Consider the following 144,179-nt stretch of genomic DNA (forward strand, 5'->3'; position numbering starts at 1 on the left):
CTATGCAAACAATAGAGATTCTCGTTTTTCAAATGAAAAGTATTTCTCAGGAGTATAGAGTCAGGATTCTAGGCCTCCCTGGGAAAAAATTAATCTAAGATATTAGAGCAGGATTTGTCCTTGTGTCCAAAGGCTCTGTGCTAATGATTTCAACATGACCACACAGTTTGGCCCATTTATTTGTTGACCACAATCTCACCAGGGCTAGTTCAGCTCTTGCACAAGCCCCAACTGGGAAGATTCTATTAGTGTAAACAAAAAAAATATTATGGGGAGTACTTCACTGTGATCCACATATACTTATTTAAGGCTTTCGGGGTAAGGGATGAGGAGAGGCGAGGAGGCAGAGGGATCACAGTATGAAACCAAGTAGGCAGAACAGAATATCGGTAGACAGTAGAAGCTCCGAGTTCAGCGTGCCTCTTTACATCACTTTCTGACTGTAAACCTAAGAGATGCTATTTAACATTTCTATCTCAGTTTTCTCATTTGTAAAATGGGGACAGTGACAGTACCCAGCTCATTGGATTGTGGTGTGAGGAGATGAGATGAAGTATGTGACATGCTTGGGACAGTAGATGGCACATGGAAGCGCTCAATAAACACTAGCTATCCTCAAAACACATGAAAACTACTCAAGAGACATTTCATTTGTGGGCACATGAACTTACTACCAACTGAGAGTCTGAGTCCTGAGGGTGAGCAGTGAAGGAGCACGTCAAATGGTAGGAATTAATCAAGAAATCCTTCCAGGAGGAAAGACAACTTCAACACAGGTTAAAAGAGAAGAGACAGGATAGCACTGCCTGCAGCTGGACATGTCCTAGCGTGTTTCCCCATTATGCTAGTCCCGCAGCCAAGAGGAGCCAAGTAACCCCACAGAATTACCAGCAAGTCACCAGCAGATGGAGCCAGCCACCTCCACACACCGCTGCTCAAGGCAGCAGCAACCTCTAAATGGACCGGCACCCAGCCCATCTCCAGTCAAGAGCAGAACTGAGAGAGAACAAGGGAGAGTCACCCTCCTCGCCCCTGTGGAGATGATAGGGGTGCTTTCCTGCCCCAGTGTGAAGGGAGAGGGAATCCAGACTCTCCCTGATGCCTCAGAGGCACAGACCGCTGTCAGAGTCCTTGTCATCCTGGGAGCCTAGAACTGCAGCCCAGTGCCCTTGTTGTTCCCCTCCCCAGCTGTGACAAGGAAAAGCGGGATGCCTGATGAACTTACTTTGAGGGCTGGGACTGCACTTGAATGTAGAGACTGGTACCCATCTGAGTCCGGGAGATTCTGAAAGCAAGAGGCCCACTACAGTAGCCCCTCTAGCAGGACTTGAAGGATCCTGGGGCAGCATGACTGGGAAGAAGATGGGGGCAGCTCTCCCTTCCCAGGGGTTGTGGGGCCCTTGAAGGATTATGGGAGAGGATCCCTACAGGCCCGGCCGCTCTACATGGAGATGCACGAAAGTCAGTAGAAGGGCAGGAGCTGAGGGTTTGCCCAGGTACCCATGGCCAAGTCAACAAAGGGTCATTGGGAGCCTGTACTATTGTTGAGGGTAAAGGGAGGTGCATCTGTGTAAGGGAAAGAGGGGGAAAGGGTGGTTTTCAGTGATGGAGGAGGGTGGTGTGAGATCTTCAGCATCTAACAGAGCCACACAGAACAGGAAAGGGTAAAGGACACTCCTGTAAAGAGGTCTCTTACTCTCCATCCCTCCCCTCTGCTCACATACAGATGCTGAGGCCCGAGGAGGGAGGAGGTGAGGCACCCTCAAGCCAGGCCCTACTTCCCCTCCACTGCTCCAAACAGCCAGGACCCAACTCTCACTTGTCGTGGAGGGAATGGGAGAGAAGAGCTCTGAATCGAGTTTGCGATGAAAGTTTTAAAAATATAAGAGGCTGAGTCTTAATTACTGGAATGAGACTGTTATAGTAACCGAAAGTGGCTGAAAAGTTATGGAACCAGACCAAGACATCGTTAAGGGAGCGGCTCCTCAGCAGGAAAGAGAGATCTGGCACAGCACAGCCAGGGCAGTTACTGGAAGAAATAAAATCATTTCATGGTTATACCCCAATGAGGTGGGACTCCCCAGTGAATCAGGCACACAGGAAGTACCCAGGCCTTGGACACCAGTGTCCCTGTGGTCAGAATACCCCAAGAAGGATGACATCACACGGAGCACATCCTCCTCTTCCCATTCAGGTGCTATCTCACCTCCCAGGGCAAGTGAAGCAGGAGGAATTTGTCCTCCAGCTTTAATGAGGCACTTACAAAGAGGAACAGGATGGTTTCTTCTTACAGGAATCTTCGATGGAATGCAGGCGCAGGCAACTGAAAGAGATGGTGCAATTTGCATACTTCTGGTGGATTCCAGGAAGCATCAGCCCCATTTCACCCTAACAGCCGGTGGACTCTGCCTGGGAGGGCCAACAGTCAAAGAGAGCTTTCAGTCTCCAGGCTGAGAAAGTCAGGAGAGGGACAAGTCAGGGGACACCACCAGCCTTGGGACAGCATGGCAGCATATCCAGAAGATCAGGAAACTGCCACAGAGACTTGGTCCCCTCCTGGAAATTGAAAGAAGATGAAGTTTAGAAAGAGCAGGGTGGGAACTGGTTTGCAGAACAGAATGTTCCCTTGGCTTATTTTCATCTAGGGGAAAGGGAAGAACTAATACTTATCGAATGCCTGTGCTGAATCAGACACTATGTTCATTCTTGCCTTATTTAATCCTCTCACAACCCTGTAAGGAAAGCATTTTCTCCATTTTACAGATGGAAAAACTGAAGAAGAGGGGTTGCCTAAGGTCACATGTTGTTGGAATTTGAACTTCATGTTTGTCTGTATGGCAGACATGGAGATTCCATGCTTACATTGCCCCTTCAATAAAAGACTCACTCCCCTGTCACCAATAATGTTGGTTTTATTTGCCCCCAGCAATTAGTTCCTTCAAGGACCACCTCAGTTTTTAAGCCACAGTCACTCTCTTCTTAAGGCAGCTCCCAGCCAATGGCTGAGCAAGGTGGTAGCACAATGGCCCATCCCTCTTCTACCAATGTGGAACTCCTCTAACAAGCGATTTTTGCTCGGAGTACCCCATTAGACTGGCAGAGGCTTTGTCAAGTCTGCATCAGAGGCCAAGAGCTCTTCCTGGCCAAACTGCTTCCTCCCTTTTCCATTCACAGATGTCCTCCCCGTTGCACTTCTACCTCTGTTGCAGCATCTAGTTGCAGAGAACCCAATGGAGACTCCCAACAGCCTAACTGCAAAGCTCTCCCTTTTTCTGACACTTTATCTTCATTTTCACTTGTCCTTAGGTAACATTGCTGCAGTGCAGAAAGTGAGCTCCCTCTTGGTAGCAGGGGCTTCTCCCCTTCCAGAAGAAAGCTACTAAAGGTTTAATGATTAGGGCAGTTCCCAAAGAGTTAATTATCCTTGATGATTATGTGCTCAATGCTCAAAAGCAGTTGCTAACATTCATACTTTGGGGTCTAAAGTCCAAGTAAAGAATCTACCCCCATCTTCTCCCTTTCCCTGATATCAATTCCACTCCCTTAAGTTGCTACAACATGGAATTAAGATATGGAGTTTTATTATTTGTTGTGCTTAATGGAAAAGCTTTAGGATTTCTGAGTTTAATTTAAAAAACAGATGGTCATAGCAACAAAAGAAAAAATAAATAAATTGGACTTCATCAAAACTAAAAATTTTGTGCTTCAAAGCACACTATTAAGAAAGTACAAAAATAAGCCAGCACCCATAATCCCAGCTACTCAGGAGGCTGAGGGAGAAGGATCACTTGAGCCCAGGAGCTCAAGGCCAGCCTGGGCAACACAGAAAGACCCCATCTCTAAAATAATAATAATAACAAAGAAAGTAAAAAGACAACCCAATTAAAAATGGGCAAAGAATTTGAATAAACATTTTTTCAGATAAAATATACAAATAGCCAACATGCACATGAAAAGATGTTCAACATCATTAGTCATTGGGGTAATGCAAATCAAAACCAGAATGACATATCACTTCATATCCACGAGTATGGCTATAATTTTTAAAATGGATAATAACAGTTGTTGAAAAGAATGTGCAGAAATTGGAACTCTCATGCATTGTTGGTAAAACTGTAAAATAGTATGGCTGCCTTGGGAGACAGTTTGGCAATTCCTCAAAAAGTTAAATAAAGAGTTACCATATGACCCAACAATTCAACTCCTAGGTATATATCCAAGAGAATTGAAAACATGTGTCCACATAAAAACTCATACTCAAATGTTCATAGAAGCATCATTCGTAATTTCCAAAAAGTAGAAATAACCCAAATGTCCATCAGTTGATGAATGGATAAACCAAATGAAGTATATCCACACAATGAAATATTATTCAGCCACAAAGAATGAAGTACTGATACATGCCACAACATGGATGAACCTTGAAAACATTATGCTATATAAAGAAGTCAGATATTAAAGCCCATACATTGTATGATGCCACTTATGTTAAACATCCAGAATAGGCAAATTCATAGAGACAGAAAGTAGATTAGTGGTTGCCTGGGACTGGGAGGAGGGAAAAATGAAAAGTGACTGCTTAATGGGTATAAGGTTTATTTTCGGGTAGAGTTAGATAGTGATGATGGTTCACAACTTTGTGAATATAATAAAAACCACTGAAATGTGCAACTTTAAAGGGTAAATTTTATGATATGTGAGTTATATCTCAATAAAAACATTTTTAAGCTGCTGAGTTGAATATTTTACATTTCCCTAAGGAGACCAAACCACTTCAATTAAGCTGGCTTATTAAGTGACCTTTGACTGATTTCCTCCCCCCAGGCTCATGGTCTTTGATAAAATTAAACTGCCTATCTTTGGTCTAAGAGGCTCATATTTCAGATACTTAAGGGCAGAGACTAGATTAAGTAAAGTCATTAAAGTTTTCATTTAGGGGAGAAAAGAAGAGAGCTAGCTGGGACCCGGTGAAAACCCAGATGTGGCATTAGGGGCAATCAGGAAAACTGATCAGTCAACCAGAAAACAGAAATACTAGTCTGTCCTTCCTGTTAGAAAATGAGTTCAACATCAGGGTTTAGAGGACAATCCAAAAGACAAAGGTCCGCTGGCCAAAGCTCAGTCCAGCACTTTGAATCCATTTCCATCGGTTCTTACAGTCAGTCATCAGACCCCAACAGTCTTAATGGTGAAGCAAAAGAGCAAGTTTGCTTTTCAGGAAGGCTCAGATGCTGCAGGGGATAAACTTGTAGTTGACTTCTCAGCCACATGATGTGGGCCTTGCAAAATGATCAAGCCCTTCTTTCATTCCCTTGCTGAAAAGTATTCCAGCGTGGTGTTCCTCAAAGCAGATGTGGATAACTGTCAGGATGGGATGTTCGCTTCAGAGTATGAAGAAATGCATGCCATCTTCCAGTTTTTTTAAAAGGAATGAAAGGTGGGTGGGCTCCAGTTTTTGGAGCTAATGAGGGAAAACTTGAAGCCACCATTAATAAAATAGTCTAATCATGTTTTCTGAAAACATAAGGAGCCATTAACTATTTAAAACTTGTAGTTTTTTATTTACCAAAAATAATGAAGTATGGAGACTATATACCCAACTGCCATCTGATTATAAATGACAAACAAATATTAATTCTACCCTTTAAAACAAACAAACAAAAAAGTTATCTGGCCTTATAGGAATAATTCTGTCCTAATCTGAGGCCAGTGCCTAGACCAAGTTGTGAAACTAGATTCAACCACAAACCTCAAGAAAGGATCCAAGGCTATGAAGCATCACGTCTTCATAATGAACAACGGATATGGCTCATTAAGTTTATGAAATGGTCATGTCTTCTTTTAAAAAAAAAAAAAAAGAACTAATGACCCACACATATATGGACAACTGATTTTTGACAAAAGTGCAAAGGCAACTCAGTGGAGAAACAATAACTTTTCAACAAATGGTGCTAAAGTTATTGGATATCATATCAAAAATAAAGATAAGGAGTCTCTCTGAGCATGCTCTGGCTGGAAAGGCTGCCCAAAGATAAAAAGATTAAATTAAATTAAAAATAAATAAAAATAAACTTCAATCCACACATTTTACTACACACAAAAATTGATTCAAAATAGATCATAGATCTAAATGAAAAACCTAAAACTATAAAACTTCTTAAAAAATAGAAGAAAAATTTGTGTTAACTTGAGTCTCAGGTAAAAATTTCTCAGCTATGGCACCAAAAATACAATCCATTAAAGAAAAAAAAATAAATTGGACTTCATCAAAACTAAAAATTTTACTCATTGAAAGACACTGCTAAGAGAATGAAAAGACAAGCCACACATTTGAAGAGAGACTTTGCAGAAGACGTTTCTGATAAAGGTCTTATGTCCAGAAAAATACAACAAACTCTAAAAATCCAACAAAAGAAAGCAACCAACTTTTCAAATGAGCTAAAGATTTGAACCAACACTTCAACAAAGAAGATAGATGGCAAGTAAGAACATGAAAAGATGCTCAATATAATTAGTCATTAAGAAAATGCAAATTCAAACCATAATGAGGCACCCTACACACCTATTGGAATGGCTAAAATTTTTTAAATGGCCATACAAGTATTGGCAAAAATGTGGAATCGGTGGAACTTTCATGGTACAACCACTTTGGAAGACAGTTCAGTAGTTTCTGTAAAAGTTAAATACATACCAAACATATCCCAAGATCGTTACCTGAAAGAAAAGATAGCATAATTTCAGAAAAGACTTGTACAAGATTCATCATAGCAACTTTATTTGTAATAGCGAAAAAACAGAAACAACCCATTTGCCCATTCATGGTAAAATGGAGAAACAAATTGTGGTGTATCCATACAATGGAGTATTATTCAGCAATTTAAAAAAACATGAACTATTGTTATGCAGGACAATGTGAATGAGTCTCAAAATAATTATGCTAAGTGAAAGACTCTTGAAAAAAGATGTAAGTATTATATGATTCCATTTACATAAAATTTTTAGAAATGCAAACAAATGTATAGTGACTGAAAGCATATCAGTGGTTGCCCAAGGCTGGGGGAAAGGGGCAAAAGTGGGTGGGAAAGACAGACGGCAAAGGGATACAAAGAAACTCCAGAGGATGATGGGTATATTCACTGTCTTGATTCTGGAGACGATTCTGTGGATGTGTTTAAAACTCATGAAATTGTAAACTTTATATGTAGTTTATTGCATGTCAGTTATATCTCAATAAAGCTAGAGAGACAAAAAAAAAAGACAGGAAAAAAAAAAAGAAAGAGACAGAGAGAGAGAATTCATGAGTAAATGTACAATGTATCATTAGGCCGGGCACAGTGGTTCACACCTGTAATCCCAGCACTTTGGGAAGCCGAGGTGGGCAGATCACCTGAGGTCAGGAGTTCAAGACCATCGTGGCCAACATGGTGAAACCCCATCTCTACTAACATACCAAAAAAAAAAAATTAGCAGGGCATAATGGCAGGTGCCTGTAATTCCAGCTACTCGAGAGGCTGAGACAGGAGAATCGCTTGAACCCCGGGAGGTGGAGGCTGTAGTGAGCCGAGATTGAGACATTGCACTTCAGCCTGGGCTAAAGAGCGAAACCCCATCTCAAAAAAAAAAAAAAAAAATCATGATAACATCCTACAAAATGGAAACAATGTGACAGAGACTGCAGCTCAGATCCTGTCCCACCCAAAGGACTTGGGGTTTTAGGATGGAATAATCCCAGAAAGCCCAGTTGGCTGACGCTTCCCCAGATCTTTTACACAAACTTTTCCTTTATTAGAACACCTTTCTTTCACCTTATTGCTGTTGAATACCAATGTGTCTTTCAAGCCCAACTCAAATCTAAACTATTCCCTGAAGCTTTCGTTGTCTTCTCCAGGCAGAGTTAGTTTGTGGCTCAGTCTGTGCTCTCTCAGCAACTGGGAATCCAGTAATATATCCCCCTTGATATTCTAGGATGTAAGATTTGTGGTTTCAGCTGTTCCCAAAAGACCATAAACGTCCCCCAACTTATACTGATTTGTCATTTTACTGAGGCATAAATTTGATTCCAGCCAGCTATGAAGTCCCTACAGAGGAGGAGTAGATGAAATAGTGAGTAAGACAAGCCCCAACCCACCCCCAAGACTTCATAACCCAAACCAACTTGGTTGGCATCTACTTAACAAAAACAAATTTTATTTTTTCTTTTATGAAGAATGGACTGCCCCCCCCCCACCTCTCCACCAACAACAACAAAAAAACTATCATCTGGTGATGGAAATGATGAGTGAGTGAAACAGTCCAAAAATGGAATGGTCCTTAGCCAGAAAATAGCTTTATAAATTACTTTAATATTTTATTAAGAATCTGGAAGGATCACTTAAAAATCTTAGTTGTACTTCACAGCATTTTATGGGGAGAAGTTATATACTATACTACAGTGGAATTAACAGGATTGGAAATTTGAAAAGGCTTTGGGCCTTGCCCCTCAATAATGTTAAAATTTCCCAGTAGCTCTGGTGGATACTCATCACATTGCATTATAATCATGTGTTTAGCTATCCCTCCAGCCTAAGAACCAGTCATCTACACCCGAGAGCTACAGCATCTGTGCTCAGATCTCAGTTCACCTAATAACCAACTTGAACAGATTGCTTAACCTCTGGGTGCCTTGATTTCCTCATCTTTAAAATGGTAAAATAGGCCAGGCTCAGTGGCTCACGCCTGTAATCTCAGCACTTTGGGAGGCCAAGGCAGGCGGATCACAAGGTCAGGAGATCGAGACCATCCTGGCCAACACAATGAAACCCCGTCTACTAAAAATACAAAAACTTAGCTGGACGTGGTGGCTGGTGCCTGTAGTCCCAGTTACTTGGGAGGCTGAGGTAGCAGAATGGTGTGAATCCGGGAGGCAGAGCTTTCAGTGAGCCAAGATTGCACCACTGCACTCCAGCCTGGGCAACAGAGCAAGACTCCATCTCAAAAAAAAAAAGTACTAAAATAGTACCTAACTAATCACATTAATTTTGAGGATTAAATATGGCAATACATAAAAAGCACTTAAACCAGTGTCTGACCCGTCAAAAGTGATTGATAAATGCTAGTAACTAGTTTAAGAGTTTGCTCAAGGGCAGAGTTTATGTCTTAGGGAGCTTTTCAAAAATATCTAGTTCTCCAGTGGCTTAATGCAGTGCCTTGTGCATAAGGTACATGCTCAATGAGAGCTGAAAGAGAGTGAAGGAGTCAGTGAGTAAATGAGTTATGGCTCTGCCACTTTGTCCGTAAAGTAGAAATTGCTTTATTCTAGTATAATGGCGGCATTTTGGCTTGGCTGGTCTGGTATTCAGACATAACTAATTCTGGCCAACATTCTCACAATTATCAAATCCACTACTGCAACCAATTTGCAACTTTTGAGAAACATGGTGCTATGATTGAGAGTGAATAAAAGGAGCAGAGAGGACTGATGGAGGGGCAACGCTTGACCTCTGACATGGTTGGATGTATGTCCCCTCCAAATCTCATGTAGAAATGTGGTCCCTGATGTTGGAGGTGGTGCATGGTGGAGATGTCTGGGTCATGGGGGTGGATCACTCACCAATGGCTTAATGCTGTCCTCATGGTAATAAGTGAGTTCTCACTTTATTAGTTCACATGAGAGCTGGTTGTTTAAAAGAGCATGGCATCTCTCTCTTGCTCCCTCTCTCACCATGTGACATGCCTTCTGCTGCAAGTAAAAGCTTCCTGAGGCCTCACCAGAAGCCAAGCAGATGCCAGCACCATGCTTGCACAGCCTGCAGAATCACGAGCCACATAAACCTGTTTTCTTTATAAATTACCTAGTCTCAGGTATTCCTTTATAGCAATGCAAAATGGACTAATGCCTGTTGACCATGGTGGAGAGATGAGGAATAGAATCTGCCAAAACTGTTCAAGAGATGCAGAAGACAGAGCTGCCTTGGTATTCAGGTAGCACGCACCCTTGCCCCTTGAAGTCTATGTTCAACCCAGCACCTGGTGTCATCCTTTTAAAATGTAAATTGGATCGTGTCACTTTCCTATAGAAAACCCTCCAGTGGCTCCTTGTCTCACTTGGAACAAAACCCAAAATCCTCCCAGTGGCCTGGAAGGTCATGATACAACCAGTGGCGCCTCTCCCCTCCCACCTCCTACCTTGCTGCTCCTTGCACGCTCCACTCTTGCTTTTCTGCTGGACCTTAGCCTTCTTGCTGTTCCTCAGACACTCCCAGGAGACTCCTGCTTGGAGTCTTTGCACTTGCTATTCCCTCTGCCAGGTATGCTTCTCCCCAGAAGTTCATGGTTTGCTTTGCCACATCATTTGAATCTCTGCACGAATACCCGCTCTACCTACCTAAAACTCCATGACTGTAGGGACTTTATTGTATGCATTGCTCCAGCACCAATACCTGGCCTAGTGTCTGGCACAGAGTATTCAATAAATACTTGTTGATTGATCTAGGTGAATAAAACCCCAGGAATCCACTTGGTTTCTGCTCCTATCTCCCTTCCAGGGCTAAGTCCTCCCCAAGTAGAAACTTCTCCCTAGTAGTGAACTATCTGTGTCCAAACATAACTCCTGCACCCCCAGCAAAATAAGGGAGATAAAAATGTGTTATTGAAACAAAAAGGAGTTGCTGATTGTATAATCCTCTGGTGGGGAAACTCAGGGATCCTTGGCTTGACAAAATGAGTTTGCATTTGCCATTGTTTTCAAGGAAAGGCGTAAGGCACAAGGCGTTCAAAAAACGGAAGTCCTGATTACTGTGACTGTTCAACAACTAAAGTAATGGAAGGGAATACGGCATGAAAAGAGAGAGAGAAAAGGAAAAATCTAAATCATTCATGAGGCTCCCCCAGGGTGGGGTTCAAGAATACGCATTTTAACAAGTTCCTTGAGCGATTTTTAAGCAATCAGCTTAAGACAGGTCCTTGGAAATGGCTTAGAGATTTAATAAAGGATGAGTTCACACGTTATGGTGGGAAAGACATAAGCCATTACAGCCAAAAAGGCCTGGGTTCAAATCCTGCCATCACTGCTTATTATCTGTGTAACCCTCTGCTATTCATATCTCTCAGATGCTGATGTTCAATTTCTAGTTACAATAGATAAATACATCTATCCTATTGTACTGTTATGATGATTAAATTGAATAACACAGGTAATGTGCCTGGTATATAGTAGTCATATAGATGGTAGTTTATTACTATTAGTTTTATGAATTCTGTTTTCTGAGGGCTTACAACCTCCCTAGAATGTTCTGTGGCAAATTGGCATTCTTACCCCTCACCCCACTATGTGACCTTACAGAAGTGAAAACATATAGTCAGAAGGACCGATTCTTCTGCGAATAGGAAAATCTTCAGCCCATAGCTTCCCCAGAGTTCGTCTTCCCTAGAACAGATCAAGGAACATATTTTTGCTCTTAACTACCCATTAAGCATTAATAATAAATCCTTATATTTTTAGTCTTCACTCTATCAAGGCTTTCACATATATTTCCATTATCACTCAGTCTCAGAGGTCCAGCAAGTGGCCTGTGTGCCCACAGCTAGAATGTGAGTGCTCTGGGACTTAAAACTCATAAACCCTGTGAACGTTCCATTAGATGACATTCCCCATCAAGACCTTCTCCTCCCCCGAGGCAATAGGGCTCTGCAGTAATGGTGGAGAATGAGGAAGTAGCAAAGTCAATCTCCCAAGCTTGGCTCTCCGTGAGAAGGTAGCAATCTCCCGAGCTTGACTCCACATACCGCAAGGATGATTCCATCCAAATCAGACGGTGGCAGCCGCGCCGCATTCCGCTCAAGGCGGCCAGCCTTCTGCGACTCCACAGCCCCACCTGCTGGAGGCTGCCTTGCACACAGCCTAACTGTCCACAGCCCGCCCTGGACTACTGCTCTCCCTGAGTCCCACACGCCTCCCCGCTGGGGCTGGTTTGGGGGCCACAGTACAGGCTGGTAGCCTCAAACTTTGACTGAGGGAAGCATCTTTATTTCTTTCACAGTCTATGGTAAATCTTAATCTATTCTGTTGAACGAACTCTTTGCTTTTTCTGAACTTCAGCTTCTCCCAAGTTGTAACCAGAGAGAGATTTCACCTCTGGCTTTCCAGGCCCTCCTAGGGTGTTACACCATAGAATAATAAGGCATCGACTCTGCCAGATGGAAAGAATTGGGACTTTGGAGAGAAAACTGCTATAAATTTCAGAACTAGGGGCATAAAAGCAGCAGCATTCCCCAGGAAACATGGAAAAATGAAGTCTCAGAGAATCAAAGTAAGAAGCCACAAGAAACGGACTGTATTCAGCCCTCCACTTGGCTGTATTAAATGAGCACCTACTATGTGGCTGATACTGTGATACATGGATGAAACAGTCTCCACACTTTAAGTCTTTTCACTGGGACTTTCACTTTCACTCGGACATCACCTTTCTCCTAGCCATCTTCCTGTCAGTTTTCCTTCTGTGTTCTTGGTAACCTCGTTCCACTAAAAACAAATTCTTCTATATCCATAACAATCTGCAAGAACTTTCACTATACCTTCCTCCTCCTTACCGTAACGGAAGCCTGGCCTTGCCCCAAGAACACTGGTTCCCTTGCAGCCCTCTTAAGGGAAAGCTGCTCTTCCTCCCGCGAGTTCTATTTTCCAGCCAAGAAGGGGGCACTTGGGGTCAGCAGTCTCCCAGCTTCCCCTGCCAGTTCTACATGATGACTTTTCTACCTTTGTCAAAGTCCCCCTCATACCAAATTGTTCATTGCCCTGTACTTCTTCTGGCTGTCACTGACCCTGGCTCACAGCAGCTGAAGACTCCCCCATTTACCTTACACATTAACCTCCACCATCATCCTGAGACAAACTGCCGAACCCAATCCATCCCACACCCTAACCTTCCCCTAACTTTCCTAATCATTTCAAATAACCTTCTGCTCTACTTATACTTTTCAAGGCCACAATTAGACCATTACTACCATAGCTCCACTGCCTCTCAAAAAAAAAACTTTGGATCCTTTCGTAGTTCATAAGCGTGATGATTGGGTTTTCACTTTCATGCGTAAGATGTGCCTCCCTCAAACCTTGTTACAACATTGGCACATTACCCTTGTGATGTGGAAAAGCATGAAACTTCAACATCCCACTTGAACCACAATCCTCCCAACTCTATTCTGTTCCTCCCGCTTCACCACTCCTTGGCCTCACTGAGTTCCAGCCCTTTAACCCCTTGTGGCCTCACAGTTTATCTTTCCCTTCCCCTCAATCCCCAGACTTCAGTCTTTTAAAACCCAAGCTAGACCTCTGGCCAACAACTTGAATTATTTCCCGCCAGCTCCCTCAATACCCATGCTCCCTTTTCCCTCCACTCGTAAGTCCTGGAAAACCCTACAGAACCCAGTTCTACAGTTGCCCACCCTGGTCCTAAACCTGGAGCTCCGAGTCCTGGTACAGAAAACTGTACACTCTGCCATAAATTTGTGTTTTCAGAGGTTCATGAAGCACTATTAGAAATCCACCTCATTCTCCCCATCCCCTCATCAGATAGCCTGGCCTCCTGCTTCACTGAGAAAATTAAGTCCAAGAACTCTCAACTTATCCCCTTCTTTCAAAAATATACTTGCATTACCCACCACATAGTCTTCTTGAACCCAATAAAGACATCTACAGGCTGGGCACAGTGGCTCATGCCTGTAATCCCTGCACTTCGGGAGGCCACTTGAGCCTAGGAGTTCGAGACCAGCCTGGGCAACATAGTGAGACTCCGTCTCTATAAAAATAAATAAATAAATAAATAAATCACATCTACAGTGCTTTGCCTGGGCAACATAATGACACCCCAGCCCTACAAAAAATAAAAAATTAGCTGGGCCTGGTGATGCACTCCTATAGGCCCAGCTTCTCAGGAAGCTGAGACAAGAGGATCCCTTGAGCCCAGAAAGTTGAGGCTGCAGTGAGCCACATTCACGCTACTGCACTCCAGCCTGGGTAACAGAGCAAGGCTCTGTCTCAGAAAAAGGTAAAAAAAGCAACTTAGTGCTTACATCATACTTCATGGTGAAAGAATGAATGCTTTCCCTCCCAAGATCAAGAAGGCAAAAAGATAGCTGCTCTTTCAGCTTCTATTCAACAATGTATAGCATTTCCAGCACAGAAGAGAGTGAAGGAGATAATACAAGTTGTAAAAGAAGAAGCAAAATGTTCTGTAGTCACAGATAGCGTGATTGTGCCCATGGACACTCCTAAGGAATCTACCACAAAAAATTGTGAAAATGCCAGGCGTGGTGGCTCACACCTGTAATCCCAGCACGTTAGGAGGCTGAGGTGGGAGGATCACTTTAGCCCAAAAGTTCAAGACTGGCCTGAGCAACATAGTGAGACCCTGTCTCTACAAAAAATAAAAAATTAGTCCGGGCACGGTGGCTCACGCCTGTAATCCCAGCACTTTGGGAGGCCGAGGCTGTTGGATCACGAGGTCAGGAGATCGAGACCATCCTGGCTAACATGGCAAAACCCCATCTCTACCAAAAATACAAAAAATTAGCCAGGCACGGTGGTGGGCACTCCCAGCTACTCAGGAGGCTGAGGCAGGAGAATGGCGTGAACCCAGGAGGCAGAGCTTGCAGTGAGCCGAGATTGCACCACTGCACTCCAGCCTGGGTGACAGAGTGAGACTCTGTCTTAAAAAATAATAATAATAAAAATAAAATAATAATAATAAAAAATAAAATAAAATAATAAAATAATAATAAAAATAAAAAATAAAAAATTAGTTGGTCATGGTAGTGCACATCTGTATTCCTAGCTACTTGAGAGACTGAGGTAGGGTGATTGTTTGAGCCCAGAAAGTTAAGGCTGCAGTGAGCCATGATCATGCCACTGCACTCCAGCCTGGGTGACAGAGCAAGACGCCATCTCGAAAAAAAAAAAAACATTAAATATAAATTTAGAAAATGAATATTTTTGGTCAGGCACAGTGACTCATGCCTGTAACTCCAGCACTTTGGGAAGTCAAGGCAGGCAGATTGCCTGAGCCCATGAATTCAAGACCAGCCTGGACAACATGGTGAAACCCTGTCTTTACAAAAAAACACAAAAAAATTAGCTAGGCATGGGGACACGCACCTGTTGTCCCAGTTACTTGGGAGCCCAAGGTGGGAGGATCATCTGAGCCTGGAGGTCAGAGGCTGCAGTGAGCCAAAATTGTGCTACTGTACTCCAGCCCAGGAAACAGAGTGAGACCCTGTCCCAAAAAAAAAAATTTAAGTGAAAACTAATATGTGAATGTAACAAGGTTACCAAATACAAGGTCAAATATCAAAAATAAAATATTTCTCCATAGACTATGAATAAATAATTGGAATTTTTAAAAAACTTTAATACCATTTAAAATAGCATCAAGTAAGGAAAATGTTATACACACACACACACACACACACGCACCATGGAATACTACTCAACCATAAAAAAAGAAGGAAATCATGTCTTTTGCAGTGACATGGATGGAATTGGAGGTCATTATCCTAAGCGAAATAACTCAGAAACAAGAAGTCAAATACCACATGTTCTCACTTGTAAGTGGGACCTAAACATTGAGTACACATGGACATATAGAGTAGAAGGGCAGACATTGGAGACTACAAAAGGTGGGAGGGTGGGAGGTGGGTGTATTAGTTCATTTTCACACTTCTATAAAGAACTTCCTGAGACTGAGTAATTTATAAAGGAAAGAGATTTAACTGACTTACAGTTCCACATGACTGAGGAGGCCTCAGGATACTTACAATCATGACGGAAGGGGAAGTAGGCATGACTTACGTGGTGGCAGGTGAGAGGGAGAGCGTGTGAGTGAAGAAGGAACCTGCCAAACACTTATAAAACTATCAGATCTCATGAGGACTCACTCACTACTATGAGAACAGCATGGGGGAAACTGCCCCTATGATCCAATCACCTGCCACCAGGTTCCTCCCTGAATACATGGGGATTACAGTTCAAGATGAGATTTGGGTGGGGACACAGAGCCAAACCAGATCAGAGGGTGAGGTCTGAAAAATTCTTTATTAGGTACAATGTGATAGGTACACTAAAAGCCCAGATTTTTTTACTTATGTAATATATGCATGTAATAAAGCTGTACTTCTACCCTCTAAATATATAAAAATAAAAAATTAAATAAAATAGCATCAGGACTTCTAATTCTGATCAACATGGAATAACAGGGATCAATTAAAACTCCAGAGACAACATATGAAACAACAGCTTTCAGACATTAGGCATCAGGCAGCACAGGCAGTGAATTCAGGAAACAAGCAAGGTGTGTTCTATGATTTTCACAGTCTGTGATAAGAAAGGGTTTCCAGGCTTCATCACAGGAAGGAGGAATGCAGGCAGAGTCCAAAAGTCTCCCTCAGTTCCGGAGATCATGCTGGGAATCTGAGGAGGCCAAGCCAGCTAGAGTTCACCCGGGAGAGCAACTGAGCTGAGAGAGCAGCACAGAGAAAGAGCTCCAGGGATCTGCGGAAGGTCTGCAGCTGAAGGCTGATCTGCACATTCACATGAGGAAACTACCAAAGGCTAAGAAAAATTAACCTGAAAAAAGTACAGGGAAAAATCTTCGGTGTTCACCTACTAGCCACAGTAGAAAACCTCATCATTAACAGGTCATCAGGTAGAATATTCAGAAAGACGTTGCTGTAGTAGTGGGCAATATTAACCATACACCAAAGAATTCTGGTCATGCCGAACAAAGCAAGCCTCAGAAGGACCAAACAGTTTTCAAGTCACTTAACTACATCACAGAACAACACTCAAGAATATTAATAAGAATACAGAAGTATTCAGCACCCAACAAGGTAAAATACATAGTATTTGGAATTCAATAAAACATTATAAGACACACAAATAAGCAAGAAAATACAATTCATAATGAAGAGAAAAATCAATGAGAACTAATCTAGAAATGACATGGATGATAGAATTAGTAGACAAAGACATTTAAGTGGTTATTAAAGCTATATTCATGTGTTCAAGAAGGTAAAGGAAAGATTGAGCATGTTAAGTAAAAACATCAAAGATATTTTTAAATTACCAAATGGACTGACTGTCGTGGCTCATGCTTCTAATCCCAGCACTTTGGGAGGCTGAGGTGGGTAGATCACTTGAGTCTAGGAGTTCGAGACCAGCCTGGGGAACATCGGAAGATCCCATCTGTACAAAAAAATTTTTTTCAGAAAAAATCCCATAAGAAAAGATCCCATCTGTACAAAAAGAATTTTTTACAGAAAATGTGGCACATATACACCATGGAATACTATGCAGCCATTAAAAAGGATGAGTTCGTGTCCTTTGTAGGGACATGGATGCAGCTGGAAACCATCATTCTCAGCAAACTATCACAAGAACCGAAAACCAAACACCACATGTTCTCACTCATAGATGGGAACTGAACAATGAGATCACTTGGACACAGGAAGGAGAACATCACACACCGGGGCCTGTTGAGGGCAGGAAGAAGGGGGGAGGGATAGCATTAGGAGATATACCTAATGTAAATGACGAATTAATGGGTGCAGCACACCAATATGGCACATGTATACTTATGTAACAAACCTGCACATTGTGCACATGTATGCTAGAACATAAAGTATAATAAAAAAATAAATAAATAAGAAATTAGTTGGGCATGGTGGTATGCACCCATAGTCCCAGCTATTTGGGGATGAGGTGGGAGAATCGCTTGAGCCTGGGGAGTCAAGGCTGCAGTGAGCCAAGACTGGGCTACTGCACTCCAGCCTGGGTGACAAAGTGAGACCCTGTCTCAAAAATAAATAAAAATAAGAAGCCCAAATTGAACTTGTAAAGATAAAAATTAAAATATTTCAGATTAATAACAACACATTAGACATTGAAAAAAATTAGTGAAGTCTAAGACAGAGCAATAGAAACTATCCAAAATGAAACATGGAAAGAATAAAGACTGAAAAAAAAATGGCCAGAGCATTAGTGAGCTACGAGGCAATCAGACTCCAAAGGGGGAAAAAGAAAGAGACAGAGAGAGTGAGAAGGGAGGTCAGAAAAAAAAGATACTAAGAAATAGTAACTGAAATTTTCCAATTGTTATGAAAATTAGATGTCCAGAAACCTAAGAAACTTAGTAAACCCCAGGCACAAGAAACATGAAAAACCAAAGCACATCATAAAATTGCATCAAAAACATAATATGCTTAGGAATAAATTTAACAAAATATGTGCAAAATCCATACGTGAAAAACTAGAAAACATTGCTGAGAGAAATTAAAGAATACCTAAATAAATTGACAGATATATTTTGTCCATGGATTGGAAGACACAATATTGTTGTCCACTCTTACCAAAATGATTGATAGATTCAATATAATTCCAGTGAAAAACCCTACAGACTTTATTTCACATAAATTGGCAAACTGATTTTAAAATTTATATGGAAGTTCAAATGACCTAGAATACCCAACACAGTTTTGAAATAAAGAGTAACAAAGTTGTAGGACTTGTATAATATCACTTCAAGGCTTATTATAGAGGACCCTAAGTAATACAGTGTAATATTAAGGTAAGGAAAGACAAATACACAAATACAACTAAATAGACCAGAAATAGACTTGATGCATGGCCAATAGGCACATGCTAAGATGTTTAATCATTAGTCATCAGGTAAACAGAAATTAAAATCACAATGAAGTACTACCACACACCTACCAGAATGACTACAAATTAAAAATTGTAGTGATACCAAGTTTGGTGAGAAAATAGCGCATCTAGAAATCTCATATATTACTGAAGACAGTATAAAATAGTTGAATCCTTATCTTGGTTATTGTAAACAGTGCTGTAATAAACATGGCAATGCAGATATCTCTTTGATATACTAATTTCCTTTCTCAAACCCAGCAGTGGGATCGCTGAGTCATATAGTAGTTGTACTTTTAGTTTTAGTTTTTTGAAGAATTTCCATACTGTTTTTCATAATGGCTGTACTAATTTACATTCTCACCAATTGTGTGCAAGCATCCCCCTTTCTCCTCTTCACCAGCATGTTATTTTTTGTCTTTTTAATTGGGGTGAGATAATATCTCATTGTGGTTTTGACTTGTATTTCACTGATGATTAGTGATGTCCAGCATTTTTTCATATACCTATTGGCCATTTGTATTTCTTCTTTTGGGAAGTGTCTATTCAGAACATTTGCTCAGTTTTTACCTGGATCTAATTTCGTTCTTCTGCATATGGATCTTCAGTTTTCCCAGCACCATTTCTTTTTTTTCTTTTCTTTTTTTTTTAGTTTTCTGACAGAGAGGTCCCTCTTTGTCACCCAGGCTGGAATGCAGTGGTGCAACCACAGCTCACAGCAGCCTCAACCTCCCAGGCTCAAGTGATCTTCCCATCTCAGCCTTCTGAGTAGGTAGGACCATGGGAATGCACCACCACATGTGGATAATTTTTTTTATTTTGTAGAGTCTTTCTTGCCAAGGCTGGTCTCAAACTCCTGGGCTCAGGCATTCCTCCTGCCTTGGCCTCCCAAAGTGCTGGGATTACAGGTTTGAGCCACTACACCTGGTCCCCAGCATTATTCATTGAAGAGATTGTCCTTTCCCCAGTGTATGTTCCTGGTGTCTTTGTCAAAAATGAGTTGGCTGTAAATGTATGGATTTATTTCTGGGTTCTCTACTCTGTTCCACTGGTGTATGTATCTGTTTCTATGCCAGTACCATGCTGTTTTGGTTACTATTGCTTTATGGTGTAATTTGAAGTCAGGTTATGTGATGCCTCCAGCTTTGATATTTTTGTTCAGGATTGCTTTGGCTATTCAATGTCTTTTGTGAGTCCATCCAAATTTTAGGATTGTTTTTCTATTTCTGTAAAGAATGTCATTGGCATTTTGGTAGGAACTGCATATAATCTATAGGTTGCTTTGGGTAGTATGGGCATTTTAACAATACTAATTCTTCCAATCCATGAACATGGGATATCTTTCCATTGTGTGTGTTTCCTCTTCAATGTCTTTCATCAGTGTTTTATAGTTTTAATTGTAGAGATCTTTCACTTCTTTGGTTAAATTTATTCCTAGGTATTTTATTATTAATTTTTTAGCTATTGTAAATGAGATTGCTTTCTTGATGTATCCTTTTTTAGATTGTTTGCTGTTGGCATATAGAAATGCTGCTGATTTTTGTGTGTTGATTTTGTATCCTGCAACTTTACTGAATTCATGTATTCTAACAGTTTTTTTGTGGAGTCTTTAGGCTTTTCTAAATATAAGATCATGTCATCTGTAAACAGGGACAATTTTACTTCTTCCTTTCCAGTTTGAGTTCCCCTTATTTTGTTCTCCTGCCTAATTGTTCTGGCTAAGAATTCCAGTGCTGTGTTGAATAAAAGTGGTGAAAGTGGGCATCTTTGTCTTGTTTCAGATCTTAGAGGAACGGCTTTTAATTCAGCATGATGTTAACTTTGGGTTTGCCATATATGGCCTTTATTGTTTTGAAGTATGTTTCTTCTATACCTAGTTTGTTGTAAGTTTTTATTATAAAGAGATGTTGAATTTTATCAAATGCTGTTTCCTGCATCTATTGAGATGATCATATAGTTTTGCTCTTTATTCTTTTGTACAATGCGGTATATCACATTTATTGATTTGTGTATGTTGAACCATCCTTGCATCCCTGGAATAAATCCCACTTGATTCTGGTGTGTTATCTTTTTAATGCATTGTTGGATTATGTTTGTTAGTATTTTGTTGAGAATTTTTGCATCCATGTTCATCAGGAATATTGGCCTGTAGTTTTATTTTTGTTGTTGTTGTATCCTTATCTGGTTTTGGTATTAGAGTAATGCTTATCTTATGGAATGAGTTAGAAGTAATTCTCTCCTATTTGTCCTTTTGGAATAGTCTGAAAATAATTGGTGTTACTTTGGAGGGAGCTTTTAATACAATGGAAATGTTCTACATCTTGAGCGGGGGCAACATGAGTGTATATACTTGTCAAAACTGCACCAGAACTGCCTGTTGGCTGCTCAGGCGGTAGCATCTGATGGTGGCATCTCTCTGGGAACTGTACATTCAAAATAGGTGCATTGGTTGTATGTAAATTACATCTCAATAAAGTTGATTTTTAAAAAGGAAATAGAAAAAATCTAATTAAATTAATCCCTCTCTCCTGATTCTCCACCAATATCTCTGGAGAGTCCTCCTTAATCTTCTTTATAAATTCTTCATTTTTCCCTTTGAAACTCAGGGGTTACTTGATGTTCCATTCTTGATGCTCTTCTCCCTCATATAACCATAATTATTTCACTCAGTATTTGTGTTACAACTACCACCTATTTGAGGATCGTTTCAAATCTATATTTCTTGCACAGACTTTTCCCTTGCACAGACTAGCCCCAGAGAGCTATATGCAAATGCTTAATGGAAAATCTGTATCTCAAGCTCAACATATCCAAAACTAAGATAATTACCATACATAGGCCAGAAGCAGTGGCTCACGCCTGTCATCCCAACATTTTGGGAGGCCAAGGCAAGAAGAAAACCTGAGCCCAGGAGTTCAAGACCAGCCTGGGAAACATAGCAAGACCCCATCTCTACAAAAAAAAAAAAATTAATTAATTAATTAGCCAGGCATGGTGGCATGTGCCTGTAGTCTTAGTTACTCAGGAGGCTGAAGTGGGAGGATTACTTGAGCCCAGGAGCTCGAGGCTGCAGTGCGCTATGACTGTGCCACTCTACTCCAGCCTGGGTTACAAATCAAGAGTCTATCTATCTCTAAAAAAAAAAAATTAGCACACTCAACTTTAAGCCTACCTTTTATACAATATTCTTTATTTTTCTTTTCTTTTTTATTTTTCTTTTGAGACAGAGTCACCCTCTGTTGCCCAGGCTAGAGTGCAGTGGTGCAGCCTTGGCTCACTGCAACATCCACCTCCCAGGTTCAAGTGACTCTTGTGCCTCAGCCTCCCAAGTAGCTGGGATTACAGGCATGCACCACCATCCCTGGCTAATTTTTGCATTTTTAGTAGAGACAAGGTGTTGCCATATTGGCCAGGCTGGTCTCAAACTCCTGGCCTCAAGTCGTCCACCTGCCTCATCCTCCCAAAGTGCTGGGATTACAGGCATTAGCCATCACGCCTGGCCCTATACAATATTCTTCATATGCATTGATGCGCTGTGGCTGACACATAGTAAACACTTTATATATTATTCATTGAATGAATGAAATGTGAAATAACTAACAGTCAAATATGTCTTCAATTCTCTGGTGAGCACCTATATTATTAAGCTCATGACCAACATGCTTTGTGGAAATTATTTCCACAAATGTTAGTTCATTCTCTTATTCCTTTCTCCTCCCCACCACTACCTCCACTCCCACCCCAGACGGAGAGAGGGTGAGAATGGAGGTGGTACACATCTCTGAATGGCACCTCCTCAGATTGACAGGCTTCAGTATTTCAAAATAAGAAAAGCTGCTCTCCTCTTCCCCTTCTTTCCCCCTTCCAACATTGTGGTCACCACCAGAACTGCCTGCAATTGGTATTCTGGGCAGATGTAGCCAGCTGCAAGGTGTGTTATCTGATAGTGCATCTGTCTGGAAAACCAGAAAAAGGAAAACTGTGTTTAGAAGGTATATTTTTCTCCTCCCCAGGTAAGCAGGAGAAATAATAGAATTCAAATTGGAATGACCGTGCAGCAAAACTTCTGCGCACTAGGTTTTTATCCCAGTTCATAAAAACAACGGTTTTGAAGTAATGAAAAGAACTCCCTGTTGGGGAAGCAAATGGAACTACATGTTTCTGAAACAGTTTGAAAGAAAACATCACACTCAATGACCAGACAGCAAAAACATGTCAAGCAGATTGGCACAGTTTGCTTCACTCACAAATCTTCCCCAGATGAGGCTCCAGGAAAGGCTGGACCCCTTGAAATCATACTACCATCAGGAAACCACGTGGCCTCCTATTGTCAAACCCATACAGCCTACTCAGCTTCAGTGGGATGTAAAGTTCCCCTTTTTTTCTATACTCAGAGCCTAAAAATTCAACTTCATTTCTATTTCTTTAATGGTATCCTACCAACTCTGAACCTTGGGACGCTGTCCCGCAAGTCCTTTTCTCTGTTGTCTCTAAAGACAAACACACAAGCTTTTATGGTTGGAAGAATTAACTGCTAATCACTAGAGGAAAATAGACACGGAAAAACAAAAGCAACAAAGACGAAAACGTTTATTTACCTAAGACCTCTTATATACAGGGTAACCAAATGTCCCTGTTAGCCCAAGACGGTCCCGATTAACATCTATTTTCCTGGCATAATTACTAATTGCATCTGTTTCACTCTCAAAAGTATCATGTTTGGTCATAAAGTAGAATAAGTTATCCCATTTGTATGGCACTTACTTTATGCTGGGCATATAAACATTAACCTATTTGATCCTCAAAGCAATCTCATGAGATAAGAAACGTTTTCAAAGTAATCAAACCAAAGCATGGAGAGGTTGAGTAGCTTGCCCAAGAGCACACATATAGTCAGCATCTGAGCCAGGATTTGCCAACAGAGGCAACTGGCTTCAATGTCCTTGTCCTTAACCATTGTGGTAAGCTATGACAAAGCTTTAGGAAATCATGTGTTCTTTCATTTACTAAGTATAATTAATGCTTACTATATGCCAGGCACCATGCTACTAACTAGGAATACAGTCATGAAACAGGCCGAGGATGTGCCCTGAGGAAACTTTCAGTCTGAGGGAAACACAGATACAACTAAAAGGACAAGGGGTACAGGCACAGGGTGCATGGAGAACAATCGGGATAGAGGTGGGGGTGGCATCTAATCAGGCATTAAGAGATGGTGGAAAGTTTCCTGGAGGAAGTGACATCTGAGGAGAGTGCTGAAGAAAGAGCATTTTATCTAGACTGGAAAGACCAGGAAAATGTGGTTCAGGCAGAACAGCAAATCAGATGGTCCTAAAGCCAAAGAAATCACAATGAATCCACATAGTTCAGGAGGGTTAGTGTTGCCTGGGGTCAGGGAAGGAGCAAAAGTTGGAGCTAGAAATATACAGAAAGGCCAGATCAAGAGGAGATGTGACTGACATGCTCACATTTGCACTTTGTCCTGAAGTTAATGGGAAGCACATGGCTTACTAGGAAATTAAGCAGATAAGTGACCTGATCAAATTTTCACTTTACAAAAATCATTAGTGCTGCCATGCAGAAATGGTTTGAAGAGGCAAGAGCCAGAGCAAACACAGGAAACTCAGACAGAAGGCTGTTGCCAGGATCCATTAGAGGGAGGAAACAGGCTTGAACTAAGGTGGTGACTAGAGATGCAGAAAGACTTGGTGGATCAAGGAGGTAGAACTGGCAGGATTTGGTGATGGGGAAGATGTGGTGGGTGAGGGGAAAGAAGGGTTACAGATGCCAGAGAGATGTCCTATCTGAGTCTGGAGCTCAGGAGAGAGACCTGGGCAAGAGACACACATTTGGGAATCACCCACATACAGATGGTAGCTAAGCCAGCTGGTTAGGCGGCTTATCCAGGAGAGTGTGTAGAGTGCGAAGTGAAAGAATTTGCAAGACCAGGCACAGTGGCTCATGCCTGTAATCCCAGCACTTTGGGTGGCCAAGGTGGGAAGATCTGAGTTTGAGACCAGCTTGGGCAATGTAGGGAGATCCCATCTGTAGAAAAAAATATTTTTAATTAGATGGCCTGGGCCGGATGCAGTGGCTCATGCCTGTAATGACAGAACTTTGGGAAACGAAGGCAGGCAGATCACCTGAGGTCGGGAGTTCAAGACCAGCCTGACCAACACAGAGAAACCCCATCTCTACTAAAAATACAAAATTAGCTGGGTGTGGTGGCACATGCCTGTAATCCCAGCTACTCAGGAGGCTGAGGCAGGAGAATTGCTTGAACCCAGGAGGCAGATGTTGCGGTGAGCTGAGATCATGCCATCGCACTCTAGCCTGGGCAGCAAGAGCAAAATTCCGTCTCAAAAAAAAAAACAATGACCTGGGCAAGGTCGCACTCGTCTGTGGTCCCAGCTACTAGGAGGCTGAAGTGGGAAGATCACTTGAGCCCAGAAGATCAAGGCTGCAGTGAGCTATGATTCCACCATTACATTCCAGCCTGAGTGACAGAGCAAGACCATGCCTCAAAGCAAAAAAATAGAAAAAAGAAAAGAAAAGAAAAAAAGAACTGGCCACATCATCCAGTGTTAGTGTCTCTCCTAACAAGAAAATACAAAGAAAAAACCTGGCCATGCTCCAGTTGGGGCTGCTCATGCCTGTAATCCCAGCACTTTGGGAGGCCAAGGAGGGTCCATCACCTGAGGCTGGGAGTTCAAGACCAGCCTGACCAACATGGAGAAACCCCATCTCTACTGAAAAAATAAATAAATAAATATATATATATATATATATATATAAATTAGCCAGGAGTGGTGGTGCATGCCTGTAATCCCAGCCTCTCGGGAGGCTGAGGCAGGAGAATTGCTTGAACCCAGGAGGCAGAGGTTGCAGTGAGCCGAGATTATGCCATTGCACTCCAGCGTGGGCAGCAGCGAGACTCCATTTCAAAAAAAAAAGAGAGAGAAAAGAAAAAAGAAGAAAACTGGCCACAAAGAGTTGGAAGGAGGAGAGATGAGGGAGACCGAGCAAGAAAGCTTGATGTCGTCATGGCCGCCAAGAGAAAAGGAAAAGGAAACCAGTGTCTAAGACTTCAAGGGACACAAGTTTGGGCCCAGGCATATCCACACAGTTTATCAACAAGATGGTGTTTGCAAATCTTAGTGGTGCAGTTTCACTTGCAGGCAGGAGTGAGACTGCAAAGGGAAGAAGAGAAACTGCAAGGTGGGAATGGGGAGCAGGCAGTGTCTCAGGGAGAACTGTGGGGGAGGTCGAAGTAGAAGTCATGTCCCAGAACAGAGGCATCCAGCACCCTGCTTTTGTGTATGTGTGGCAAGAACACTTAAAATGAGATCTACCCTCTAAATAAATGTTTAAGTATATGATACATTACTGTTGACTATAGGTATGATATCATACAGCAGATATCTAGAGTGTATTCATCTTGCTGGACCAAAACTGTATGCATGCACATTGATTAGTAACTCCCCATCTCCGCCTCCCCTCTCAGCCCCTGGCATTCCACTCTTTGCTTCTGTGAGTTTGACTATTTTATTTTATTTCATTCCAACAGCCTGGGAGAGTTTGACTATTTTAGGTGCCTCATACAGGTGGAATCATGCAGTATTTATCTTTCCATAACTGGCTTATTTCACTTAGCAGCCTGTCTAAAGTTTGGTCAAGGAGAGAGTCCTTGTCACCAGTTGGCTGGGGCACAGAGAGAGAGGAGGCAGATCTGCTCTGGCTTATCCTGGAGAGACAAGCAGCAGTCAAGGCTTTGCAAATCTAGTTATCCTAAGAGCACTGAGAAGTTGTAATTGGGAGGGAAGTTATATGACATCATCAGATTGTGTTTTCTCAAAATCTACTCAGATTGCTGTGTGGAGAATGGGCTGGAGGGGGCGAGAAGGAAATGCTGGAAGACTAGTTAGATTGCCAGTACTATCATCATGGATAGAGACAAGAAAACGGGCAGAACAAGGTGATGGTGGTGGTAGAAACAGACATAGAGGGATTTGACAAATGTAAAAGGTGAAACTGATAGGACTCGGTGATAGAGTGGTGGTAGGGAGAAAAAGGTATCAATAAATGGCTTGGTATCTCATTTAATCTTTACTACAACCCTGTGAAACACATTATTATTTCCTCCATGTTATGGATAAGGGATTTGAAACTCAAAGTACTTGAGTGACATGACCGGATCACACAGCTGGTAGGTCTGGCTATAAAGTGATGCCCCCCTCCACTATGTTATACAGCAGTCAAGCAGTTCTTCCTTGAAGAATGCTGTCTTTCCTCTTGCACCACTGAAGGCTATACCTAGTCAATACTTCTATTAATAGCATGGTACTTCACCTACAATATTCTCATTATCTGTTTGCCTATAAAATAGGAAAATAAATAAGAATATTATCACAGAAGCCGGCCACAGCTTAAGCCAGCTGATCTCCAAGGACAGTAAAATCAATTCCTTTACTGAAGAAAGTGACTTCTTGGGCTTATCTGGCTATGAAAAGTGAAGGCCCCTGAAGACAGCTGAGATAAGAAAGGTTAGGGCAAAGAAGTTAACTTGCTCTGCATGACAAAGTTACAGGAATGTTGAAGAAAGAACCATACCCATTAATATAGTTTGGATGTTTGTCCCCTCCAAATCTCAGGCTGGAACATGATCTCCAATGTTGGAGGTGGGGCCTAATGGGAGGTATTCGAGCCATAAGGATGGATGCCTCATGAATGGCTTGGTGCCCTCCCCACAGTCATGACTGAAGTTTCATTCTATTAGTTACCATGAGATCTGGTTGCTAAAAAGAGCCTAGACCTCCTGCACTTCTCTCCTGCTCCCTCTCTTGCGATGTGACATGTCTGCTCCCCCTTTGCCTTCCACCATTAGTAAAAGCTTCCTGAAGCCTCACCAGAAGCTGAGCAGATGCTGCTGCCATGCTTGTACAGCTTGCAGAACCATGAGTCAAATAAACCTCTTTACAGTGCAAATTACCCAGTCACAGGTATTCCTTTATGGCAATGCAAAATGGACAACTACAACCATCATGCTCGTCACTGTAACCCTAGCGCCTAGCACACAGGTACTCAACATATTTTTGTTGAATGAATTTGCTTTAAGAAGGGGATTATCTCTGGAACAGAAGATGGGAGGCAGGGTCTGGAGAGAAGCAGGGACGGAAATTAATGAAGAAACAGGAGTGACTGGGTACGGTGGGTCACACCTGTAATCCCAGCACTTTGGGAGGCCAAGGAGGGCAGATCCTGAGGTCAAGAGATCAAGACCAGACTGGCCAACATGGTGAAAGCTCCGTCTCTACTAAAAATACAAAAATTGGCTGGGCGTGGTGGCCTGCGCCTGTAGTCCCAGCTACTTGAGAGGCTGAGGCAGGAGAATTGCTTGAACCAGGGAGGCAGAGGTTGCAGTGAGCCGAGATCACGCCACTGCACTCCAGCCTGGGTGACAGAGTGAGACTCCATCTCAAAAAAAAAAAAAAGAAGAAAAGAAAAGAAAAAGAAAAAGAAAGAAACAGGACTGATGAAGTCAAATGGAATTCCTTGAAATGGGATGGTCCATGGCTTTCTAGAAACAGTATTAACTGATACTAAATTTTAAATTTTCTGTTTTAAAAGAAAAATTGTTATAAAACTGGACTGAAATAGAACTTTGCATTACATAAATCATGTAAATTTCTGGTCAAATGTTTATACAGTTGTCTGATACACATTAAAGGCAAATTCTTTCTTATGGGTGATATTGATGGCAGTGGTGGGCCATCCGGAGCAGCCGCTGCCACTGCGCCAGCTGCAGCAGGGAGGTGAAAGTGGTGGTGGCAGAAGTAGCTGTGTGAGCAGCAATGGTGGTGCGTCCCCTGTGCCCCATGTCTGGAGACAGCTGACTGCACCGCCCCCACCCTTGCATGGCCAAGTGGGACCCACTCCCAGGCCCGGAGCCTCTACCACTCTGGACCCTGGCACCACATCACAGCTCTTGCGTGGTGCCCCTGCAGGGAGGGTACGGGGAGGAGAGATAGCTGCGCCTGGGACACTGCTGTGCTCCAAGGGAGCCAGCAGGAGCCAAGGACAAGTGGGAACCCCCCAGAGCCCACTGTGTGGGGGCTGCCACAGTGAGGCCAGCCGAGCCACCCACTAGCAGGGGAAGAGGGTGGTTGGGCATGCAGGGGTGGGCAGAGAGGGGCCCAGTGAGGACCTGGAGCCCCCCACTCCAGACTGCAAGGAGATGCCACCGGAGCTGCGTGCATGATCTAGGGACTGGGTGAGAGCCCCACCCTCCCAGGCACAGGACCTGGGCATCTCTGTGCTCTGCACCCTCAGGGGCCCAGGAAAGTCCCTGCTGCCTCCACAGGCTCAAGGGTGTCTGCTCCCACTGCCTGGCCTCTCCCCACTCCTGGTGCCCGCTCTAATCTCAGAGCAGGACTGGGGCAGATTGCAGGGGCAATGGGGTTGGGGGAGCTGAGGTGGGGCAGAGGGCAGGTTGGAGCTGGCCTGCAGGTACCCCTTGGTGGGAGCAGCCTGGGCACCATGGATGGCAATAGGAGGCAGACAGGCTTCTGGGTAGAAGGGGGCAGGTCTCTGATGAGGCCCCACCTTCAGGCCAGGGAGGGCCTGAAGCCTGGAGGCCAGGTTGCTAGTCCCTCTGACCCGAGTGAGAACTTGTGGTGCCTTTTCTGGGCTGCCCATGGACCAACTGACATGCACTTCGTCCCCTCTGAGGCCCATAAAAGCCCCAGGCTTAGCCAGAGCTGGAGAGATGACAGCTCGAGCTGACCTGCGAATGAGAGCAAATGTGAAACAAGCTCTCAAGTATGTAGCAGATACTATTTTCCTCCCAAACATCCATCCCCACTTTTTCTGGTAATAGATAGAGATAGATAGATGGATGGATGGATAGATAGATAGATAGATAGATAGATAGATAGATAGATAGATAGATAGATAGATAACTTTCCCCTACTCTTCATCCATGTCTGCAGGCACATGACCTAGATCTAGCCAATAAAAGCAGCCTATCCCTGGCCACAATGACTGGTTCAGGGATGAACACATGGTCCAAGCAGAGCCAAGGAGACAGTGGGATATGTCTCCCACTTTTGGAAAAGAGCAGGTGCTCTTTCCTATTGAATATGATAAAATATGAAGCCTGAGCTACTGTGCTTTTGCCAATTGAGGAAGAACGCATGTCTAAAACAGAACCAACACAGAGGAAGCAAAGTTGAGAGACACAGGGACAGAAACCTGGTCCTGGCTGGACACAGTGGCTTGCCCCTGTTATCCCAGCACGTTGGGAAGTAGAGGTGGAAGAAGCACTTCAGGCCAGGAGTTCAAGACCAACTGGGCAGCATAGTAAAACCCCATCTCTATAAAAAATTCAAAAATCAGCCAGGCCTGGTGGCTCACTACCTGGGAGGCTGAGGCAGGAGGATTGCTTGAGCCCAGGAGTTGAAGGCTGCAGTGAGCTATGATCACACCACTTGCTCTGTCACTCCAGTCTGAGTGACAGAGCAAGACCAGAAAGAGAGAAAGAGAGAGGAAGGAAGGAAGGAAGGGAGGGAAGGAAGGAGGGAGGAAGGGAAAGGAAGGGAAAGAAAGGGAAGAAGGAAAGAAGAAAGAGAAAGAAAGAGAGAGAGAAAGAAAGGAAGAGAAAGAAAGAAAGAAAGAAAGAAAGAAAGAAAGAAAGAAAGAAAGAGAAAGAAAGAAAGAAAGAAAGAAAAAGAAAGAAAGAGAGAGAGAGAGGGAGGGAGGGAGGGAGGAAGGAAGGAGGGAAGAAACCTGGTGGTCTTGGTAACATTTTTGAGAAAACTGATCAAGCCTCATCTGAGGTCAGACTACTCCTGGACTTTCTTATTGTGTGCTCCAATAAAAATCCTTTTTCCATTTTGGATAACAATTTCTGTCCCTTACATCTGGAGTCTCAACGATGATGTAAGATAGGGATTTGAGTTATTTTATCTGGAAAGTACGGCTGCAGAAAGGAGTTACGCAAGTCTACCTCCATTCAAGACTGAGTGCCTTGAGGTCCAAATCCTGTGTTAGTTATCACTGCAATGTTAACAGGCATTAATGGTTATTTTTAGGAATAAAAGGAGGACAAGAAAAAGGCAAGTGGCAGAAGGAAAAGGGGATGGGAAATGTATAAACTCCTCCCAAGAAAGCAGGTCACCTGGTCACTTTGTTCAGGGCAGACTGACCCTGCAGGAGCCCAGCAGGAACCATGAAGCAGGAAATGAGGGCACAGAAGCCTCCAGCACCAGACTGTTCCAAAGAGCCATTTACCAGGAAATTGCCTAGAAATGACGGTGCAGCCATAACCGGGTCATTAGTTTCCCTACAAATATTTCTCCCTTTTGTTTGCAACAAGGACCCATTCAGCCAACTGTGTGGGGCTTCAGCTGAAATAACAGACCAGAGGAAATGTGTAATTGGCTTTCATCAAATTGAAACTGTAAGGCAGCCTAGCCAAGCTGAAGCTCTGTCTCTGGCCCTAGCACAGAAATTATTTTCTGCTTACTGTGAGGTTACGTGTGGGAAAGAAGGGGGAATAGAGGAGAAAAAGAAAGAGGACCAGCCTTTGGGTCAGCTTCAGCCCTTCCGGCAAGGCTGCTCAGAGCTTTGTCTTAACAGCCAACAAGGACAGAAAAGGAATCTGGCTCCACACTTTTGGAGAGGAAGGGACCTGGGACAGAGGAAGAGAGGCAGTAAGGGGAGGGGTGGGAAGAGAGGAAAAGAGTTACTCCTTAATGAAATAAGGTGACTTACAAATTAGCTTTTAAAAAATAGTTCCCAACTGATATCTTTTCCCACCAGACTATTTATATGAAATTTACACCTCGAAATAACAAACATAACGTCAACCAGTTTGCGAACTTACCACCTGGCATATGTGATGGTGACAATTTAATAATTGTTTAATAATTTAAAAGAGAAAAGTGAAAAAGAAAATTTGTGACTCACCCAAAGGGACATAAAGCATTATTCCAGGCACTTATGACTAATCTATATTTTGAGTGTGAGGGGAACTTTGCTGGATGATTTGGGAACTCTGTGGTATAGCTTATATATTTACAGTAAATTTTTCTTTTTTGAGAAGGAGTCTCACTATGGTGCCCAGACTGGTCTTAGATCCCTGGACTCAAACAATCCTCCTGACCCAGCCTCTCAGGTAGCTGGGACTACAAGCACACACCACTGTGCCCTGCTTATTTCTGGTAATTTTGTATCTGGAATTTTCTCTCTCATCTACTGCCAGGAATATTCCATCTACCTTTCCTTTTAGGTCCCTTTGAGCTTTGCATTCCCCATCCTGGCCCACCAGCTTCAGGGAAACATGTGAGGGGAAACAGAATTACTGAAGGGAGACAGGACTCAGCTCCTCTGACACCCTCCCCGGGGCCCCTGACAGCAATATAGTTGTGCAGTTCCCATAGTGCTGCTCTGGTCACGTGCTTCCCTGAGCAAATTTTCCCCAGGATCCTTTGGACTTCTGCCTTGGTGTTTTCATTGCCATCATCTCAGGTGGGGAACTCCAAAAGACCACATGACCCTGGTTTCCTGATTTCCTGGTCCTCAGGAAGAACTGCCAAGCAGCAGCAGTAATGGAAAGAACATTGAGTCACACAGGCCTGGGCTCGAGTCCCACCTCTACCACCCACCAGCTCCATGAGGCCATGGCGGAATGGAAACAGTGTGGGACTGGAAACACGAGGACCTCACTGTGTGACCTCAGGCAGCTTCTTAGTTATTCCTTTCTTACACTGTCCAAATCTCAGTTACCTCATCATTAAAATGAAGATTATGATCACCACTTTAAAGTGTTGCTGTGGGGAGTAAAAGAAATCATATGCCTGGTGTGGAGTAGGCACTAAATAATTGGCTAATGTTGCTCTCATATTGTTATTGCTATTATGTGACCTTGGGGAAGACACTTAACCTCTCTGAACTTGCGATCTTTTCTGAAAACCTAGAAGTAATAAAAACTACCTTTCAGGATTGTAGCAATAATTATATATGTAAAGGTTACAAGGATTATTTATGTCACATATGTACCTGGTAAGCACCCAAGGTTAGATTTCTATGCCTCTCACTTCTGGACTTCCCCTAATGCAACCTAGCATAAGAGTTTAAAGCTTCCGACTGGGCACAGTGGCTCACGCTGGCAATCCCAGTGCTTTGGGAGGACTAGGTGGGCAGATCACTTCTGATCAGGAGTTCGAGACCAGCCTGGCCAACATAGTGAAACCTTGTCTCTACTAAAAATACAAAATAATAATAATAGTAATAAACAATTGGCGGGGCTTGGTGGCAGGCGCCTGTAATCCCAGCTACTCGGGAGGCTGGGGCAGGAGAATCGCTTGAACCCGGGAGGCGGAGGTTGCAGTGAGCCGAGACTGACACCACTCCACTCCAGCCTGGGCAACAGAGCGAGATTCCGTCTCAAAAAAAAAAAAAAAGGAGAGAGAGATAGAGAGTTTAAAGCTTCCATCATGGCCAAGTTGGCTCCTACATTTTGCCAAAAACCAAAGAATCTGTCTGTCCCTGAGGTGGATTTTTGAGCTGCCAGTCCTTGGAGTCCCCACCTGCTGTGCTGTCAGCTCACACCCATAAAAGGAAAAACTGTGTTGGCGGGAGGCATCAGAGGGACGGTCAGAAAGGAAGCCGACGGCTGCAGGATTCACTACTCGACACTAGGGGGCACAATAAGCTCAGGAACACTTTAGGGCCACACCCAGCAATCTCGTTTCCCGGTGCCCGAGTCTCCCCAGATAGGGCAGATCCAAGCAAGAAGAGAACGTTTAAGAACTGCCCAGAAAAGCCTTTGTGGGAACAAATGATGGGAGAAAATGCAGAAATGCAGGGGGCAGTGGAGGGCACACCTTCCCTTCGGCTTCACCCTGGTCCCGGGCTGGAGAGCCCTGTCTGGCTTTCAGATTTTGACCTCCTCATCAACCCCGAGGGGAAGGGGCGGGGCCGGGAAGTGTGAGGAAACGGAGATAGTGAAGACAAGCCAGAAGAAAGCAAGCATTTCTTTTCATCACTTTTCCCACTCATTTCAACTTCTACGTCTAGCTCACTCAGCACTCAGCATCTTAATAAGTCCCAGTCCAGTGGGCCACAGCTAGAAGGAGCCTTATGGAGCCGCAGATGTTTAGTTGGAGGCTGGAACTCAGAGAAGAGGATTGAGCAAGATCTCCCAGGTAGTTTATACTTTCATGTACATCAGGTCGCTTGGATACTGACAACCACCTGGTCATGTAGACAGAGGCTATTACCTCATTTAACAAATAAGGAAACAAGTTCAGGTAAGTGCCCATAGCTCTCCTCCAAGCTACCAAGCCTTTATTGCCACCCACTATCCCCACTTCCCTTGCTTTCCCTTGTTTTAAAATCAGTCCAGGCCGGACGCGGTGGCTCATACCTGTAATCTCAACACTTTGGGAGGCCGAGGCAGGTGTGTCATTTGAGGTCAGGAGTTCGAGACCAGCCTGGCCAACATAGTGAAACCCTGTCTCTACTAAAAATACAAAAATTAGCCGGCGGTAAGGCGCGCGCCTGTAATCCCAGCTATTTGGGAGGCTGAGGCCGGAGAATAGCTTGCGGTGTGCAGAGATTGGGCCACTGTGCTCCAGTCTGGGCAACAGAGTGAGACCCTGTCTCAATAAATAAATAAATAAATAAATAAATAAATAAAGTCCAAACTATACACATAATTCCAGGAAATTGCTACTCAGCTCCAAATATTCTATATCAAATTTGAAAATATTTGTTGCATTCCCCATCTTCCTAACCCACTTAGCATGATGGAGAGATGATAGAGCATAGTAATTTTGAGGGTGCATTTTGGAATCAGATCTAAGTAAATATTCTGTGTTCATCACTTATGAATTCCATGACCTTTGACCTCTGTGTGCCTCAATTTCCTCACCTGCAAAAGGGGACTGTTAACATCTATCTTGTGGAATTCTTTTAAGGATGAAATGAGATGTCATATAAAAAATTGCATAATGCTTAGCACATAATTGAATAGCTTGATTAATGCATCTAGCATATATCATTATATTAAATCATAGGCTGAAATGATCTTTAGGAATTAGTCCACTACTTTCATGCCTTTTATCAATGAACTTAAATGGAGTTAAGTGAGAAGGCTACTTTGCCAAGTAAGTTTGTGTATCAGGTCGAATGATGTCCCCCCAAAATTCATGTGCACCCATCTCAGACTGTGAATTTATTTGGAAATAGGGTCTTCGCAGATGTCATGAGTTCAGATGAGATCATGGTGGATTAGAGTGGGCTCTAAGTACGACGTGAGTGGGTCCTTTATAAGAAGAGGAGAGGACATACAGAAACGCTGAGACATAGAGAGAAGAAAGCCATGTGAAGACAGAGGCAGGGATTGGGATGATGTAGTTACAAGCCAGTGATCACTGGGAACCACCAGAAGCCAGGTGAGAGAGACATGGGATGGAGCATCTCTCGGAGCCCCCAGAAGGAACAACCTTGTCAACACCCTGTTTGGTTTTTTTTTTTTTTTTTTTTTTTTTTTTTTTTTTTTGAGACGGAGCTTCGCTCTTTGTTGCCCAGGCTGGAGTGCAGTGGTACGATCTTGGCTCACTGCAACCTCCACCTCCTGGGTTCAAGCAATTTTCCTGCCTCAGCCTTCCAAGTAACTGAGATTACAGGCTCCTGCCACCATGCCCAGCTAATTTTTGTATTTTTAGTAGAGACGGGGTTTCACTATGTTGGCCAGGCTGGTCTGGAACTCCTGACCTCAGGTGATCCGCCCACTGCAGCCTCCCAAAGTGCTGGCATTACAGGGCTGAGCCACTGCACCTGGCCAACACCCTGATTTTGTACTTCTAGCCTCAAGAACTGAGACAGAACACATTTCTGTTGTTTTAAGCCACTCAGTTGGAAACTACTATAGTTGATGACAGAATGAGAACTAGACTCCAGATTTTTTAACCTCTAGTCTAGGCCTCTTTTACTCCATTGCTGCCTCCCCAAGCCAGCAACAAACATTTATGGAATACCTTCTTAGAAAGTTTACTTATTTGGAAAAAATCGACACAATCTATAATTTTTAAGCACTTTAAGTTGTTGCCTGACACACAATAGGTATTTAATAAATATTTTACTGTCCAGTTGATAAAATGATAGACATTAAAATGTTATATTTTGTTATACAAATATAAGATATTGTTATGAACCATTTTTTACCTCTGCATACATCTATGCACCAGACTCTAAATTTATTTACAAGGTTTGTATATTGAAGAATCCCAAGGCTCCATAACTCTCTCATTGCTACCGTCTGAAAGATACACGAGGTTCACAAGTCCTGCCTGTTCCCTACTTCTAGGGGTGAAAAATTAAAAGGAAAGCAATCTGAACAGCCTTAGGACTCTGAATCCTACAAGGGCTGTTTTCATTTTTGCTGAGTCCATCTACACTCATTTAGGAACATGCAGAAGGGAAGCTAGGAAATCAGGGGAGCTGCCCATTGCTCTGAAGGAAGTAGGTCACAGGGCACTGCTCCCACCCACTCAGCCAGGGAAAAGAATGGGTGGTGGTGGGTTAACACTTACAAAGGGAATGAGGGAAAGTAGGGAGGACCTGCCGGGCATGGTGGCTCATGCCTGTAATCCCAGCCATTTTGGGAGGCCAAAGCGGGTGGATCACCTGAGGTCAGGAGTTCGAGATCAGCCTGGCCAACATGGCAAAACCCCATCTCTACTAAAAATACAAAAATTAGCGGGGCACAGTGACAGGTGCCTGTAATCCCAGCTTCTCGGGAGGCAGGAGGCGGAGGTTGTAGTGAGAGATTGCGCCATTGCACTCCAGTCTGCGAAAAGAAGCGAGACTCTGTCTCGAAAAAAAAAAAAACAAGGGAGGAGCTGATTCACTAGAACAACTCTTAGAGTGACTCAGAAGCCTGCAGAAAATAGCCTGTTCTCCCACATCTGCTTCATTGTCAGGCGATGAGGCACTTCCTCATTGCATACCCATAGGCAGAGCAAAGGGCAGGAGGAGGAAATGGGATTTTTCAAGTTCCTTTGCCTGTTCCAGCACCTAACACTCCATATTTGTAATCATTTCAGACATTTTATTTCCAGTCAGTATTTATTGAGTACCTACTCTGTGCCTGGCCCTTCATCTTACCTTTCAGATTGTCAGTCTTCAGAACACAAGGCATGATGCCTTTCTGAAGTTCGGTATATCCTACATCATTACTCCAGATTCACTTATGCTGCTATTGAGCACCTCCACACATAGTCTTGCTGTCCTTCATGTATAGAGATGACCCTCCCAAGCCTAAAATCAACAGGGGGAGGCATGGAGCTTTCCTTCTGGCTCTAATGTTTGCTTTACAATCATCCACACCCATTCTTAGTCCACCATGTGAGAGCCAGTGTGAAGTGAGCAGAATATGGCATAAGTTTGGAGTCATACATCCTTACTGGAAATTATTTACTATTTACTAGCTCTATGACTTTATTTGACTTCTCTGAATCTCTATCTTCTCATCTGTAAATTGGACACAATGGTGTCTATCCTACACTGTAGGACAGATTTCTCATACAGTACTGAAGATGACATCAAATACCATTTAAATGAAAGTACATGGCACAGTGATAACATGATAAATACTCGTTTACTTCTTTCAGACTATAATCGCACAGACTGATCACATCCCTCAGTCAGACTGTAAACTGCATGAGGCAGGCGGCATCTGCCTTGAGGACTGTTTGCCTAGGCAAGTACTAGGTCCCTAATGCTGTCTTGCGAATTATAATTGCTGAGTTTAGGGATAATGTATTAAGTGTACTACATTATTTGCGCATTATAAATATTTGTCTCAAATATTTACTATATTGTATTTAAAATAATGTGGTTATCGTAAATGTAACCAGCTGAATCAATCTGTGAGCTGACAGCCATTCTGTGGAAATGGAATTCAGAAACTTTGACTTCAGGTAGGGATACAACTAGTTATACATCCACTCCCCTTTCTGAGTTACTTGGTCCTGCCTAAGACTTGCTGCCACCAAGATCTGCATTCCTGTGTTCACAAGGCAGACATTCCTTGCATCCTCTGTACTCTCCATTGTTTCAACTTCACGGCAAACACCATTCCCCGCAATATAATGAGGCCATGGACAGAAAAAAGTCGCCTCAGCTGGCAAGCATAGTGTGGAAAAACCTGCCACACAAATTTGCAATTATTCGACTTCTGCCTGGAAAGCAGGTCGGCTGGATTTATGTTCCCCAAAGTTAGTATTCTCTTCTGTACAAACTGTGGTTGAGAGAAGGGTGATCTCCAGGTGTTTCATCTTTGCACCCTTGCTTGCAGCACCACGCCCACAGTCGCGTCCAGAAAAAAGAAAAAAAAAGGGGGGGAGCAAGGAAGCCAGGTTTTCAACAACTAATTCATTCTAATGCAGACATCAAAGCCCACTTCATTTATTAACATTCTGGAAAAAATCCCAATCGATCAGGCCACCAGAGCCCTCCTTTCCTAAACTCCCCGTACAGTCAGGGAAAAGCACGAAGCACTAGCCACGGTCCTGCCCAGAAACCACGCAGAGGTGGAAAGTTGCAGACCAAGGGCCGGGAGGGGCACGAGCCCATCCTGAAGCCCGGGACCGAGGACGACGCTTCCTCCCGGAAGTGACGCGAGCTCAATCCCAGCCTTGCTCTTCCCAAACAAAAGGGATCTTGGGGCCCCGGGAGGAGCCTGAATGACATTGGAGAAGCTCCGCCTCCAGCCGGCGCGGATTGGGGACGATGCTGGAGAAGCAAGGAGGCGATTGGCGCTGGTGAATGCCAATGCCCTCGCCGGGCGGCTGAGGGGGCGGGGCCTCTGCCGCTGTGGATGGGGAGTGGAGGCGGAGGGGAGCGGATCCCGGTGCGTCGTGGAAAGGTAGGAACCACACTCCCTGGGGCTTGATGATGGCTGAGAGGCCGGGTTCTCAAGAGCAAAGCAAGTATAGGGGCACCGGTAGCTTCCCGCCGCTGTCCTAACGGCCTCTGGGCCCATCCCCTGAGGGGGCGGGGCCGTCTCCTCCACCTCCCGGTATTCCCCGAGGAGGCGGCTCCTCATCCTTTGAGGGTCCTCACAGCTACTTTTTGTCCCTCGTCGATTCCCAGCTCCTCAGAAGGGGCTTCCCTCTGATACCCCTCATTCAAAGGCTCTTCCCACCCCGCACCTCAGCCTTGGAGGAGAGGACTCACAGGTACCTTACCGATTCTCTAGGCTGCCGCCCCCAACCCCGTTTTGCACCCCCGGAAGGCCAGACATCCCTCCCTACACCTGTCTCTGCTCTCCAGGGTGGGACTGGAGCTGCTTTCCTCCGTAAGATAAAATTAGTGTTTCCCAAAAAAGAGGGATGGGGCGAAGCAAAAATCAAAGACCGACCTAGACAGCCAGCTTTACCGAGGAAACGGCTTCTCCCACTTAAGTTCTTCCCATCCCCCATTCTCTGATGCTCAGTCTTCCTCCCGCCGCCCCTCGCATCCTCTGGCCTCTTGTGAGGAGTCGAGAGCTCTCCTGTTTTGGGACTTCTTTGGACTCTGAAAGAGGGAGAACTAGGACCTCCTCTCCCTCGCCCTTTGTACCTTTCTTCTACTTTCTGTTCCTTCTGGGAGAACCCAGCCTCTAAGGGTTTCTTAGGTTTGAATTGCGTTTCATTTTTCCTTTTCCACCCTATTTCTTCTCTGAGAACTTGATGAAAAGCCATCTTATATTTCACAGTGAGGTGGGTGTGTTGGATATCTGCAGAGTTGGCTTTGTGTGGGCAGGAATGCAGTGTATGTTGCTTGACAGTCAATGAATAACACCATGTTTTCAAATGAAACAGTATACATAAGTAAATAAATAGCAGTGGATTAGGAATGAGTATATCCCAGTCTAGGATGGGCTGGTCCATTGCTCAGGGAGACTGCAGTTAACCTTGAAGGTATACTGCAGTTTGAAACAAAAGGCAGGAAGTGTTTGAAGAAAATTCAGGGTCAGTCATCTAGGCTTATGATTAATCTAGTCCTGTGTCCTTTGGTTACTCTCTAACCCCTTTTTTATAGTGTCCCCCCCGCCCCCAGGAAACATTCATGTATATTTTGATTGGTTTTACGATCATCTATCAAAATTTAGACGATGAAAAGTAAGAACAATTTTTTAATCTCAGAGATAAGAGTAAATAAAGGCAAGGTATTCTAGCTATTCATGTTTACCAAAAAGTGCCTCTAGTGTGCTCCTAAAGGTTTTTGTCAAGTGGCCTTCATTTCAGCAGGTGCAAAGTGTTGATTTTGACCTCAAGTTAATGTCGTTGAATCCCCAGTAATCATCTATCGCTAGCACTTTTATATATTAAAATTTACCATATTTTTAGCATAGTTTTTTTTTTTTTTGCTTTCAATCTCAAGTCCACCTCCCCGCTGTCAGCTATAGCCAAAGCTGATGGCAATGAAATTCAAGGAGTTGGAATCACAGAGGGTGATTGTAATGACTGTTGTCTTTTACCTTCTTGATTAGACTTCCTGAGGGTAATTATTTTTGAATAGTTAGAATTGAAGGTTTCAGAGTGCTCACAGATCTTCTTAGTGATCGTTTCCAAATCTCCAATAAGAAAGCACAAAGAAGAAACTGGAGGGTGTCTCTAGCAAACACAATGTGTGCTGCAATAGAAGGGTAAAACATGGGCTCCCTGCAATAACAGCAGAAAAAGCTAAAAGTAGAACAGAAGATCCCAAAAAGATAAGTTGTATTACATCAGCAGAGAACAGAAAATAAACTAAAGTAAGAGACTAAGCAAACCAAAGTTGTGGTGATTGCTGAGCTTTAATAGGAAAAAGCAAATAATGTTCTTTTATTATTTAGCACAGTAAGCAAGATCTGTTTGTTACACTTTTGGGTCTTGAAAATCTTTCCTTTAACCTTTTCAACACCTGTTTGGTCATGCCAGATGAAGAAAAGCATAGTATGCAGGGGATATATGTCTGATCTCTCTCCTTGAATTATAAATTCTTTGAGGGCAGATAGTAGTATTTTTTGTTTTTCGTCTTTGTCTCTTTCACAGTTCCTAGTATATAGTATGACTTAATGAGTGTTTGTTTAACTTAGTTTGAAGCTGTCACCTTAGGGTAGACTGAAAGGCAATGCACTGATTAGATGTGGCACAACTTGTTAGTATAAACTGTCTACTTGTTGTCTTCATTTAACTTGATTTTCCCCATCTGCTGTCTTATGAAATTCCAGTGTCTTAAGTGACTAAAATTTTGAATTTCTTATAAAGAAATATCTGTGAGGCAGGATGTGGTGGCTCATCCCTGTAATCCTAGCTACTTGGGAGGCTGAGGCAGCAGGATTGCTTGAGCCCGGGTGTTTGAGGTTACAGTGAGCTATGATCATGCCACTGCACTCTCCAGCCTGGGCAGCAGAAAGAGACCCTGTCTCTTAAAAAAAAAAAAAAAAAGCAGTTTAAAAAAAAAATATATATATATATATATATATATAAAATCTACTGGTTAGAAAATACTATTTTTACTGTCATGAAATTTGCACCAGACTTAAGAACATAATGAGTGCTAATCATTTCAGGATTTTATTGTTTTAAATATCTGACCCGATAGGAATGAAGTGAATTTAGAAGAGCTCACTAGGGACTGATTGTTTGCTGATTTTTGCTCAAGAATAGTTTCTGAGGCCAGGCTCCGTGGCTCACACCTGTAATCCCAGCACTTTGGGAAGCCGAGGCGGGTGGATCACGAGGTCAGGAGTTCGAGACCAGCCTGGCCAACATGATGAAACCACATCTCTACCAAAAATGTAAAGAATTAGCTGGGTGTGGTGACACGTACCTGCAATCCTAGCTACTCGGGAGGCTGAGGCAGGAGAATTGCTTGAACCCGGGAGACAGAGTTTGCAGTGAGCTAAGATTGCATCACTGCACTCCAGCCTGGGAAACAAAGTGAGACTCTGTCTCAAAAAAAAAAAAAGAATAGTTCCTGAGTGTTTGGTTTTAACAAGTTACTGATCTACTTTGGGACTTTTAAAATGGATTTTTAGTTGATTTTGTGTTTTTAAAGTAACACTAAAAATAGGAACGGGGCACAGAACAGCGTTGGGTCCCTAAGTGTAATTATACAGGCTGATTATTGATTATGGTGGGCATAATACAATCGGTCTTCTCTGGATTTGTATCTTGGCAAAATCACATTTGCAGTGCTACCAGTTAGTTTGCAGAACAGAATTTGAATTCTTGGTTTTTCTGAGTGGAGCAGAATGGTGTTTCTTGGGGGTTTCCATGTAATTGGTGTTTGGCGTCATGAAGCAGGAAGCAGAGATATGCTTCTAGAGGAAATTTGTTCAGTCTGTGGTGGTTGGCCCCAGGAGTGGCTTGTTAGCCTGTTTTCTAAAGGCCATTTTAAAATTTTTGAACATTTGGCTGAGCATGGTGGTTCACACCTATAATTCCAGCACGTGGGGATGTCCAGGCAGGCAGATCACCTGAGGTCAGGAGTTCGAGACCAGCCTGGCCAACATGGTGAAACCCTTTCTCTACTAAAAATACAAAAATTAGCCAGGTGTGATGGTGGGCACTTGTAATCCCAGCTACTAGGGAGGCTGAGGCAGGAGAATGGCTTAAATCTGGGAGGCGGAGGTTGCAGTGAGCCGAGATCACAACATTGCACGCCAACCTGGGCGACAAGAGAGAACCTTCATCTCAAAAAATAAAAAATTAACAAAATTAAAATTTCTGAATATTTGCTGCTATTAACTAAAAATGAAATCTTCCAAAGTTCAATTTAAAGCATTTTAGTGAGAAAATGGCTTATTTTTTATGAGCCTCAAGAATGTAGTTATTTACAACACAGACTTTAAAGGCAAACCTAGGTTCAAATCCCAACTCTGCTACTGTTCACTGTGTGATCCAGGGCAAGAGAAAAATTTTCTGTCTTCACCATAGCTCAGTCTCAGTTTCCTCAGCTGTGAGATAGAAGTAACTTGGAGAGGTTTCTTTAAGGATTACACGAATAGGCCAGGTGCAGAGGATCACACCTGTAATCGCAGCAGTTTTGGAGGCCGAAGCAGGTGGATCACTTGAGGCCAGGAACTCAAGACCAGCCTGGCCAACATGGCAAAACCCCATCTCTACTAAAAATACAAGAATTGCCAGGCGCAGTGACTCATGCCTGTAATCCCAGCACTTTGGGAGGCCAAGGTGGGCAGATCACCTGAGGTCAGGCATTCGAGACCAGCCTGACCACCATGGAGAAACCCTGTCTCTACTAAAATACAAGATTAACCGGCGCATGCCTGTAATCCCAGCTACTCCGGAGGCTGAGGCAGGAGAATGGCTTGAACCCCGAGACGGAGGTTGCAGTGAGCCAAGATCGCGCCATTGCACTCCAGCCTGGGCAACAAGAGCCAAACTCCGTCTCAAAGAAAAAAAAAAAATACAAAAATTAACCAGGTATGGTGGCACATGCCTGTAGTCCTAGCTACTCAGGAAGCTGAGGCATGAGAATTGCTTGAACCCAGGAGGCGGAGGTTGTAGTGAGCTGAGATTGTGTCGCTGCACTACGGCCTGAGTAACAGCAATACTCTCTCCAATAGAAAAAAAAAAAAAGGATTACATGAATATACATACACACGCACACATATCACAAAGCAAGGTACCCAGGATATAAGAAGCACTTAGTAATTGACAGGTATTATTATTAGCACTTGGCGTGAGTTAAGGAATTTAATATTAAACATTATTTTACTCCTTCAGCATTTTAGCAAAGGTGAAGACTTAGTGTTGGATTTTAGTTATTGATTGGTTTTGTTTTAAATTTTTCAACATATGACTAAGTCCTAAATAGAGGGAAAGAAAGCTTGCTTGCATATGTCATGATCTCAAGCATCTGAGCCAAGGAGTTTTAAGAGAGTGTATATCTGTCTTGGAGTGTGTGTATTTAATAATTTTGTTATGCAAATTATCTTTCTTGAGTTTTTTGGTCCAAGGAAAAAAGAAAAGCAAGGGATTCAGCTAGCTGATGTCTTCTTTCTGAATTGTCAGTTGCTCCACTCCAAGCTCTACTCTCTTTAAGTAGCACCATCCTGAATGTCATATAAATGGTTTCGTGGATACTGTAATTACTGTGCAGAGTTATACCTTCTGTGAAATTTAAGGAACTTTTAATGGTAATTTTGATTAAAAGTGGTTTTTACCTTACTTTTGAAGACAACCTCCCCCACTGTCCCCAAAGTAAGGAGCGACGATAGGAACAACCAAAACTGGAGTGAGAAGAAAACATGGATAGGGGAGTTGAGAAGAGGTGGGGGAACATGAAGGATGGGAGTTTGTGGGTTAGAGAAAACAAGACTACAAGGAGGCATCGAACTACATAATGCAATATGCTGTAATATGGCTCATCTTTGCCAATTATTTCCAAACTCTACATTTCAGGTACAGAGCCAGAACTTCCAATCTAAATGTGTCATTTGCTGTTTAATGAATCCTTTCCAACTTCTGGAGCCACGAAGAATATAGTTCTCAATTGTTACTGAATTTAAAGAATGCAACCCTTAATTGTTACTGAGTTTAGTAGAAACAAGAAAGGAAAATAGGAAAGCACAGGATGATGGTGTCTACAGACAAAGATTCCTGACCCTGAGCTTTGGGAGCATCTGCATAGATTCTATGTGCAAAACTGCTGGGAAAGACTAGGCTGAAGCTGAAGTGTACTCTGGGTCTACCCACCATAGAAAGGTGAGAGCCAGGCCAGGCATGGTGGCTCACGCCTGTAATCCCAGCACTGGGAGGCCGAGACAGGTGGATCACCTGAGGCTGGGAGTTCAATACCAGCCTGACCAATATGGAGAAACCCCATCTCTACTAAAAATACAAAATTAGCTGGGTGTGGTAGCACATGCCTGTAATCCCAGCTACTCAGGAGGCTGAGACAGGAGAATCGTTTGAATCCAGAAGGCGGAGGTTGCAGTGAGCTGAGATTGCGCCATTGCACTCCAGGCTAGGCAACAAGAGTGAAACTCCGTCTCAAAAAAAAAGAAAGGTGAGAGCCAGGGAAGGAGAACAGAAAGGAGAAGCGGGGATAAATTGTTTTAACACGAGATAAGAATTGTAAGTGATAATGGAGAGAAGGATGAAGGATAACTGACAGGTAGGTTATAGGAAAAAGAAAGAAGCACAAACTGGTTTTTTTGTTGGAGAATGGGGGCTTGGGGGAGGCCCTCATTACTTAGTTTCTGCTAAATAGTCCTTTCTGTTGTAGCAGGTGCTACAGAAGTAACAACAGAACCAATCTAGTTCTTAACTGACTTAATGTTTGAGGGTATAACAATGATCTGGTCTAGCCCTATATATCAGTTTCATCTTGTTGCCTCTTGTCCTTAAATTGAGGCCACAGAATAAATTTCCTTAAAAGGCTCTATCCCCAAATACTTCTTCACTTCTAAACCCTTAGCTGTCACCACACTAACAGACTCTTAACACGTTCCTCTTGGGGGTTGAATTACTTCTCATTCGGCCTGTCTCATATCACAGTCATCATTTCCCCAGTAAACGCAGTTCCGTTTCTGACATCCCTGTTTTTGCTAATGGTATCATCGTTCTAGTCACCCAGTCTCAAAACCTCAACTGATCTGGGATTATTTCCCCTCTTACCTCCCTAAATGAAATTCAGTCATTTACAGTAAGTAAATTCTTAAATAACTAAGTAAATTCTTTTTAATGTCTCTTTTGTCAGTCTCTTCCATTCTTATTGCTACCATCCTAGTTCATACATTTTTGCCTCATACCTATGCTGTTAAATTTTTCTCCCGACTACTCTTTCTGTTTCCCTTTTCTTTCAGTCAAGTCAGCTCTATACTGTAAGCATTAACCTTCCTGAAACTATGCTTTTGTGATGATTTTCACCAGGTTAAAAATGTTGAGTGGCTTCTCATTTTCTAAAAGGTAAAGTCCAGTTGTGTTGGCTGAGATTGAAAGTGCTGTACATTTCTTTCCAACCAGCATTTTTTTAGTATCTCTTTGAACCAGAGACTCCTAGTGCTAAGTGTCATCAAGTTGAACAGACAGAGTAGTTGTTCAGATGAGTTCAGAGTCTTGTGAGACAGAAGACAGATATGTAAACAGATGAATTGATGTAATAGAATGTGGTAACTGCTCTTGAATTACGGATGTAGATACATGTCCATTATGCATTTAATTTAATGTAAAAAAGAGCTGTGATATTTTTAGGAAACCCATTTCTCAGTCATTACAAGTTAAAGTTGTGACTTGATTAAAACCTGTTAAAATTCAGTAGAAACAAAGGCATGCGTTTACCTGTATGCTAAAAGCACAAAAAACTAATCTAAGAAGAATGGCCTTTTCTTTGCCCAAGTATTGTGCAGATAAAGTTGGCTTGAACATGTCCCTAAACTGACTTTCCCAGGAACTGGCCAGGCCATCTCTTTCTTTTTGGAGCAGATCAACCTGCCAGAAGTCAGAAGTAAACTTGTTTTGGTTTGTAAATTAGACATATGAATGACAGACAATGATGACCCATTGGAAAAGGGTCATTATCCTTGCAGATGAAACCAAAAGTATGCTCTTTAAGGATGAGAAATGAGAAACTGACCAGTCACTAACTCATTTAAACCATGCAGCCTCCTGTTACAGTATGTATTGTTATGTCCATTTTATAGATAAAGAACTGAAGTTCAAAGGTTAAATTGATCAAAGAGCAAGTGGCAGAGCCAGGATGCAAACTCAGCTCTGTCAGATTCCAAAATCCATGTGCATTCCACTATAACACATTGTCTCCCGGCAGAATTGCTGTCCCTGAAGAACCATAGAACAAAAATTGACAGGCTTGTTGTTGGTAGTATTCAACTGATACTAAATTGTTAAAGTTTTTTTAAGTCAGTTATCTGACTTAGAAGATTAGAAGACAAAACAACGTTACCAGTTATATTTCTGTTAGAGGATTATTTGAAGTATTTTTTTGCAGTTCAGATAAAGTCAGGTTCTGGGTATAGCTAAAACACAGATTCCTTAACTGTTTGATGGTTAATCCTTCATACCATACTCTGTGGAGTTTCTTCCCAGTGTGGAATCTTAGTGGAATCAGTGACGTCATCATCCTACATTAGCATTTGAAGGGTTTGCGATCCAGGCTGCCTCTAGAATTGTGGCCCATGAATCATCTTACTGAAAATAATCAATCTACGTGTTATTGTTCCCTTGTTGTGGTATTTTACAAGTTATGGTGACATTATTTCAGAAAAGCAAAAATTTAGGGGGCTGATGGACAGACAGTAGAGACGGTCAGATACATACTTGATTGAAATCATGTTACAGTTTCATTTAAACGAAATAAAGCCATCTAACAAATTATGTAGAAATGATTCGGCTGGGTGCAGTGGCTCATGCCTGTAATCCCAGCACTTTGGGAGGCCGAGGCAAGCGGATCGCCTGAGGTCAGGAGTTCCAGACCAGCCTGACCAAAATGGAGAAACCCCATCTCTACTAAAAATACAAAATTAGCCAGGCATGGTGGCACATGCCTGTAATCCCAGCTACTTGGGAGGCTGAGGCAGGAGAATCTCTTGAACCCTGGAGGCGGAGGTTGAGGTGAGACAAAATTGTGCCATTGCACTCCAGGCTGGGCAACAAGAGCAAAACTCCATCTCAAAAAAAACAAAAATGAAATGATTCAGTCTCCTGGTAATAATATTCTGATGTTAAAAGACATTCTTTTTTTAAATGTTCAATAATAAAAAATTTATTAATATAAAATTGTTATTCATTTTCATTAACATCCATTCCAGTAGCTTAACTAATGTAGTTCTAGTTTGGCCTTGTCTCAGATGAGAATACTTGAGGTGGTGTAAACAGATACCCAAGTAGACAGACCTTTTATTTTTGTTTTTGTTTTAAGATGGAGTCTTGCTGTGTCTCCCAGGCTGGGGTGCAGTGGTGCAATCTCAGCTCACTGCAACCTCCACCTCCCGGGTTCAAGCAATTCTCATTCCTCAGCCACCTGAGAATCTGGGATCACAGGTGTGTGCCACCACGCCCGGCTAATTTTTGTATTTTTAGTAGAGATGGGGTTTCACCATGTTAGCCAGGCTGGTCTTGAACTCTTGACCTCAGGTGATCTGCCTGCCTCGGCCTTCCAAAGTGCTGGGATTACCAGCGTGAGCCACTGCACCCAACCCAGACCTGTTTTTAATAACTTTGCGCTAATGTTCTCATTTGAGGGAAAAGATATTTGAATGTTTGTTTATGGGCATAAGGCTACTTCCTTCTTTTCTTCAATATATATATAAATCTTGCTGACACCATATATGAGAGACAGAGAAAGAGACAGATGTGTACACACACACACTTACACATTCACACTCACAGAGAGATACAGCACAGTTGCATGCGTCTTAGAACTAAGCAAAATAAAAACCTGATACCTATTATGTTGTCGCAGAAAGCAAATTAGACTGGATCTTTAAAAGACATGTGTGTTAGACCTAGTTTTATTTAACTGTATTCACATTAACAACTCTGGCCTCTGTAAAATGAGAGTGCTGAATTAGATTATTGCTGAGGCTCCTTCCAACTTTGTGGATCATTCTTTAGCTGAGGTTTTTCCACCATACAATTCCTAAGGCTGATAAAATGAGAGGATCAGATGTAAGCAGTGGTTACCAAGGGAGTCTCTGGAGTCAGTTTACCTGGGTTCACATCCCATTTCTACCACATACTAGCTGTGAGGCTTTGAGCAAGTTTTTTAGCCTCTGTGCCTCAGGTTTCTCATCTGTTAAATGAGGAGGATGATGATAATGATGAATTTGTTGGGGATGGTTGTAGCATATCACCTAAGGTTGTTGTGAAGACTGAATTAGTTAATACCTGTACATGTCAAGTACTTAGAACACTGTCTGGCATACATTAATGTTTAGCTCAATAAATGTTTATTTTTTTTTCATTATTACTATTATTGTTTAAATTCTTCTTAGAAAACTATGCTATAGAACTCTGAAGTGGTGATGATTATTGCTGATCGTGTATCATAATTAATTTCTCTATTAAGCATAGATCCAGATAATCTGGTAACCTGGAATTTGCTTTAATATAAATAGAGCACTATGTATTTGAATAGAGTACTACAGTGTTATAAATGTTGACCCTAAAAATTACTAGCTTAATTATAGAGCTGATCTCTTGAGGCCTACTTCAAAGTCTATGTTGGCAGTATTGAATAAACAAGCATCTTGATCCCTTGGCACCATTGTAATTTCTTTGTAAGTGCACTATTCATATTATATTTTAGGATAGCTCAAAACATCCTTCCTCATGGGATCCCGAAATTGATTTTCTCTAAAAATGTTCCCAAACCATTCTGTTTTATATAATGCTATCTATAGTGTGGCTGGGAAAAAACAGACTGATAAGGCAAAATAAGGCATTCTGAGAAATACTATGTTATAGTGCTGTCATGATAAGAGGAAGGCTTAGATCCCCCTTACTTACAATTAGATTAGATCTAGTTGTTCTAATAGTCTGTCAAAGTAGTTAGTGGTTAACATGTTGCGTGAGTTTGCTAGGGCTACCATAACAAAGTACCACAGATGGGGTGGCTTAAAAAATAGAAATTTATTTTTTCACAATTCTGGAGCCTAGAAGTCTGAGATCAATGTGTGGGCAAGATTGGTTTCTTCTGAGGCATCTCTTCTTGGCTTATAAAGATGTCTGTCTTCACATTGTCTTCACTCTGACCCATCTATATCTCTGTTTCCTCTTCTTATAAGACACCAGTCATATTGGATTAGAGCCCACCCTAATGACCTCATTTTAACTTAATTATCTCTTTAGAGATCCTGTTTCCAAATTCAGTCACATTTTGAGGTACTTGGGCTTAGAACTTCAACATACGAATTTTGGGAGGTACAATTCAGCCTGTGTTATGTATATTTAACACATGTATTGTAGTAATCCAAATATTCCAGTAATATCTTTCACCTTCAACTGAGAGAAGCTTGATTTGAGATATAATAAATCTTATACTGTTTAATATTGGAATTGAATAAAATGAGATTAGTTATCATACCTTAATTTTAGAACTTTTGTAAATAGTAACAAAACGGCTTTCTTTTTTTTCTTTTCTTTTGTTTTTTTTTTTGAGACAGGGTCTCGTTGTACTGCCCAGGCTGGAGTGCAGTGGCGTAATCTTGCTTCACTGCAACCTCCACCACCTGGGCTCGCCGCAATTCTCCTGCCTCAGCCTACCAAGTAGCTGGGACTACAGGAACATGCCACCATGCCTGGCTAATTTTTGTATTTTTTGTAGGGACAGGATTTTGCCATGTTGTCCAGGCTGGTCTCAAACTTCTGAGCTCAGGTTATCTGCCAGCCTCAGCCTCCCAAAGTGCTGGGATTACAGGCGTGAGCCACGGCCTTCAAAAACAGCTTTCTTTAACAAATGTACAAAAGATCTGCTCTTCTTAACCAGAAAATTCTTTTTTTATTTTATTTATTTTTTATTTTTTGTAGAGACGAGGCCTTGCTATTGCCCAGGCTGGCCTTGAACTCCTGGCCTCAATTGATCCTCCTGCTTTGGCCTCCCAAAATGCTGAGATTATAGGCATAAGCCACCGCACCCAGCCAGAAAATTATTTTCTAGTAGCACGTTGATATGTTTTGCTTCCTAGCCTAACCTTTAAATGCCAAAGAGGAATGAAAGGGACCATTTAGAATGTTGTCACTCTTTTATTCCAAATGAATAAATAATCCTTCTGAAAAATTAGAATCTTAAATATTTTGAGATAGTCAAGGTAGTGTGTCAACACCTTCTACCCCCAATATGAGGTTGTTTTGAATACATTTTAATTTTTTGTTAAGGAGCAACCCGATTAACTGAAGCTTTGAATGCATTTTTTAAAATAGCAGTGCATTTCTGTTCATATTCAGATTTAGTGTTTGTAAATGTGGCAAGTTTCTTTTTTATTATTATTTCATGTATACTGGGTTTTAAGAAAGTGCATGATCTAGTGGGAAACTATCAAAAACACCCATTTCACCTGTCCATCTTGGCTCTTTGAGTTTTAAGAATTTACTGGCCCCCTATATTTTGGCTTGGCTTATATGTATTGAAAGAGTCTTTACGGGCTGGGTGTGATGGTCACACCTATAATCCCAGCACTTTGGGAGGCTGAGGCGGGCGAATCACTTGAGGTCAGGAGTTCAAGACCAGCCTGGCCACATGTTGAGACACCGTCTCTACTAAAAATACAAAAGTTAGCCAGGCATGATAGCATGCACCTGTAGTCCCAGTTACTTAGGAGGCTGAGGCAGGAGAATCACTTAAACTGCAGAGGCAGAGGTTGCAGTGAGCCAAGATTGCGCCACTGCACTCCAGCCTGGGCAACCGAGTGAGGCTGTATCTCAAAAGAAAAGAAAAGAAAAGAAAAGAATCTTTACATAATTGGAGTCAATCTCCTTTATATCTTTGCTCACTGATCACTAATCACTTTGCTCACCAATACTAAAAACTCACTGAATTACCTTAATCTGAGTTATTTGTAGTCCAAATATAAATTTCTTAAATTTGATAGCTGAGTATAAATTTCTTAAGTTTGATATCTGAGTATATAATTAAAAAGTGATTTTTATCCAGTGTGGCAAGAATGATCTCCTAGGTTAAGTTACTGATTAAAAAAATTAGTCCAGTTGATTTATTTAAATAGATCTATATAGATTTTTTTGAGGCATTTCTATGTCAGGAACTATGTAAAGCCTCATCTAAAAATGTTGTTTTCCTACCTTATGTGGAAAAACCTACCACTTGGAAAGAAAGAAAGCCTTAGTTCTATGTAGATATGCTCACACCCAGATAATAGAGAGACAAACATCTTGCTTGTACTCCACCCTGCCCTGCCCTGTCCTGCCCTGTCCTACTGTTTACATAGCTATAGAAGCTGTTTGGGGTGTTTCTTTTTCTGCCACTCAGTCTCTATATGATAAAATGGCAGCAGTGCTTGTTATCTTATGGAATTAAGTCAGAATTCCAGAGCAGAAACTGGGACTTCTTCAAGGAAAAAAAAAAAAAGCATAACCGAAACCAGAATGAGTGGAGCTTGGATAGTATCCAGAAAGGGGAAAATATCAGAATAAAATGAACAGAGCCCAAGCCCTATCAACATACTTCTAGGCAAAATCAGTACTACAATTAAGGAGGCACAGTGGGGTAGTCGGGGGGATGCAGTTTTTAATACCCATAACTTCTGACTATTGGCACAATAAAGTTCATCTAGAAAAGACTCATGCTCTCCTGGCTATTGGCCTAAGGTTTCATCGTGGGATGAAACCTGTGAATAGACCAAATGGTATGCTGGGCAGGCTCATTTGAAATCACTTATTGATAACATAAAAATAAGTGTAGGCCGGGCACAGTGGCTCACACCTGTAATCCGAGCACTTTGGGCGGCCGAGGCAGGTGGATCACCTGAGGTCAGGAGTTTGAGACCAGCCTGACCAACATGGAGAAACCCCATCTCTACTAAAAATGCAAAATTAGCTGGGCGTGGTGGCGCATGCCTATAAACTCAGCAACTCAGAAGGCTGAGGTAGGAGAATCACTTGAACCTGGGAGGCGGAGGTTGTGGTGATCAAGATTGTGCCATTGCACTCCAGCCTGGGCAACGAGAGCGAAACTCCATCTCAAAAAAAAAAAAGTGTTATACTTAGCCCTTAAATGGGTTTATTTTTCCAGACTATTAAAGTATCTTTTTTAAAGATAAATATCTTTATCTTTTTTATTGTATATATTTATATGTGTATTTTTTATTGAGAAAACTATAAAGCTTAATATAGCTATAGCTGGCTATACCACAGTGTATGGTAATGTATCCAGACAATTTGTCTACAGGTGGTTTTTATTTCAGATTTATAGACTGTAGCATTCCTTAGAAATATCTATCTAAACTCTGAGGAAAGTTGGGTCTTGGAAGGAATGAGCTGAGCATTTAGTTGAAATGATCTTGTCCTTCAGTGTCACTGATGATGAAAATGACAAGTGACAGCTTACTTAGAAAATAAGTAGGAAATGAGTCCATAGACTCATAGAAATATCTGTGTCTAAACTCTAAGGTAATTTGGGTCTTGGAAGGAATGAGCTGAGCATCTAGTTGAACTGATCTTATCCCTCAGTCACTGATGATGAAAATGACAAGTGACAGCTTACTTAGAACACGAGTAGGGAATGAGTCTATAGACACAATGTGGCATACCAAATATCCGTCAATCATATTTCTGATAATGAATATGGGGCTAGAAATACGCTTTTTCTGAATATCCTTGGCCACATAATTCTGCCATATATTGGGCAGAAATTGCTGGAATAGCTTATTCAGTGGTTTGTGTATATGTTGTTGGGTCTATATTCTTGACTGTTTAACAAACTCATACTTCCTGTCCTAACTTGAGAGATTTGTAATTAGTTTAATTACTGATTCTTGTTTTAATGAAGCAACCAAGGACTTATTGCAGCATTATTTCTTCCTTTGACACTGTCCCCATTTGACTGTTAGGTTTCAGCAACTCAAATGGGCTTTCAGACTTAGTGCCTTAAAATACAAAACAAAGATTACATTTTATCAAATAAAAGTGAAGGCCTATCATTTTTAATAAAATTTTTTGGGCCTAATACACTGTTAGGAAATCATAAACAAAAAAATTACGTATAATTTAACATTTAACATCTGATCATAAATGTGAAAGAGTAGAAGCTGAGGATGTGTAATCAACCTTATAGACAAAGTCGAGATGCTAAGAGGCTGATTTGTTTGTTTATGGATTGTTGGGAGGTGAGGAGATGAGAATTTTCCTTATATGAATTTGGCAGTTTAAAAATTTCCATTGTAATTATTATTTTTTTCTTTTTTTTTTTTCTTTTCTTTTTTTTTTTTTTTGAGACGGAGTCTCACTCTGTTGCCCAGGCTGGAGTGCAGTGGCGTGATCTCAGCTCACTGCAAGCTCTGCCTTCCAGGTTCACGCCATTCTCCTGCCTTAGCCTCAGGAGTAGCTGGGACCACAGGCACCCGCCATTACACCCAGCTAAATCTAAGTGCATTGTGCTTAAGTCATGGTGATTCAAGCAAATAGGTTTTTGTCATTTCAGAAAGAGAAAAGTCAGAAGTTAAAATGGCAGTGGACATCTTAAAGTAGGAAAGATCTCAAAAGCCTCTACCTTTCCTTATTTTAGTTACCAAAGGGAAGTCAGATTCCTGGTATTTTTCATATATTATTCAACTTCAACTTGAAGAACTGGCTATTTTCTTCTTTCTTGTCATTATCAACCTACAGCTGTCAGACCTCATCAGTGATAACAGTTGACATTAATGGGATTTACCAAATTGTTTGTAGTATAATCACATGAACAATAAATTTCTCCTTATTTTGCAGCATTGGACACATTTCCACCATGCTAATGGCATTTTAAATGTATTTGGCAATTTTCCCAATTTTTTACTGAAGAAAACTTGAAGAGTTTATACTTGAGGACTGAAGTGTGATTCTGCTGATTGTCAGGTCAGTATCACCCCCACCTCCAAGAATATCACCGCTCTCCTAAAATCTAATGCAGTTTTACTATCCATTCTTTTATATTTCAGGCAAAAATTTATTGCATTGTCCTATATATTGAGATTACATTCAAATGCATAGAACAGAAGGAATTGTTAAATTTTAATACTTATAAATAGTGGTTATTGGAATATGCAAAAACAGATCTGTTGGTTCTTACATTACACAGCAGTGGCCTTTCTTTCCTTCTGTGTAATATTTGTATTGTATTCATGTAGACACTAAGCTGAGTTGGTTTTTTTTTTTTTTTTTTTTTTTGAGACAGAGTCTCACTCTGTTGACCAGGCTAGAATGCAGTAGCATGATTTCGGCTCATTGCCATCGCCACCTCCCAGGTTCAAGCTATTCTCCTGCCTCAGCCTCTCGAGTAGCTGGGACTACAGGTGTACACCACCACATCCAGCTAATTTTTTGTATTTTAAGTAGAGACAGGGTTTCACCATGTTGGCCAGGCTGATCTTAAACTCCTGACCTCAAGTAATCTGCCTGCCTCTACCTCCCAAAGTGCTGGGATGGGATTACAGGCACGAGTAACCATGCCCACCCAAGTTGGGACATATTAGTGAAATGTTCCAGTTATTAACATTTGTGTGCAGAAGTGATTTGTAAACACAGAGATAATAAAAGAATTCTTTGTCATTGACAAGGAATAGAACTTTTTCTTGCCTGGGCTGAACTGTTTTGTAATTAAAGTGACTCTGAAGATTGTTTTAATTTTACTTTTTTACAAGGATGTATATTTATCATAACAGATTAAAGACTTTTTTCATTTTACATGTCAAAGACTTTAGGTACAATGTAATTTAGTTCTTTGTATATGTACCTCTTATTTTTATTTAATTAGACTCTAACAAATAATACTTGATTTTTACTTAGAAGCTTAAAATGGAACCAAGAAGGACTTCCCAATTGCAAAAGGGGAGCTGAAGTTATTTCTGAGGTCATTGATCTTGGCTGTCTGCAATTTTTGATAGTGCCTTTCTTAAATTCTTTTGAAAAATGAGACAGGCTAATAGTTACTAATAATGAAACCATTAATAATGAAACCAGGTATCAGCAATGTGGTAAGATGTTCTACATTTATTAACTCAATCTTCATAGCAGCCCTGTGAGTTAAATATTATCATCCCCCTTTCACAGATTAGAAAACAGAGTCAGATAACTTGCCCAGTCACACAACTAGGAAGATGCAGATGTGGCATCTGACTACCAAGCTACATGTTCTTTCCAATATAACCTCTTATAAAGTGTAGCTTTATTAGGTTTGTTAGAATTTTTTTGTTTAATTTTTAGTTTTTAGTTTTAAAATAAATGTTATGAGATATATCCCTGATACTAAAATGAACATCATTTACTAGTTGCTAAAATTCACTTGTTAGAAAATTGAGGCCGGCGCGGTGGCTCACACCTTTAATCTCAGTGCTTTGGGAGGCCGAGGTGGGCAGATCATCTGCGGTCAGGAGTTGGAGACCAGCTTGGCCAACATGGTGAAACTCCATCTCTACTAAAAATACAAAAATTAGCTGGGCATGGTGGCATGTGCCTGTAATCCCAGCTACTTCGGAGGCTGAGGCAGGAGAATCGCTTGAACCCGGGAGGCAGAGGTTGCAGTGAGCCGAAACTGCACCATTGCTCTCCAGCCTGGGCAACAAAAGCGAAACTCTGTCTCAAAATAAATAAATAAATAAATAAATAAATAAATAAATAAATAAATAAAAAGGCCAGGTGTAGTGGCTCACGCCTGTAATCCTAGCACTTTGGGAGACTGAGGTGGATGGGTCACCTGAGATCAGGAGTTCAAGATGAGCCTTGCCAACATGGTGAAACCCCGTCTCTACTAAAATACAAAAATTAGCCATGTATGATGGCGGGTACCTGTAATCCCAGCTACTCAGAGGCTGAGACTGGAGAATTACTTGAACGTGGAAGACGGTGGTTGCAGTGAGCCGAAATCACCCCACTGCATTCCAGCCTGGGCAACTAAGACTCCGTTTCAAAAAAAGAAAATTAGCAATTAGAGCTGAGGTTACATTGAAGATGTTTTACTGCGCTTTAAAAGGCTTGTGCAGCATGTCTTGGAACACAATCTAACAACAAAGTGAAGTATGCATTTTATACATGTTCACTTAAAAGCAGTAGCTCTGGAAGGAATCACTTCTTTTTTTGTGTGGCCCCTGAGATTTAGTAAGAGTGATAAATTACTGGAGGATGTGTGAACTGGTCATGTTGTGATTCATTTTCCTTAAGAGTGGCAATTTGGAAATAAAAAGTGGAGAGAGAAATATTTGTTCTACTTTGGAAATTATAAAGTATATCTTAACCGTACACACTGGTCAGAAGGCCCTTCCAAGATTGTACAGCAGTCTAACTTCTATCTTTATGTGTTTTATGAGAATTAGTCTTGTAGAAAGGATTGAGCTTGTGCCATGCAATTTGCCATTTAACATACTTTGGAACATGCAGATTCTCAGAGAAATGTGAACTTATTAAGTCAGATAAATTCAGTTTGTAGTAGCCTAGCCAATTAAGATGTTTAAATAGGCCTGACACAGTGGCTTATGCCTGTAATTCCTGCACTTTGGGAGGATAAGGTGGGAGGACCGCTTGAGCCCAGGAGTTTGAGTCCAGTCTGGGCAACACAGGAAGTCCCCATTTCTACAAACAATAAAAAATAAATTAACCAGACATGGTGGCATGTATCAGTGATCCTAGCTGCTTGGGAAGCTGAGGCAGGAGAATCGCTTGAGCCCAGGAGGTTGAGGCTACAGTGAGCCATGTTTGCACCACTACACTCCAGCCTGGGTGACAGAGCAAGACCCTGTCTTAAAAAAAAAAAAAATGTTTAAACATTATACTTTGAGAATTCATTTGAAAGTAAGTTTGCATATAGTTGAATTAAGTCTATTTTACTATACAAAATATAAATATTGTGATAGCTATTGTCTGTGAAGGTAGACAATTTAAAAGAAAAATTTCTCCCGTACTCCCAGCAACATTATCTCTTTGCCCAAATTTTATTTTAACCAATTGAAGAGGAATATCAGAATGTTTTATATACAGTTTTGGAAATTGATTATCTAAAACTGGGAAATCTTTTGATGGTCTAACCATTTTTCAGAGAAATGGTATTCATTATAACACAATTTTACCTGAAAAATTAGTGGCTAATTTTTTTTTTTTTTTTTTGAGACAGAGTCTCACTCTGTTGCCCAGGCTGGAGTACAGTGGCATGGTCTTGGCTCACTCCAATCTTCGCCTCCTGGGTTCAAGTGATTCCCCTGCCTCAGCCTCCTGAGTAACTGGGGCTACAGGCGCTCACCACCATGCCCAGCTAATGTTTTGTATTTCAGTAGAGACAGGGTTTCACCATGTTGGCCAGGATGGTCTCCATCTCCTGACTTCGTGATCCGCCCACCTCAGCCTCCCAAAGTGCTAGGATTACAGGCGTGCACCACCGCAACCAGCCCTAGCGGCTAATTCTTTCTGAGATTTTCTAGGATGTTTGTTTGTAAACATGTCTGGAGGAAATACGAAAAATTGATCTTTGTGAGTGGTAGTGAAATCAATAATTAAAGTGAATTTTATTTTCTGTTGCTGCTCAGTTTGTGATTAACATCAGAAAACTTATATTTCTATTTAATTGCAACTATTTCCTTTATTAAGGCATTTGATACTATAATTGCCCTTATCTCTCACTTTATTTTTTCTTTAATTGTATCAAATTAACGATGTCTTTGGAGATTGTCTGATTGTTACCTTTGTTTTAGGCTTTCAAGATGAATCTGGAAAAACTCAGCAAGCCTGAACTCCTGACACTATTTAGTATTCTTGAAGGAGAGCTTGAAGCAAGGGACCTTGTTATAGAAGCCTTAAAGGTATGTTAAAAAAAAAAAAAAAAAAAAAAAAAAAGAGAGGTCATCATACATTGTGAAAGTCATTCATTGGTTGTAATTTATTTATAAGGTATTTCTGTAGTTTCCATTGAAGTTGAATGGAGGACAGATACTTGGATAGGTAGCCACCTACATGGTGTGATATTAGGGACACTGGTGAAACCTTTTTGTTTTCAAAATAGTTGCCTTAGTTTCTCGATCCAATGTCTAGACCTTGAACTTCATTCTTTTTGAGACCGAATGTCACTCTGTCACCAGGCTGGGGTACAGTGGTGCTGTCTTGGCTCACTGCAACTTCTGCCTCCTGCGTTCAAGTGCCTGCGCCAGCCTCCCGAGTGGCTGGGACTACAGGCACACACCACCACGCCCAGCTAATTTTTGTATTTTTAGTAGAGACAGGGTTTCACCATGTTGGCTAGGATGGTCTCGATATCTTGACCTGGTGATCCACCCCCACCCTCGGCCTCCCAAAGTGCTGAGATCACAGGCGTGAGCCACCGCGCCCGGCAGAACTTCATTCTTTTAGTTTAGTGGCCCTTAGCTGTTTTTGAATGCTACCCCTTTTAGATTTGATAAGACCAACTTCCTAATAAATGTATATACATCCATATATCAGAATTTGAAATATAGTTATCTGAGAGATCAAGGATCCCATGAAAACATCCATGGATTCCTTGGACCCCAGATTAAGAATTCTTACTTTTGGTAGTTTTAGCCCATTTCTAATTCTCACCACTAATTGCCTATTGTTATTCTCACTTCTTTCCCCCATTTATCGTCTGTCTCAATCCCTTCATAATTAGGATAGGAGTGGGGGTGACAGCTGCCTCTAATGGAAAAATCAGAGGATGACCTTGTTTTCTCTTTTATAGTTTTACCAAGATAACGTCTCTGCTTTTCAGCCTTAGAAACTGTACAAACCTGTAGTGGTTTATATCTCTGTTTACTAATCACTGTATCCTCAGTACCCAGCTTAGTGCCAGGCATGTAGATGCTCAGTAAATGTTTGTTGAACAAATGAAATGATTGCACCATTGTGGTGTGTTACTTTAAAAGACTACCATAATACTTCTAAGTGGATGTTGTGAATTACTAAATTTTAAAGCCTCTTCTTATGTGCTCTGCAGCATACACTGCCTTCTGGTTTTAATGTTAACAGATGCTTAGATGCTTTTTGCACATGTTTTCCTAAAATATATTTTTTTCTGCATGAATCCAATTTTGGTTACTATAGGCAGTTCTGATAAGTTGAAAGAGAAGCCTGAGAAGCAAGAGCTAAAATTAAGGGAGCATTTTGATATAAGATACCATTCAGAATCAGGCACAAGTGTTGTATTTAGTCTGCATATGGTCTGTAGGTGATAAAATTATTCTGAGGCTTAACTCTGTGCAGTTTAGGTGAAATGAATAGCTTCACCAGAAGTGACACATATTTAAACAATCTATTGTTAGATAAAATAGGGGGCAGCTGGGATTAAAATTGTTTCAATCCTTTGAGAAAAGTAACTGCCATAGCATTCTTTAAACTGAATGTCATTTTATCTATGGAGTTTTGGGGATTTTTTTATTGTTATTTGTTTTGGTTCTCCAATATATCATGATTTTACTGCATTATTTGTATAGCTTTTGCTTAACAATAAACACTTGTTGGACTTTATGAACTAATATGGCAACTTACTAATTTTCTTCCTTTTAATATTGGTTCCTAAATGATGCTTAGTGGGTTGAAAAGGTTTTGGTCTTTGTTCTAAATAGCTATGATTTGTTTTTCTTTTCTGTTTTGCTTCCAGTAAAAAAAAAAAAAAAACATCTTTTTATTTTCTCCCTAGCTTCAAAATAGATTTTTGTCTGTACATAAAATCTATTCTTTAACCTTATATCTCTAAACAAAACCATATGGCTTACTGTCACTTCTCTGGCAAGGCTTGAGTTTCTTTCGGGATATGTTGTAAAGCTCCCATAGGCTATAAGTTGACCTTACCTGTAGAGTTAGAATTGTAAAAGAGCTATATTCCTATTCCAAAATTTCTGCAAAGTGCCAGATTGCAGCTATGCTCTTCTAGAGCCCCCATAATTATGTTCTTTTTCTTCCCAGAAGCCTCCTCACTCACTCTCTGTTGCAGCCAAGACATGTTTGGCATAGAACCAGGGAAAGCCAGTAGAAAATAATTTAACAAATTATTCAGTGTCTTGTGTATTTCAAATCTAATTGTTACAGAGGGGACCTATACTATATTTGGTCCTAATTAAATTTTATTTAAAGTGGTTTTCTGATTTAGAAGGAATCATGTCAGAAAAAAAAACCTTCTTTATGAACATCTTTCCCTTTTATTACTTTAATTTCATGAATAAGAACACTAAAGGAATACCCTCTACAAAGAAAGAAAATTACATTGCTCATGAACTGTCTGGGGGAAGCAGAGAGTGGAACCATACAGTTCAGCAGGAAAGCCTCAGTTCATTAATTCCAAGCAAATCTAGTAAATGGCTTCCTACCATAGTCTGTGATTGCTCCAGAGGAGAATAAAGGAAGGTTAATCAATGATCATTTTTAAAAACCTGAAAAACAGATTTGGCTGCTAATAAAATTTAGATTAAATAGTTTATTTCTGAATATTCCACATCAGGTATATTACATCTGCACATCTTAGATCTGATGCAAAGCTGCACTAAATGGCTTCTGTGACTAAATAGAATCCACCTTGCATTTATTGGTATCACTTTATTTTAAAGCATTCTTTAAATCATCTATACAATGATAAATGGTGAAATATTACAGCTTTCATGTGGAATTAACTTAAGGAGTCTTGAATTCCTTTTCACTGATGCCTCGATCATAAAACAGGTATAACTCTTTTAAAACTGAGGATAGAACTTTGTTGTGTTTGGCCAAAGGCTGTTGCAAAATTCCCAAAGCAAGAAGATTTACGGGCAAAAATGTTGCAGACATGACAAAGTTAGAAGTATATTTAGAGTACGAGATTATGTAATACATCATTCTATAGGTTTAACTTTGTGAGTTTTTTCAGCCACAAAGGTTAAAATGAAAAAATCTAAATGTTATGTCTGTGTTGAAACAAATAATTTACTTTCACTGAAAATATTCTTGAAAAAATAATCATAAGGATCTAATGACAGTGCCAGATACAGAAAACAAAGTAAAAGTTACCATGGAAGGTGCTGTGGCTTAAGAACATCACAGCTACGATCATATAGTGGTTAGTACTCTGTGTTGTGCCTGCAGCAACCTCAGTTTGGATCCAAATTGTGGCACCAAAAATTAAAAAAAGATAACATCTCAAGTTCACTGTAAGTCCATAGTCTAACATCTGCTTTTGGTCATGGCCTTGTACTTATTATGGAAGCAGATTATTATAAAGACTGGTCTGAAATGGAAAAAGGTAAAATTGAACTTAGCAATCACCATACATTGTCCTATACTAATAAGCCTATGAAGGGAGTTTGCATTTTTTTAAAAAATCAAATATTAGCTTGCTTGATAACAGATCTTTGAAAGTCTTAAATGGACTCAAGTTGAAACATTCTTTGGCACCCATAAGCCTGGACCTAACAATTCTTTGGCCAAAAATAATCCCATTTTAATAGATGGTTTTTAGGAAGAGCTTTTAAGATTGGGATGGGTGGTTTCGATCATTGAGAAAGATCACCTGAACACATGAACATAGGCTATAACTGACAGAAGTCCAATTTCTGTCTAGTTCCCAACTGGGATATAGGGTGAAAACAGAACTTTATTTAGGTTACTGAGTTATAAGGTTTTTATATTTACATTCATGACCTTTATTATAAAACATGTTAATGAATTAATCAGTGACCATTTGTGGCCGTATTTTAATGTGTTTTTTAGAGTTGGAGTGGCTTCTTTTTTTTTTTTTTTTTGAGATGAAGTCTCGCTCTGTTGCCCAGGCTGGAGTACAATGGCATGATTTCAGTTCACTGCAGTCTCCGCTTCCTGAGTTCAAGCAATTCTCCTATCTCAGCCTCCGAGTAGCTGGGATTACAGGCATGCGCCACCATGCCCAGCTAATTTTTTTTTTTTTTTTTTTTTTTTTTTTGAGACGGAGTCTCGCTCTGTTGCCCAGGCTGGAGTGCTGTGGCCGGATCTCAGCTCACTGCAAGCTCCGCCTCCCGGGTTCCCGCCATTCTCCTGTCTTAGCCTCCCGAGTAGCTGGGACTACAGGTGCCCGCCACCTCGCCCGGCTAGTTTTTTGTATTTTTTAGTAGAGACGGGGTTTCACCGTGTTAGCCAGGGTGGTCTCGATCTCCTGACCTCGTGATCCACCCGTCTCGGCCTCCCAAAGTGCTGGGATTACAGGCTTGAGCCGCGATGGGGTTTCACCGTGTTGGCCCGGCTGGTCTTGAACTCCTGACTCCTGATCCACCCGCCTCAGCCTCCCAAAGTGCTGGGATTACATGCGTGAGCCACCACACCCGGCCTGGAGTGGCTATTTTTATTCCTATGCGCTCTCTCTTTCTTCTTCTGGAGACAGAGTCTTACTCTGTCATCTAGGCTAGAGTGCGGTGGCTGGAGTGCACAGCTCAGTGCAGCCTCAACCTGCTGGGCTTCAGTAATCCTCCCACCTCAGCCTCCTGAGTAACTGGGACTACAGGGGCATGCCACTATACCTGGCTAAGTTTTGTATTTTTTGTAGAGATAGGGTTTTGCCATGTTACCCAGGCTGGTCTCGAACACCTGCTCAAGCAATTCTGCTGTCCCAGCCTCCCAAAGTGCTAGGATTACAGGCACGAGCCACCGTGCCAGCCAGTTCCTGCTCTCTCTGAGTAAAGTTTATACATGGATTCCTGGCTTTTCAAAAAAGAAACATAAAGGTAATTACTAGGCACTCTTCAAAACTATCAACCAGAACATTCAATTAAGTTTAGCTGTTAGGAACGTGAGCTTTGAAGTGAGATGGACTTAGGGTTTGAGCTCTGCCACTCAATTGTAGTGTGATCTTAGACAAATTATTTTACCTTGTAAGTTTTATCTGTAAAATGTTATGGTTATTATGAGGACCAGATGAGATAGCAAATGCTAATTGAAGAGCTCAGTGCTCATTTACTGTTAGTTATTATTATTAGAACATAGGTTCAAAGTCCAGCCATCCATTTAGGGACAAAGATACATTCCATAAAGCAAGAAATACTAATAAGGCCAGGCACTGTTGCTTATGCCTATAATCCCAGCACTTTAGGAGGCCGAGGCAGGAGGCATTATGTTGCCAAGGCTAGACTCAGACTCCTAGCCTGAAGTGCTGAGAGTCTGAGTCTAGCCTTGGCAACATAATGAGACCCCCTTTTCTACAAAACAAACAAACAAACAAACAAAAAAACAGAGAGAGAGAGAGAAGAAGAAGAAAGAAATACTGATAATATGCTGTCCTTCGTAAGGAGAATGACAGTTCTTCTCAATTAAATCTTTGTTGTTATTAGTGGCGCTTGGCCATTATCTTGTTTTTCTTATTGTAATTGACAGTTTTGAGTTGACACATTCCCATCCACACACCGAAAAGCATGTATTTTGAGACAGCAAAGGTTAAGGGCGTACTCTGGGGCATGGAGCAGATGTTATAGTTCCTTCTCTTTATGATGAAAACAGGAAATACAGGGATAATGCAGAAGGCTTTGTAGCAGATCTTTTTTTTCGTTGATTTGTTTATTCTTCCATTGTTTGATTCAGCTTATTTTGTTTTTTTGAAACAGCTTCATTGAAGTATAATTGACATATGATAAACTGTATTATTTGATATGTGCAAATTGATGTTTTGATATGTATTTCCCCATGAAACCATTATCACAATCAAGATAACAAACATATCCAAAATTGCTCCCCAAAATTTTTATGCCCCTTTGTGACCTCTCCTGCCCAACTTTCCCCACTACTCCCTGCCCCTTACCCCAAACCACTGATCTGCTTTCTGTTATTAGAAATTAGTTTACTTTTTCGGAAATTTTATATAAGTGGAATCATACAGAACATACCCCATTTTTGCCTGGCTTCTGTCACTCAGCATAATTACTTTGAGATTTATTCATGTTGTTGTGTATACTGATAGCTCATTTCTTCTTTGTTACTTAATAGTGTTGGCATTATATATATATTACCACAGTTGGTTTTATCCACTTATCTGTCGATAAATATTTGTATTGTTTCTAATTTGGGACTTTAAAGTTGCTGTGAACATTCATGTACAAGACTTTGTGTGGATATATGCTTTCATTTCTTTTGAATAAATAGCTAGAAATTGAATGGCTATATCATATGATAGACGTATATTTAATTTTAAGAATCTGCCCAAGTGTTTTTCAAAGCGATTGTACCATTTTACATTCCACAGATATATCCAGTTGCTGCATATCCTCACCAAAACTTGGTATAGCCAGTCTTTTTCATTTTAGCCATGCTTATAGGTGTGTAATATCTCATTATAGTTATAATTTCCATATTGTTGGCTGTTGTTGAGTATCATTTCATGTACCTACTAATTTGTTCTCTGTATTGTGGGGTTTTTTTTTGTTTGTTTGTTTGTTTGTTTGTTTTAGAGATGGGATGTCACTTTGTTGCCCAAGCTGGAGTGCAGTAGTGCAGTCATGGCTCACTGCAGCCTCAACCTCCTGGACTCCAGCAATCCTCCAACCTCAGCCTCCCCAGTAGCTGGAACTACAGGCACACACCACCATGCCTGGCTAAGTTTTAAAATTTTTAGTAGAAATGAGGTCTCACTATGTTGCTCAGGCTGGTCTCAAACTCCTCACCCTAAGTGATCTTCCCACCTTGGCTTCCCAAAGTGTTGGGCTTGTAGGGATAGTCACCAGCCCAGCCTATGTTGTTTTCTTTGGCGCAGTGTCTGTTAAAATCTTTTGCCCATTTTTTTAAGTTATTTGTTTTCTCGTTATTTAGTTTTGAGAGTTTCTTATATATCTGGATGCAAGTCCTTTATCAAATATATGTCTTGCAAATATTTTCTCCCAGTCTGTGACTTATTTCATTCTCTTAACTGTTTTTTTTACAGTTAAGATACTTAACTGTTACAGTCAATAACAATGTATTGTATACTTGAAAAATCACTAAGAGTAGATTTTAAATGATCTCACTACACAAAAATGATAAGTATGTAAGATAATACATATGTTAATTAGCTCCATTTTGCTGTTCCATAGTGTATACATATTTCAAAACATCATGTGATGCACTATAAATATTTACAATTTTTTATCAATTAAAAAATAAATTTTAAATAAATAAAAACCCAGCCATAATCTAGACCAGGAAAAAAAAGTGCATCTTTTGTAGACAGGAAAAAAGAAAAGATACCTAACTGTGTCTCATTTCATTCTCTTAACTGTATCTTAAGAAAAGATACTTAACCTTGTCTCATTTCATTCTCAACTATATCTTTTGAAGAGCAAAAGTTTTTCATTTCCATGAAGTCCAATTTATCAATTTTGTTTTGTTTTGTTTTTTGAGATGGAGTCTCGCTGTATCGCCAAGGCTGTAGTGCAATGACGCGATCTTGGCTCACTGCAACCTTTGGCTCCTGGGTTCAAGTGATTCTCCTGCCTCAGCCTCCCAACTAGCTGGGATTACAGGCACATGCCATCATACCCGGCTAATTTTTTGTGTCTAGTAGAGACAGGGTTTCACCATGTTGGTCAGGCTGGTCTTGGACTCCTGACCTCAGGTCATCCCAGCCTCCCAAAGTGCTGGGATTACAGGCGTGAGCCCCTGCGCCCGGCCTATCAATTTTTCTTTTATGGATTTTGTTTTTAATGTTATATCTAGGAAATCTTTGCCTGTTTTTCTCCTGTTTTCTCCTGTTTTTTTTGGTTTTTGTTGTTTTTCTTATAAGTCTCATAGTTTTAAGTTTTACACTTAGGTCTATGATATATCTTCAGTTAATGTTATGTAGTACAATGCGTGGACCCTTTTTTTGTTTTTTGTTTTTTGGGTTTTTTTGCATATAGCTCTCCAGTTATTCTAGCACCAATTGCTGAGATTATCCTTCCTCTTTAGAATGGTCTTTGCATCTTCGTCAGTCAGTTATCCCTATATTCATGTGTTTATTTCTAGACCCTCTGTTCTGTTCTTTTGATCTATTTGTCTACCTTGATGCCAGTATCACACTGTTTTGATTATCGTGGCCTTGTAGTAACTTAAAATCAGTTAGTGTTAGTCCTCCAACTTATATTCTTTTTGAAACTTGTTTTTCTTATTTATGGTCCTTTGCATTTCCATATGAATAGAATCAGCTCGCCAATTTCTCTAAAAATCTTGTTGGGATTTTGATTGGGATTGTATTTAATCTAGAGATCAATTTGGGGAGAATTCATATCTTAACATTGTGTTTTTCGATCCATGAATATGCTATATCTCATCATTTATTTAGGTTGTCTTTAATTTCTCTCAGCAGTGCTTTGTAGCTTTTAGTGTATAACTTTTTCACATTTTTTTGTCGGATTTACCCTTAAGTGTTTCATGCTTTTGATGATACTGTAAATGGTATTGGGTTTTGTTGTTGTTGTTTTGGTTTGGTTTGTTTTCTTGAGACAGGGTCTCACTGTCACCCAGGCTGAGTGCAGTGGCGTGATCATGGCTCACTGCAGCCTCAAGTCTCCATGCTCAAGTGATCCTCCTGCCTTAGCCTCCCAAGTACCTGGGACTACAGACACACACCACCATGCCCAGGTAAATTTTTTTTTTTTTAGAGAGATAGGATCCCACTATGTTGCCTAAGTTGGTCTCGAACTCCTGGACCCAAGTGATCTTCCCATCTCAGCCTCCCAAAGTGCTGGGATTACAAGCATGAGCCACTGCACCCAGCCAGTATTGTTTGTTAAATGTTAATTTCTGATTGTTTATTGCTGTTTTACAGAAATAAAATTGGCCAGGTGGGGTGGCTTACACCTGTAATCCCAGCACTTTGGGAGGCTGAGGCAGGCAGATCACCCGAGGTCAGGAGTTCAAGACTAGCCTGGTTAACATGATGAAACCCCATCTCTACTAAAAGTACAAAAACTAGCCGGGCGAGGTGGCACATGCCTGTAGTCCCAGCCACTCAGGAGGCTGAGATAGGAGAATCATTTGAACCTGGGAGGCAAAGCTTGCAGTGAGCTGAGATCATGCCACCACACTCCAGCCTGGGTGGGAGAGCAAGACTCCGTCCCCTCCAAAAAAGAAACAAAATTGATTTTTGTATACATTGATTTTATATCCTGCAACCATGCCAATAAACTCACTTATTAATTCTAGTAGCTTTTAAAATAAATTCCATGGGGGCCTGCCACAGTAGCTCATGCCTATAATCCCAGTATTTTGGGGCCTAGGTAAGTGGATCATTGGAGTCCAGGAGTTCAAGACCAGAATGGGCAACATGGTGAAACCCCTTGTCAAAAAAAAAAAAAAAAATCAGCTAGGGGTGGTAGCCTGCATCTGTAGCCCCAGCTACTAGGGAGGCTGAGGTAGGAGACTTGATTGAATCAGTGAGATTGAGACTGCAATGAGTTATATATAATTGCACCACTGCACTGCAGCTTGGGAGACAGCATAAGACCCTGGTTCAATCAATAATCAGTCAGTCATTTTCATTGGATTTTCTACAGACAATTATGTCTGCAAATAAGGACAGTTTTACTTATTTCTTTCTAATCTGGATGCCGTGTGTGTGTGTGTGTGTGTGTGTGTGAGTGTGTGTGTGTGTGTGTCTGTCTGTCTGTCTGTCTCTCTGTCTTACTACATTGACTAGAACCTCTAGTACAATGTCAGGTAGAAATGATGGGGGTATCTGTGTCTTCTTCCCAGAAAGCATTCAGTCTGTCAAGTTGTTAGCTGTAGGTTTTTCGCAAATGCTCTTTATCAGATTGAGGAAATTTCTATTTTTAATTTGCAGGGAATTTTTATCAGGAATGGATGCTGGATTTTGTCCTGCTCTTTCTGTACCTATTAAAAGCATAAAAATTTTTATGTCCTTGTTGTGTGTCTGAAGTATTGTGTGAAAGAGAGCTTCATCCCCTTTTTTATTGACCTTCTCTGAGATCAAGTAGAGTGATGTGGGGTAGCTTTTTCAGATTTATTCTGCTGCTTTTTAGAAACTAAATTCTGTAATTTAATTTTTAAAATGTTGCTGTGCTGGGCACACTGGCTCACACCTGTAATCCCAGAACTTTAGGAGGTCAAGGCAGGAGGATCACTTGAAGCCAGGACTTGAAGACTAGCCTGGGCAATATAGCAAGACCCCATCTCTAAAGAAAAGAAAAAAGAAAAGAAAGTAAAATTTTGCTGAGTAGAGTCCAGTAATTAAATCATTTTCCCTATCACAAAACTTTTTTGTTTTGTTTTGTTTTTGAGACAGAGTCTTGCCCTTCAATGAGGTTGGAGTGCAGTGGCATGATCTTGGCTCACTGCTGCCTCTGCCTCCTGGATTCAAACAATTCTCCTGCCTCAGCCTCCTGAGTAACTGGGATTACAGTTGCCCACCACCACATCCAGCTAATTTTGTATTTTTAGGAGAGACGAGGTTTCACCATATTGGCCAGACTGGTCTCAATCTCCTGACCTCAAGTGATCTGCCCACCTCAACCTCCCAGCGTTCTGGGATTACAAGAGTGAGCCACCACACCTGGCCTCCGAATGGCAAAACTTAATAATTTAAAAATCATAAACATTTCAACAGAAGAAACAAAGAATAACTCTACTGCTTTTGTGAACTCCTCTCCTTTAAAGCAACTTTCCTTTGTCTTTTATTAGTTTTAATATTTTATTGGCTGTTTATGATCATTTTTCCAAAGACAAAAATACAAAGTGTGAATTTTTATACCTGATAGAATATTATTACCCCTTTCCCAAGAATAACAGAAATAATCTATTTGAAACAATCTTAAAGGCTCCTTTTATGGTAAACCATTTAAATTGATTTTTAGTGGATCAGTCAGGAAATAGACATCAAAATGTACCATTCCTTTAGTATTTTTCCGAAGGCATTTTTTGTCATCGTTAATCTGGGAGGACAAGAGCATGCATTTTAAAGGGGATTGTGTTTATAGGTGACATCCTCTATATCTGAATGCTGCTCCAAAGTCAGTTGTTGCAGAATAAGTAAACATAGTATCTGTTTTACTTTTGGGTAAAAAAATTCAGGGTTGGTTTCTTTTACTGAATTTACTAATCTTAAGACACCTATTGAGGAGAGTTGCTGTAGTCGACATGATTTTACTTAAAAATCCATTTACGAAACAACATTTTGTATAAGTTACTTCCAATTACCCCTCAAACAACCCATGATAACATAGTTATATTGATCTGGCAATTAAGTCTTCAGAAAAAGTAAATCCTGCTGGGTGCAGTGGCTCACGCCTGTAATCCCAGCACTTTGGGAGGCCGAGGCAGGCGGATCACGAGGTCAGGAGATCGAGACCATCCTGGCTGACATGGTGAAACCCCATCTCTACTAAAACTACAAAAAAATTAGCTGGACGTGGTGGCACACGCCTGTAGTCCCAGCTAGTTGGGAGGCTGAGGCAGGAGAATCACTTGAACCCAGGAGGCGGAAGTTGCAGTGAGACAAGATCACGCCACTGCACCCCAGCCTGGGCAACACAGCAAGACTCTGTCTCAAAAAAAAAAAAAAAAAGTAAATCCTTTATTAATAGCTACATGAATTGGGTGGTATATCCACATGATAGAACATTATGAAGCCATTTTATGATAAGATGCATATGAAGAATTTTTAATGACATAGTAGTGTTCCTAGGACAAAATTAAATATATCCTTTAATCTCAATTATAAGTATTTTATATATATATAATATATATATACACACACACAAACACACATATACACACACATAAAAGACTCAAGCAAATACACTGAAATTTGTAGTTTGAGTGTTAATAGTGGTTGGCCCTAGGTAGTAGAATCACATGCATATTTCAATTTTTTCTTCAGAACTTCTGCTTTATATCTTAATTACTTTTATTTCAGAAATGTTGATTTTTTTAAGTAACAATAATCTTGTACAACACATTTTTTTTCTCAACTCTCAGTTTATTAACATTCTTGCCCAAAGAAGATACTTTAGCCTTCTATTATTCACTTTGTAGGAAAATACGTTAGAGCTAATCAGACCTACCATTAAATTCTTCTTTTTTTGTTGTTCCTGATATTAAGTTAATGTTATTTCTTTCCAACCCACCTGAAATAACTCACCTGTCTCTGCCTAAAAAACCAACCTAAATTTCCAAACTATCCAGTAAAAAGATTGCAGAGTTTGGGGGAAGAAAAAAGAAGACTGGAATAAAGATACCTTTTATTGTACCACAGTCTAAAGAGTTGTCTTTTAAACATTTTTGAAATACATTTCACATTTCACCATAATCCAGGACATATATACACACCCATATACTTATATTAACTAAAACCAAAATTTCACTAGAATTTACTTTGTGTTTTACTCTACTATAATATTTGCACTATACCATACTGTACTGTAATATTTTCTGTTATACTTCATTTTTCTTTAAATGCTGATTATGACCCCACTAGACTAGTTTTATGATCCACTAATGAGCTGTGATCCAAAGTTTGAAAAACATTAGTCTAAAGCACTTCTTGTAATGTCTTAATTTGTTTTATAGTGGCAAAATTGTACTTTGTTTCATCTTGCCAGGTCCTGAGACTAGAAATAAGATTTATTTAGGTATGTTTCTTATAAAATTCTAAAAGAATTTTGCTGAGCTATGGAATCATAAGCTATTCCCAAAGTTAATTCCTTTAACAAGAACTAGCATTGTATATAGTCCTCTATAGTTTTCATAGTGTTTCTATGTGTGATATGTTGCTGAAATCTTTATACCCATGTGAAGTTGATATTCTAGATGCAGATCCTGGAGCTCATCTCTTGTAATTTAACATATTATTTTCAGATTAACTGTGCTCAGCTAAATGAACTATAGAATCTGACCATAAGAGAGAAAATATGTTTCATTACAAACTGTACCTGTAAAGGTGAGGAGCAACTGGCACTCTCCTATATTGTTGTCCTCAACTGGTTGCAGAGCCAGGCATGGTGGTACTCGCCTATAGTCCCAGCTACTTGGGAGGCTGAGGTGGGAGGATCATTTGAGGCCAGAAGTTCCAGGCTATAGTGTAAAATGATTTTGCCTGTGAATAGCTGTTGTACTTCAGCCTGGGCAACATAGCAAGACCCTACCTCTTTCTTAAAAAAATGCATGTATCTAGAAGAAATTTCATTTCTAGGAATTTCTGCTACAGATGTTCTTAAGCCTTTACAGTACAGATGTTCTTAGACCTCATCTTTACACAATAAAGTATATGTGTAAAGATACTCATTGCAGCATAATTCATAGAAACAAAATGCTAGAAACAATTTAGTGTCTCTTATTAGGGTTCTGGTCAGTAAATTATGGTATGATTGTAGAATAAAATACTGTGAAACTGTTAAAATGAAAGATCTTTATATATAATAAAGTCACAGAGCTGTGTACTAAATTCTTAAAAAAAGACAGTATTAAGTTGCCACTGGTGAAGCCAGAAATACATCTCACAAAGCCTCTTCCTTCCTTCCTTCCTTTTAGCTTGGTTCTCTTGAGAATGGTAAGAACTCCTCTAATGATCTGTTCTAGGAAGAGCATGAAATTAGTAAGAGGAAGGTGCCAGATTCAATGGTAGAGTACTCTAGCAGAAAAGAGCCAAAAGGTACAGGACAGGCTATTCATATGTGTTGGTTGTTCATAAATTGGCTATTTATTAAAAAAAGGACTGCATTCTTAAGCGAGTAAATGTCTTTGCTCCATTCAGAAAAACATCAAACCCCATGTATAACAGCTAGCTCTTTTCTTTCTTTCTCTCTTTCTCTTTCTTTCTTTCTTTCCTTCTTTCTTTCTTTCTTTTTCTTTCTCTCTCTCTCTCTCTCTCTTTTCTCCTCTCTTCTCTTCTATTCTCTTCTCTTCTCTTCTCTTCTCTTTTCTTCCTTTTTTGAGACAGGGTCTCACTCTGTCACCCATGCTGGAGTGCAGTGGCGTGATCTCAGCTCACTACAACCTCCGCCTTCTGGGCTCAAGTGATCCTCCCACCTCAGCCTCTTAAGTAGCTGGGACTATAGGCATGCACCACCACACCCACCTGGCTAATTTGTTGTTGTTGTACTTTTTTGTAGAGATGGGGTTTCTCCATTTTGCCCAGGCTGATCTCCAACTCCTGACCTCAAGTGATCCACCCACCTCGGCCTTCCAGAGTGCTGGGATTACAGGCACGAGCCAGCACACCAGGCCATAGCTAGCTCTTTTTTTTTTTTTTTTTTTTTTGAGACAGAGTCTTACTCTGTTGCCCAGGCTGGAGTGCAGTGGCATGATCCCGGCTCACTGCAACCCCTGCTTCCCAGGTTCAAGCGATTCTCCTGCCTCAGCCTTCCAAATAGCAGGAACTACAAGTGCACGCCACCACGTCCAACTAATTTTTTTGTATTTTTAGTAGAGACTGAAATACATGTTAGTAGAGACTAGAATACGTGTTTGTAGAGACTAAAATACATGTTTCACCATGTTGGCCAGGATGGTCTCCATCTCTTGACCTTGTGATCTGCCTGCCTCTGCCTCCCAAAGTGCTGGGATTACAGGCATGAGCCAGTGTGCCTGACCAGCTAGCTCTTAAAAATTATTGTCTGGCATCAGCTGTTCGCTGTATAACTTTTTATCATGTCATCATTCATATTACAAATTGTGGCATTTAGGGGTTCAAGAATGAAGATGCCAGAAGAGTAAACAAATTTCTCGTTTAACTGATGTCTTCCTGTGGGTTCTGTGTTTCGTTTTGTTGCTGTTGTTGCTGTTTTAATGTTTTTGAAGAAAGGGGAAATTCAATTCATAAATCAGTACCTATTTAGAGAACATATAGTTTTCCAGCAGTTATGGAGGAGCTCAGGAAAGATTACAGCAGTGAGGAATTTCATTGCATTTATTCAGCCTGTAACTAAAACAAATAAAAAAGGGAAATAGCTTATTCCTATTTTGACTTCCTCTTATTGTATCTTCCTTGCATGTGTTAGCCTTGTGATTTGAGATTAATCAGGGGTTATTTCTAGTTGTCCCCATAAAGAGAAGAGAAGCAAAGGAAGACAAAGAGGTTGCTTCTAAAACTAAAACCCATGATGTATCATTTAGTATTCCAGTTAGCCAGTTGTAAGAATAATTTGGAAGATAGGAGAAAACCATCTTGTATGTTTGCTGAAAATCTTTATGGAAAGGAGGCATTTATAGAATGAACTGGGAGTTTTATTATGTAAAATTGTTTTGTTAGAAAAGCATAGTAATATAACTATTCTACAAAACAGTCCTCTCACATATGCACAAGTTTGCTTATTGCAGCATTGTTTAATACAGTATTGGAAACTGTAAACAACATAAATGTTCATCACTAAGTTCCATCAATGGCTGCAAAAACTGGTGCATCCTTAGTATGGAATATTATATAATTTTTTTAATGAGAAAAAAAGCTACGTACTGACTTAAAAAGATCTCTTTCAGACAGTGAAAACAAATTGCAGAACGGTTTTACACAATAATATCTATGTAATTAGGTTTTATACACACAGACACCACACACATGTGAATGTATATATATTCTTGGAAATGGAGGCTGGGCACAGAGGATCACTTGAAACCAGAAGTTTGAGACCAGCCTGGGAAACAAAGCAAGACCCTGTCTCTACAAATAATTAAATTAAAAAACTTAAATTAGAAGAAGAAATGGTCTGGGAGGATACCTAACATACTAAGAACTTTTAGGGAGGAAAGTGAAAGGGGGTTATGGTCAGGAACAGCTTCAGCTTTATCTATATAGTTTGATTTTTTTTTTCTTTTTTTTTTTTTGAGACAGAGTCTCGCTCTGTCACCCAGGCTGGAGTGCAGTGGTATGATCTCAGCTCACTGCAAGCTCCGCCTCCCGGGTTCACACCATTCTCCTGCCTCAGCCTCCTGAGTAGCTGGGACTACAGGCGCCCGCCACCACGCCCGGCTAATGTTTTGTATTTTTAGTAGAGACAAGGTTTCACCATGTTAGCCAGGATGGTCTCGATCTCCTGACCTCGTGATCCGCCCGCCTTGGCCTCCCAAAGTGCTGGGATTACAGGTGTGAGCCACCGCACCTGGCCTATAGTTTGAATTTTTATGAGAAAATATTTACTGATGATGGAATTAAAATAAAAATTTTTAAGAAATACAGTATGCACAATGGGATGTCAAGGAGACTGGATTCATTGGTAGAAATGAGTATATGATTGTATTATTTTAAGTCTCTGTTCTTACTGATTGGAAATGTCTAGAGATTTTTTTCATCCATTTAATAACACATTCTTCTTTTCTTACACCACCCTATTCTAAGAGTAATGCCACCTGTCCTCTTGATCTTATCTTTACCCTGTTTCTTCATGACCTTACTCCATCAGTTACACCTTGCCTTCTCGCTTAGTGACCCAGTTTCTTCTTTTAATACTACTACTTATCTTTGGCTAAAGCCTGTTTGAAACTTTCCATTCTATATTAAAAAAAAAAAAAAAAAAGAAGACACTTTCTCAATCTTGCCGTCCTTCTGAGTTATCACCGTATTTCTCTTTCTCTCTTTGCACTGAAATATTTAAATGTAATTTGTACTCCTGCTTCTAGTTTCTCATTCCTCATTACTCATTTGCCTTTTGTTTCTACTACTCTAATGAATTTTACATTTTGAAGTTAAAAGTAACCTCTGATGGCCTCTTTTAATTAGATTACAGTTACCTAACTCAGCATTCAACGGCATTGACCATTCTCCTTGTTAAACTTCTTTCCTTGGCTTCTGTGATATTCTTGTCTTGGTCCTTCTCAGACTCCTTTGTGTTTTTTTCTTCCATATTCCTCTTAAATTTGATATCTTCTGTGACTAGATAAAATGTCCTTTCCTGTAGTTCCCATCGCATACTGTTCAAAATCTACTATAGCACTTTTCGTAACTATATTGAAATAGCATTGTCTCTTGCCCTATAGACTTTTAAGATCCTAAAGGGTAGAAGCCGAAATGTTACTCATTTTTCTGTGGTTGTGTGTGTGTTTGTTTTGTTTTAAAATTCCCCATGGCTGGGCGCAGTGGCTCACACCTGTAATCCCAGCACTTGGGGAGGCCAAGGCGGGTGGATCACTTGAGGTCAGGAGTTCGAAACCAGCCTGGCCAAAATGGCAAAACCCTGTCTCTACTAAAATACAAAAATTAGCCAGGCACAGTGGTGCATGCCTGTAATCCCACTACTCAGGAGGCTGAGGTGGGAGAATGGCTTAAACCCGGGAGGCAGAGGTTGCAGTGAGGCAAGATTTGTGCCCCTGCACTGCAGCCCGGGCAACAGAGCAAGACTCCATCTCAAAAAAGAAAAACATAATAATAATAAAATTCCCTGTATCCTCAGTTTCTACTCCCATGCCCTTCTTGGTCTCCATAAGCAACTATTCTTATACATTTTTTATTTGTATATATTCTTGTGAAATGTATTGCCTTGTGTGTATCAATTTGCATAAATGGTATTGTGTTATCTAGCTCATTCTGTTTCTTACTTTTTATAATTACTGTGCCTTTGCAGTCCATCATGTTGCCATGTCTTCACATGATCTGTTGCCTCTATCTGCTGTGTCATACTCCATAGTATACACTTATTTTACTGAGTCTCCTATGTGGCTTTTTTTTTTTTTTAAAGAGACGGGGTCTTGCCATGTTGTCCAGGCTAGTCCTGAACTCCTGGGCTCAGGCAATCCTTCCGTCTTGGCCCCCCAAAATGCTGGTGTTGCAGGCGTGAGCCACCATACCTGGCCTCCTGTGTGACTTCAGGTCTACACCTAGCATAGCACAGTGGTATGTAGGATATGTTAGCTGAATGAATAATACATAAACAGATGTTTCCTGATACTTTGTTCTTAGCCCTGTCACATCGTAACCTATTTACTCTTTTCCTCAGTGGATGATTTCATCTGTTTTATTGGTTTCTATGGGTTGTTAACACCCAGATTTGTTATTTTCTTATACCTAGACCTATATATCCAAGTGCCTTTTTGACATGTGAACCTAAATATCCCATATCACAGTCTCTGCATCCTTCCCTAAAAGCCTGTGTGTTCTGCCTTTGTTCTCTGTTTTGGTTAAAGGTATCACCAACCATCCACTCACCCAACCTAAATACTTCAAAGTATCTGTGTGTCTTCCCTTTTCATGTCTAACCAGGTGCCAAAACCTGTAGGCTCTTCCTCCAGAATACCCCTTAAATGTGGTATCTCTTTCCCTCTTACATTTTGACTTTAGATCCAAATGGTGTCTGGATCCAGCCTCCTATCTGACACTCAGCTACTCATCTTATATCCTAGATCTGTAGCCTAACCATCGTTAGTATCAAGTTGATCTTGTCATTTTTCTCTTTGAAAACTTCTCGTGACTCCTTGCTGCCTAGAAAATTAAGCTTTAAAGACATTACATTCAAGATATTTACAGACTGGCTGGAACCTAGTCTCATTTCCTGCCAGTCTACTAGCTATAAATCTGACCTCTGTAGCCAAATTATGCATTTTCATTCTTCCATAACCTTGCTTGAACTGTTCCCTTGCTTGGAATACCATTTTCCTTTCCTTCTTCTTCACACCTAGAACTTTTCATATAAAAAGTGTATCCAGCTGGGTGTGGTGGCTCACGCTGGTAATCCCAGCACTTTGGGAGGCCAAGGCAGGTGGATCATCTGAGGTCAGGAGTTCAAGACTAGCCTGGCCAACATGGTGAAACCCCATCTCTACTAAAAATATAAAAATTAGCCGCGCGTGGTGGCACACACTTGTAATCCCAGCTACTCGGGAGGCTGAGGCATGAGAATCACTTGAACCCGGGAGGCAGAGGTTGCAGTGAACCGAGATGCATGCCATTGCACTCCAGCCTGGGCAACAGAGGAAGACTCTGTCTCAAAAAAAAAAAAAAAAGTGTACCCAATAAATGTTCATAAAATTGAATCATACGTAACATGGTTTCTCTTTTTCTGTTGTCTACACTGAATTAGTGATATTAGGAAAATTTATATATTTGTGCTGATAAGCATCACAGATTATAGGGATTTGTCTACTTTATGTTTACTTTTTTTTTTTTTTCACTAAATGTAAGCTCCTCGTGGAGGGGGGGGCAGGTCCTTAATCTTATTTGCCACTATATCCCAGGTATCTCGACCCAAGTAAGTACTTCATAAGTATTTGTCATACAAGAGAATGAGTTCAGGCCCTGTAAGTCTACTTTGAATGTATTCAAGGCTCAAAATAGATTGCTAATTATTAATTCATATTTCTCAGAAAAGAAGCTTAACTTTAGTAATACAGTTTTATAACTTTTACTGTTGTTGATAATTTCCATTTAGTGACATTATTTACATCTTACCCTGTACTAAGAAGGAACAATTTGTTCTTCAGACAGGAAATCATTGCGTTGTGTTTGTTTCTTTATTGGTAGTGAAGGATACCACATAATTGGAATATGTACTTTTGCTCACTATTTTGTATTCATCTAAAGAAAAAATCATTTGGAAATTATTTCCTATTATTTGTTAATTTTCAACTGACATTTAATCTTGGTATCCTTTCCTATCAAACTGCGATGTGATCATCTGCATTCCCTGACTGGTTATTTTATCAGATAAAATAGTTCAGTATGAAAAAAAAGAGTACGGTGTTGCTTGTTTTTCTTCATCTGGATACATACAAAAATATTATTTCCCAGACTTTTTAGCTAAGGGCCTTTGTGGTCATCTGTCTAAATTATGCAGGTTCTCTATCTTTCAGAATGTATCGACTGATCCTCCATTTCGCTGTGATTTTTTTTTTTTTTTTTTGAGATTTGCTTTTTTATTTATTTTTTGTCCCGTTTTACTGTTGTTGTTTGTTTGTTTCTTTGGCTTTCACAAAATCTTTATCATCCCCCTTTGTCTGTTTGCTTTCCAAATTGATAACTTTTAGTTCTTTAACCTTTAAAATGTCTTTTTCAGGCTCTCGTCCATCCTTTTCTATGAATATCTGTCATAGGACAAATGACTGACATCTTCACAACAGACCTAGAAATTATTAAAGGAAGAAGGTGCCAAAACAGAGTCTAAGAGGCCTAGACTAGAGCCAGTTTTCCTATTATAGGATTAAAATGGAAAAGGGGGTCTTGGTTATTCTATTCTTATCTGGTGACATTTGAAGTTTCCATATGGCGTTGCCACCCTTCAGAATGAAAAGAAGAGCTCATGCCACCAAAGGTCACTCCTGTTCTTCTTATCCATCCGTATCCCAATCCTCTTTAGCACACTTCTTTTTTTTCTTAGAGATAGATCTCACTATGTTGCCCAGGCTGGTCTCACATGTCTGGCCTCAAGTGATCTTCCTCCTTCAACCTGCCAAGTAGCTGGAATTATAGGCATGAGCCACTGTGTCTAGCTCCCTTTAGTATACTTTTTTTTAAACTTTTATTTTAAGTTCAGGGTACATATGCAGGTTTATTATATAGGTAAACTAATGTCATGGGAGGTTGTTGTACAGATTATTTTATCACCCCTAGTACCCAGTAGTTATTTTTTCTGGTCTTCTCCCTCATCCTACCCTCCACTGTCAAATAGGCCCCAGTGTCTGTTGTTCCTCTCTTTATGTCCATGTGTTCTCATCATTTAGCTCCCGCTTATAAGTGAGAACATGTGGTATTTGCTTCCTGCGTTTGGTAAGGATGATGGCTTCTAGCTCCATCCATGTTTCTGCAAAGGACATGATCTCATTTTTTTTATGGCTGTGTGGTATTCCGTGGTGTATATGTACCACATTTTCTTTATTCATTCTACCACTATAGGCACTTAGGTTGATTCTGTGTCTTTGCTATTGTGAATAGTCTGCAGTGAACATTCATGTGCATGTCTTTGTGGTAGAATGACTTATATTCCTCTGGGTGTATATTGAGTAATGGGAGTGCTGGTAGTTCTGTTTTTAGGTCTTTGAGGAATTGCCATACTACTTTCCACAATGGTTGAACCAGTTTACACTCCCACTAATAGTATATAAGTGTTCCCTTTTGTCAGCAACCTCACCATTTGTTATTTTTTGACTTTTTAATAATAGCCATTCTGACTGGTATGAGATGGTATCTCATTGTGGTTTTGATTTGCATTTCTCTAATGATCGGTGATATTGAGCATTTTAAAACCTGCTTGTTGGCCACATGTATGTTTTCTTTTGAACAGTGTCTATTCATGTCCTTTGCCCACTTTTTAATAGAATTGCTTGGTTTTTTTTCTTGTAAAGTTGTTTGAGTTCCTTCAGGGTTTCTTTGTTTGTTTTTGTTGTGAGACGGAGTCTCACTCTGTTGCCCAGGCTGGAGTGCAGTGGCGTGATCTTGGCTCACTGCAACCTCCACCGCCTGGGTTCAAGCGATTCTCCTGCCCCAGCCTCCCGAGTAGCTGGGACTACAGGCATGCGCCACCACACACAGCTAATTTTTTGTATTTTTAGTAGAGACGGGGTTTCACCGTGTTAGCCAGGATGGTCTCGATCTCCTGAGCTCGTGATCCACCTGCCTCAGCCTCCCAAAGTACTGGGATTACAGGCGTGAGCCACCGCACCTGGCCAAGTTCCTTCCTTATAGATGCTGGATATTAGACGTTTGTCAGATGCATAGTTTGCAAACATTTTCTCCCATTCTGTAGGTTGTCTGTTTACTCTGTTGATAGTTTCTTTGGCTGTGCAGAAGCACTTAAGTAATTAGATCCCATTTATCAATTTTTGCTTCCGTTGCAATTGGATTTGTTGTCTTTGTCGTGAAATCTTTGCCAGTTCCCATGTCCAGAATGGTATTGTCTAGGTTGTCTTCCAGGGTTTTTGTAGTTTTGGGTTTACATTTAAGTCTGTAATCCATCTTGAGTTAATTTTTGTATATGGTGTAAGGAAAGGGTCCAGTTTTAATTTTCTGCATATGGTTAGCCAGTTATCCCAGCAACACTTATTGAATAAGGAGTCCTTTCCCCCATTGTTTTTGTCAGCTTTGTTGAAGAGCAGTTGGTTGTAGGTGTGTTGCCTTATTTCTGGGCTCTCTATTCTGTTGCATTGGTCTATGTGTTTGTTTTTGTACCAGTACCATGCTGTTTTGGTTACTGTAGCCCTGTAGTATAGTCCAAAGTTGGGTAGCATGATACCTCCAGCTTTGTTCTTTTGCTTAGGATTGCCTTGGCTGTTCAGGCTCTTTTTTGGTTCTGTATGAATTTTTAAATAGTTTATTCTAGTTCTGTGAAGAATGTCATTGGTGGTTTGATGGGAATACATTGAACCTGTAAATTGCTTTGGTCATTATGGCCATTTTAATGATATTGATTCTATAGTTCATGAGCATGGAGTGTTTTTCCATTTGTTTGTGTCGTCTCTGATTTTTTTGAGCATTGTTTTGTAATTCTCATCGTAGAGCTCTTTCACCTCCCTGGTTAGTTGTATTCCTAGCTATTTTATTCTGAGTGTGGCAACTGTGAATGGGATTACGTTCCTGATTTGGCTCTCAGCCTGGCTGTTGTTGGTGTGTAGGAATGCTGGTGATTTTTGTATGTTGATTTTGTATCCTAGACTTTGCTAAAGTTGTTTATCAGCTGAAGGAGTTTTTGGACTGAGACTATGGGATTTTCTGTAGTCTATATTTCTGTGTCTATTCTAGATATAGAATCATGTCATCTGCAAACAGGAATAGTTTGACTTCCTCTCTTCTTATTTGGATGCCCTTTATTTATTTATCATGCCTGATTGCCCTGGCCAGGACTTCCATTAGGAGTGGTGAGAGAGGGCATCCTTGTCTTTTGCCAGCTTTCAAGGGGAATGCTTCCAACTTTTGCATATTCAGTATGATGTTGGTTGTGGGTTTGTTGTATACTTCTGTTATGAACAGAAGATAAAGGCAGTCTTAGGTTGGGATTACTTGGACTTAATAGTTGCAGTGGTCAACTTTAGCATGCACGATTTCACCATATGTTTGTGCCTTATTGCAGTGATGACCATTGCCAGGTCATATTCAAAATTATCACTAAACACCCTGCAATGCAATGATAGCCCACCTTTTACTTTTTAGTTTTGACCTTTTTACTCTTTCCCCATTTTGTTCTCTAAAGAAGAATGATCCTTCCTTAATTTGAGTCCCAATCTATCTATTTGACTGCTGGTTGAAACCAAATAGCTAGCTAGCTACTTCTCTCTACGTAAGGCTACAGTGACAGCCGAAATTGCTCCCTTTCCATCTGCTGACTTGTGACATAGGGCTTGTTCTTTCTCTTAATATGTTACTTAGATACTCTATTCCGTCTTCTGTCATTAGGATGTATGATTACACTGTCCTTGCTTCTGTTTGCCTGCCCTGGCATCCTGCTCTCACCATGCTGGGGATCTTAAAGTATTACTATCCCCTTTTTCATTCTGCCCTGTCTCTTTTCACACCTCCACCTCCACTTCCCCCACAAATTTCTTATTCCTGTTACTTGATTACTTCTAAATATGAATAGTTTCTACTTCTTAACCACGATAAGGCCCTCTTCCCAGGACCTTATTTTTGAGCAGCTTGTTTCTTGGCATGTTTCTGTGTGATATCAGTCTGTTCATAATTTAAGAAACTTGCTTCAAATAAATTTTTAGAGTTAAGACCCATCTCACAGTTATGCAGCTTCAGATCTCTCTCCCATAGAGTACTTGTAACGAGAGGAAATGAAGATATCCTTTAACATCTTGTTTACTGAGCTCTTTTAAAATGTATTAACCTTGAAGTTTTCTTCACTCTCTGTTAATAGTGAATGAAAGAGCCCAGCACATCTCCAACAAAGGTTTTTCAAGTTCATAGGGTTAATTTAAAGTGTCACACACAGCTATAGTCTGTAGGCTGGGCTTCATTGTGTAATACTTCAGAGAGAGTTTTGGGTTGTGTGGGCCCCCTACCCGAACCCCGCCAACCTCATGGTGTTTCCTGTAATTCATTAAATTGCCGATTGCTCCATTTATCTGCCAGAACCCACCCACTTCCAGGGTTGGCCTTTTCCTTCCTATTCCTTCTGAATGTAAAGTCGAAGTCTTAGAAAATTCCGATCTCAAATAAATTGTACTTGGTGTTCTTCTAAACATTAATGATATCGTTTAGAAAACATTTAAACAGAGCGGCTATTTGTTCATTGCTGATGTTAGGCCTTATACTTGTCTAGCAAATTTTAAGCTCCTTGAGGGCAGTGGACTACATCTTACATAGTCACCTCTCTATTCCCATGTCATTACTCACGTCACTTATAATACACAGCACCCAGCAAACATTAAGTATTCAATCAAACCATTCAAAGCCTAGACTCTGCAAATCACACACAAGTCCAGAAAACTTTCCCAGATTTCTCCAATAATATTTTGGTTGTTTAACCCTGATAACACAGAAATGTGTTGTGTTGTTTGTTTTTTGTTACATTGTGTATATTTGATGTTAGACTAAACCTCTCCTGGTTTATAGACTTTATAACATTTGTTAGTTTAAAATAAAACAATAATACTGATTAATTATCATTTCTGTTAGAATTTCCATGTTTATATAGCTTAAATTGTTTAAAATGATAGATTCAGGATTCAGATTTCTTGCATTCTTCATTCCATTCTAGTGTTTCTCAAAGTTTTTGGACAGTAACACGTATTAAAAAGTAGACTTTGCAGGGTACTTCTAGCATAAGAATACAGGGTACACATCTGTATTCTTGGCCTCTTTTTTTTTGTTCAGTATGATGTTCAGGTTCATCAGTGTCACTGTATGTATCAGCACTTTGTTCCTTTTTTTTTTTTTTTTTTTTTTCTGAAATGGAGTCTCGCTCTGTCGCCCAGGCTGGAGTACAGTGGTCGGATCTCAGCTCACTGCAAGCTCTGCCTCCCAGGTTTACGCCATTCTCCTGCCTCAGCCTCCCAAGTAGCTGGGAATACAGGCGCCTGCCACCACGCCTGGCTAGTTTTTTGTATTTTTTAGTAGAGACGGGGTTTTTACTGTGTTAGCCAGGATGGTCTAAATCTCCTGACCTCGTGATCCGCCCGTCTCAGCCTCCGAAAGTGCTGGGATTACAGGCTTGAGCCACTGTGCCTGGCACTTTGTTCCTTTTTATTGCTGTCTAGTATTCCATTTTATGAATGCACCACATTCTGTTTATTCTCCTGTTGATTGATATCTGATTATTTCTAGTTTGGGGCTGTTATGAATAGAGCTGCTATAGGTAATTGTATAAAACTGTTTTGTAGATATGTCTTTTTATATCTTTTGGATTAATATTTAATACTTAGAAGTAGAATTACAGGTAGGATTTGTCTAACTTTATGAGACATTTCCAGATCAGTTTCCAAAGTAACTGTACTATTTTATACTCTCACTAGCAATGTGTGAGTGTTCTAGTTACTCTATATTCTTTCCAACATTTGATGTTGTCAGTCTATAATATTAGCCATTCTAGTGGCTGTATAGTGGTATCTTCTTATTTTTTTAACTTATACCTCCCTGATCCCTAATGACTTGAGCACTTTTTCATATACTTTTGCCTATTGCAATTTTCTCTTTAGGTATGTGATGCATTTCTATTTTTGTATATGGTGTAAGGTATGCATCTTCTCATTGTATTTTCAGAAATGTACAGTCTCCTGAAAAAAGACATTAGGATCTAATGTATCATTTGAAATAATACTTTTTTCAGTTGGAACAAATGTACCACTTTGGTGATGATACTGATAATGGGGGCGGCTGTGCCTGTGTGGGGCAGGGGATATATGGGAGATCTCTGTATCTTCTACTGCATTGTGCGGTGAACCCAAAAGTGCTCTAAAAAATAAAGTTGTTTGGTTTTTGTTTTGTTTTGTTTTGTTTTGAGATAGTGTCTCACTCTGTAGCCCAGGCTGGAGTATAGTGGTGTGATCTTAGCTCACTGCAGCCTCTGCCTCCCAGGTTCAAGCAGTTCTCCTGCCTCAGCCTCCTGAGTGGGGACTACAGGCATGTGCTGCCATACTAATTTTTATATTTTTAGTAGAGACAGAGTTTCACCATGTTGGCCAGACTGATCTCAAACTCTTAACTTCTGGTGATCTGCCCACCTCGGCGAAAAATAATTTATTTTTAAATTATACTTCAAAATTCTTAATTTATATTCAGAGCATTCTCCCTTTATTAGTTCATTAATCTGTTCGGTACTTGTTGAATTCCTAAACTCATTTTCTTCCCCACCTCAAAAGGTTATTATTATGGACTCAGTTCAGAATGTACATATAATTTGTTTCAACCACCTACCTACACCGAACAAGTAAGAAAAAAAAGAAAAAAAAAAATCTCAACACGTTTGATTTCAGTTTCATTAGAACATTTCACAGGACTCTGGAAATTGAATGTTGAAGCAGCTACATTATGCTGTTTACTCATATTCCTTTTTTTTTTTTCTTTTTTTTTTTTAAGAGACAGAGTCTCGCTCTGTCACCCAGGTCGGAGTGCAGTGGAGCAGTCTCAGCTCACTGCAACCTCCGCCTCCCAGGTTCAAGCAATTCTCCTGCCTCAGCCTCCTAAGTAGCTGGGATTACAGGCACCCGCCATGACGCCCAGCTAATTTTTGTATTTTTAGTAGAGACGAGGTTTCGCCATGTTGGCCAGGCTGCTCTCGCTCGAACTTCTTACCTCAGGTGATCACCTGCCTCGGCCTCCCAAAGTGCTAGGATTACAGACAGGCGTGAGCCATCGTGCCCAGCCTGTTTACTCATATTCTCATGCTATCAACAAGCAGCCTAGGGGCTAGAAGTGCCACACTTGTACCTATTTATACAAAACTATTTTTAGTCTTGAATTTAGTACACTTCAGTCAAATAATAATAAATGGTCATCAGTCCTTATGTAAATAATTGCTCTTATAAATATTTATGGTTGCAGATTGACTCCAAAGGGAATATTTGAAGTTCATTCTATTTCACAGTTAGTTAAAATATTTTTGAGACAGAGTCTCACTCTGTCACCCAGGCTGGAGTGCAGTGGTGCGATCTTGGCTCACTGCAACCTTCCCCTCCCAGGTTCAAGCGATTCTCATGCCTCAGCCTCCTGAGTAGCTGGGATTACAGGCGTGCGCCACCATGCCCAGCTAATTTTTGTATTTTTAGTAGAAACGGGGTTTCACCATGTTGGCCAGACTAGTCTTGAACTCCTCACCTCAAGTGATCTGCCCACCTTGGCCTCCCAAAGTGCTGGGATTACAGGTGTGAATCACTACACCTGGCTAATTTTTGTATTTTCAGTAGCAACAGGGTTTCCCCACATTGGCCAGGCTGTTCTTGAACTCCTGACCTCAAGTGATCTGCCTGCCTTGGCCTCCCAAAGTGCTGGTATTATAGGTGTGAGCCACTGAACCTGAGCTGAAATATTTTTAAATCGTGAAAATTTTCTCCCTTTACTGTCATGTTAAATTTTTATACTATTTTCCAAAAATTAAAGTTTAATTTAAATGAGGCTAAATCAGCTCTTGTTCAGCAATTGTAAAGGAATTTCCAGAACCAGATTTTCTTACAATATTGTTATCATCTTTATCCAGAATGTTTGCTTTATTTCCAGTTGCTCAGGTTGCTATAAACTATTTATAGCTTATCTATAGTGTGAATTACTTGACAATAAATAGGTTCAATGTGCATGTGAAAATGATTCCTTTTAACGTGCTTTTGGTAGCATTAACCAAATGCTTGGAATCATATTCTTGTTCTGGTCCCTGACATGAAGTATTCAGATTTCTTTGAAGACCTATGATGTTCATATTGCTGATTACTTTTTAAAATATCACTTCAGAATTGTCTCATTAGTGGCAAAAATGCATCCTAATCCAGTTATGGTACCAGCCTTAGTCTTGAAAATAAAACCTTATAGTCGAATATAAACTTCCAATTAAATGGGCCTTAATTCTTCACTATTGGATTTTGAACCATTTTTCATGTTGGTGCCAAAGAATAAAAAGAAATTGATTTCCTACTTTAAGATTGGAATATACACACACGCTATCCTGGGAAGTGGGGTGGAGATGACTACTTCATATTTCGTTTTGAAGTTAGGAATAACACAACTGAAACTTCTGGAGAGCAAGTATGGCCGACTCTAAGAATATTATGTGATTTGATTTTAAGCTTTCAGTAGTGGTGTGTTTCATTCAGCCTGTGACAGTAAAAATAAATGAGTAATAGATGACTAGTGTGCTCTGGCTGCTGTGATAATACCCTCTATTATTGAATCTGTCTAACCAGCCATTTATTTTTCTGTTGTCTGCAATTAAAGACCATCATGTTTTCTGACAATGTAGGAATTTCTGTTCAGTTAAAGTGTATGTTGTTACTGGATTAAAAATAATAAAATTGAATTTACTTTATTTTTATTACTAAACCCCCCCAAAACATAAATCTAAGATCATTTAAAATTTCTTATAAAATAACTGAAATATCATTAATATATTAAAACCCAGCTTTGATAGTTTTGAATATAGGTGTTTGGTCTTCAAATTTTGACATGAGATATAAATGACAGTAGTAGCACATCTAGTCATTGACCTTGTAGCCAGCCTCCAAGATGGCTCCCAATGATCTCTACCTCCTGATATTCACACCCTTGGGTAGTCTGCCCCCAAATTTACCAGAGTTGGTCTGTGTGACTGATAGAATACATCAGAAATGATGGTGTGTCACTTCCAAGATTAGATTATAAAAGACATTGGGACTTGCATCTTGGTCTCTGTCTCTTTTAGGGGTCTGGGGGTCACTTGCTCTGTGGGAAGCTGGCACTTGTAAGGAGCCAAGGCCTATGCCAACAGTCATGTGAGTAAGTAAGCATGGAAGTGGGTCCACCAGTCACAGTCATGGTTTCAGATGACTACAGCCCTGACCAACAGTTTGATTGCAACCTCATGAGACCCTGAACCAGAACCACCCAGCTAAGCCCCAGATTCCTGACCCTCCAAAACTGTGAGATTTTTTTTTTATGTTTATTATTTAGGCTGCCTACTTTGGGGGTGATTGGTGTGCAGGAATAGATCATTACACACCCCCATTAAATTTCTTCATTCTTCAAATCTTAATGTCTGTTTTGGGGTTTTATTATTATTTATACTATTAAACCTGTAATCCATATAGTTCACCTGATTGAATCATTAAGTTGATTGAAAAATACCATGTTCTGTCTTCCGTGTTCCAGTTCAGTGTTTGATATAATAAATATAGACTTTGAATTCACCTTTCCTATATTTGATCCCATGTTAGAATGTACTTAAGAGAATCGCTCTCTGACAAGGAGTCTTTTTTAGGTTATTCCACAGATCCTTTTCCTTTACAGGCAAAGCTGTCTGTATTATACAACTTGTAATTACTATGTAAGTGATTATGGAATTACTATGAAGTACTGCAAGAGAAAGCAGACAGCCAAACAACTGTTCTAAGGCTGAGACCTCACCAAAGAAGCTCTTTGTCTATTACTCATAACTCTGTGGTGCTTATTAATTATACAGGGTAATCACAGTGTGGGTTTTAAAAGTCATATTTTGGGGATTAGTTAACTATATACTACTCAGACCAGAGAGACAGCTTCTCAGCAGATCTGATGTCAAGGTCATGAATTGTAGTCTAGCTCCTACTCTTCCATCCCACTTTCTTCATGGTGCTCTGAAAAGGAAAAGGTTATTAAAAATATTTGGGTGTACTTTTTCTATTTCCTTTTTGCCCTACTAAACCAACAATGCCAATAATTATTCCTTTACCATCACTAACCATTACTGAAATGGCTATCATGGATAAGAAATGTGACAGAAAAGTAGTATTTCTGCTGCATAAAGAGATTATTTTTTCTTTTGCTTCTTTTTCTAAACTTTTCTATTTTTCTAAACATGGCCTAAAAAAGTGGGGAAAAAAAAAACATAGCTGGGTGAAGTGGTATGTGCCTTTAGTCCCAGCTACTCAAGAGGCTGAGTTGGGAGGATCACTTGAGCCCAGGAGGTCAAGGCTGCAGTGAGCTTGCACCACTACACTGCAGCCTGGTTGACAGAGCCAGACCCTGTCTTAAAAAAAAAAAAAAATTTGCTTTCAGTGAGTTATAGGTAATCAATTTCAGGTTTTTTAGCTGAATTTAAAGACATTAAAAGAAACATGGTAAAAGGGAAACATTGATGAGTCCCATGTTGTTTGGCACTGTTGCTTTTAAAATATAACTAGCTTTTTCGTTTTATTTTCACTATGTTTGATTGATTGATTGATTGATTGATTGATTGATTGATTGATTGAAACAGGTTCTCCTTCTGTTAACCAGGCTGGAATGCAGTGGTATAATCAGAGCTCATAGCAGCCTAGATCCTGGGCTCAACCAATCCTCCTGCCTCAGCCTCCCAAGTAGCTGGGGCTACAGGCACATACCATCATGCCCAGCTAATTTTTTGTTTTTTGTAGAGACAAGGTCTCCCTATTTTGCCAAGTTTGGTCTTAAACTCCTGGGCTCAAGTGATTCTCCTGCCTCTGCCTCCCAAAGTGCTGGGATTACAGATGTGAGCCACTGCACCTGGCCATTCGCCATGTTTTAAAATAAGAAAAAGAATGACTGGTTCAGGAGTTGATCTTTTCTTTCTGCATCCTAAATGGACTAGAGGTTATTTTGAAATTTTACTGTGAATTTCCTTTTTAACTTGGAGCTGAAAAAAGTCAGGTTTCGTCTTAGAATCTGTGTTTTATACCTCCCCCACTTTAATTCACACACACACACATATACACACAATAAGGCTAGAAAGATGGTTATTAGTAACTTAAAGAAATGGATTTCTCTATTCATGTTTCCAGTATACAAATACCATCCAAATACTCCAGTAATGTCATAAAGTAAGATGGCTGTAGTCGAGCCAGAAGTAAAACCCCGAACTTCTAACTGCTTTGAATATTTGCCAGCTAATAACAACATAAAATTTTACCATAAGGCTAAGTGATTCCTGGGGCCTAAATTGAACAGTCAATGAAGAAGTCTTCAGATTTTCAGCACTGAAATACTTCTGTGTTAAAGAAACCCCATGTTTGCATTATTTTCTTAAAGATTCTTTTAAATTAAAGCATAGCCATTGAATTGCAAATTTCCGTTTCTTTTTAAACAGGCTCCTATTTGTGGATGGCGGTGCTAACATAACTACTGATTAAACAGTTTTTAAAAATGGATAAATAATAATAGTTTTCATGAATAGATTTAATTTGAAAGCTTAAATTACATAGTACTTTGCTGTAATTTTTTAGTTTCTTCAACCCTGTTAACACTTCATTTTTCATTGCAAAATATCTCAAGAAACTTTTAAATATCTGTGTAATAAGTAAAAAGTAATGTGCGTGTAATATGTGATGCTCATATGAAGTTCTTCAAGGTCTTGCTACAGAGATAAGGAAAGAGGGAAGGAAGCCTAGGAATATCTTTCCACCCACCTCCTGATCCTTATACTTCCAACTGGGTACCCAGGGCTAAAGCCCTTGACCAGACTCCAAGCACCACCTTGCATCCCCTTCTTACATGCACATCCCCAAGGCTCATCAAGCCTTGAAAGAGACAGAAAAGAGAATGGAAAGTAACAACCAAACAGAGACAAGAAGAGGGGGTGGAATTTGGCAGCAGGTGGAAGAGATTTTGTGTGCATTTCTGGTTGTGAGGTGCCTCCATCCTCCTTGACCCATCAACAACTGAGTAATGGTTCATATGTACAGATCACAAGTCGTCCTAGATTGTAATGTGATCCTACTTACATTTTGCACACTTTATATATCTGCTGGCATTTTGTTAGGTCTCTAAATATATAAACTCATAAAATTGTCGTGCTTAACATATTTTAGGAATGCTAGTGCCATAACATGGGAAAAAAATAAGATGTATCTGCTGGTAATATAAGCATTCATAAGCAGATACAAGCAGAGGCAGTAAGCACAGAGGTTAAGGACACAGATTTTGGAGCCGGGCTGCCTGGGTTTAAATGCCAATTCAGACAACTTGCTAGATGAGTAACCAGGAATAGTTTTCTCATCAGCAAAATCGAGATGATAGCACTACCTTACAGGGTTGTACATTTTAAACGAGTTAATATGACTATAAATATTTAGAACAATGTCTAATACCCAGTGCTTTATAAGTATTTGTTCTTGTTAATATACCATGCCACCTTTCTAATGCTGTCTCTTTAGATGGCTCAATCTGACTTGTAATTAGCAGGTTACATTTATACTAATACCACAACCTTTAATGTATAACCACTGGATAGCAAATACCCCCTTCTCAGTAGTTTTAAAAAACAAGATGCTTATTTTTTTTTTCCTCTTTCCCAGGCCCAAAACAGAGATACTTTCATTGAAGAACGCTATGGAAAATATAACATCAGTGATCCTTTAATGGCTCTACAGAGAGATTTTGAAACACTGAAGGAGAAAAATGATGGCGAAAAGCAACCAGTCTGCACAAACCCACTCTCTATTCTTAAGGTGGTGATGAAGCAGTGCAAGAACATGCAGGAGCGCATGCTGTCCCAGCTGGCTGCTGCTGAGAGCAGGCACCGAAAGGTAGGTTCACCTCAGTTGATGTGTAAATCTTTGTGAAGTCTTTATAAATTATGCCTGTTACTTTCTTGTCAGCTGCCAGTTTTTCACAGTAATTCAATTGGGCATCTCGCGGGTATCAAAAAGCCCCTTAGTTTATGTAAGAGTCAGGAGATAGAAAAGAAAACACAGCTTATTCCAAGTGTTAAGTTTAGAGAATGTGCCAGACACATTATTTAAGACGGCATTCCTTCTTGATATATCACTCCAAAACACTTTGTATGTTTTTTCAGTTCTTGATCATTCAAACTTTGGGGTTTGGCCAAGCTTGTAGCTAAAGGGAGTGTTCTCTATTTGCTTACTTAAGAGATAAATAAAAAGATTAACAGGTATTTGAGGCATGCTATATCCAAGGGAGAGAAAGAATTTACCTGAGGATAAACACAGAAGCCAATAGATTATTTTCATTTATTCCTGTTATTCCTAGTTTTGAGTTTCATTGCATTTTGTTGCTCATGAAACCATAAACAGTCCCTAGGTTTATTTACCTTAAAGGTGTTCCACTCTATTAGTGAAGTGTTGTGTGTGTGTGTGTGTTTCCATATTTAACGAGCCCTAAATTAGGAAGACAAACCTTACAGTTATTTACCTTATTTACCTTAAAGCTGTTCTACCCTATTAGAAAAGAGTGTGTGTGTGTGTGTTTCCATATTTAACAAGCCCTACATTAGGAAGACAAACCTTACAGTTATTTACATTACTTACCTTAAAGCTGTTCTACCCTATCAGTAAAGAGTGTGTGTGTGTGTTTCCATTTCTAACAAGCCCTAAGAAGGCAAACCAGTGCTTTCCTCTGCTTCATCTTACTGGAATTCTAGTGCTTGTGAATTTATTCACCAACTTGTCATCTTGTCATTTACTGCTCAAATTTGGCCTGTAAAAGATGCTTGGCTACAATCTTCATTTTTAAAACACTATCAGTTTAGATTTATGCCAACAAGGCAGTTATCAGTGCATTTGGTAGGAAACATTTTCATCTGAAAAACTGGGTTAGCAGCTGCAAAATTTGGTGGACCTTACTTTTCTGGTTACCAGTATTAGAGCCATCTGCTTAAATTGCATCTGATAAATTTTCTAGGCTCTGGGTCTCGCACGTGATCTTTTCTTTCCCTTCACAGAAGCCAAATGAAAGGCCAGAGTGGAACTTCTTAACCATGTGGATAGGCCTCAGATGTTCCACAATCCCCCAGAAAATAGAATGTTCAGAGTTTATGTATTTTTGTAGGAAATGTATTTTTTCCATAGCTTTAGATTCTCCAAGTTACCAGTTACCCAGGACCCAAAAAAGTTTTAACCTCTGATTAGAATGAAGTAATCTGAAAACATTTACACTCCAATTTAAAAGGTTATCAATGGGTGGGAGTTAGTTGCCTAAATTTGGGGCGGGGGGGCGGCTTTTACATAATCCTCTAAAAAATCTTCACAACATTCTTGTTTAATAGGCAGGCTTTATTTCCACTTCATCCATGAGGTGACTGAGTTGTATTGAAGCTAGTTGGGCTAGCTTTCATGCCCATGGAAGGTGTACTATGGACAGTTTGTGGCTCTAGGTGATTGGAGAGAGGAAGAAGTTAAAAATAATTCAAAATTTCTTAATACTATATTGCAGTGCTAAATGTTTTAAGTACTAAATTTAATTTAAGTACTAAATTTTTGAAACAAAGTACCAACCTTTTTTTTTTCTTTTTTTTTTTTTTTTTTTTGGGATGAAGTCTTACTCTGTCACCTAGGCTGGAATGCGGTGGTGCAGTCTCGGCTCCCTGCAACCTCTGCCTCCCAGTTCAAGTTTAAGTGGTTTATCAAAGTAGAATGCTGACTTTGTTAGAAATCAAAGAGTACCTAGAGGCTTATAATTAGAGTGCTCATAGTCTCAGCTTATGCCTGTCACCTTGGCTTAGTTATTAACCATATTCCCTTTGACTGTCAGAAATGTTCTGATTTGAATAATAAATTACATGGTCATTGTGCTTACAATGAAAAACAGAGGTTCCTATTCCACCTCTTCTCATTCCCCATCCTCCCTAGTATTCACAGGCAACCACTTTTTTCTTTTAGCCATTCACTTTGGTAGCTAACCTCCATATTTCTAAATACTGCACTGTTCTCTCTTGCTTTATCAATTTTAGACTTTTATATTACTTTCTTTTGTATAGGTGCATATTTAGTTATCTTAACACCCCACCTCCCTTTCCTTAACCCTTACCCAGAACAAATTTAATCCTCTTTTCCCACCACCATTCTCTGTCACACTATTTCTTGAGTGTGACAGGCTCAGGATTTGGGAATACTAAATGTGACAGATGCCAGATGCTGATGGTCTGTGTGCAGGAATCAGTGTGAAGGGACAAATAATTCTGAAAATACAGGCTTTAAAGGCCAGACATGGTGACTCATGCCTGTAATCCCAGCACTTTGGGAGGCCAAGACAGGCAGATCACTTGAGGTCAGGAGTTCAAGGCCAGGCCAGCCAACATGTGAAACCCTATCTCTGCTAAAAATACAAAAATTAGCCAGGCATGGTGGCGGGCCTGTAATCCCAGCTACTCGGGAGGCTGAGGCAGGAGATTAGCTTGAGCCCGGGAGGTGGAGGTTGTAATGAGCTGAGATCACACCACTGTAATCCAGCTTGGGTGACAGAGCGAGACTCTGTCTCAAAAACAAAAACAAAAAACAAAACAAAACAAAAACAGGCTTTGAGCCAGTTCTCCTGTTTTCTGTTCTACATTTCACTTCTCCTCTGTAGTACCTGCCACCTCCAGGTTCTATCTCGTTGGGGCTCTGCAAGGCAAAACAGCTTCCCTCCTTCAAATTAAAGTAGTTACCACTCCTCCAGCCTCTTTTCTTCTTCAAAATATTATTAAAATTCCTTCTCTGCTAGAGGCTCTCTCCTTTGTCTTTGTGGGGTTTTAGTGTTTTTATTCCATTTCTGTAATTTTAGAGGACTCTCAAAGGGGAGAAGATATGACTTACCACTTTTGGCCAAAAGCATGTCTTTCTATTAAATTGAAAAATTAGATTAAAAAAGGAAATGTGCCAAATGTTTTTTCTTTCTTTTATTTTGAGAGACAGGGTCTTGCTATGTTGCTTGGGCTGGAGTACAGTGGCTATTAACAGGTGCGATCATAGCACCCTATATTCTGGAACTCTTGGGCTCAAGTGATCCACCTCAGGCTCCCAAGTATCTGGGACTACAAGCACATACCACAGCACCAGTCACTCTTTTTTTTTTTGAGATAGAGTTTCACTCTTGTTGTCCAGGCTGGAGTGCAATGGCACAATCTTGGCTCACCGCAACCTCTGCCTACTGGGTTCAAGTGATTCTCCTGCCTCAGCCTCCTGAGTAGCTGGGATTACAGGCATGTGCCACCACGCCTGGCTAATTTTATATTTTTAGTAGAGATGGGGTTTATCCATGTTAGTCAGGCTGGTCCCAAACTCCCAACCTCAGGTAATCCACCCGCTTTGGCCTCCCAAAGTGCTGGGATTACAGGCATGAGCCACTGTGCCCAGCCTTTTTTTTTTTTTTTTTTTTTTTTGAGACAAAGTCTCACTCTGTTGCCCTGTTGCCTGGGCTGGAGTGCAACGGCATAATCATGACCTACTAACCTCGACCTCCCTGGGCTGAGGTGATCCTCCCACCTCAGCCTCCTGAGTAACTGGGACTACATGCACACCTCACCATGCCTAACTAATTTTTTATTTTTTTGTAGAAATAGGGTTTTGGGTTGGGCACAGTGGGTCACATCTGTAATCCCATCACTTTGGGAAGCTGAGGCAGAAGAAGCACTTGAGTCCAGGTGTTTGAGACCAGCCTGGGCAACATGGCGACACCCTATCTACAAAAAATCAGCAGGCCATAGTGGTGTATGCCTGTAGTCCCAGCTGCTCAGGAGGCTGAGGTGGGAGGATCACTTGAGCCTAGGAGGCAAAGGTTGCAGTGAGCCGACATGACGCCAATGCATTCCAGCTTCGGTGAGAGTAAGACCCTGTCTCCCCAAAAAGAAAAGAGAAGAGAAGGAAGGAGAGAGAAAGGGGAAAGGGGAGAAAGAAATGGCTGGTCTTCAACTCCTGGGCTCAAGCGATCCTCCTACCTCTGCCTCCCAAAAGTACTGGGATTACAGGCATGAGCTCATTTGTATTTTTATAGGGCGGTTTCATGTCCCACAAAATTTTCTCTCTTCACTCATAAAAATTTTTAGTGAGAAGACTAAGAAATGGCCTTTGGGACAAGAGTGCTCTACCCTGGAGGTCTGGGCCAAGGCACTTCTGAAGCATGAGCAGAAGCTACTAAGCAATCAGAGTATTTGCAGTTGTAGATGGGATTATGTGAAAAATGTCGCCTTAAATTGATATTCTCGGCCATGTGTGATGGCTCACACCTGTAATCCCAGCATTTTGGGAGGCTGAGGCGGGTGGATCACTTGAGCCCAGGAGTTCAAGACCAGCCTGGGCAAGATGGGAAAACCCCATCTCTACAAAAAATACTAAAATTAGCTGGGCGTGGTGGTGCACACCTGTAGTCCCAGCTACTCGGGAGGCTGAGAGGTGAGAGAATTGCTTGAGCTTAGGAGGCTGAGGCAGCAGTGAGCCGTGATTGCACGACTACAGTCCAGCCTGGGTGACAGAGCAAAAACCCTGTCTCGAAAAATAAATATATTTGTCTTCTCCTTAAAATTGGGCTTAATCCTTTGGCACCAGGATAAGTGGAATAGGGGTAGGCAGGTTAAATAAAAGGCCTTATGAAAAATCTCCATTTAAGATCTGTATAATTGAGCCTTTTTTCATGCAGTAGGAAGTCAAGAGAGTCTTTTCACCTCTTACCTAACTATATAAAAAGGTATATTATTAGTTAAACAAGGCACACTTAGAATGTCACCTATTTGAAATGTTGAATTTCAGGCTCCTTCTTTGGTGCCTCCGGTGATTTGAGCATTGAGAGGAAAATCTCAGCTTTCAGGTTTCTGTGATCCTGTCTTGCTCCATCACCTGCACCTGGCCCCCAGTAACACCAAACTGCCTGCAGTTTCTTGGAATTGCCGTTATTTCTCGAAACCTCCTCAACCCCTGTAGCTAATTAGTTGCTCTCTTCTCTCTGTTTGCATATCATTCTCTGCATACTTCAAGTAAAGTAAATATCTTACTGTTAAACGCAGAGCTTTCATGTCTTTCACTGTAAGTCAGTGTACTCCTTGATAGCCCTTGCTGGGTTTCATTTATTCATTTGTTTGATCTCTGGAACTATCTTAGGTGCCTGATTTGGCACTTAGTATTGGTTGTATTAATAAATGTGACTCGTTGATATTTGGAAATGAAATTTTTAAAATTCTTTAAAGGTGATCCTAGACCTTGAGGAAGAAAGGCAGCGGCATGCACAGGATACAGCTGAAGGAGATGATGTCACCTACATGCTAGAGAAGGAAAGAGAGAGGCTGACTCAACAGGTAATTAAGGTAGAGGGATTCACAGTAGCATTTGCCTGGAATCGCATTTCCCAAAGATTATTTTGCAGGATGCCAATTGGTATTGTTCAAAAAAGGGGCTTTGTGGTCAAATAAGTTTAGGAACTACTGGATTAACCAAAGTTAAACAGGTTTCTAACTTAGTTAGGATCTTTAGTGTGCAGAAGCACATTGTGAGTCTTGAAGAACAAGATAGGGTATTCTGTGTTTAGAAAATCCATGGTTTTAGAAAATCTTTTATTGGCATAGATCCCTCACTGTGGGACTATTGTTCCATAGAACACTCTTTGGGGAATGGTAACTTACGGCTTGTAGCTCTCAATCTTTTGACTTAAAACCCCCAGTAAGAAATGATATTTTATGTCACAACCCAGTATATGTAGACACACACAGTTATGCGTGAAACAAAAATCTCATGAAATGATCTATAACCCCTACTGCTACAGTACACATTGATGTTTTCTATTTATATATTTTTTTAAAATTCTAGTCATGGTTCAATTTGTTTCCCCATCTGTTAATGGATCTCAGAGTTTGAAAAACACTGAGTTTCTTCAACCCTTACCTTCTCACAGAGAATCTCTGCCTCAAATACGGTTGGGAAGACAATTAAAACAGACTATATTTGTGTAAAAAATATGATTCAGGCTGGGCACAGTGGTTCACGCCTGTAATCCCAGCACTTTTGGAGGCCGAGGAGGGCGGATCACCTGAGGTCAGGAGTTTGAGACCAGCCTGACCAACATGGAAAAACCCCATCTCTACTAAAGATACCAAATTAGCCAGGTGTGGTGCACGTGACTGATCCCAGCTACTTGGGAGGCTGAGGCAGGAGAATCGCTTGAACCCACGAGGCGGAGGTTGCAGTGAGCCAATATTGCGCCATTGCACTCCAGCCTGGGAGACAAGAGCAAAACTCAGTCTCAAAAAAAAAGTATGATTCAAATGCAACTGTTTGTGTTTGTTTGTTTCTAAGACCCAAGAAAATTATTGCTGAAACTTTAAAAGGTTTGTTTTCAGCAACATTCATCACAAAATGTGGTTGATACAGCTTTCTGTTATCTTGTTTTGATTGGTTCTGATGCTCTGCACATACATGAAACGCAAAGATACATCATATTCCCACTAATCACTCCAAGACAGTACAGGAACTAGAAGTGCCTCCCAAATCATCAAAGAAAGATTAAATCATAGTGTGTGCATTTTTTGTTAGGTGTTCTAAAACTTCGGAAATACTTGATCTAAGCACTGTGATATGCATGTTAATCCTGTATACCAGAGAACAGCTAACAAAGACACTCTCCTTGATCATAGTTTTTCAGTATATCTCTCTTTTCTTTTTTTCTAGTTGGAATTTGAAAAATCCCAAGTGAAAAAGTTTGAAAAAGAACAGAAGAAGCTCTCTAGTCAGCTGGAAGAGGAGCGCTCCCGCCACAAGCAGCTCTCATCCATGCTTGTGCTTGAGTGCAAGAAAGCCACCAACAAGGCAGCCGAGGAAGGACAGAAGGCAGGAGAGCTGAGCCTGAAATTGGAGAAGGAGAAGAGCCGGGTGAGTAAGCTGGAAGAAGAGTTGGCAGCTGAGAGAAAGAGAGGCTTGCAGACTGAGGCCCAGGTAGAGAAGCAGTTGTCAGAGTTTGACATCGAAAGGGAACAGCTGAGAGCAAAACTGAACCGAGAAGAGAACCGGACCAAAACTCTGAAAGAAGAAATGGAAAGCTTAAAGAAGATAGTGAAGGACCTAGAGGCTTCCCACCAGCACAGTAGCCCTAATGAGCAATTGAAGAAACCAGTAACTGTGTCCAAAGGCACAGCAACTGAGCCTCTCATGCTAATGTCTGTGTTTTGCCAAACAGAGAGTTTTCCAGCAGAAAGAACCCATGGGAGCAACATAGCCAAGATGACAAACACTGGGCTGCCTGGTCCTGCCACTCCTGCTTACTCATATGCAAAAACCAATGGCCATTGTGACCCAGAGATACAAACTACCAGGGAGCTGACTACAGGCAACAATGTAGAAAACCAAGTGCCTCCACGGGAAAAATCTGTGGCACTGGCCCAAGAGAAACCAGTGGAGAATGGTGGGTGTCCTGTGGGGATTGAGACTCCAGTCCCAATACCCAGTCCACTCCCTTCCAGTGGGAGCTCACTGTCTCCCAGCAGCACTGCCTCCTCCTCTCTAACATCCTCTCCTTGCTCTTCGCCGGTACTCACTAAGCGTTTATTAGGGTCATCAGCTAGCAGCCCTGGCTACCAATCATCCTACCAAGTAGGGATCAACCAACGGTTCCATGCAGCTCGGCACAAATTTCAGTCCCAAGCAGATCAGGAGCAACAAGCCAGTGGCCTACAAAGCCCTCCATCCAGGGATTTATCCCCCACCCTCATAGACAACTCTGCCGCCAAGCAGCTGGCCCGAAACACAGTCACTCAGGTGCTCTCCAGATTCACTAGCCAACAAGGGCCAATCAAGCCAGTCTCTCCCAACAGCTCTCCCTTTGGCACAGACTATCGAAATCTGGCCAATACTGCCAATGCAAGAGGTGACACAAGCCATTCACCTACTCCAGGGAAAGTGTCCAGTCCCCTGAGCCCCCTGTCTCCAGGAATCAAGTCCCCAACCATCCCCAGAGCTGAGAGAGGAAACCCTCCACCCATCCCACCCAAAAAACCTGGCCTCACCCCTTCTCCATCTGCTACCACTCCACTGACCAAAACTCATTCCCAGGCAGCCTCTTTGACCACCACAGAAGACCTTGCCAGCAGCTGCTCTTCCAATACTGTTGTAGCAAATGGTAAGGATGTTGAGTTACTTTTGCCTACCAGCAGCTAGTCCCTAGGAGGGAGTCTCCACGTTTGACATTCCATCAGATTTCGTCCAAGAGCTCAGTCAGACTTTTGAGTCAGATTATGTTATTTATTTTGATAGTAACTGAAACCATCTGTATAATACATTTAGTGTATTTCACCATTTTGTATTTTTTAAGTAGAAACTGAGTAGTTTGGATTTTTATGGCTCACATCTTTTTACTGAAGCCAGAAAGGCACCTCAAAGATGTCTCAAGCTCAGCAGTCACCATCATGTTGTGATGAAGAAAGCAAATCACCAGGTGGTGATTTGGTATCTATTTGGGAACTAAAATCACTCAACACTCATTTTGAATTATGCAGAAGTGGTTCATGCAGATTTTTATTCCAGATGAACATGTTTTAAAAGTGCCTGAAATATGACTGCCATATGAATGTGATTCTGCAGCAAAAAACACAAAATGGATCATTTAATTGCAGAAAATGACATCCTCTGCGAATTTTGAATGTTAAAAACCAACACTGCTTTTGATTCTCTTTTAATGTTTTAATACAAGCTTTGTGTTCTGAAACAAGGCTGCATATGTAGAATGGGAATCCTTCTAAAGGTGGGTGTGAACTCACCACAAGCTGAGCTTTATAGAGCCCTTGAGAAACCCTCCTGAGAAAATCAGTTGGGGTGCTGATTTTCTTGTACTTTTGAAAAATTGAGTCACCCCCAGTTTCCTGCATAAGTTCTTGAACAGAATGAAATCACATCTCCATTCAAAAAATGTCTCAGACATCTACTGTTGTGTAAGGAACTTCTGATTCTGATTGCTGTTACTTGAATAGGAAATGGTTACTCATTCTGTATAAAAGTTTTGCAACAGAATGAAATTTTTATTCTGTAATCAAAAAGCAATAACTTGAAATTCACTCTTTGTAATATTATAAGTCAGAATTATACAAGTTTTACCAAATTGTTACACTTATTCTCCAAGCTGCCAGAACTTGGTATCTGTATCTCTAAAACCAAATTAACTTTTGTTTAAATGGGAAGTATACATAGATCTGTACAGAAACATTACCCCTTTACATGTTTAACATACACACACTTAAACACATAAATATTAGTGTGATTATATCTTTGGAGTTTGCAATATAGCATAAAGGACAAGTAGAACTGCACATTAAGATTACCTACCAAAGCAACTAGATGTGGCTGGGACGCAATCAAAGGAGGAGTTTTGTCCACAGGATGGTGGGGAAATTCCAAATGAAGCCCAGATCTTCAGTATCATAAAAAGGCAGAGCTGGCCAGGCACAGTGGCTCATGCCTGTAATCCTATCACTTTGGGAGGCTGAGATGGGAGGATCGCTTGAGACCAGGTGTTCAAGACCAGCCTCATCAACATAGCGAGACCCCATCTCTATTAAAAAAAATAAATAGGCGGAACTAAACTAGCCCCAGTGTCACAAAACTCAACTGGTCATATAAATGAGTGAAACAGGCCTCTCAAGCGGTGTAAAACAGCTGGGAGTAGTGGGAGCTGTGGCAAACTGAAGTGCCCAAGCCCCATTTAAAAAGGGCATCTGTTCAGCTCCATCTGCTTGCTGCCATGCAAGAATGCTAAACCAGGATAACCAGTTCTTCACATTTTTTGAAATCCAGATTTTCATGAGAAACATTCTCATTTTTAAATATCAAGAACTGATTTTAAAATGTTTAAATAGTGCTGGTTAAACAAACACTTCTGCAGCTGGATTTAGGTTGCAAGCTGCCAAGTTGCAACCTCTTTCATTCTAGAAACTTCTGTCATTTTCATCATAGCAAATCTATGTGGACAAAAGCCTCCAAACTTTCCAACTGTGTAGGCCAGTACAGCTGGCAAGGTTCATAGAATATAATGACTATCCCCCTCTGCCAAATAAGACTATCCACAACCCAGCTCAGACACAGTGGTTATTTGGATTTTGTGTCCATACAGGGGAAGCCTTGGTGTCCTCACATACATTCTCCTAGCCAACATCTATCCAGCAGCCCTGACCTCCTGCTATAATTTAAGTCTATTTCCTTTTAGTCTAATAAGAGTTGATAGTAAAAAGGCAGGTGATGGAAATCAGTGTATAAATCACAATGGAGTATATTGGCGACTCCACAGCTTATAGTTTGATAAAGGCAAATACGTGAAAAATAAAAATGCTACTAATGCCCCAAGGTGTCTATCAAAATGATGTAGGAGGTATCTTAAACTGTCCAAAGCAATCATGCATTGAACTTTATAAAACTGTGCAGAGCCAAAATGAATAGTGTTGGTAAAATAGTTAAACTTTCTAAACTGGAGAGGAGGCTACAGTGCCAGAGAGTTGTTGTCTGTTTTGCTTTAAATGGTAATCTTAAAAGTTGCATTGTGCTCTTCCTTTGTTTGGGGATAGATATATATAGAGAGAGATACTATAAGGAAGTTTATTTCTTAGGAAGTGCACTGAATAATGCATTTCTTTTACAGTGTAATATGGGGGTGGGGATATGCAAAAGAAATGTGTATTTTTGCTAGTTGCCTATCTTCTGAGATAAATAAGCACAATCTTGCAATGGATCCAATAACCCAGTTAGGTATTATAGATTAGTATTTAAGTTTGCTGTAGATTGTGTGTGTGTGCTAAGTAAAAGTTCCATGATTCACAATTTTAGTATTAACCCATGTTGCAAAAGCTGTTACTGGCCAACAGATTGTAATGATGTGTACCATATAACACAAGCATTAACTAGGCATTAACGTTTGTAAAGCCAAATACACCATGCAGAAGTCTTCATTTTTATAACAGACTACATTAAAACAAGTTAAATCATGCTGTTTGGGGGGAAAATAGTCTTGTTTGTACAAAGTGAAAAATGGCACAATTTGGGCATATTTTGTTGGGAAGAGGGGTTGGTATAGAGGGAGCACTTGACTGTGGCTTTGACAAACCAAATGAAGTCAATGACCCATCCAGGTTAGACTCCCTAAGGAACTAAAACATTGATTTTCTTTAGAGTCTTAGAGCTGGAAAAAGCCTTTACAATAATCCAGTCTGTGATTTTTTAAACCATTTGGTGGTTCTGGACCTTTTTGAGAATCTTAGAAAAGACATAAAGTTTATCCCTAGAAAAATGAATATGCCTATATGCAAAATTTGTTTGATGGCTTCATAGGATCCAAAGACCCTGAAGCCATCCATGGCTCACGTATTCCTGCTTAAGAAAGCATAGTCTTGTTCTGCCCTCTCATTTTACAAATGATTAATGCAACCCTTTTCAACTACTCCAGTGCTGTTGTTGCTGCAATGTTAGCAAATGCAAGCCAGACAGAAGCACTTGAAAATCCTTTGATGTACAAAAAATGTTCAAACAGTGTGGATGTTTACATATCTGATGTTGCCAGCATTTAAGCCAGTTAATGATCATTTCAACAAATAGTAGCTATATCCAGTTTCCCTTAATAGCCTGTCAGCAGTGCTGCCTTGTCAATTTGTGTGCGTGTGTGTGTGTCTGTGTGTGTGAATTCATAAGGAGTGCTTCTGATGCGTAGTCCTTGAAATGGAACTTCAAATGTCTTTCGAAACGCTGGCTTCAAAATAGGATGTGTTTTCCTAATGAATCAGAAGTGGGCAGTGAGCATTGTTCCACAGGAATAATTTTTAATTTAATTTCTATCAAACTAGTTGAGAAATGAGAGCCTGTCCACCCACTATTTGTATATCAATGGCCAATTCATTAGTAAAAATAAAGGAGGAGAAAGGAGACTGGAGTAGTGGTTCTCAAACTTTACTGTGTGTTAGTATAACCTGGGAAGCCAGGTAAAATAAAGATTTCTGGAGATTGGATCCTCTGACTAGCTGATGCAGCTAGTCTGTTTTGAGCAACAGTCCTTCGTAGCCCTTACCTGTTCTTTCACAACAACTTGCTATTTGCCTCTGACCCAAGGAAATGTCTTAAGCTCCTGAAACTGGTTTGGCAGAATGTCAGTGATATTCAGAGTCAAGAGTGCCTACATATGAGTACCAAGCACCATGCTAATGATTTCACATACATATTACCTTATTAATCCTCACACGGGTGCTGTGTGGTGTTATTATCTCTAGTGTAGTGATGAGGTAGTTGAGGGTAGAGATTTGTACAAGCACCCTCAGCATATGACAGCCAGGATTTAAATCCTAGTGCTTTGTTCTTTCACTACCGGTATTTCCCAAATGAGAGTCTCCTGGAGCTCTTGTTAAACATACAGATTCCCAGGCTCCTCCCCTGGCGATTCAGATTTCAGCAGGCTAAGGTGGAGCTCTAGATAAATGCCTTGGTGATTCTTCAGATAGAGCAAGTTTAGAATATCCTGCAGGACACCATACTGCTCCACAGCCCCCCCAGAAATGGATCATCGGACCTAACTAACGCCAGAAGACCTGCATCAGGTCAGATAAATGGAACAAAAACAAAACATCATTAATTCCCCTCAAACAACGTGTTTTTTAAGTATCTAAGATGAACCAGAAAGCAAGGTAGTTACTAAGAAAGATACAAGTTTAATCCTGTTCCCTGCCCTTAGGGTACTCACAATCTAGTTGGGGAAGCAAAACATTAACAAAATGATACATGATGAGTCCAGAGGCAACAGTTTGATAGAATAATGCAGGCGAGCTTTTAAAAACCATAGGGAGGGCCAGGCACGGTGGCTCACGCCTGTAATCCCAGCACTTTGGGAGGCCGAGGCAGGCGGATCACGAGGTCAGGAGAACGAGACCGTCTTTGCTAACACGGTGAAACCCCGTCTCTACTAAAAAATACAAAACATTAGCCGGGCATGGTGGCGGGCGCCTGTAGTCCCAGCTACTCAGGAGGCTGAGGCAGGAGAATGGCATGAACCCGGGAGGCGGAGCTTGCAGTGAGCCAAGATCACACCACTGCACTCCAGCCTGGGCGATGGTCGAGCAAGGCTCCATCTAAAAAAATAAAACCATACAGAGTTATTGAAGGTGGTTCTGGTGAAAGCACTCTGGTAGCTCAGAGGTAACAGCTCTTTATGGGCAGGAAAACGTTAACTAGAAAGGGAATGAATGTCTTTTCTCCTCTCTCCAGGGCATTATTTACCTGGAGTTCTGTAACATGTCCCTGTGTGTGTTTTTTGTTTTCATTGGCTTGTCTTGATTCTAGGATAAGGTCAGAGGCACAGGACGTCCCCAAGAGCTGAGTTCTGTTTCAGGGAGACTGACAGACACCAGTGAGTGCTTTCTGCAAGGGTTGGGGCTGACCTAAGAAAGAGCTCCCAGGTCACAGCATTCTGCAATACATTGTCCGGTAACGTGTAGGGAAGATCTAGGAACACGCAAAAGGCAGTTTGAAAAAGGACCGGTTGCCAAAATAGCATATTACCCATCAATGTCCTCTCCTACCCATTTCCCTTCTTCACACCCTCTAAATCTCTATAAGCAAATGAGGGGAATGCAAAGTAAGCTTTGAACAGAATCAGATGAGTCCTTCTGGGACACTTGCAGAGGACTTATTTCTTCCGAAGGATGTGGCAGCAGCTTCTCCCAATAGTGGTAATGTTTGTTTCACTGTTAGACTGGAGCACAAGGAGCATGCAACATGTGGCTCTGTCCACACCACTGTGAGATTGTTGGTTCTGAGAAATTACTGGGGGAAGTGTTAAAACAAGATTGGCCTTATTTCTGGGGAGTCACCTGTTTAACCTGACAAGAATCCTACTCATTAACTCAATGTGTGAGACGCTAGGATGTGCCACATGGGTTCCCCTTCAGGAGTGAAATTTAATTCCCTAGGTGCAGGGAATGCTGACAGTAAGTGGCCCTCAGATATAACCCCTTATAGGAATTGCCTTCACTGAAAGAAAATCAGCTTGGACAGCTCATATATTAATACAAAGACTGGGCATGGTGGCTCACACCTGTAATCCCAGCACTTTGGGAGACTCAGGCAGGCGGATTGCTTGAGGTCAAGAGTTCGAGACCAGCCTGGTCAACATGGTGAAACCCCATCTCTATTTCTATTAAAAATACGAAAAAAAAAAAAAAAAAGCCAGGTGTCATGGCACCCACTTACAATCCCAGCTACTTGGGAGGCTGAAGCAGGGGAATCGCCTGAACCCAGGAGGTAGAGGTTGCAGTGAGCCAAGATTGTGCCACTGCACTCCAGCCTGGGCAACAGCAAAACTCTGTCTCAAAAAACGAACCAAAAAACAAATTCAAAGACTAATTGATATAAAGTTTATACTGACCCTCTTGTCCCAAATTAGGAGAACTCCGAAGGTTCATCTCAGCTTCAAAACCACCTGAAGAGTTGCCTAAGACCTTTATTGAGACTATATTGCAGATCATCATCTCCCTCTGCCCAATCCTGCTTCCATTCCCTAGGTGTGGATCCCGAGGGCATTCCCAAGTAAACCGCCTCCATCATAATCTCCATCTCAGTCTACTCCGTTCCTTTGGTCATGATGAAGTCCTCTAAAGAAGGAAGGACACATTTTGTGAGTATTTATATAGTGCCAAGCTCATAATCAGATATTTTACACGTTACTTCATTTAATCAACAACTACTAAGAGAGGCAGATAATCCCTATTTCACAGGTGTGATCATTAACCCCTACTGAGACACAGTAAACTGCCCAAGGTCCTACAGCAAAGCAGAGCTGAGATTCAGTGTTAGCTGGGATTCCAATCGTTGAAACCCTATTTGGCTTTCAAGTCCACTCTCTTTCTGCTGGCCACACTATAGTATCAAAACAGTAATGATACATTTGGGGAGTTTTGAATATTAGCTTTTTGTCAGTCAAATACCCAAGTATAAGCACACTGATCAGCTAGCTTTCTTTGAGACCTTCAGCTAGAAACAAGATACTGAAGGAACTGGGTTTTGGTGCAGAGAAAGGAAAAGGATGATTTCCCTACACACATGGAGTCATGAGATGTTAGAGCTAGAGGTAATCTTAGAGACCCTTAATTCTAGCTCCCTCATAATCTAGATGAGGAAAATTAGCCCTAGAAAGGCCAGGGGACAGGCCCAATTGTACATGTCTAGTTCACAGCAAGGCCCGGCCTGTAGAGAAAGTCTGGCTCCCTCATCCTGCCTCAGCCAACTGCTCCTCCCTGAGCTGACCTGAAACCAGCAGTTCCTAGCCCAGCCCTGGCTGCTCCCTGGAGCACTCCTTCCCTCTCACCTGCTCTACCATGTCTGGCTTTGATCTTGTTCACCTGGGCTGCCCCATATTCCAGGCCTAGCCCTCTGCCTAGGGCTGTCTGCCTGCCACACTTGTTGCCACAAAAATCCTGTCCCCGTGTCTCTGAACAGGTTTGACGGCTGGGGCAAGGGTAGGAGCAGGGAGGGTGGTGGGGCTTCTCCTCCCACGCTGTGCCTCCATCTGTCTAGAACCAGCTCTGGGAAGCACCCATCAGGCATGTCTTGCTCCTCAGGTCAGGCATGGACAAGATGCCATCAAAGTCCTGAGCATCTAGCCCCTCCCTGCTCGGGAGTCTGACTTGCCACACCTGCCTGCGGAGGAGGGAACAACTGAGTGCTTGAGGGGAAACTCCTCCTCCTCCTCCTCCTCCTCCTCTGAGGTCTTCCACACCTGAACTCAAACATACAGCTCTGCTGGGAAGGAGCTTTTGTCTTTTGTGTCTTCAAAGGACTTATCCATTTCCCTTCTCTGTAGTGCCTACCCTCCTACTCCCCCTCTCCCTCAGCCCACCCAACCCAAATCAAAGCTTTCTAGGACGGTTTGTGCCTCTGAGCAGAGAGGGTGTCCTCAGGAAGACCCTGATCCAAAGGGATTCAGGGTGGTGGGGCAGTTTAGGGGTGGCGACCAAAGCACACAGGCCCCTTCTTCATCCCTAGCGTGTTTTCCTTCTCCTGAGTCTTGGTGAGTCAGAGCCACAGGGCCATGCACAAGGCTCCTATTCAGGGCTCGTTTTCCTTTCCCTCTACTCAGATCTTGGCATCTCTCACTCCTTCATTCTCTGTGTGGGCCTTATTCTCACCATGGGAAAGCTCTGCTCCCTGCCCTGTGCCGCCTCACTTTCCCCCAGCAACCCCCCCCAACCACACACACACACACACACACACGCACACCCCTCATCCTTGCCTTTTGAGAGTTTGCAGGCCCAACTGGATACAAATATATAGGAGGTAGAACAAAATAGAAATGTTACGCTAATAAATCCTTATTCACATATTCACCCGGTTTTATTGCTTCTGGCTCTGTGCGGACCTCACCCAGGTTGAAAAGGGGATACACACCACACACTCGCTGTGCTTGCCCTTCATCTATTCCGTATATCGTTATCAAGCACTGACTCTGTGTCAAGCAAGCATCATGCTAAGGGCTGGCATTTACACTCTGGTGGAGGAACATGTCTCAAAGAGGTGACTCTCAGGGTTGTGCAGGGCAGGATATTACAAGTGCTCCAAATGAGGGTTGGGGCCCCTAAGATTCAGGAGAACTGGAAATCCGTGGGTCTAGAGACTTAAGAAGCACCTGCTCTAAATAAAAGAGAGAAGGAGATCGGTTTGCATTGATAGGGTTCTGGGTACACTACAGCAAGAAGTCTGAGCAAGAAAAGCAGTTCAGAACAGGAGGTCTGTCGCTCTGTGTGCAACTTTGTACAAGTAATTGAACCTCTGCCAGCCTCCATCTCAGCATCAGTAAAATAAAGATGCGAACCTCCCTCTCAGGGTTTTGTGAGAATTCCGTGAGATAAAGCAGGCACGTGCCCAGCACACAGTAAGAATTGCGTGGGTTTGCTGCTCTCTTTGCGGAGCGGCACTACGGGTGAAGGCGCGGCGATAGAAGTTGCTTGTCTAGATTGGAAGCCACGTGGTTCTGACGCCAAGGCCCTGCTGCAACGTGCCCGACGGGCTACTCCGGGCGGGCAGCCCCGCCCTTCTTCGGAAAGCTGACTTACTCGCGCCCCCTGGTGTTCCGCATGCTGTGACTCTCTGGCGACCGAGGTCTGGGCGCGCGCTACCTCTCTGAGGAAAGGACGGGGTCAGCCGCCAGGAAGGAGCCCACTTTAGACGCCGGTGCAAACAAGGATGTGCCTCCTCTCGTCCGCGTGCTCAGCCGCCTCTCTGGTGTCTAAGTTCGGAGCACAGCAGCTTACCCTGCCTGAAAAGCGGAACGAAGCCTAGACTGCGTAAAAAAAAAACAGAGGAGAACAGAAACCACCTCACAGGATTGTTGTGAGCCTTAAATGAGCAAATTTAAGACTTAAAACAGGTCATTGACATAAGAAAACCTTCAAAAAGTGATAGCTATTAGTTTCATGTAGCTCCTAGAACAGTGGTTGACTTATAGTAGACGCACATAACTGTTAAAAAGGGGCCAGGAGGACTCTATGCATTCATCCATTCAATTATGCTTCGGAAATGTCTTGCTCTTTTCATACTGTCGATGCTGTAAACTACAAAACCCATAATAAGCCAAGTAAGTAAGCAAGAGCCAGCACTCTGGGAGGAAAACAAAGAGATTTCCTTTATTGAAATATCCATGCCACAGTTCCTACTAGGTGCCAGGCACTGGGAGAGGCACTAGGATAGAGAAATAAATAAGTTACAGGCCTTTAGGGATTTTAGGTGCTGGTGGGAGAGACAAACACGAAACGCAGTGTTATGTGGATCATAATAAATCGAGGAACAAGCTGTGGCTGCACGGTTAACCCCCAGTGGAGTCAGGAAAGGTCTCACAGAGGAAGGAACAATTGTCTTGGTCTTGAAGGAGAGGTAGATGCTCCCAGGTGAAGAAGAGAACGAAGGACATTCCAAGGAATGAGGATAGCATATACAATGCACCAAGTTGCCAGCAGGCACCATGTTTCTGGTGAGAAGCCTGGGATGGAAGTCTAGATCAGGAGAAGTAAGCAGGAACTCGACAGGAAAGGGCGTGGTCTGCCCCGGCAAAGAATTTGGGCCGTTATTTGGTGGGCCGCTGGAAGCCTGAATTGAGGAGCACCATGAGCACAGGCACATTTACCAAGAAGCTAATGAGGTTTAAGCTTCGAGGCCCATCACTGGCATGGCCCCTTCCAAACCCTGAAGAGCCCAAGCAATGTGGTTGTAAAATTTGCAAAATAAGATAAATCTTAACTGCAGTTAACACTGCTGTCTCTTTTCACTCTTTCTCCTGTATCACACTTTCCCCCATGTTGGATGGCCTTGGAGTGGTAGCCATAAGCATTTTTGGAATTCAACTAAAAGTAAGTTGAGTGAAACACTACTTTGTTTAATACTTGTACTTAATTTTCCCCTTTTCTTCTTGATACATAATATTTTACATATTTATGGGGTATATATCATATACATACTATGTGTAATGATCAAGTTTGTTATATACGTGGTATGTATAATGGTCAAGTCTGTTATATACGTGGTATGTATAATGATCAAGTTTGTTATATACGTAGTATGTATAATGGTCAAGTCAGGATATTTGGGATATCCATCACCTTGAGTATTTATCACTTCTATGTGTTGGTATCATTTCAAGTCCTCTCTTCCAGTTACTTTGAAACATACAAAGTATTGTTGCCAAGTATAGTCACCCTATTCTGTTATCAAACATTAGAACTTATTTCTTCTATCTAACTGTATGTTTGTACCCATTAATCAACTTATCTTGGTTCCCCTCCCACCAACCACCCTTCCCAGACTCTGGTTTCTATCTTTCTCTTCTCTACGGCCGTGAGGTCAACTTTTTTAGCTCCCACATATGAGTAAGAACATGCAGCATTTGTCTTTCTGTGCCTGGCTAATTTCATTTAACATAATGACTTCCAGCACCATCCTTATGGCTGCAAATGAGTTGATTTCATTCTTTTTTATAACCGATAATATTCCATTGTGTATCTATACCAAGTTTTCCCTATTCATTTATCTGTTGATGGACACTTAGGTTTATATCTTTGCTATTGTAAATCATGCTGTAACACACATCTGAATGCAGGCATCCCTTTGATATACTATTTATTTTCCTTTAGCTAGATACCCAGTAGTAGGATTCCTGGATTATAGTAGTTCTATTTTTAGTTTTTAATAAATCTTCGTATTGTTTTCCATAGTGGTACTAATTTACATTCCCATCAATGGTGTATAAGAGTTCCCTTTTCTCTGCGCCCTCATCGGCCTCTGTTATTTTTTTCTTCTTTATAATAGTCATTCTAACTGGGGTAAGATGATATATCATTTTGGTTTTGTTTTGCACGTCCCTAATGATTCATGACATTGAGCATTTTTTCATGTGTCCATTGGCCATTTGTCGGTCTTCTTTTGAGAAATATCTATTCATGCCCTTCTCCCATTTTTAATGGGGTTATTATTATTATTATTTACTGTTTAGTTGTTTGAGTTCCTTGTATATTCTGGAATTAGTCACCTGTTGCATGAGTAGTTAGCAAATATTTTCTCCCATTCAAGAGGCTGTCTCTTTACTCTGTTGATTGTTTCTTCTGCTGCATAGACGTTTTTCAGTTTAATACAGTCCTATTTGTCTATTTTTTGTTTTGTTTTGTTGCCTGTGCTTTTGAGGTCTTGGCCATAAAATCTTTGCCTAGACCAATGCCTTGAAGAATTTTCCCTGTGTTTTATTTTACTAGTTTTATAGTTTTGCGTCTTACATTGAAGTTCTTAATCCATCTTGAGTTGTCTGTATCTAGTGAAAGATAGGAATCCAGTTGCATTCTTCTGCATATGATTATTCAGTTTTCCCAGCACCATTTATTGAAGAGGGTGTTCTTTCCCCATTGTATGTCCTTGGTGATTTGTTGAAGATGAGTTGGCTGTAAATATGTGGATTTATTTCTGAGTTTTCAATTCTGTTCCATCAGTCTATGTGTCTGCTTTTATACCAATACCATCGTATTTTTGTTACTAAAGCCATGTAATCCATTTTGAAGTGAGTCAAGAAGTGACTCTGAAGTCACATCTGAAGATAGTGTGATATCTCCAGCTTTATTGTTTTTGCTCAGGATTACATTGGCTATTCTGGCTCTTTTTTGGTTCCATACAAATTTTAGTATTTTTTTTCTATTCTGCGGAAAATGGCATTGGTATTTTGATGGGGATTGCATTGAATATGTAGATTGCTGCAAGCAGTATGGTCATTTTAATAATATTAATTATTCCAGTCCAAGAGCATGGAATGCCTTTCCATTTGTTTGTGTCATCCTGAATTTTGTTCATCAGTTTTTTGTAGTATACCTTGTAGAGCCCTTTCACCTACTTGGTTAAATTTATTCCTAGGTTTTTGTTTGTTTGTTTGTTTGTTTTTGTAGCTATTGTAAATCAGATTTCTTTCCTTTTTTGTTTTGTTTTTGTTTTTTGTTTTTTTTTTTTGAGAGGGAGCTCTGTCACCCAGGCTGGAGTGCAGTGGTGTCATCTCGGCTCACTGCAACCTCTGCCTCCCAGGTTCCAGCAATTCTCCTGCCTCAGCTTCCTGAGTAGCTGGGATTACAGGCACATGCCACCACGCCTGGCTAATTTTTGTATTTGTAGTAGAGATGGGGTTTCACCATGTTAGCCAGGCTGGTCTCAAACTCCCAACCTCAGGTGATCTACTATTTCGGTCTCCCAGAGTACTGGGATTACAGGTGTGAGTCACCGTGCCTGGCCTATTTATATCTTCTTGTACTACATCTTCAAAAATTGTTGTGATTATTATTTCTGATTGGCTTATCTTTTAGTCATTCTACTCAAGATAAGAGTAGTTTACACACCACAATTACAGTGGTGAGATACTCTGTGTTTTTCTGTGCACTTCCTATTACCAGTGAGTTTTGTACCTTCAGATAATTTTTGATTGCTCATTAATGACCTTTTCTTTCAGATTGAAGAACTCTTTTTAGCATTTCTTGTAGGACAGGTCTGGTGTTGATGAAATTCCTCAGCTTTTGTTTTCCTGGGAAAGTCTTTATTTCTCCTTCACGTTTGAAGGATGTTTTCACCAGATATAATTTTCTAGGGTATAAGTTTTTTCTTTCAGCACTTTAAATATATCATGCCACTCTCAGCAGGGCGCAGTGGCTCACACTTGTAATTCCAGCACTTTGGGAGGCTGAGGTGGGTGGATCACCTCAGGACAGGAGTTTGAGACCAGCCTGTGGCTTCTTACAGGGTCTGGCCAATACGGTGAAAGCCCATTTTTGCTGAAAATATAAAAATTAGCCAGGTGTGGTGGTGCACACCTGTAGTCCCAGCTACTTGGCAGGCTGAGGTGTGAGGATCACTTGAGCCCAGGAGGCAGAGGTTGCAGTGAGTCAAGATCACTCCACTGCACTCCAGCCTGGGTGACAGAGTGAGACTCTGTCTCTAAATAAATAAATAATAAATCGTGCTGCTGTGGTGTACACATGGGGGAAAGGCGTCCGCTCTCTATGCACGAACCTAAGCACTGAGGCTGCTCCACCAGTGGGGTTAGGGTCACTGCCTCAGGCCCCAGACAGTCAGCTCTCAGGCTCGCCCACTTGGACTCCTGGTGGCAACAACCGCTGCATTTGTGTGGGTGGTGGGGAGGAAGGGGAGGCGGTGGGATGGGTGGAAGGAATTCCACTCTCCGATTATGAGTCCCAGAATAGAGTCTGTGCCTCTGCTGGGGGCAAGGTCGCTTCTCACAGGGTCTGGAAAGTGTGTGCTCTGGTTTACTGTGACTGTGTCCCAGGGGTTGCCTCCTTGGTGTGTGGCACCATCCTTTCCCTGAGGAGTAGCAGTTAATGTGGGCCAGGTACTGGGGACCCTGTAGCACCTTTGGGTCCAGCCAGTGCTGTGCCACTGTAACCCTCTGAGTGGACACTAAGGGATATCAGTGGGGGATCCGGAAATGTGGACATAGGAGGGTGCTTTCACAATGGTGCTGTGCTGCAGTCAAGTATGTCTTGCAGAAGCATGTGACCCTGGTGCGATGCCCTGACAGGGCCTCCAGACCACCACCCACACTAGTCTCAGAGTTTGTAGGGTAGAGGAGCTCTCTCACGGTTAGGACTGCAGCAGTCTGCAGCAGGGATGTGTATAGCAGAGAGATTCTCACGGCCAACCTCGACTGAGTTGGCCACTCACTTCCTGTTCCATCTGTGCCTCAGGTATTTCCCGTAACTTCTCTGTTGAACTCCAGTGTTCTCTCCTAGATGTTCTATTGGAGGTATAATTATCTATTCACAATTATTGATTCCTTCTGTAAAGAGTGAGTGTCCCATGTCTCTAGTCAGCCATTTCGAACCCCATCTCAGTTTTTTGAGAGAAATGTATTTCTGTGGTTTGCCGTCACTTCCATGAGTTTATGCTATCCATGCCAATAGGAATAGCTTCTAGGAATACTACCATCAATTAATGTGCTGCCTGACCTGACATAATGACATGAAGCAGCAGTGCCAAAGGTTGTGTTCAAGGAATATACCCTTTAGTATCTGGCACTAAAAGTAAAGTGGGAAGCGAAGGAGAAACCAGTTTGGAATATGTGGAGCCAGGACACATCTATAGAAAATTCATCTAGTTCTCAGCTGTGTAAAATTATAAGTGGGCAATTAATTTTTCATTAATGCCCAGCCAAAACAAAATTTATCTCTTGCCAAGGAAACTGCTCAGTGATGCAGTGTATGTAATTATAAATACATCATACATATGAAGATGTGATCAAGGAGTATGAAGTCAAAAGATATATATATGTATTTTTTTATTTTCAAGAATTCTGCTTCTGACTTCAAATAGAGTAACAGGAATTGGATTTATTCTCACACCTAAAAAAAAAAAAAAAACTAAACATTAAACCAAATATATTAAAGACATTGACTATCAGACAACAAAGGACAAAGATGGGGAAAAAAGTGAGTCTTATAATTGCCCCCCAACAGGAAGGAGAAATCCAGGCATGGCCACGTGATCTCCTTAAGTTGAGGAGGTAAAGCTGGGAGTCTTGGGAGGGAAGAGTATTAGAGGTAAGACAGCTTCAATAAGAGAGATCGTCAAAGGATGTCAGACGCCTCCCCTGGAGTCTTTGACTAAGTGCTAATCAGCAAATGTATGAGGAAACTACCCAAGGCCAATGAGAGAACCACCCAAAAGGATTAGAAGAAACTACTCAGAGATCTCATGGGACTGGGAGTAGTTTCTGTTCTCATTAGCGAACAATGAAAAATCTCATAATTTGCAGCACATTCATAGAGTCATCAGAGTTTTGTCTCTATAGTGGGCCAAAATAAGCCCTAGAATAAATGATGCTCTGTTCCCACCAACCCCCAACCCCTGACAAAAAAAAAAAGAAAAAAATTCAAAAGGATAAAACTGTTTACAAATAACTATGTCTCAGAACAAAGCTCAAGAATATGTATAGGAAAGCAAAAATATCCAGCAGTCAAAAGGTAAAAATCACAATGTCTGGCATCCAATAAAAAATTACAAAGCATACAGAAAAGTAGAAAAATATGGCAAATAGTTAGAAGAAAACTCAATCCTTGAAAATTACTCCAGCCTGGGCAACATGGAGAAACCTTATCTCTACAAAAAATACAAAATTTAGCTGGGTGTGGTAGTGTATGCCAGGAATCCTAGATACTCAGGAGGCTGAGGTGGGAGGATCACTTGAGCTTGGGAGATTGAGGCTGCAGTGAGCTGTGATCATGCCACTGCACTCTAGCCTGGGCAACAAAGCAATACTAAAACAGAAAAGTAGGAGAGAAAGAGAGAGGGAGAGAGAGAGGAAAGAAAGAAAAAGAGAGAGAGAGAGAGAGAGAAAGAAAGAAAGAAAGAAAGAAAGAAAGAAAGAAAGAAAGAAAGAAAGAAGAAAGAAAGAAAGAGAAAGAAAGAAAGAAAGAGAAAGGAAGGAAGGAAGGAGAAAGAAAGAGAGAGAGAGAGGGAGGGAGGAAGGGAAAAGAGAAAGAGAAAGAGAGAAGGAGCAAGAGAGGGCAGGAGGGACAGAAGGAGAGGAGGAAGGAGGGAGGGAGAGGGAAGGAAGGAAGGAAGGAAGGAAGGAAGGAAGGAAGGAAGGAAGGAAGGAAGGAAGGAAGGAAGGAAGGAAGGAAGGAAAGGAAAAGAGGGAGGGAGAGAGGGAAGGCAGGCTGCCCAAAATAACACAATGACAGAAATGGCAGACAATTACATTAAAACAGCTATTATAACTGTACTGTATATTCAAGGAGATAGGGAAAGGATTGAGTTTGTTAACTAGAGACATGAAAGATGCAGAAAAACTAAAACCAAAATTCTAGAGATGAAAATCACAGTATCTGAGATTAAAAAAAAAAATTGGATGGGATTAACAACAGATTACACATTGTGGAAGAAATGATTATTAAATATGAAGAAATATTAATAAAAGCAATCCATAATAAAACACAGAACATAAGAAAATATTTTTTTAATGACCAAAGCATTAGTGAGCTTTGGGTTACATTCAAGTGACCTAATATAAGTTTAATCGGCATCCCCAAAGAAAAATATTTGAACAAACAATAGCCAAGATTTCCAAATTTGATGAAAACAATAAATTCACAGACACAAAAAAGCCAATAAATATAAGCATAAGAAACATGAAGGAAACTGCAACAAGAAACATCATAATCAGCTGGGCGTGGTGGCTCACACTTGTAATCCCAGCACTTTGAGAGGCTGAGGCAGGCAGACCACGAGGTCAGGAGACTGAGACCATCCTGGCTAACATGGTGAAACCCCGTCTCTACTAAAAATGCAAAAAAAAAAAGAAAAAAAATTAGCCGGGCATGGTGGCGGGCGCCTGTAGTCCCAGCTACTTGGGAGGCTGAGGCAGGAGAATGGCATGAACCTGGAAGGCAGAGGTTACAGTGAGTGAGCTGAGATCAGGCTGCTGCACTCCAGCCTGGGCGACAGAGCGAGACTCTGTCTCAAAAAAAAAAAAAAGAACGCTTTTTTTTTTTTTTAAGTCACAGTGAGTCTCCTTCGATCAGGCTGGAGTGCGGTAGCACAATCTTGGATCACTGCAACTTCCGCCTCCCAGGTTCAAGCGATTCTCCTGCCTCAGCCTCCCGAGTAGCTGGGACTACAAGTGTATGCCACCACACCTGGCTAATTTTTTTTTTTTTGTATTTTTAGTAGAGACGGGGTTTCACCGCGTTAGCGAGGATGGTCTCAGTCTCCTGACCTAGTGATCTGCCTGCCTCCGCCTCCCAAAGTGCTGGGATTACAGGCATGAGCCACCATGCCTGGCCAAGAGAACACTTTTAAAACAACCAGAGGGAAAAAAGTTATTACATACAGATGAACAAACATAAAAGAACAGGAGATTTATCATTAATAATGACACAACCCTGAAGACAGTGGAGCAGTAGTGGTAGACTACTGAGGAAAAAAACTGTCAACCTAGAATTCTAAACCCAGTGAAAATACCTTTCAAAAACAATGGCAATAGTCACCTTTTAAAATATGAAACACTGTTCAGAAAAATGAGGATTGTGATATGGTTTCAATCTATATCCCCACCGAAATCTCATGTAGAATTGTGATCTCCAGTGTTGGAGATGGGGTCTGGTGGGAGGTGATCAGATCATGAGCATGGATGCTTCATGAATAGTTTAGCACCCTTGGTGCTGTTCTCATGATAATGAGTAAGTTCTTGAGAGATCTGGTTGTTTAAAAGTGTGTAGCAGTCCCCCCAACACACACCCCCAGCTCTCTCTCTGTTGCTCCTGCTTTGGCCATGTGATATGCCTGCTACCCCTTCACTTGCCACCATGGTTGTAAGTTTCCTGAGGCCTCCCCAGAAATGAAGCAGATGCCAGCATCATGCTTCCTGTACAGCCAACAGAACCATGAGACAATTAAACCTCTTTTCATTATAAATTACCCAGTCTCAGGTACTGCTGTATAGCAATACAAGAATGGACCAATACAGATTGCTTTCCTTGATGTGTGAGAGTCATCAATTCTCCTGTTGGTTCATTATTGAGTGTGCTGTAAATGAAATCATTTGCAATTAAAGTGAGATTTGCTCCCCCAGACAAAAAGCAAAATAAACATATTTCTCAAACATGCACATGATGAAAGAATTCCTCATCAGCAGAACTGCAGTAGGAAGTAGTTCAGGCAAAATAAAAATAATGATAAATCCACATCTTTACAAAGGAATGATGAGCATCAAAAAATGGTAGGCATATGGGTAAATGTGAAAGACCCATTTTTAAAGAGATTTAAAGAACAAGAACTTTTCTTTAAATCTTTAAATCTCTTTAAAGAGTTATTACAGTGTATTGTGGGGTTTTTCACATATGTAGAAATAAAATGTATGACAACAATAGCACAAAGGCTGAGGGAAGAGAAGTGGAAATATACTGTAGTAAGATTCTTATTCTGTAAATGCATCAATATAATATCACATGAAGCTAGACCACAGTAAGTTAAAGATGTACACAATGAGCCATAAAGCAACCATTAAAAAAAGCAAAACAAATTAATAAGGCAACAAAGAAGATAAAAGTAGAATCATAAAAATAATCTATGAGAAGGAAAGAAGAACAAAGAACAGATGACAGAAAAATAATAAGATTATTGATTTAAGCTAACTATATGAATAATCACTTACAATTTAAATAGTCTAAACAACTCCATTAAAGGCAGAGATTGTCCGATTGTATTTTAAAGAAAAACACACAAATATATGCTGCCCACAAGAAATCCACTCTAAATATAAAGACATATGTAGGGTAAATTATTATTAACTACCCTACCCAAACGCTAAAGAATACATATTATTTTTTAATGCACACACAGAACATTCACAATGATAGACAATATTTTTGGCTACTGAAAAGCCTCAATAAATTTTAAAAGTTCTAAATCTTACAAATTATGTTCTCTGGCCACAGTGGAATTGTGGAATAAATAAAATGTAGAGTAAATAAAATGCAGGTCTCTGGGATATCCCTAAATGTCTGGAAAATAACACACTTCCAAATAACCCATGGGTCAAAGGAAATTAAAGGCGAAATTAGAAAATAATTTGAACTGAATGAAAAGGAAAATGTAACATATCAAAATTTATGGGACACAGATTGAGTACTTAAAAAGAAATTTATAACACTAAATGCCTATATTAAAAAAGAAGAAAGATATAAAATCAGTTAAGAAAATAGAAGTCCAAATGACATCACCAAGATGGTGGATGAAAAGGTAATGCTCATCCCCCACTGAGAAAAATAGTGAATAAACAACTACATACCAACCAAAATAGCTCTGGGAGAGCTTCAGAGTACAATGAAAAACTTACAGCAACCCAGAGGAGCACACAAACCAAGATAGCCATATTAAAAAATACAGAAAGTATCTTACCTACTCCACCCCATCCCACAGTCCATCACAACTTTGCACCAAGAGGCATCTCCTTGACACAATCCACAACCTCCACCTGTGGGAGAAAAGGAGCTGGAGCTGATGCTGTGGCTTCCCAGAGCTAGAACCACCACACCCAACTCAAATAGCATCTTCACACTCACTTATAAATGGTGTTTCCCTATTGAAGTGAGTCCATAAAATCTGGAAGAGGTGGCTATTACTTCCAACATGCAGGCATCACTACAAGGCTAAAGAAACATAAAAAATTAAGGAAATATTACACCACCAAGGGAACACAATAATTTTTCAGTAGTTGACCCCAAAGAAATAGAGATCTATGAACTACTAAAGAATAATTCAAAATAATTGTTTAAGGAACCTTGGTGGCTACAAGAAAACACTGGCAATTCAGTGAAACCAGAAAAACAGTACAAGAACAGATTAAAAGTTCAAGAAAGAGATAGAAATCGTTTAAAAATAACCAAACAAATTCTGGAGCTGAAGAATATAATAAATGAAATTGAAAATGCAATAGAGAATTTCAACAGCAGACTTGATCAAGCAAAATAATAATAAAAAATCTGTGAACCTGAAGACACATCATTTGAAATTATCCAGTCAGCAGACAAAAGAGAAAAAAGAATGAAGAACAGTAAAGAAAGCCTATGGGATTTATGGAATACCATAACTGAAATCAATATATGTATTTGGGAATTCCAAAACCAGAAGAGTGGCTGAGCACTGTAGCTCATGCCTATAACCCTAGCACATTGGGAGGCCAAGGCAGGAGGATCACTTGAGCCCAGGAGTTCAAGACCAGTCTGGGCAACATAGTGAGACCTGTTCTCTATAAAAAATGTAAAAATTAGCTGGGTGTGATGGTGCATGCCTGTGGTCTCCACAACTCAGGAGGCTGAGTTAAGAGGATCACTTGCACCCAGGAGGCCAGGGCTGCAGTGAGCTGTGATTGCACCACTGCACTCCAGCCTGGGCAACAAAGCAAGATGCTGTCTCAAAAAGAGAGAGAGAAAAGAAAAAAGAAAAGTAGGAGAGAGGGCAGAAAGCTTTTTAAAAAATAATAGTAATAAAGGCTGAAATTTCCCAAATCTTGAGAGAGATATAGACATCCAGATTCATGATACCAAACAGTCCCCAAATAGAATCAACCCAAAGAAGGCTACATCAGGGCATATTATACTCAAATTACCAAAAGTTAAGGACAAAGAGAATTTTGAAAGCAGCAAGAGAAAAGTAACTGATCACATATAAGGGAGACTTCATGGGACTATTGGAAGATTTCTCAGAAGAAAACTTGCTGACCAGGAGGAAATAGGATGATATAACCCAAGTACTGAAGAAGAAAAAAAAAGGCCATTTAAGAATACTATTCTTAGAAAAATTTTCCTTTAAAAATGAAGGAGAGGTAGGGCATGGTGGCTCACACCTGTAACCCCAGCACTTTGGAAGGCTGAGGTGAAGGATCACTTAAGCCTAGGAGTTTGAGACCAGCCTGGGCAACATGGCAAAACCTCATCTCCACAAAAAAAAAATAATAAAAATTAGCCAGATGTGGTGACACACTCCTGTAGTCCCAGATACCAGGGAGGCTGAGACAGGAGGCTTGCTTGAGCACAGGTGTTTGAAGTTGCAGTGAGGCATGATCACACCACAGCACTCTAGCTTGGGCAGTGGAACAAGACTCTGTCTATAACAATAAAATTAAAGAGCTGGGTGCAGTGGCTCATGCCTGTAATCCCGGTACTTTGGGAGGCTGAGGTGGGCAGATCCCCTCAGGTCAGAAGTTTGAGACCAGCAGACCAACATGGTGAAACCCCGTCTCTACTAAAAACACAAAAATTACTTGGGTGTAGTGGTACATGCCTATAATCCCAGCTACTCAGGAGGCTGAGGCAGGAGAATCACTTGAACAGAGGAGGTAGAGGTTGTAACGAGCTGAAATTGCACCATTGCACTCCAGCCTAGGTGACAAGAGTGAAACTCTGTCTCAAAAAAATAAAAAATAATATAATAAAAATTAAACTACAAATAAGATAAAATAAAACATAAGACAAAAATTTGTAGGGGCTGGGCGTGGTGGCTCACGCCTGTAATCTCAGCATTTTGGGAGACCAAGACGGGTGGATCACCTGAGGTCAGGAGTTCGAGACCAGCCTGGCCAACATGGTGAAACCCCATCTCTACTACAAATACAAAAATGAGCCAGGCATGGTGGCAGGCACCTGTAATCCCAGCTACTTGGGAGGCTGAGGCAGGAGAATCACTGGAACCCAGGAGGCAGAAGTTGCAGTGAGCCAAGATCACAGCACTGCACTCTGGCATGGGAGACAGAGTGAGACTCTGTTTCACACACACACACACACACAATTGCTAATGGATATACAATATAAAAACAAGCCAACAGCCAACAAGATCACAAAGTGTGCAGGGGTGCAGTGATGGAGAGTAAAAGTCTAGTGTTTTTGTAAGCAATTGAAGTTAAGTTGTTATGAACTAAAAATGAGTTATAACTCCAAGCTAACCATAAACAAAAGACATATGGCTGGGCACAGTGGCTCATGCCTGTAATCCCAGCACTTCAGGAGGCCAAGATGGGCAGATCACTTGAGGTCTGAGGTCAGGAGTTCAAGACCAGCCTTGCCAACATGGTGAAATCCTGTCTCTACTAAAATACAAAAATTAGCCAGGGGTGGTGGCAGGCACCTATAATCCTAGTTACTTGGGAAACTGAGGCAGGAGAATCATGTGAACTTGAGAGGTGGAAGTTGCAGCATGCTGATATCACACCACTGAACTCAGCCTGGGTGACAGAGTAAGACTCCATCTCAAAAAAAAAAAAAAAAAAGAGAAGACAGTGCAACTGATATCACAGAAACAAAAAGATTTATAAGGGACCATTATGAACAATTATATGCCAACAAACAGGATAACCTAGAAGAAATGGATAAATTTCTAGAAACATACAACTTACCAAAACTGAAGCAAAAAATAGAAAGCCTGAACAGACCAATAACAAATAAGGCAATTGAATCAGTACTCAAAAAATCTCCCAAAAAAGAAAGCCCAGAACCAGATGGCTTCATAGGTGAATTCTACAAGCATTTTGAAAAGAATGAACACCTAATCCTTCTTAAACTCTTCTGAAAAATAGAAGAAAAGATAACACTTCAGAAGTTATTCTGTGAGGCCAAAATTACCCTGATACCAAAACCAGACAAAGATACTCCAAGAAAAGAAAACCTCAGGCCAATATCCCTGATGAACTTAGATGTAAAAACCCTCAATGAAATACTAGCAAAACTAATTCAACAGCACATTATAAAAATTATACACCATGGGCCAGGCATGGTAGCTCACACCTGCAATCCCAGCACTTTGGGAGGCTGAGGTGGGTGGATCACCTGAGGTCAGGAGATCGAGATCAGCCTGACCAACATGGAGAAACCCTGTCTCTACTAAAAATACAAAATTTAGCTGGTCATGTTGGCAGGTGCCTGTAATCGAAGCTACTCGAGGCTGAAGCAGGAGAATTGCTTGAACCTGGGAGGCGGAGGTTGTGGTGAGCCGAGATCCCACCACTGCACTCCAGCCTGGGCAACAAGAGCAAAACTTCGTCTCAAAAAAAAAAAAAATTATACACCCTGAGCAAGTGCAATTTGCTTGCTTATTTGTTCATTTGTTTTATTATCGCTGGAATGCAAGTATGGTTCAACATATGAAAATCAATCAATGTGATACAACATATTAGCTAAAGAAAAAATGTGATTATCTCAATAGATGCAGAAAAAAAGTTTGGCAAAGTTCAATATCTATTCATGACTAAAACTCGCAGCAAAAGAGGTACAGAAGAAACTTACCCTAATATAATAAAGGCCATTATGAAAAGTTCACAGCTGATATCATAACCAATGGGGAAAAACTACAAGCTTTCCTTCTAAGATCTGGTACAAGGCAAGGATGCCCACTTTCACCACTTCTTTTCAACATAGTCCTAGCCAGAGCAACGAGACAAGAAAAAGCCATCCAAACAAAAAAGAAGTAAACTTATCCTTGTTTACTTGCAGATGGTGTGATCATATACATAGAAAACACAAAAGACTCAATGAAAAAACTGTTAGAACTCATAAATGAATTCAGTAAATTTGCAGGGTATGAAAATCAACATAAAAAAATTAATCAGGCCAGGCATGGTGGCTCATGCCCATAAGCCTAGCACTTTGGGAGACCAGGTCAAAAGAATTGCTTGAGTCCAGGAGTTCAAGACCAGCCTGGGCAACATAAGGAGACCCCCATATCTACCAAACATTTTTAAAATTGATCGGGCATGGTGGCTCATGCCTGTAATCCCAGCACTTTGGGAGGCAGAGGCAGGCAGATCACTTGAGGTCAGGAGTTCAAAACCAGCCTGACTAACATGGTGAAACCCCATCTCTACTAAATACAAAAGATTAACCAGGTATGGTGATGCATGTCCTGTAATCCCAGTTACTTGCGAGTCTGAGGCAGGAGAATCGCTTGAACTTGGGAGGCAGAAGTTGCAGTGAGCTGAGATGTGCCATTGCACTCCAGCCTGGGCAATGAGAGTAAAAACTCCATCTAAAAAAAAAAAAAAAAATTAAATTAGCCAGGCATGGTGGTGTATGCCTGTGGTTCCAGCTATTTGGGAGGCTGATGTGGGAGAATAGTTTGAACCCAAGAGGTCAAGGCTGCAGTGAGTTGTGATTGTGCTACTACACTCCAACCTGGATGACAGAACAAGACCCTGTGTCAAAAAAAATAATAATAATCACAAAAAAATATTTTGAGACAGAACTTTGCTCTGTTAGGCCGGGCGCGGTGGCTCAAGCCTGTAATCCCAGCACTTTGGGAGGCCGAGGCGGGCGGATCACGAGGTCAGGAGATCGAGACCATCCTGGCTAACATGGTGAAACCCCGTCTCTACTAAAAATACAAAAAACTAGCCGGGCGTGGTGGCGGGCGCCTGTAGTCCCAGCTACTCGGAGGCTGAGGCAGGAGAATGGCCTGAACCTGGGAGGCGGAGCTTGCAGTGAGCCGAGATCGCGCCACTGCACTCCAGCCTGGGTGACACAGCGCGAGACTCCGTCTCAAAAAAAAAAGAACTTTGCTCTGTCATCCAAGCTGGAGTGCAGTGGTGTTATCATAGCTCACTGTAGTCTTAAACTTCTGGACTCAAGCAATCGTCCCACCTCAGCCTACTGATAATCTGGGACTACAGGCACATGCCACCAGCCCCACTAATTTTTTATTTTTTATTTTGTAGAGACAGGGTCTTGCTATGTTGCCTAGGCTAGTCTCAAACTCCTGGCCTCAAGCAATCCTCTTGCCTCAGCCCCCCAAAGCACTGGAATTACAGGCATAAGCTGTTATGCCCACCCCTAGTCACATTTCTAGACACAAACAGCAAACTATTCAGAAAGAAAATTAAGAAAACAATCCCATTCCCATTAGCAACAAAAAGAATAAAATATTTAGGAATAAACTTAGCCAAAAAGACTTGTACACTAAAATTATAAAATATTGAAGGAAATTAAATAACATTATATATAAATGAAAAGACATCCCATGTTCATAGATTGAAAGAATATTGGTAAAATGTTCATACTACCCAACGTGATCTACAGATTTAACACCATCCCTATCAAAATCCCAATGGTATTCTTTACAGAAATAGACAAAGAATCCTAAAATTCACATGGGATGACAAAAGACCTAGAATATCCAAAGCAATCTTAAGCAAGAACAAAGCTGGAGGAATCACACTTCCCAATTTTAAAATATATTATAGCCAGATATGGGGTAGTCCCAGCTACTTGGGAGTGGAGTCTGAGGCAGGAGGATGTCAGCCCAGGAGTTTGAGGCTGCAGTGTACTATGATTGCACGGTGAATAGCCACTGCACTCCAGCCTGGGCAACATAGATACATACACACACACACACACACGCACACACACACACACACAAATTATAGTAATCAAAACAGTATGGTACTGGCATAAAAACAATATATAGAACAAAGGAACAGAATAGAGCTCCCAGAAACAAATCCATGCATCTATAGTCAACTGATCTTCAACAAGGGTGCCAAGAACACACAATTGGAAAAGGATCATCTCCTCAGTAAATAGTATTGGGAAAACTGGATATACAAATGCAGAAGGATGAAATTGGATCCATGTCTCACACCATATACAAAAATCAACTCAAAAAGGATTAAAGATCTAAGCTTAAAAGCTAAAACCATAAAACTCCTAGAAAAAAACATAGGGGAACATTTTCTTGATATGGGTCTGGGAAATGATTTTTTTGATATGACACCAAAAGCACAAGCAACAGAAGCAAAAATAGACAAATGGGACTGCATCAAACTAAAAAGCTTCTGCACAGCAAAGGAAACAGAGAAAAACGGCAGTCTGAAGAACAGGAGAAAATATTTTGAAACCATGTATCTGATAAGGGGTTAACATTTAAATTGTATAAGGAACTCATAGCAAGAAAGAAAGAAAAGAAAAGAAAAGAAAGAAGGAAGGAAGGAAGGAATGAAGGAAGGAAGGAAGGAACGAAGGAAGGAAGGAAGGAAAGTAAAAAAAAAAAAACAAAAACAAAAACAAATAACCCTATTTTAAAATGAGCAAAGGACCTGAATAGACATTTCTCAAAAGAAGGCATACAGATGGTCAACAAGTATACGAAAAGGTGTTCAACTTCACTAATCATCAGAAATGCAAATCAAATGAAATGTTACCTCACACCAGTTGGAAATAGTATTACCAAAAAGACAAAAGCCAGGTATGGTGGCTTGCACTTATAATTTCAGCTATTCAGGAGACTGAGGTGGGAGGATCACTTGAGCCCTGGAGTTCAAGACCAACCTGGGCAACATAGTGAGACTTTGTCTCCAAAAATTATATATATATATAGAGAGAGAGAGAGAGAGAGTGCAAGAGAGAGAGAGAGAGAGAAGAGGGTCTCACTCTGTTACCCAGGCTGGAGTTTGGTGGTACAATCTCAGCTCACTGCAACCTCTGCTTCCCAGGCTCAAATGATCCTCCTGCCTCAGCCTCCTGAGTCGCTAATTTTGTTTTTGTTTTTGTAGAGACAGGGTTTCACTACATTGCCTAGGCTGGTCTCAAACTCCTGGACTCAAGTGATTCACCTATCTCAGCCTCCCAAAGTGCTGGGATTGCAGGTGTGAGCCCCTGTGCCTGGCTGCCAAAATTTTTAAAATTTAAATTTAAATTTTTTAAATCACCAAACTCTGTGCCTGGCATGTGCCTGTAGTCCCAGCTACTCAGAAGACTGAGGTGGCAGGATTGCTTCAGACCAAGAGTTCCAGGCTGCAGCAGTGAGCTTTGGTCGTGCCACTGCACTCCAGCCTGGGTGATAGAGTGAGATCCCATTCCCAGTCTTAAAAAAAAAAAAAAGACATGATAACAAATGTTGGTGAGGACATAGGAGAAGAAAGAACTCTTATACACTGTTGGTGGGAACATAAATTGGTACAATCATTATAGAAAACTGTATGGAGGTTCCTCAAAAAAATAAAAATAGAATACTTTATGATCCAGCAATTCCATTTCTGGGCATACATCCAGAGGAAAGAAATCAAGACCTTAAAGAGATACCTGCATTCCCATGTTCATTTCAAGCATTATTTGCAATAGTCAAGATATGGAAACAACCTGAATATTCATTAATGGATGAATGAATAAAGAATATGTGATACACACACATATACAATGGAATATTACTCAGCTTTAAAAAAGAAGGGAATCATGCCGTTTGTACAACAAGGATGAACCTGGAGGACATTTTGCTAAGTGAAATAAGCCAGATGCAGAAAGACAAATACTGTATGAACTCCCTTATATGTGAAATTGAAAATCATCAAACTTTTAGAAACAGAAAGTAGAATGGTTGTTACCAGGGGCCAAGGGGAGGAGGAAATGGGGAGATGTTGGTCAAGGGGTACAAAGTTTCAGTTATGCATGATGAATAAGTTCCAGAGACCTAATGTACAACACTGTGAGTATAGTTAACAATACTGTAATACTCAAACTTTGCTAAGAGGGTAGATCTTACGTGTTTTTCACACACACACACACAGAAAATAGAAACGATATGAGGTGATGAATGTGTTAATTAGCTTGTAAATATTTCACAATGTATGCAGATATCAAATCATCAAGTTATCCACCTTAAATATATACAATTTTTAATTATCAACTACACCTCAATAAAGCTGTGGAGTGGTGGAGAAAATAGAAAAAGAATAGCAAATTAAACCCAAAGTAAACAGAAGTAATAACACAATAAAGATCAGATCAGAAATATAGGAAATGGAAAACAGAAAAACAATAGGGAAAAATCAGTGAAACTAAAAGCTAGTTCTTTGAGATCAATAAGACTGATAAACCTCCAGCTAGACTGATTAGGAATAAAAGATAAAATGATCAATGTCAGGAAAGAGATGTGTCATCACTACAGATTGTGCAGATATTAAAGAAAAATAAGGAAATATGAAAAATTTTATGCCGATAAATTCAACAATTTATATCAAATGAAAAAAATCCTGTGAAAGACACAAAACACCAAAACTCAGCCAAGAAGAAACAGGTAATCTGACTAGTCCTGTACCTATTAAAGAAATTGACTTCTTAGTTTAAAACGTTCCCACAAAGGAACCTCTCACCCAGATGGTTTCATTGGTGAATCCTGCAAACTCTTTTTTTTTTTTTTTTTTTATGGAACTTCTCTCTGTCACCCAAGCAGGAGTGCAGTGGCACAATCTTGGCTCACTGCAACCTCCACCTTCTGGGTTCAAGCAATTCTCCTGCCTCAGCCTCCCAAATAGCTGGGATTACAGGCACCCACTACCACACCTGGCTAATTTTTAGATTTTTAATAGTGAGCCACTGTGCCCAGCTGACCCGTATGTTTTTTTAAACATTCTACAAAAAGTCTTCCAGAATTTTGAAGAGTTGGAACACTTCCAAACTCATTGTTGGGAACAAGTCCCCCAAAATCTGGCCATAAACTGGCCCCAAAACTGGCCATAAGCAAAATCTCTGCAGCACTGTGACATGTTCATGATGGCCATAATGCCCACGCTGGAAGGTTGTGGGTTTACGGGAATAAGGGCAAGGAACACCTGGCCTGCCCAAGGTGGAAAACTGCTTGAAGGCATTCTTAAGCCACAAACAATAGCATGAGCGATCTGTGCCTTAAGGACATGCTCCTGCTGCAGTTAACTAGCCCAACCTATTCTTTTAATTCAGCCCATCCCTTCATTTCCCATAAGGGATACTTTTAGTTAATCAAATATCTATAGAAACAATTCTAATGACTGACTTGCTGTTAATAAATATGTGGGTAAATCTGTCTTCAGGGCTTTCAGCTCTGAAGGCTGTGAGACCCCTGATTTCCCACTTTACACCTCTGTATTTATGTGTGTGTGTCTTTAATTCCTCTAGCACCGCTGGGTTAGGGTCTCCCCAACCGAGCTGGTCTCTGCAAGTGGCGCCCATTCATGGGGGCTCGAATCCAGGTCAAAGGGTCACCAGAGCAACGGTTGGAGAATGTGGAACTAGCTGGAGGACACCTGAGTACTCTTAAAGCAAGCCCTGTGGTGAGTAAGAAGGGGAGCTCAGAAGCGTCAGGGTAACAATGGGACAAGTGTGGGGTCTGGTTCGTTCCACCTTGGAACTTTTTCACACTGATGAGGAGGAGGAAGGAGAGTATAATGAAGTAACAGAAGAGGTTACAAACCAGGTTTATTTGCCAGCTAAAGCTAAAGCAGCAAAGGAGGGAGAGGTTCATCCCTACCCTTCTGCACTACCTCATTATTATTTTGAAGAAAAAGACCCTCCAGATCTTTCCTTTCTGGAGGACACTGGGCAAAAAGTAGTTGCCCCAGTGACTGTTTGAGCAGCACCTCGAGCGACTGCTCTTAGTTCTATGCAGGCAGGAATTCAGCAAGCCAGACGAGGGTGATTTAGAGGCTTGGCAGTTCCCTGTTAGAATACACCTCCCAGATCAACAGGGAAATATTTTAGCTACATTTGAGCCTTTTCCTTTTAAATTACTCAAAGAATTTAAACAAGCTATAAATCAGTATGGACCAGGTTCTCCTTTTATAACGGAACTGTTAAAGAATGTTGCTGGTTCCAGTCGGATGATTCCTACTGACTGGGGCACTCTTACTCGAGCTTGTCTAACTCCTGCTTAGTTCTTACAATTTAAAACTTGGTGGGCAGATGAAGCTTCCATTCAGGCTGCTTGCAATGCCCAGGCCCAACCTCAAATTAATATAACTGCAGACCAACTTTTGGGGGTTGGCAGCTGGGCTGGTTTAAATGCACAACTGGTCATGCAGGATGATGCTATAGAACAGCTTAGAGGAGTGTGCATTGGAGCTTGGGAAAAAATCACTTCAAGTGGAGAACAATACCCTTCCTTTAGTGCTATAAAACAGGGACCCAAAGAACCACACATTGATTTTATAGCTTGGTTATAGGAGTCTCTTGAAAAGATGATTGCAGATTTGGCTGCTTAGGATATAGTGTTGCAGTTATTAGCTTTTGACAATGCTAATCCCGATTGCCAGGCTGCTCTGTGACCTATCAGAGGGAAAGCACATTTAACTGATTATATCAAGGCGTGTGATGGTATTGGAGGTAATCTGCATAAAGCTACTTTGTTGGCACAGGCAATGGCAGGACTGAGAGTGAATAAAGGAAATACTCCATTTCCTGGAGCTTGTTTTAACTGTGGGAAGTATGGTCATACTAAAAAAGAATGTAGAAAAAAATCAGCAAGTCAGGCCGCCAGATAGGGGAAAAAAGAAAACTGCTGAGCCTGAAATATATCCAAAATGTAAAAAAGGAAAACATTGGGCTAATCAGTGTCACTCTAAGTTTGATAAAGAAGGGAACCCGATTTTGTGAAATGCCATGAGGGGCCGTCCCAGGCCCCATTCTAAACCAGGCATTTCCAGCTCAGGCCATTCCCTCACCCCTATACAATGTCTGTCCCCTGCCACAGCTGGTAGTGCCACAGTAGATTTATGCTGCACAAAAGCTGTGAGCCTTCTGCCTGGGGAACCCCTGCCAAAGGTCCCAACAGGAGTCTGTGGACCCTTGTCAGCAGGGACAATAGGATTACTTTTAGGAAGGTCTAGTTTAAGTTCAAAAGAGGTACAAATACATACAGGAGTCATTGATTCAGATTACAATGGGGAAGTTCAAATTGTTATATGTACTTCTGTTCTCTGGAAAGCAGAGCCAGGAGAGCGTGTAGCGTAGCTCCTGATTGTGCCGTATGTGGAAATGGGAAAAAGTGAAATTAAACGAACAGGAGGAATTGGAAGCACAAATAAACGAGGCAAAGCAGCTTATTGGGTAAATCAAATTACTGATAAACGTCCTACCTGTGAAATAACTATTCAGGGAAAGAAATTTAAAGGTTTGGTAGATACAGGAGCAGACATTTCAATCATTTCTCTACAGCACTGGCTGCCCGCACAGTCAACTCAACCTGCTCAATTTAACACAGTTGGAGTTGGTAAAGCCCCTGAAGTATATCAAAGTAGTTATATTTTGCATTGTGAAGGGCCCAATGGACAACCTGGGACTATTCAACCAATTATAACTTCTGTACCTATATATTTATGGGGAAGAGATTTATTACAACAATGGGGAGCACAAATTCTAAATCCAGAACAATTATAAAGCCCTCAAAGTCAACATATGATGCATGAAATAGGGTTTGTCCTTGGTATGGGACTAGAAAAAAATTTGCAAAGTTTGGAAGAACCGCTTCAAGCGGAAAGACAGAATTCCCGCCAAAGATTAGGATATCATTTTTGATGGCGGGCATTGTTAAGCCTCCAGAACCTATACCTTTAAAATGGTTAACAGATAAGCCATTTGGATAGAACAATGGCTGTTAAGTAAAGAGAAACTGGGGGCTTTAGAGAAATTAGTTACTGAGCAATTAGAAAATGGGCACATAGCTCCAACATTTTCCCCTTGGAATTCTCCAGTTTTCCTAATTAAGAAAAAAATCAGGTAAATGGAGAATGTCAACTGACTTATGAGCCATCAATTCAGTTATACAACCTATGGGAGCATAACAGCCAGGATTGCCTTCTCCTGCTATAATTCCAGAACATTGGCCTTTAATAGTCAAAGATTTATAAGACTGTTTCTTTACTATCCCTTTAGCTGAGCAAGACTGTGAATGGTTTGCATTTACAATTCCTGCAGTAAACAACCTGCAGCCTGCTAAGCATTTTCATTGTTTTACAGATGGGTCTAGTAATGGTAAAGCTTCTTACTCTGGATCAAAAAGTGACGTTTTCCAGACGTCCTATATTTCAGCTCAAAAAGTGGAGCTTGTAGCTGTAATTGAGGGATTGACTGCTTTTGATATGCCTATTACTGTGATTTCTGATTCTTCATACGTGGTTCATTCCACACAGTTAATTGAAAATGCTCAGTTACGATTTCACACAGATGAACAACTGATGACTTTATTTACTCAATTGCAAACAGCATTTAGAAGTACAATGCACCGTTTTTACATCACTCACATTAGGGCTCATACAACTCTTCCAGGACCTTTGACTGAAGGGAATCAAATGGCTGATCACCCAGTTGCTAATGCAATACCTAATGCTAGGCACTTTCACAATTTAACCCATGTTAATGCCTCTGGTCTCAAATGTAGATACAGCATTACCTGGAAAGAAGCTAAAAATATTATCCAATGATTTCCAACTTGCCAAATGGTACATTCCTCATCTTTTACAGGAGGAGTTAATGCTCGAGGATTGGAACCTAACTCTCTTTGGCAAATGAATGTCACACATATTCCCTCGTTTGGGAGACCATGTACATGTATGTGTGGACACCTTTTCTCACTTTGTCTGGGCTACATGCCAATCAAGAGAGTCTTCTGCCTGTGTTAAACATCACCTTTTGCAGTGTTTTGCGGTGATGGGCATTCCTGCTTCTATTAAAACAGATAATGCCCCAGGCTATACTAGCCAAGCTCTAGCTATATTTTTCTCTAAGTGGAGTATTAAAACACATTACTGGTATCCCATACAATTCTCAAAGACAAGCCATAGTGGAAAGAATGAATCGCTCCCTAAAACAGCAGTTGCAGAAGCAGAAAGGGGGAGACAGAGAATATGGAACACCATAGATACAAATGAATCTAGCATCATTAACTTTAAATTTTTTGAGCCTGCCCAAAGGCCAGATGTTATCAGCACCTGAATAGCATCTACAGAAACCAGCTGCAAAGACAGAAGCAGAACAATTGGTTTTGTGGAGAGATCCAATAACAAAAAGTTGGGAAATAGGTAAAATAATAACTTGGGGTAGAGGTTATGCTTGTGTTTATCCAGGCCAAAATCAACAGCCGATCTGGATACCATCAAGACATGTGAAACCTTATCATGAGCCAGATGCTGAGGAAGAGATTCTGGGAGGATCCCGAGGACCCCCCAGTTGCAGCCATGTCGAGGCTGACACTGAGGAGGACCCCAACTGTCACGAGCAACACCTGTCAAACACAACCACCCAGCTGGGGACAGATCAAGAAGCTGTCACAGATGGTGGAAGAAAACCTGAGGAAAGTGGGACAACCAGTCACAACGAGTAATTTAATTGTAGCTATGATAGCGGTGATCACGACTGTCATGAGTGTTCCTTCAACAAGGGCTGACACAGAGAACAATTTATACTTATTGGGCATATTTATCAATCCTGGCTGGTAATAATGCCTGGATATAATCACTCTATGACACAGTTACACTTGCTTTCTGATCTTGGTATTTACCATAATAAATCTGCTCCTATAATTGAGGCATACTGCCCTCAAAAACCTATTTGTGAACAAAATTGAACCTGGCCAGAAAAAATGAACATACTTGTTTGGGAAGATTGCATTGCAGAACAGGCAGAGGTGCTGCACAATGATTCCTATGGAATCACTATTGATTGGTCCCCTAAGGGATGTTTAGCTTAAATTGCACCTCTCAGTCTGCCTGCCATGGTCACACTATGTTCAGCTGGTCTGAACAAAACAGTCAGATGGTAGAAATGGCAAGAAGCATGGCAAGAGTTCCTATTATCTGGAACCATGGTGGTATAGTGGCACCTCCACCTCAAATGATATGGCCCGCTCTAGGAGCTTAATATAAGGATTTGTGGAAACTATTAAATGCTCTTAATAAGATCAAAATTTGGGAAAGAATAAAAAAGTATCTAGAAGGACACTCTACAAACTTCTTTTTGTATATAGCAAAATTAAAAGAACAAATATTTAAAGCATCCCAGGCACAACTGACCTTAATGCCAGGAACTGGAGTGCTTAAAGGAGGTGCAGACAAATTAGCAGATAGTAACCCATTAAAATGGATAAAAACACTTGGAAGCTCTGTAATTTCAATGATGATTATGCTTTTAATCTGTGTTGTTTGTCTTTGTACAGTCTGCAGATGTGGATCCTGACTCCTGTGAGAAGTAGCTCACTGTGACAAAGCTGCCTTTGCTTTTATCGATTTGCAAATCAAAGAAGGGGGACATGTTGGGAACAAGCCTCCCCCAAAATCTGGCCCTAAACTGGCCCCAAAACTGGCCATAAACAACATCTCTGCAGCACTGTGACATGTTCATGATGGCCATAACGCCCACACTGAAAGGTTGTGGGTTTATGGGAATGAGGGCAAGGAACACTTGGCCCGACCAGGGCGGAAAACCACTTAAAGGCATTCTTAAGCCACAAATAATAGGATGAGTGATCTGTGCCTTAAGGACATGCTCCTGCTGCAGTTAACTAGCCCAACCTATTCCTTTAAATTGGCCCATCCCTTCGTTTCCCATAAGGGATACTTTTAGTTAACTGAATATCTATAGAAACAATGGTAATGACTGGCTTACTGTTAATAAAAACGTGGGTAAATCTCTGGGGCTGTCAGCTCTGAAGACTGTGAGACCCCTGATTTCCCACTCTACACCTCTGTATTTCTATGTGTGTGTCTTTAATTCCTCTAGCACTGCTGGGTTAGGGTCTTCCCGACCTAGCTGGTCTCAGCACTCATTAAATGAGTCCAAGCAATAATAATATGGCAAGAAAACTACAAATAAAAATCCATCATGCAAAAAATCTTAACAAAATTTTATCAAATCAAACCCAACAATATAAAAAGATAATACATAATGACTAACATGGGCTTATGTCAGGAATGCAAGGTTGGTTTAAAATTTGAAAATCAATTGATGTATTTTGCCATATTAACAATTCAAAAAAGAAAAACTATATGATCATGTCAATAAATTCATCAAAAGCATTTGGCAAAATCCTACATTCATTTCAGATAAAAACTCAACAAGCCAGAAATAGAAATGAACTTCCTCAATCTGATAATGGACATCAAGGAAAAACCTACAGGTTACATCAAATCTAATAATGAAAGATTAAGTGCTTTCTCCAAGATTAGAAATAAAATAAGAATATTCACTTTCAGGCCAGGCGTGGTGGCTCACGTCTGTAATCCCAGCACTTTGGGAGGCCGAGGCAGGTGGATCACCTGAGGTCAGGAGTTCAAGACCAGCCTGGCCAACATGGTGAAACTCCGTCTCTACTAAAAATACAAAAGTTAGCAGATGTGGTGGCAGGCGCCTGTAATCCCAGTTACTTGGGAGACTGAGGCAGGAGAACTGCTTGAACCTGGGAGGTGGAGGTTGCAGTGAGCCGAGATCATGCCACTGCACTCCAGCCTGGGCGACAGGGCAAGACTCCCTCTCAAAAAAAAAAAAAAAAAGAATATTCACTTTCACTACTTTTATTACTGTGGAAGTACTAGCCAATGCAATGCAGTAAAACAAGGAAAAGAAATAAGAGGCATCCATATTGGAAAGGGAGAATTAAAACTGTCTTTATTTGCAGACAACATATTTAAGTAGAAAATCTGGTGGGTTCTATTTTTTAAAAAGCTACTAAACTAAAAAGTGAGTTTAGCAAGGTTATAGAACAGAATATAAATGTATAAAAATTGGTTGCAGTGAGCCGAGATCACACCACTGCACTCTAGCCTGGGTGACAGAGCAAGATTCCCTCTCAAAACCTCTCAAAAAAAAAATGTTTTATTTCTTTATATTAGCAATGGAAGTATAAATTAATAAACAATACTGTTTGTAATAGCATAAAAAGTACTAAATGTAAAGATATCTGACAAGAGATGTGCAAGACATACACAAAAACTACAAATCATTACTAAGACAAATTGAAGATCTAAATAAATGGAGAGATATACTGTGTTTATAAATCAGAAGACAATATGGTTATGATGTCCCCAAATAATTCATATATAGATTTAATGCAATCCCAGTGAAAATTCCAACAGGTTTTTTGTAGAAATTGACAAGTTAACTCTAAAATTTTTATGGAAATGCAAAGGACCTAACATAACCAGAACAACTTTGAATAATAGAAACAAATTAGAAAATGTCACTATCTAACTTCAAAGCTTTTTATAAAGTTATAGTCATCAAGCTGGGGAGCATGGTGGCTCATGCCTGTAATCCCAGCACTTTGGGAGGCCAAGGCTGGAAGATCACCTGAAGTCAGGAATTTGAGACCAGCCTGCCCAACATGGCAAAACCCCATGTCTACTAAAAATACAAAAATTAGCTGGGCATGGTGCAGGTGCGTGTAATCCCAGGTACTCAGGAGGCTGAGGCACGAGAATTGCTTGAACCCAGGAAGCAGAGGTTGCAGTGAGCTGAGATTGTGCCACTGCACTCCAGCCTGGGTGACAAAGTGAGACTCTGTCTCAAAAAAAAAAAAAAAAGTTATAGTCATCAAGACTGTGTTTTATTGGCATAGAAATAAAGAACTATATCACCATATCAATCAAACACAATGGAAAGTCCAGAAACAGTCTCTCAAATATGTGCTTAGTTTATTTTTTGACAAAGGTGCAAAAGCAATTCAATGAAGAAAGCATAATCTTTTCAATAAATGGTGCTGAAACAACTGGGTATCTATATGCAAAAACTAAGCTTTGATCCATACATCACACCATACACAAAAATTAACTAAAGATATATTTTCGAACAAAATGTAAAACCTAAAAAACTGTAAAACTTCTAGAAGAAAATATAACAGAAAATCTTTGTAACCTTGGGTTAGGTAAAGATTTCTCTTAATATACCTAAAGCAGCCAGGCCCAGTGGCATATGCCTGTGATCCCAGCTACTTTTTCTGAATTCATTGATATGATCATATGAGATTTTTTGACTTGTTAATATGGTGAAATGTATTGATTGATTTTCAAATATTAAACCAATTATGCATTCCTGCCATAAACCCAGTTGGTCATTTATGTATTATCTTTTTATATATTGTTGGGTTTGTTATGATAAAACCCCAGCCTACTGGGAGGCTGGGAGGATGGCTTCAGCCCAGGAGTTCAAGACCAGCCTAGGCAACATAATGAGTTTTTAACACACACACACACACACACACACACACACCCCAGGCTGGGCGCTGTGGCTCATGCCTATAATCCTAGCACTTTGGGAGGCCAAGGCAGGTGGATCCCTTGAGCTCAGGAGTTCAAGACCAGCCTGGGCAATATAGCAAGACCCCATCCTACAAAAAAAAATTTAATTAGTTAGACATGGTGGTAAGTGCCTGTAGTCCCAGTTATTCAGGAGGCTGATGTGGGAGGTTGGCTTGAGCTTCAGAGGCAGTGGTTGCAATGAGCCAAGGTCACACCACTGCACTCCATCCTGGGCAACAGAGCCAGACCCCGTCTCAAAAACAAAACAAAACAAAACAAAAAGAACACACCAAAAGCACTACCCATAAAGAACCAATTGATAAATTGGACTTTACCAAAATTTAAAACTTATGCTGTTCAAAAAAACATTATTAAAAGAATGAAAAGACAAGCCATTAACTAGGAGAATATGCTTTCAAATCACACATTTAATAAAAGACTTATGTCCCAAACATATAAAGAGCTTTCTAAAGTTAATAAGAAAAAAAAAACAATAAAAATAGAGGAAATATTTTACTAGAAACTTCAAAAAAGACATACAGTAGGCAAATGAAAAGATCATTAGTCATTAGGGAAATGCAAATTAAAACTACAATGAGATAGCAATAGATACCTACTAGAATGCCTAAAATTAAAAGAACTTTTTACATTATGTGTTGACTAGACTGTAGAGCAACTAGAACTGCAAATGGGAGTATAAATGATACAACAAGTTTGGAACATATTTCAATAGTTTCTTTAGAAAACATACATTAACCTGCCACATGATTCAGTTATCCCATGCCTAGGTATTTACTCAAAAGAAGTGAAGGTATATTCCATGCAAAGTTTGTAAAATAATGTTCATAACAGTTTTACATGTCACAGCCAAAAACTTGCAATTACCCAAATAGCCATCAGCAAGTGAATAAATCAGTAAACTGTGATATATCCATAAATGGAATACTATTCAACAATAAAAAGAATGTAGTTACATGAATGAATCTCAATTATGCTAGTGAAAGAAGACATTTAAAATCAGTACACACTATATGATTCTATTTGTTTAAAATTCTATAAATGCAAGATAAGATACAGTAAATAAAAGATTTGTGGTTGCCTGGGGATTGGGGGAGGGAGCAAAGAGAATAGAAATGGGATTACAAAGATGTGATATAATAAGAAATATATACAGATGCTTCTCAATTTATGATAGGGTTACCTCCTAATCAACCTATCATAAATTTAAAATAACCAGACCAAAAATGTATTTAAGACACCTAATCTACTGAACATCTCATTGCTTAGTGTAGCCTACCTTAAATGTGCTCAGAACACATTAGCCTACAGTTGGACAAAATCATCTAACACAATCCCTATTTTTGTTGTTGTTGTTGTTGTTGTTTTTTGAGATGGAGTCTCGCTCTGTCGCCCAGGCTGGAGTGCAGTGGCCGGATCTCAGCTCACTGCAAGCTCTGCCTCCTGGGTTCACGCCATTCTCCTGCCTCAGCCTCCCGCGTAGCTGGGACTACAGGCGCCCGCCACCATGCCCGGCTAATTTTTTGTATTTTTAGTAGAGACGGGGTTTCACCGTGTTAGCCAGGATGGTCTCGATCTCCTGACCTCGTGATCCGCCCGTCTCGGCCTCCCAAAGTGCTGGGATTACAGGCTTGAGCCACCGCGCCCAGCCTACACAATCCCTATTTTATAAAAAAGTGTTGAATATTCCATGTAATTTATTGAATACTAAAGTGAAAAACAATGTAAGTATTGAAGCAGTTTGTGGAAATAAGTAATTCAAAATCTAAACTGGGCTGGACGTGGTGGCTCACGCCTATAATCGCAGCACTTTGAGAGGCTGAGGCAGGTGGATTGCTTGAGGCCAGGAGTTCAAGACCTGCCTGGCCAACATGGTGAAACCCTGTCTCTACTAAAATTACAAAAATTAGCCGGGTATGGTGGCACATGCCTGTAATCCCAGCTGTGTCAGGAGGCTGAGGCACAAGAATTTCTTGAACCCAGGAGACAGAGGTTGCAATGAGCCGAGATTGTGCCACTGCACTCCAGCCTGGGTGACACAGAGAGACTCTGTCTCAACAACAACAACAACAAAAATCTAAGCTGTTGGTAGACGACTCATATACAAACTTTTTTAAAGAAACAAAATCTGGCCAGGCGCGGTAGTTCACGCCCATAATCCCACCCATTTGGGAGGCCGAGGCGGGCAAATCTCTTGAGCTCAGAAGTTCGAGGCCAGCCTGGCCAACATGGTGGAACTCCATCTCTATCAAAAATTTAAAAATTAGCTGGGCAGGGTGGTGCACGCCTGTAATCCCAGCTACTTGGGAGGCCCAGGCTGGAGAATCATTTGAACTAGGGAGGTAGAGGTTGTAGTGAGCCGAGATCACACCACTGCATTCCAGCCTGGTCGACAGAGCGACTGTCTCAAAAAAAACAAACAAAACAAACAAACAACAACAACAAAAAAACACACACACAAAAAAACCTCTAAAATATTTTGAGCCTTAAGAGAACACAATTATGGCACCTGAGTCACATGACAGGCAGCCATAACCTTTGTTTCTCTGATTAGACGGGCCTTCTTCCTTATCTGCCTTGTTTCGTAAATGTTGTAAATAACTAAAGAGTGTTTAGTGACATTGCACTATGGAAAGGAAGACTCCTTCCTTCTTTATTTACTTACTGTATTTTTTATTATTTATTTATTTATTTATTTAAGACAGAGTCTCGCTCTGTCGCCCAGGCTGGAGTGCAGTGGTGCAACCTCGGCTCATTGCCATCTCTGCCTCCCAGGTTCACGCCATTCTCCTGGCTCAGCCTCCCGAATAGCTGGGACTACAGGCGCCCGCCACCATGCCCAGCTAATTTTTTTTGTATTTTTAGTAAAGACGGGGTTTCACCATGTTAGCCAGGATGGTCTGATGGTCTCAATCTCCTGACCTCATGATCCGCCTGCCTCGGCCTCCCAAAGTGCTGGGATTACAAGTGTGAGCCACCGTGCCCGGCCCTTTATTTACCTTTTTTTTTTTTTTTAGAGACAGGGTTTTCCTGTGTCACCCAGGCTGGTCTCCAACTTCTGGGCTCAAGCAATCCTCCCACCTCGGCCTCACAAATGGGAATTCTCATTCACTGTTGTGAAAGTGTAAATTGCAGTGAAATTAAGCATCTGTGCCTCCTAAAACCAAGCAATCCCAGATAAATTTGCACTCTTAAAGGTCAGGTATGAAGATGTTTGCGGAGGCATTTTTTGATAGCATGGGTTCAAGGTACTTAGATGTTCATCACTGGAAGAACAGGTCAGTAAATTGTGGAGGCCATCACTACAAAATACAGTGCAACACTTTGAAGGAATGAACTATGCATATCTATATAGTAACAAGGGCAGATTTTTTTTTTTTTAACATGAGAGTGTAAAAAAAAAAAGAAAAGAAAAGAAAAAGAAAAAAAAGGCCAGGCGCGGTGGCTCACTCCTATAATCCCAGCACTTTGGGAGGCTGAGGCGGGCAGATTACAAGAGGTCAGGAGTTCAAGACCAGCATGGCCAACATGGTGAAAGCCCATCTCTACTAAAAATACAAAAAAAAATTAGCTGGGCGTGGTGGCAGGCACCTGTAATCCCAGCTACTGAGGAGACTGAGGCAGGAGAATCACTTGAACCCAGGAGGTGGAGGCTGCAGTGAGCCGAGATCACACCATTGCACTCCAGGCTTGGCAACAGAGGAAGACTGTCTCAAAAACAAACAAACAAACAAAAAACCCAAAGAGGTCTAAAGTCCATTGTATTATTCTCAGCAATTTACTCCCTTCTATCTTTTGCCATAAAACTTGCAATGCCAGTACTGCCAATGGATATATTTCCTCATCTCATTGTTGGGTTTAGATAGCATTTGTGGGAGCAGATGTGACACATGCCAATTCAAGTTGAAGTTTTAAGAAGCATCACGAATACTGCCAATTTTTTTTTTTTTTACTCTTCTTTTTGCAAGAAAATACAGCATGTCCCTCATGAGTATGCTCCTTCAGCCCAGATCCTAAAGTGAGAAGATGGAGGAAGAGAACTTCAATCTCCAACCACAATTACTGGTTTTTAGGATTTTATATTTTAGGATTTTTTTCTTACAGATGGAAATCTAACACAAGTTTTATATCAGAATATCATTTATAAAACTTAAAAATGAGAAATATACATGCAAACAACATAAAAGAATACATATATATCCAGGGGCATATTTTAGTTACATTAGAGTGGATGCCTATTACCAGGGGCAGGAATAAGAGTGGGAAATGGGATACAGGAAATAAAGAAACAAACAAGAGAGACACCTCGCACAGGTTGATGATGATCCTGTGTTAAGAACTAAGCAGTAGCATTAACTCAACTCTCTGCATGTGATGTCCAAAGACAACAAAAACCTCTGGAGTGACAAGTAACTGTTGGAGGAAGGTCCTGGGGGACTTGGAAGAGGAGGGAATTCACTATCCACGTAGAGAAAATCAGCCTTGGGATCACCTCCTTATTCTGAGAGAGAAGCTGAGAGGAAGGATTCTTAGAGATTCTGTTTTCCATGTAACCTGTACCAAAGGTGTTCTTCCAAGTGTGAGTGAGAAAGGGGCTCAAAGAGAGAGAGGTAACAGAATAATAAATTACTTTTTTCTCAAATAACTCATGTTCTTAATGAAAAAACTAAAATGCCCATTTTTGTATTTCAAATCCTACTCATCTATCAAGGTCTAGGCCAAAATCTACCTCATCCAGAAAGATCTCCCCTGGATTCCCAATAGCTCTCCCCTAAATAAATCTACAAATCACTCCTCTTTCTGCTGAAAATCCATAGCATTTATTATGTTAAGTTGTACCTGTGTTTTCTTTTCTGACCAGACTGAAGGATCCTTGAGGACGGCAGTACCTGGCATACCTACACATAGTCGGCCTTCGACAAGTGTTTGCAAAGGTACATGATAATTAAAATGTCAGACAACCAATTATAAAAAATAAATTGTCCAACACGATGGCTCACACCTATAATCCCAGCACTTTGGGAGGCCGAGGCAGGCAGATCATGAGGTCAGGAGTTCGAGACCAGCCTGGCCAACATGGTGAAACTCTGTCTCTGCTAAAAATACAAATATTAGCTGGGTGTGGTGGCAGGCACCTGTAATCCCAGCTACTTGGGAGGCTGAGGCAGAAGAATCACTTGAACCTAAGAGGCAGTGGTTGCAGTGAACCAGCCAAGATTGCACCACTGCACTCCAGCCTGGGCAACAGAGCAAGACTCCATCTCAATAAATAAATAAATAAATAAATAAATAAATAAATAAGTCAAATAACAGATCAGATAGCATTTCAGAAGAGGCTAAGAACATGTTGAGCTGTTCAGGAAAGACTACATGGAAAAGGCCTTTAAAGAAGGGCAGGAATCAGCTAATTAGAGACAGGAAGAGCATTTCAGGCCAAGGGAAAATGCTAAATAAACATGAAGAGTTAGAAGGATTGGAGGGAGGGCTGGGCGTAGTGGCTCATACCTGTAATCCTAGCACTTTGGGAGGCCAAGGCGGGCAGATCACTTGAACTCAGGGGTTCAAGACCAGCCTGCGCAACATAGACCACATCTCTATAGAAAATTTTTAAAATAAAAAAATCAGCTGGGTATGGAGGCCCACACCTGTGGTCCTAACTACTCAGGAGGCTAAGGTGGGAGGATCACTTGAGCCTGGGAATTTGAGGCTACAGTGAGCCATGATTGTGCCACTGTACTCCTGCCTGGGTGACAGAGCAAGATCCTGTCTCAAAAAAAACAAATTCCAATAAAATAATTTTATTTATGTTCATAAATGTATTAGGGAAAATTGAGGATATGAGTTTCATAAACATGGGAGTGAGAACAACTTCCTAAGTAAGATAGTAACCTGGAAGCCATAAACATATATGTACGACAAGTCACATAAATAAAAGAAAAAGAAAAAGTAACAGAATAGGAAAAGACATTTTAAAAATATATACAAAGGACTTATTTTCCACAAGATATAAAGAAACTATTACAAATCAATATAAAAAAGACACTCAAGATTTAACAGTTTCCTATCTGGCATGTAAAAAGCTTGGAAGTCATCACTCCATCCTAACAATAAGTAAAAACCTGAACAAACTGAAAAATCAACACTCTTCTTACATCCACCAGAGTAGTGAGGCCACAGGGCAAATCACTGCCTCCTAAATTGCAGAGAAAGGCAGGCAAATGCAGGGAATCACAACTTACCAGAGCAGAAACCTATGAGCAGGAACCAGTACCAGGACACCGACACCTGAGCTGTAATTGATGAATTGCTGGAGACTCAGTATGGACAACTCTGAGAATTAAAAACTCCAGGGGGAAGTCAGTCATGGGAGGACCCCACATATTGTGAGTTTTACCTCCTAAAGCTCACCAGGTTCTCACAGTAAGTATCAGAAAAATATCCCCTGTGCTCCTGGCTGGGGGAAGGAAAAGTAACCATTTCTTTCTTTCTTTTTTTCTTTTTTTTTTTTTTTGAAACGGAGTCTCGCTCTGTCGCCCAGGCTGGAGTGCAGTGGTAGGATATCTGCTCTCTGCAAGTTCCGCCTCCCGGGTTCACGCCATTCTCCTGCCTCAGCCTCCCGAGTAGCTGGGACTACAGGCGCCCACCACCTCGCCCGGCTAGTTTTTGTATTTTTTAGTGGAGACGGGGTTTCACCGTGTTAGCCAGGATGGTCTCGATCTCCTGACCTCGCGATCCACCCGTCTCAGCCTCCCAAAGTGCTGGGATTACAGGCTTGAGCCACCGCACCCGGCCTGGTTCTAAATACACTTAAGCATTCTGTTCTTCTTAACAAGTCCTGTTCTCTTAAGAGAAACTATTTTGCCAGAACCTAAGCTTCCCCCCCCCGCCCAGAGTCTATTCAAACTATGGGAAGGAAAATATCCAATTACAGCTCTCTGTAGCCTTTACACTGGGGAAGGGAATACTAAATTCCAGCCCACTCTAACCATCTTATCCTACCTAAGGGGTAGAAGGATTGAGAAGCTTTTGTAAGGTGCACAGTCCAGAGGCACAGTCTCAGTAAATGGTAGAGACCTAGCATAGAACTACAGAATGCTGCCTCACGTCTTAACACCTTAACATATTACTAAACACCTATTCACAGCATTTCTTTTTGTCCAATACATCGTGCCTGGCTATTAAAAAAAACCTACAAGGCACACCAAAATGCAAAGAAGACAGTTTGAAAAGCCAAAACAGGCACCAGAACCAGACTCAGATATGGCAGGGATATTGGAATTATCAGATTGGGAATTTTTAAAAACTATGATTAATATGTTAAGAGCTCTCTCTAATGGGTAGATAGCATGCAAAAACAAACTGGCAATGTTAACAAAGAGATGGAAATTCAAAGAAAGGAGAAACAAGAAATGCTAGAGATCCTGCTCCATCAATAGCACTGTGACAAAAGGAAGAATGCCTTTGATGGGTTCGTTAGTGGACTGGGTCCAGCTGAGGAAAGAGGCTCTGCGCATAAGGCTACCTCAATAGAAACTTCCAAAACTGAAAAGTAGCCAGACATGATGGCTCATACCTGTAATCCCAGCACTTTGGGAGGCTGGGAGGATTACTTGAGTCCAGGAGTTCAAGACCAGCCTGGGCAACATAGGGAGACCCTGCCTTTACAAAAAAAATGCATTTTAAATCAGCCAGGCATGGTGGCACATGCTTGTGGTCCCAGCTACTCAAGAGGCTGAGATGGGAGGTTCACTTGAGCCTAGGAGACTGAGGCTGCAATGAACTGTGATCACACCCCTACACTCCAGTCTGGGCAATGGAGCAAGACCCTATCTCAAAAATAAAATGAAACCAAAACTGAAAAGCAAAGAGAAAAAAGACTAGAAAGAAGAAAAAGAATAACCAAGAATGGTGGGACAACTATAAAAGGTATAACATGTGTTATGAGAATACCATAAAGATGAAAAAATAGAGAAAGGAACAGAAATATTTGAAGCAATGACTGTGAATTTCCCCCAAATTAATGTTGGCCACCAAACCACAGGTCCAAGAAGGTCAATGAACACCAAGCAGGATAAACAACAAAAATGAAACC

General features: G+C 40.9%; 1 protein-coding gene, 1 non-coding gene and 1 pseudogene across 4 annotated transcripts; all 3 read left to right on the plus strand.

The window, feature by feature from the left end:
* Positions 1–3,937: 3,937 nt before the first annotated feature.
* Positions 3,938–5,505, plus strand: LOC110742581 (annotated as a pseudogene).
* Positions 5,506–13,016: 7,511 nt separating this feature from the next.
* On the plus strand, positions 13,017–13,120 carry LOC116272439. The gene has a single exon (XR_004181117.1). It is a non-coding gene; the product is annotated as a small nucleolar RNA U13 (small nucleolar RNA).
* Positions 13,121–38,366: 25,246 nt separating this feature from the next.
* On the plus strand, positions 38,367–102,913 carry CTTNBP2NL (CTTNBP2 N-terminal like). 3 transcript variants are annotated; one of them, XM_003892399.4, is made up of 6 exons: positions 38,367–38,603; positions 54,130–54,255; positions 58,077–58,184; positions 90,610–90,840; positions 96,210–96,317; positions 97,684–102,913. In XM_003892399.4, exons 3-6 carry the CDS (start codon positions 58,086–58,088, stop codon positions 99,163–99,165), a joined length of 1,920 nt encoding a protein of 639 aa, XP_003892448.1. In that variant the 5' UTR covers positions 38,367–38,603; positions 54,130–54,255; positions 58,077–58,085; the 3' UTR covers positions 99,166–102,913. The 3 variants fall into 3 exon arrangements, with proteins under 3 accessions (XP_003892448.1, XP_009213713.1, XP_009213718.1); XM_009215449.4 differs by lacking the exon at positions 38,367–38,603 and adding an exon at positions 38,644–38,916; XM_009215454.4 differs by lacking the exon at positions 38,367–38,603 and adding an exon at positions 44,687–45,379.
* Positions 102,914–144,179: the final 41,266 nt, after the last annotated feature.

This window comes from Papio anubis, chromosome 1 (assembly GCF_008728515.1).
Source record: "Papio anubis isolate 15944 chromosome 1, Panubis1.0, whole genome shotgun sequence".
In the NCBI taxonomy this organism is placed as follows: domain Eukaryota; kingdom Metazoa; phylum Chordata; class Mammalia; order Primates; family Cercopithecidae; genus Papio; species Papio anubis.

Excerpts from the sequence above, each read along its gene's own strand:
- CTTNBP2NL (XM_003892399.4), top strand. The coding sequence starts at position 58,086 with ATGAATCTGGAAAAACTCAGCAAGCCTGAACTCCTGACACTATTTAGT. Across the intron at positions 58,185-90,609 it reads TTGTTATAGAAGCCTTAAAG|GCCCAAAACAGAGATACTTT; the intron begins GTATGTTAAAAA and ends CCTCTTTCCCAG. Across the intron at positions 90,841-96,209 it reads CTGAGAGCAGGCACCGAAAG|GTGATCCTAGACCTTGAGGA; the intron begins GTAGGTTCACCT and ends AATTCTTTAAAG.